Source organism: Octopus sinensis, linkage group LG1 (assembly GCF_006345805.1).
Source record: "Octopus sinensis linkage group LG1, ASM634580v1, whole genome shotgun sequence".
Taxonomy (NCBI): Eukaryota; Metazoa; Mollusca; class Cephalopoda; order Octopoda; family Octopodidae; genus Octopus; species Octopus sinensis.
Window position 1 is genome coordinate 169,074,458 of NC_042997.1, and position 121,896 is coordinate 169,196,353.

Consider the following 121,896-nt stretch of genomic DNA (forward strand, 5'->3'; position numbering starts at 1 on the left):
TTTTTTACTTTCTTTCATTTTTTTCATCTCTGGGGAATACAAACAGATTATGTGTCAATTGAATAACTGTTCATGTACATTGATATTACATTCATTAGATAAATGAGCATAAGATACAGTGATTCCTTATTGCAAAAGATATAAATGTACATATGTGTGTTCGTATTTCATGTGTTTGTGTGTGTGTGTGTGCATGTACTTTCATAAGCGTGGGCTTATGTACAAATGTGTGTATCTATGTGGCTATATGTGTGTGTGTGTATGTATTTGTGTATGCATGCGTGTGTGTGTGCACATGTGTGTACACATGTATTTGTGAAATTGTTATCTGATAGGTTAATATATTATTTAAACAGCAGACAAAGTGATGTACTACTATGTTGTAATAAACGCTGGAAAATGAGGTGTTAGAAAATAGACATATAAAGCCAAATGTGTTATATTTATACATTAATGTACAGCTGAATATGATAGGCAGCTTGATATGATTGTATGTTTTCAATAAATTAAATACACAACATGGTCTCAGTTCGCAACCAATTGCAGCCATATCACTTACTTTCTTATGTCTTTTTTTGCAAAACATTAAATGTGTCCATTTTCTCTCTTTTTCTATAAACGTAAGACTTGTTACATAATTAAGAATTATTGCACAGTCAATTAACTAAGTCCAAAAAATGTTGTGAGCTGGTAGTGTTAGATACATGTGGTAGAAAATATCTAAAGAACATAAAAGAGCAATCAGGTCATCAAGTATGAAATTTGTAGAAAAGGGGAAAAAGTTTGCTAATGTTTTATAAATACAAGGAATAGTTTTATTCATCGAAGTATGCACCCATATTGTCAATACGCTTTTGTTATTTCAGCGGTAGCTTTTCTAGCCTGGCACGTAAAAGCCTGGCAATTTAGAGTCAATAAAATCTTGGAAGGCCTGTTTTACAGCATTGTTGGAATTAAATTTTTTCCCTATTGAAAAGTTATCCAAATTGTGGAAGAAGTGGTAGTCAGTGGAGGCAAGATCAGGTGAGTATGGTAGATGATGCAGAACTTCCAACTCCAACTTCTGTAGTTTCGCCAAAGTCATTTTTGTGATGTGTGATCTGGTGTTGCCTTGCAGTAAAATAGGAGTGGATCTGTTGACTAATCTAGGTTGGTCTTTTTTTTTGTAAGTTTCTGCATCATTTGGTCCAGTTGGTAGTAGTATACTTCAGCCATGATTGATGAGCCAGGTTTAATGAAATCATAATAGATCAAATCTCTGTCAGATCACCAAACACACCATCGGTTTCTTTTGATGAATTTTGCATTTTGGACTGTGTTTTGGTGACCCATCTTTGTCCAACCATTGTGCTGAATGTTTACAGTTATTGTATTGGATCCATTTCTCATCACATGTTGCAATTCAATTCAAAAATGATTCATTTTTGTGATGAGAAATAAAAGCATAAGGCAAGCTTCCAAATGTTGCTGTTTCAGATCTTTATTGAGTTCATGTTGAACCCACTTATCCAGCTTTTTCACTTTACTAGGTGAATCAATATTGATTGCTTGCTAACAGCAAACAACAACGATAATTCATGGGCACGCTGAGATGGATCTGACTCGACTGTGGCTTTCAGTTTGTCATTATACACCTTTGTTTCTGGTCGACCACGTTGCTCATTTGTGAGGTCAAAGTTACCTGAACAAAATTTTGCAAACCAATTTGATACTGTCTGCTGTGTAATAACATTAGAGTGAAATACTCCATTAATATTCCGAGCTGTCTGTGATGCTGTATTTCCAAGAAAGAACTCATATTTCAAAACTGTACGAATTTCCAACTTATCCATCTCTAAACAAAAATAGCAAAAAAAAAAAACATTTATAAATACTTTATAAAGTGCAAAATGAGTTAGAATAATGAAATAGATGTGTCAGCTTTCTAACCAAAAATAAAGATTGTCAAAATATATTAATGGCACAAAATGAGCAGCTGTCAAAGTTTACCTTATACCTTACTACAAATTTCATACTTGATGACCTAATAGTAGAGTTGACTGATGTGACAACATTGAGCTTCAGAGATGAGATGATGCAAGATTGTAACATTGTATTGCAGATCAAGCCAATTGATGATGATGGGGTGGAGGTGATGGTGGTGGTGGTGACGGTTGCAGCAGCAGGGTGGGGTGGGGTTGGTTGATGGCAGTGGTGGGTGGTGGTGATGGAGGTGGTGGGTGGGGTGTGAAAACAGTGGTGGCAGTAGCAACAGTAGTGGTGATGGTGGTGGTGATTTTGACAGAAAGTGTAACAGTTGTGGTGACAGCAACATTGACATTGGGTGTTGTAGTGATGGTAGTGCAACTGCTAGTGATGGTGCTAGAGACCTTTGTAGTGGTTATTGGTTGTGGTGTTTGTGTTAGCAGTGATGATGATGATGGTGGTGGTGGTGATGATGTAATGACTATATTAAGAATGGTAGACTGAGACATAATTGACTGACTATTTTGTAATAATCTTAACTACATTTATTTAGTGAAGTTACTTATGTGAGTAATCATGGGACTTATTTACCAGGTCACAGATTTATAGGAGAAATTAATGAGATTCTATAATATTTATGCCTCTTTCAAAAGCATTTATACCATTAGAAATTAAAAGTTGCTTACAGAATGAGTCTCCCAGACACTTACCTGTAATCAACTTATTTCTAATTTCACACTATTGTGAATATTAGTTTCTCAAGAATACACAGAAATCTGAGACTATTGAAGACTTGACTGGGCAGGGAAAATTTTATAAGTGTCTAAAAGATAGAAAAAGATGTTTGAATAAATAATTTCATTGCAGACAGATTTAGCCATAATTATGTAAATTAATTTCAGCAACAAGATTAAAATTTGTCAGGAAGTGTACAGTCATTTGGTTTAATATGCCCAGAGGTCATTTTTGGAAACATTATAGCCAATTCCATAATTTAGTATTTCTTTTAAAATTCCTGTCAGGTTTAGTAATATGATGAGATGTCAGGCGCTGGATTGCTAGAAGCAAACTAGACAAAACAAAAGAAATGTGTACATTCTACAACTCTTTTGGTTGTAGTTTAGTCCCAGTTTCCTCAAACTGAGGAAACCTAGGGCCAAAAGCATCTTGTGACTAAGCTCTCATTTAGTCACAGGTCCATCCCATTTGAGCAAACCTATGATCAGAAGTGCTATAATTAAGACTTCTTTTTAAATCAATGTATCTAATACTGCATTATTCAGTACAATATTTGATATCATTTTCAAGATGGAAAAGGGCAATGTAAAAAAAATTTGACTGTTATTTTTTGCAGCTTCAGTAATCACATAGTCACCCCTTTGTTGGCTTATAACTTTCTCTCTTGCTGTACGAACCCTTACCAGTAGATATAACGAGCAAGTACATTTTATTTAATTTATATACTCAAATGTTCCACTGGCAATCATGAGATCATGGATTCAAGTGGGCGGTGCACTGTATTTTTGATCAAAACATATCATCTCACATTGCTCAGTGATCGCTTCAATATCTGATGTATGACATACTGTGCACTTGTTCAGGCAAAATCGATTTGATGGAGAGAGTGAACAAATGTACGGCCTTTGTTCACTATAAACAAATCATTTGTGCAGGTTGTTAAGCAAGAAACTGCAGAACTGTCTTTCTTTGACTTAAGAGACTATCATCAAATATACTCAAACATGTTATATTATTAGTCATGGTATTTGATATCCAAATATAATGTTGGAAGAAGTCCAGCTTTTGGTTTAATGTTAAAAGTTGAGGATATACATATCAGCTTGAAAATTTCATAAGGTTTCTCAAATACTTTAAATCATTATTTCATTATTTCTTTCAATTTACTCAGTAATTAAATCCTGGATTAAGAAATTAGACAATTTAAAAGATAGAAAAGGTAATTTTGTTTACCTGACCAACACCAAGTTATAGTTCTCTTGTGATGATCAACTTTGCGAATAATATTCATCTACATATGATATTTTAATTTTTCAGTTATTAGATTTAGTTTTTAATGAAGTAGACTGAGACATCTTTTAGCTCTTTCAGTCACTGGACTATGGTCATGCTGGGGCATTACTTTGAAGAGTTTAGTCAAATAAATCTAACCCAGTACTTATTTTTTAAGTTTGGTACATATACTATGGGTTTTGTTTGATAACTTATAGGAAGAAAAACAACACCAGTTATCAAGTGGGGCACAGGGTGATAAACAATAAAGACAAAGATACACACACATGCATATGCATACATATACATACATACAACATACATACATACATACATACACCAAAGAAGACTTGGGATGAGGTAGCACAGCTTGATCTTCAAACCTTGGGTTCATGGAAGCAATAACTAGTGACTGAGACCTTCGGCAATATGCCATACTTCAGAAGACCCATCAAGCCCAGTGAAATCATAATCGTGGCCATTGTCAGTGTCATGTAACTGGCACCCGTGCTGGTGACACATAAAAAGCATCTTTCGAGCATTGGGCCTCACAGAGACAATGACAGATGACAGAGACCTTTGGCAAAATGCCAAGGGAAATCATAGTCATGGCAAGTACTGGTGTCACGTAACTGGCATCCATGCTGGTAGCACATAAAAGCACCCATTACACTCTCAGAATGGTTAGCATTAGGAAGGGTATCCAGCCATGGAAACCATGCCAAATCAAACTGGAGTCTAGTGCAGCCCCTCAGCTTACCAGCCCATGCCATCCAACCCATACCAGCATGGACAACAGATGTTAAATGATGATGATGACACACTACAGGCTTCCTCACAGTTTCTGTCAACCAAATTCACTCAGAAAGCATTGGTCAGTCTTGTCTATAGTAGAAAGCACTTACTCATTGTCATCTTGGTGCATAAATCAACCTACTTTTTCGACTAAACTTTTATCTGAAAAAAATTGACTTCTATGCTAGAAAATATGGAAGTAGTCCATTAAACTGAGTACAGAGCTCAACATAGGTAGTATGCAGAATTTATTTCTTATGACATTAGCGTATATTAGATTTCCTATAAGTGTTAACCTTAAATATATATAAATGAATATTTTAAAATTATTTTCTGGCTCACAGTCATGCCATCTTCTGTCCCACAGAGAAACAGTTACCATATTCAGTGAGTAACCAGAGTGAAATTGTAATGTCTTTCTTAATGCAACTCACATGCTTAGTATTATGTTTTCTAGAGAGCAATGTGCAAATCTGTGGATTAAACATATCTTAGTGTATGTTTTATTATTTTGTCTGAAGAATGAGTCATCAAAACACTTACATCCTCATTTCACCAAAATTAAGTTCCTTCTAAATGCAGTGGAAATATCAATTTCAAATTTTGGCACAAAGCCAGAAATTTCAGAGGAAGGATAATTTAGTTACTTCAATCCCAGTGCTGAACTAGTACCTATTTTTATTGACCTCCTAAAAGGATGAAGGACAAAGTAAATTCAATGGAATTTCGAACTCAAAATGTAAAAACTAACAAAATGCCATTTTAAATGTAGTGGAAATATTATTTTAAACTTATGTAATTGTTCATTAGTACCTGTTTCCCATCTTGAACAGACATTTTAGTAGTTTGACTGAAAAAGAATGGCAGCGCGTATCTTTTCCAGCTCTTTCTAGCATATCTTTAGCGTGTAGCTATTGTCTAGTTTGAACCATCTAAATCTTGTAACTGTAACAAACAGTAGTTTGAATTACTATAAGTTGGTTACAAGATTTAGAAAGAAAAACAGATTTAAAGACAGCTTAACAGAAAAAGGATTATGTAAGCTAGGTGTTCAAGTGAGTTAGGGTCATAAAGGGAGGAGGGAGTAATGGTATTAGTTGGAGATGAGTTCAGAGAGAAAACACAGAGAAACATCAGTTGCTTAGTAACTGTATAAGAACAAGAAATGATATTACTGAATGTTGCCTATTAACAAACAACCATTTTAAGAGGATAGCATCTTATCTATGTTACTTGAATCAGAGTTTTATATGGCATATACATATATATATATGCATTTATATTTACACACACACATACAAATATATATATATTTATATATATATATATATATATATATCTGTGTGTGTATTACATATATATAAATGCATATATATTTACATACATATATATCTATATATATCTATATATCAGCATGGCTGCAGCTAAAAGTGGTACATCAGCATGGTCGCAGCTTAACAGCGGTGCATCAGCATGGCTGCAGTTCTGAGCTGGAACTACAGAAAAAAATATATATATATGTGTCTATGTGTGTGTGTGTGTGTGTGTTACATGCATACATATATATATTTCTACATACATACACATTTATATATATATATATCTTTATATATGTATATCTGTATGTATACGTATATATATATATATATATATATATTACGTTTATTGGCTAAACTGGCAAAATGACCATTCCAAAACACAACAATATATATATATACATATATAATATACTCAGAAATGGATGCGTGGGTATTCAATCATATAATAATATAAATAATATATATATATATATATATATATATATATATATATACATACATATATGTACATATATACATCATCATCATCATCGTTTAATGTCCGTTTTCCGTGCTAGCACAGGTTGGACAGTATATATATATATATGCATATATGGGCACAGGGTGTCACAAAACATGAAATACGAAATATGAAGACAAACTTGGGAATGTGAACAACAAGAGAAACAATTGGAAAACCAGACAAGTAACATAAAGAATGACTCTTTATCAGTTGTTGTCTGTCCATCTAATCCTCATTTCGAGCAATTAATGACAATATGAGACTTCAAAAAGGCAGTTGCTCCTGTGAACCAAAATAAATTTGGGATTTGTGGAGGGTCAAAGTTGGTAACAAAAACAGGATAGTGGAGACATACAACAAACCAAACGAAAACAAGGTAGCATTTGCTACCTTACCTCGTCTGGCCTAATGTTTGTTTTTGTTTGTTTACGTTTGGTTAGTTGTATGTCTCCACTGTCCTGTTTTTTGTTACCAGCTTTGACCCTCCACAAATCCAAAATTTTTATTTTGGTTCATGGGAGCAACCACCTTTTCGAAGCCTCATATTGTTGTTAATTGCTTGAAATTAAAACTGAGAATAAACTAAAACTCAGTTTTAGTTTATACACAACTAGACTCAACAACATTCTTTAGTATGCTCTCAATTTTTGATAAGGATAAAATATGCATATCCCAGTTTCGTTATCTGCTATTTCCTTCATCAATTCTTCTATAATAATAATAATTCCTGTTGTATGCTTTTTGCACTGAGAACAGTGATATGTAATTAATTTAATTTAATCAAATTAATTTTAATTATTCTATCATGTTATTTACATGTTAATATCACTGTTCGAAATGATTGTATGCATGTATTAAAATTCTTTTATATTTCAACATCTTCTCTTTTCCATCTTTTAACATACTTGTTGGTTTCTATGGGATACCTTTCCATAAATTTTCATAACACACCATATAGATGTAATAATAATTTCCTATTCACAAAAATCTTATGCCAGTAAGCTACCAGCAAAATATGAAGACTCTTTGCTAGAAATTACCCTTTGGAACCCTCCAAAGTAAAGGATGAAATACATACATACATACATACATACATACATACATACAGAAATACACACAAACTCACACATATGCATGAACACAGGCATATACAATGATATATATTTGCAATATACCTAGCCAGTGATGTGATTTGGTCATGGTGATATACAGAATGTATAGTTGATGTGAAAGCCAATCAGAGAATGAGATGTCTAAAGAAAAACAAAAGATGGGAAGAAGTTTCAAAGTACTGTTATTCTTGAGAAGAACTTTCCAAAATGTTTTGGAAAAATAGAGTGAGGAGACAGAAAGTAATGAATATAGAGTACATCTATCAAATTTTCATAGAATCAAGGGTTGAAGGTAGAAAATCTGAAGGAAGAGCACTGAACATGCAAAGACAAGAGATTGGAAGAGATGAATCACACATAAAAAAGATAATGTTAGTTCAGTAAAGCTGTAACAAATTTTTTTAAAAATCAATATTATTTTTAAAATGTTAAATACAAGAAAGATTTTGTATCAAATGGCTCTTGTAAAATGAGACAATCCCAGATTTTGCATGTTATGTTATGTTAAATTAATAATTGCCAATCCAGATGAAGTGAAATCCTAGACTGGTTATTAACTAAACCTTCATGAAATAGATAGTTTTGCATTACATTGTACAGCATGAAGATTGAGATGTGATTAGTGGTATTTTGGCAGCTCACATTAACAAAAATGTAGCCTAGTTTATTATGACACATACTAGTATTAACTGCAGTAACTGCAAGGTTAGATTATTTAGCACAATTATGATTTCAAACCTCATCACATCAGAGATGAAGAGTAAAATGAACCTTAATGTGATTTGAATGAAAAACAATAATATACCACAAGTGGATAGAGTTGAGGATTTGTTCTGTCACTCAAGTGTACTTCTCTGAAAAGTATATTGAGACTGTAAATTATTCATCCTAGCATTTTACAGACTTAGCTATTTACACTCTTATGGAAAAATATTGTGATAAACAGACTCCTCAAAAATGAATCTTACCAAAATGAAAAGTTTTCAACCTATCTGTGAATTTCAAGAAAATAATACATTTAGAACAGCACATTATTGAGCTTTGACTGCTTGGCAGTAATTTACAGTGCACAGGTACAGTTGTAAATGTTTATATAACAGTTACTCAAATTTACACCCAACCTTTGCCTTTAAGAAACATGATAACCAACATTCAAAGCCCCTTGCCTGGTAAACAAGCTATTGATAGAGCTGGAATACAATAGAATTCCAGCTACCACAGAGTAGCAGAAGATTCACTGAATTAGTTATCCTCTATGTAAACAACTTTTATTTATGAATGTACACATATGAACATGTGTGTTGTGCGTATCTGTATGCTTTTATGTTTGTAACACTAGTGTACCATGACACTTATTTCTTTAATTATCTTTGCATATATAAACATATGTAAATGTTTATATATCACTATATCAGTAATATTTATATGCACATATTGTGTGTGTGTGTGTGTGTGTGTGATTTGATGTTATATCATCAGTGGTGAAATAAAATAGCAAGAACATAGTAAGTAGAATAGTACAATGGTATTATATGAAGAACAATATACTGACATTATGTAAAGAGCAATATACTGATTTAATAAAAGAAAATCATGTTAAAATGACATTGTATAAAGAATAATATCTGGCATTATAGTAAAGAACAATATAATGATGTTATAGAAAGAACAACATAATGGTATTATATAAAGAAAATATAATAGCTTTATTACTGAATTCAGAATCTTTTATACAGAAATCATACGAAAAGATTATGTAGCTCAATAACCCAGCTGTTAAAATTTTGGCAGCTCACCATTGCATGTATGTATGCTTGAGTATTTATGTTTTTATATGTAAGTATTCATGTATGCATATACATGTGTGAGTATAAAACTACACACGTGTTCAGTTGCTACAAAATTTTTCGTTTATATTCATGTGTATATAAATGTAAAATGTTTGTGTATATTAGTGATATGTTTTTGATAAGGATGGTAAAACAGTGCGTGTTGAATATCAAGGTATGTTAAACTTGTATGTTTCTGTTTTTTTTTTTTCTCCCTTTTTTCATTCTTTCATTTTGCATACAAAAGTAGGTTAGCTGAATGGATAAGAGGTGAGACCACCTGCTCATAAATCTAAAGTTCTCTCCTTTGGCACCCTTATTAAGAATAATCATTAATGCTAATGACTGATCTTCTCATTACAGCTGTAATTTTAATGTATTAAGCATTATTTTGCTTCACTACATATTAATCCACACTTAACAATATGTTCTTCATGAAGCTGGTACTCCTGGGAAATTTTCTACTACTTTACCTGTTCATAGGTTGTAAGTTCAAATCTAAGACAGGCATTTCAAAGTACTTTTGAATGAAACATTATATGCTATATTTCTCCTGACAATGTATTTGTTTGGTTATATATATATACATATATATATACCAGATCAATCTGGTATCTGTTACCTATGATAGAATTATGACATAGCCAAAGGAAGACTTATCTCTACTGCTTCACATAGTGAAGCCAAAGTTAAGCACCGATTCTCAAAAGCTCTTTTGATTTGGAAATATTCACTATTTTATATCTATTTTCAATACTAAACATGAGAAAATTAATTTCTTTGTTTGAGCAATGTGATACTAGATTTAAAGCAAAGTATCATTTGTATTGATAATTTTTCTACTGTGAAGAAGAAGAAAAATTCATCTTGGATAGTCCAGCAAACTGGAGTCACTAAACACATGGGTGTTGGCTAGAAGTACAGCATGGTAGTTGTTATAAAATTTGGACATATAACCACACGACCTGTAGGCCAGCACATTAACATTACTACAATTACTTTTGCCGGGGAAAATTAATTTGTCTTATAAGGTGTTAAAAGCCCAGTTCAATCAGCCTTATTGATTAAACTAGCTGTATAACTATACAGAATCTTGTATGTATGTATGTATGTATGTATGCATGTATGCATGTATGTATGTATGTATGCATGCATGTATGCATGCATGTGTGTGTGTGCATGAAATGCGTATGCATGTGTGTGTTTGTGTGTGTGCCTGTATATTTGTATGTGTGTAATTAAAATTTCAAAACTCAGATAAAGAATTCGTGTAACTAACTTCAAAATGAGGTGAGGGCGACTGCCAATACATTATAATGATCTGTTTTTACAATAAACTGGTCTTTATAATGTATATGTATGTGGTTATGTTTGTGTATGAGAATGTATTAGTATGTGTGTGTGTGTTTATATATATATATATATATATATAAACATACATTCATAGGCATTGCTGTGTGGTAAGAATGTTGCTTCTCAAGCACATGGTTCTAGCTTCAGTCCCACTGTGTGGTACCTTGGGAAAATATCTTCTACTATAGCCTCAGGCCAATCAAAACCTTGTGAGAGGATTTAGCAGACAAAAACGGAAAGAAGCCCATCATATAACTGTGTATGTGTGTGTCTATCTATGATGTATAATTTATAAATTTTAATTCTTAATATTACAAAGTAAAGAGTTTTATTCTTAATTTTTCATTCGTAATTTTTAATCTTTAATGCTTAATTGTATTGCTTATTTTTAAAGGGATGTAAAATTAGATATATATTATTTTGAAATAGGACCTGAAGATGTGTTGGAATAGTGGTGGTTTAATAAAGTATGTGATTGAGTATTATCTGGTAATTGAAATTTGATTTAGATGTATTTCTCCATTTTCTTATTAGTAATTTGTGGTAAATCATTTTACCTTCGCCCATATAATACAGTAAATGAATTGATTGCATTGCAATCCTTAACATTTATGTATTAACTTTGTTGGGTACTTCACTAGCAGTATATTGGATATATGTTATCCCATTTATATATATATATATATATATATATATATATATATATATGTGTGTGTGTGTGTATACAGTTGTGTATATGTATATATATTGTAATCTTCCAATACTGAAACATGTGTAGTTCCTTCATATTTAATAGATATAAGTATTAACTAAAGTATGATATAATTAATGAAGTGTATTATATACTCAGCTGGTAATTTTGGTTATAGCCTTAAAGTATCATTTTGTGTTGTGCAAACTGATACCATGAGATTACTGTTAAACATACTCATTATATTATTATTGTATTGTCTGAAATAGAATACCTGCATATCGATTAATCCCCCAAAATTGAATATTGACTTTTATCAGATAATTTTGTATATTTTTAGAAAATATATATAAATATACGATAAATAAGACCCCAAAGTATGATATGTAGATGCATATAATGCTGCAGTGTTACACCTGATTGATTTGGAAATTTGTTTTCCCAAATTATTTATATATATATATATATATATATATATATATATATATATATATATATATAGAGAGAGAGAGAGAGAGAGAGAGAGAGAGAGAGAGAGAGAGAGAGAGATGTTTATTCATAAACATGTATACACACACACACATATATATGTGTGTGTATGTATGCATACTTACTTCATGATATTCAATTTATATATTCCATGGAATACTGAAATTGTTTTCTATTTCTCTACAATTCAGATATACACCAGTGTATTTATATGTATACCAGTGGTATACTTTTGTCTACTGAAAAACAAAGTTCTGAACATTATATAAAGGTAAGATTGCATTGTATTTTATAAATCAATTTTCAGATATACTGTATATGTATGTATGTACATACAACAATTAATTATACATGACACATCACAACATATCACAGAATATATACTTTTTTCTACATGTAACCATACTTGTGTCTGACTTAGAGTTTGGATTAAAACTCACTTTCATGAGAACATGCAATTAGTAACTGAAATACCACAATTAAATTTTGAATTTCCTCATGATATCACCCATTTATTAGCTGTAATATAAGTGGAATAGTAATTAACCACTGCTCTTACTGCCTCTTCTCTTTTGACGTTGCGCCCTCTCTAAATATTTCTGTCTTTTTCAATCTATAGTCTCTCCCTGTAGATATCTCTCCCTCTCTCTCTCTCTCACACTTGCTCACTCTCTCATACTCTCTCTCTCTCTTTCTTTTCTTTCTTTCTCACTCTCTTGTATTCTCTCTCTTTCTTTCTCTCTCTCTCTCTTACTTTTTCTCTCTCTTTGTTGTTTTTACATGTCTGACATTGTCATTTTGACCTGGCTCTTCATGTTTGACACTGCATTATCAAATTGTCCATTATAGCCTTGGTGCCCTTTGAGTTGAGTGACCACAAAGAGATTCCTCATTGAGGGGTGAGTGGAGTAGGCACATTACACAACTTTCAGGCCTATGTGCACCTTTAGAAGAATTTGATCTGTTGAAAGCATTTGGACTGGTACTGGGTCAAAAACAGGCTGAGACTATTACAAACAATAAAAGCATGTGCATAAAGTACCGAGAGAAGAAAGACAACACAAAGATTTTTCAACACTTACCTAAACTAATTTTCTAACAAAATTACATCAATTTGGAGGAACATAGGATTAGGCTAATACTGTAGTAGTAATAAATTTATTTAAAGGTTTCAAAAATAAAAGATATTTTAAATTTATACTAATAGGTATTTCTAGCTACTACTCCTCTGTTAAATTTATTCTTCTCAATAGATCTCTAATTATCACAATGTAAAACTCTAAATTATCTAGACAAGAAGTAGATACTATATTAGCAACTATGGAAACTATTATTGAACTCAAAGGTAATTCTGAACTTGAAAAGACAGACCTAATAATTTTGATATAACCATGGGTTTGAGTGACTTGGCAAAGGCTACTGATTTAGTTGGTATATAGATATTATACAACATTAAAAAGGAGTTCCTGGAAATAGCGGGTGATGTATATAGGATCAATGAAGCTTTACCTTTTATAACTGCAGTTACATGAAACTCAAGAGGAATAGAAACAAACTAAACACTTTCTTCAAAAACATAAGACTATCTATAAATTAAGAAATATCTGTAAGGTAATTAATTTCTTAGATATAACATTAGAACTTAAAGCTGACCAGCAAGAATCCAGAATTCATTAACAAAAATTTCAGCCAAGCTGGATCAGTAATTAAGTCTATTATTAGAAGGATCTCATCTTAAATATCCAAGTTAATGACATTTTCTTCAAAAATGTGGAATGCTATAATGTAACTTTATCAAGCACTGGATATACTGAAATTATTCAATATATCCCAGGTAACAAGGATTTAGAAATGTGCAAAGATTACGGGTCATATTCACAAATGTATACACATTGTAATACATCCAGTGTGGGAAATTTTAATTACAATAGCAACAACAATTGCAAGTATACTATTAATCTACTGCTTGAATATGGACTAAAACTAATATAAAGCATTGAAAACAACACAAAGAATCAATAATCCCTGTGGACAGTACCAAAACTTTTTTTCGAATTAGTGGTACCAACCTGCTAAAAAATTTTATATCTTTCCTTAGAAGCCCTAAGCATGATTTGGATGACATAGGTAATAGGCTTCAATTTAGCAGAAGTAGTAAATATACATAGTACAAGCTATATTCGAATATAATGACCATACCTCATATGACTGCAGGGGACAGGGCAATTGAATTTAAAGTGAACTCAACAACACTCAATAACAATAAAACAAGTGAATGCAGGTTATGTAAGAGAAATATTATGTGGTTCCACTCTCACCTTTGGACTTCATATAGCCTTAGATATTCCAGGAATTTTCTTTAAGGTATTGGAGAAGCACTTTTCCCCTCACTAATGGATATAGCAATATCTCTATTAGACATACAGAAAAATTTGCATACTCCATCACACCTAATTTAGCTGGTAATACAGCAGCAAATAACAATAAAAAAATGTATGTATGTATAAAGCAACCCAACTTTATCATTAACACCAACACCTTCTTAATGATAAACAACAACAACTGTATTTACAAAATAAGCAACGTTATCAAAAATAGTTTACAATGACTTAAATTAATGTGGTACTCTATTGCACTTTAAAAGTTGAATGAGGATTGATTTAGGACTAAACAGCAACGCATTTAAGAACATTTATATGACAATTTGCTTAGAAGGAAAGGTGGAACTTCTAGCAAAAAATACCCTTTCTTATTTGTAAAGCTTGGTTTGAAAGTTTGAAGTACTTAAACTTGCATAACATAAAAGTGACCAGTGAAGCTGCCACAGCTGACATAGAGGCTGTTGCTAATTATCCTGAGCAGCTGAGGAAAATGATTGCTGAAAGGAAGTTAATTACCAGAGCATGTGCAATATACAATGCTGATGAAATTGCAATTTTCTGCAAGTGCATACCTGCAAGGAATTAAATTTCTCGAAAAGAAAAATTAACACAGAGATTTAAAGCTTCCAAAAATCCTCTTTTACAATGAACTCAGTTCCTACACTGATCTGTACAAAAGGAAGATGTGCCATAAACATCAAACCAGCTTGAACAAGTTCATCATCCTTCAAACAGATATTGATGATGATGATGATAAACTTCTCACTATTTCACATTTCACCACCATCCCTCACAGAGTTGTGAACATCTTTTGTGGCTAGAATATACCTAATTATGATATTGCAATTCTTATTTATTCTTTAACATATTTCTTTTCAAATGTTTGTATATATATACATCATACTATACTTGTTTTGAAATTGTTATTTTCATACTTAAAATTGGTTGCATTACTAATTTTGCTATTGCTGTTGCTTTCCAAAAAAAATCCATTGGAACACATCTTGCTTTATCACATGAAAATCAGTGGCAGAATTAATTTTGTATTAACAGATTTCACATTACTTGAAAATTTTCAGGAAAGTATTACTTTTAAAACATGAGGGACACACACACACACATACACATACACAAATACATGCATGTACGCATGCATGCATGCATGCATACATACATACATACATACATACATACATACATACATACATACATACATACATACATACATGCATGAAAGTTCAAAGAATTCTATATTATCAAATGGTTAATTATAAAAATTTAAATTTGTTACCAAAGAATCTTTTGAAAGAAATTATTATTGTTTAGCATTTGTGTGAACAAAGAATATATAGCATACCATGTATATATAATTGTTTCTATGTATACAGCAATGCTCTACCTTCTTTATTTAATAGTTTAGCATATGATTTAAAGATAATTTGCCTGCTTTTTCTTGCAAATTGAGTGACTATGTAATGTTTCTTTCTAAACAATGTTGAAAATGTGTAGAATATAAAACGCTGTAAAAGATACTTAAAATACGAATACTTGAAAATGTGTGTCAATAGTAATATTCATTTTGTTGCAAATATTGAATACTCAACATCTGATTAGTTTTACATAACAAGGCTGCATTTATTGCAAAATATAAAACTATGATTTATTGTTTCTTTACATGCTCTCAAAACACTAACAGTATTGAAATTATATAAGTTTCATTTTAAAATGATTTGATTCTTTTTTCTAAAATAAATTAAAACTGGAATTTAGAGAAAATATTTTCTCTATTTCTAATTAATTGTCAATAATTTTGAAGACAAGTACAGGTAAGTAGCTTCAATTGCCAGTGTGACATCTAATATTGGAAACATTGTATATGAGAATTTAGCAGCTACATTAAGAAAAGGATGTGGAATGAGTATAGGAAACTGCTGTCTGTTGACTGGAGAGATTTTATCTCTCTAAATTAAAGGCAGAAAATATGGAACTTATGTAAGTGTAATGCTACACTTAGTAAGTCATGAAAATAAATATCCTAGATCTGTAGATAGTGGATGGAAATGAAGTACTTATAATGATTGGGGTGTATGATAATAACTTGCATTATAAAATGAAAATAGATTAAAGATTGGATGGCTATTAAAGACATTGACCAATGTATACTGAAGAGATAACTGCATTGGTGTAAATGATGTAAATGGATGATAAGTGCAGGATCAAAATATACTATAAACTGACAATGAAAGGTACCTTTAGTAGAGGAAGACAGTCTCCTTTACTGTAGGCTCCTTTCTTTGCCTCACAGATGAAATAGCAAAGTATCAAAAAGAGAGATGATATGATACATGGAAAACAATGATAATAACAAGGAATATGTCAAGAATGAATGAATGATGATGATGACGATGATGATCATCATCATCACTATGGCAGTTGAGAAATTGAGGATCAGGGAGAAGGAGAGGATGATGGTGTTGAAGAAGAAAGGGACAAGAGTGATAAAGGAGATGAATAATGATGATGAATACATCCTCATGACTCTCACACATTTCCACACTAATATTGCTGGTGCTGAGACCAAATCGTGTATCAATCTGAATTGACTGCACAAGTTAGTCTTCTCAGCTACTCTGACAAATACATTAACACACCAAATATTCATGACCTCTTTCTAACCTCTAGATTCAATCTCTGGTCAGCTATGATTATCAGTAATGCCTGCTACTTTCAATCATCATTGTTGTCTTAACCCATCGTTTAAAAATTAATTTCTTCAATTTCACCTTCTATTCCAAACACAAAGGAATTGATGATTGAATCTAAGGCACCAATAGAAAATAAAGTATACCTCACCTAATATTTAATAATTTGGCTACACCATATTCTAGAAGTATATTTTTGTGATACTCTATCCATTTATCCCATACCACATCATCTTAGAGTGAATATAAGTGTGTATGCGTGCACACACACACACACACACACACAAACATATACAGGTAATAATGTTTGTTTTTAAACTTTAGCATTGAAACCTGTTGTATCCAGCCCAAATATTCTACCTGTTTTATGCTCAAACAGGCCAGATCTAGCCTTTCACACCTAGCCATTTTACAAAATAAACAACCACATCATCAAAATCTCAAAGCTATGAAATAATGCATAATTAATGTAAAATGAGGTGAATACATAAGCATTACATTTGACAGAGTAATCTGAATCCTTAAGAGATAAGCGAAGTTATACTTAAAAACAATTTAGCATGAAATTGAAGACTCACTGAATACTTGTTAGCAGAGTACTTGTTAATTTTTTTCTCGATAAAGGGTGACAGTAACTTCAAATGTTTCGTTGTACTAGTTGTCATCATTTTTTGTTTGTTTTTATGTTAATTTTCTATACTAACACAGGTTCTCAAAGTGGACACTACCCCCACCCCCACCCCCAGTGGGCGTTGAGACAGTCCAGGTAGGCACTGGTGCCTAAGGGGACGGGGGCGGTAGAGAAAAAGGAGGCATTGGGAGGAAGGCAGTTGATTGGGGGACACTATGAATTTATTATAATATTATTATAGTATTGAATACAAATTATATAATATTATATTAAATATTAAATGATCCATAGTATATATAAATTAGTAAAATATAAAATATTTATTTATGTATAAAATTAGGAGGGGGTGCTGAAGGTATTATGTGGTTATGAGTGGTGGGGAGCCCAAAAGTTTGAGAACCTCTTGATTAGACCAATGTGTGGCTGAGGCATTGTTTTGCAGATGGATGTCCTTCCTGCCACTAAACCTTATTTGTTTTCTTAGTAAGGCATCTCTTATTTCACTCCTCATCAAAGGTGCAAAGCTAGCAGATGATTTGCTGACAGGAGAATTGGAAGCAGTATCATCACTCGTAGCTCATGAAATCCAGAGAATATGTAAATAAACACATAGGCACAGGTGCACATACGCACACACCCATACACACATACATACACATGTAAACATACACACAAGCACAAACACACATACACAAACACACACACACACAGATGCATATAAATATATGTATACTCACTTGTATAGATGCTTTCTTATTACTCTCAGCAGATTTTTTTTATTTAGTAAGTAAACTATTTAGCAATCATCATGCCATTTTATTTTCCAAGCAATAATGATAATTATTCTAAAAGTCTGCTGATCAACTATTACACCTGTCTCATGAACATAATAGTTAATTTATTAATCTTTTAGTAAATAACAAATTTGTACATTTGTATGTATGTGTAAGTGTGTGTGTATGTGTCTGTATGTATGTATGTATGCATATATATATATATATATATATATATATATATATTAGAAGAAATAAGGTACTCAGAAAATCGGATGGTTTATATTTACAGATATTTATTTGTATATTACATTTTTTATATATATCATATAACTTAGATCATGTATTAGCGCTTTCTCCCATTCTAGTGGGGTTTTCAAATCAAACTAAGTCCCTGTGTGAGGAGTGACTATAAAATGGTCAAAACTCCTCACACAGGAACTTAGTTTGATTTGAAAACCCCATTAGAATGGGAGAAAGTGCTAATACATGATCTAAGTTATATGATATATATAAAAAATGTAATATACAAATAAATATCTGTAAATATAAACCATCCGATTTTCTGAGTACCTCATTTCTTCTAATATGATAATACCTGTACATCATCTCCAAACCTTCCAATATATATATATATATATATATATATATATTTGACAGAGCATTAGTACCTTGAGAGAAATGTTGTACCTAAGAAGCATCAGTTGTGGTGTGCAAGAAAGACGATTACGCTAGTATGGTCATGTGGCGAGAATGGATGAAGATAGGTGTGTGAAAAAGTGCCAATCCCTAGCAGTGGAGGGAACCCGTGGAAGAGGTAGACCCAGGAAAACCTGGGACGAGGTGGTGAAGCACGACCTTCGAACTTTAGGCCTCACTGAGGAAATGACCAGCGACCGAGACCATTGGAAATATGCTGTACATGAGAAGACCAGGCAGGACAAGTGAGCCCAGCCCACTTATGCATGCCTTTCCCCCCTTGAACACAAAGACCTGTCGAGGCAAGCGAAGTCGATATCGAACCTCATCTGACGACAGGCACCCATGCCAACCCCCTTTGCTTGCGAAGACATATTGGGGCAAGTGAAATCGAAATCGAAATTGAACCAATCCTATGACTGGCACCCGGCAGATGCCAGGACCCCTGGACTGGTGGTACGTAAAAAGCACTATCTGAATCGTGGCCGATGCCAGCGCCGCCTCAACTGGCTTCCGTGCTGGTGGCACGTAAAATGCACCAATCCGACCGTGGCCGTTGCCAGCCTCGCCTGGCACCTGTGCGGGTGGCACATAAAAAGCACCCACTACACTCATGGAGTGGTTGGCGTTAGGAAGGGCATCCAGCTGTAGAAACATTGCCAGATAAGACTGGAGCCTGGTGCAGCCTTGTGGCTTCCCAGATCCCCGGTCAAACCGTCCAACCCATGCTAGCATGGAGAACGGACGTTAAACGATGATGATGATGATGATGATGATGATATATAGGGGAGAATTCACAAAAAAACATAAGACGAAGACAGGTAGTGTAGACAACAAACAGATGTATTAGTATAACACTTGGGAAGGGAAAAAGTCTTTAATGATTCGAGCCTACACTCTTCTACAGAAAGGAACACAGAAAGAAACAAGGAGAGAAAATAAAGAATGTGTAGTGGCTAGAGATCTATCATGGTGAAATATATTTGTGAATTTTCAGACTACCTTAGGTTTCATGCATTTACAGTTTGCAATCTTCAAGTGTTCCATTTAAAAGATAATGGTTAAACCATCTCTGTTTTAGAATTGGCTACATGAGATTTCATGAGACATCAAATATTATTAGGTGGAGCAAAAGTAAAATCAAAATACCCAGGTAATAGGAGGTAAATATTCAGAGACTTTGGCAGTTTATACTTTCTTTACACTTATATTGATTTTGAAAGTGGTAGTAAAATGCTAATATATATTCTTCTCTGTTATTAGCAGTTTATGGCATACATAATCTTGCAGTAAGTGTGCATGTCCAAGCAAAACTAAAAGAAATATTCATTTACATGGGATGTGTATTTCGGATTTCGCTTTGTACCATCTGATAACATTTGAAATCTTGTGAAATCTCACATAACCAAACCAGAATAGAGAGAAAGATTACCATCGTTTTGTAAGTGGAACACTTGAAAGTTGTAAATCTTATGTACTTGAAACCAAAGGTGGCATAAAAAAAAATGCACAGGTAAAGGAGGCATTTATCCAGCAGTGCAATGTTGTGTACTTCTCAAGGTTAGCTGGTAACATATATAGGTATATATGTGAATGCGTGTGTGTGTAGATTCAAATGAATATGGTACTTAAGTTAGGGCACCAGACTTTAGTAACTTCTATGCTGAAGTAGAGACAACATGTTCTTTGTCTATCTACTTAACTTCTTGGAGATTTTAGGTATTATTATACTAATGTGTCCATCTGTTCTATTTTAATTAAATTCTATGTCTTTGTGCAGCTGAAGATTGCTCTACATTTTCAATTGATGTAATGATTGCATTGTCCAATTAAATGGAGTTGCATGAAACGATTGTACTGCATTACCTCTGGATATCCTTGTTTCTTATTTTGATGTGTATATATATATATATATATATATATATATATATATATATATATAATACAAAGTAGAGGAAAATTAAAGTGCAAATCCTAGGCAGTCAACCAAATTCCCAAAAGCATAAATGAAGATATTCAATCAATGTAATTGAATCATATATATTTATACACATCAACATAAATAATGCATGTATAGGTGTAAAGATTCTCCAAGGGTATAAAGAACAAAACCAAACACATAAAAATACAGGAGAGATATAAAACATATAAAAATACATATAAAATCACATATAAATAAGGATTACATGTAAAAAGTTAAGCATGATACAGGTTGACTGCCAAGGATTTGTGTTTTCATTTTCTTCTACTTTGTATTATTTTGTTTTAGCTCTCTATGGGCACTCCATAAATAGCCCATACTTTCTATAACATACTCTCTCTCTCTCTCTCTCTCTCTCTCTCTCTCTATATATATATATATATATATATATATATATATATATATATTTATATGTATATATGTAAGTATAAATATGTATGTATGTGTATATGTATATATATATATATATATATACAGGCATATATATATGTATATGTAAACATACATTCATATATATGTACAAACATATATGCATACATATATATATATATATATATATGTATATTTGTGTGTGTGTGTGTGTATATATATATATATATATATATATACATATCATTATCATCATCGTTTAACATCCATTTTCCATGCTGGCATGAGTTGGACGGTTCAACTGGGGTCTGGGAAGCCAGGAGTCTGCACCAGGCTTCAGTCTTATCTAGCAGTGTTTCTATAGCTGGATGCCCTTCCTAATGCCAACCACTCCAAGAATGTAGTGGGTGCTTTTTTACACGCCACTAGCACAGGAGCCAGAGGGGGTAGGCATCAACCACAATCGGATGGTGCTTTATATGTGCCACTGGCACAGAAGCCAGTCAAGGTGGTGCTGCATCGTCCACATTCGGATGGTGCTTTCAACATTCCACCAGCATGGGTATCACAATTACAATTTCCATTTGAATGTGATTTTATTTGATTTTGATGTACTTGACTCAATAGGTCTCCTCAAGCACAGCATGTTGTCCTACGATCCAAGGAACTTTGGGTGGGCTGGTTATGCGACACTGGTGTGGGTTACAGCTGTGAACTCACTTTATTTACCAGGTCTTCTCAGTCACAGCATATCTCCAGAGGTCTCAGTGTTTTGTCATTGTGAGGCCCAACATTTGAAGCTCATGCTTCAGCACCTCATCGCAAGTCCTCCTGGGTCTTCCTCTACTCCGGATTTCTTCCTGTGTGTGGGAGTGGCACTTCTTCACACAGCTCTCCTCATCCACCTGTAGTACATGACCATACTAACACAAATGTCTCTCTTGCTGACATTGAAAACATGTAAAATGATGATGATGATGATATAAACATGCATTCTTACATACATACAGTGTAAAAATATACCTCGTACAGATATGTTCAAGCATAAGATGTATTGAGTTACCAAACTAGTTTCCTTCAAATAAATTATCTACTTGAATAACAACTTTCCTAATGAAAGCCATGTAATTACTGCTTCAGGTTTAACAAAATAAACATGTTCCTCAGAGTTTTATTCTTTAGAATTCGGTTTACTATTTGTTTATCTTGTAATTGCTGCATTTTAATTGTTCAAGTTATAATTTGTGTTTACACTTTAGTTCAGTTCAGAATATATGCATGAGTGTAAGTATATTTGCATGTTCCCATGCAAACACACACACTCAGAAATATGCATTTGTGTGTGAATATATGTATTTAAATTAATATGTATATATATCATAATATATAAATTTGAAAATACACAAAATCTTGTGTAAATGATGTGTGTGTGTGTGCGCTTGTGGCTATGTGTATGTGTGTGTGTGTTTGTGGCTATGTGTGTGTGTGTCTGTACGTCTGTCAGTCTGTTTGTCCGTCTGTTTGTCTGTCTGTCCACATGTGTGTGTATAGTAAGCAAGCATGTATATAAACAAAGATGAACCAAAAGAAAGAAAATTGTCAAATGCAATTGGTGATCAAATTGCAATCCTTAGCCAATGTTTGTTCATGTTTACAATTAAACTTCCTCTTTGATACCAAATATTCCAAAAGTAAATATTGTAACAATCAATCAACATATATATATATATATATATATATATTTGTATAAATATGCATATTTAAATATTTGTGCATATGTGTATGCACATATACAGATACATGCATGCACACACACATACACACACACATATATATGTATATACGATATACTTAGGTATTTAAATATATATGTACATATATGTATGCATATGTATGTATATATATATATATATATATATATATATATATATATATACACATACATATATATGTGTGTGTGTGTATATATACATACATACATATATACATATATATATGTGTGTCTATATATATATATAAACACATACACTCACACACACAAATACACACATATGCAATCTATAATTTATCTACCACCCTCACTCTCTCATTCTCTCTCACTTTCTATATTGTTGTCTCTGTCTGCCTATGTACTTGTAGTGTACATGTACAACCATATCAGTATAGACATATGCCTTCATAATCATACTCAAAACATGTTCTATGGCTTTGTCTGGGAAGTAAGAAATAAGTTTCATTGCTTTAGATAGAGTTTATTTAGTACATTTTAGTTGAAAGAACACAATAATTCCACACATGCATACTCATATACAAATGTGTGTGTATGTGTATATATTTGTACATATACAGTAAACCCTCGACTTTACATTCCGAAACCCCTGCGATAGGTGAAAATTGGCAAAGTAGAAACAGTACTGTACTGTATATTTTCTTAATTTATTTTTATAATTTGTACATATTTATCTTATTATAAATGCAAAACAACACCACAGAGGAATCAACATAAACTTAAATAATAAACTGTGATAGGTGAACCATGGCAGGTGAACCGTGATATGGCGAGGAATTACTGAGCCATATATATATGAACTATTGTACATGTTTTAATGGCATTTGGGTAAATGTCTTCTACTATAGCCCTTGGCTGACCAAAGCCTTCTGAGTGGATTTGTTAGATGGAAACTGAAAGAAACCCAATTCTATATAAATCTAATATATAAATCCCATTCTGTCTGTCTGTTTTTTGTGCATTTATAACTCGAGTACTGTTCATCTGATCGTGCTGAAACTTTAAGCATGGATACATGAGAGAGCAGGACATTCCATAATTTAAAAAGATTTCAAAATTGTCAGTTTCAAAGTGAGAATCGCTAGTTTTGTAATATTTTTGTCCTGTTTCTTCCACCATCTTGTTCATTAACTGACGTTCTAAACAATTCATTTCTACTTTTTCACATTTATATGACAGATATATACAAATAAAGCTTACTATTTGTAAATACAGTCTCATTTTGATTTAAATATTAGACCACGAACAACTGTATTCATTTCTGCGTTTTCACATGTTTGTAAGCAGCTAAAAAATTTATATCACTCTAACTTTAATTAACTGTAATCAACCACGAGCATTCGCAGTCTTACAGCTGTTTTTCATACAATAAACCACCTGACATGAAAATCTACAAGGAAAAGGCAGTTACCTTAAATGAGCAAAAAAGTGAAAATAAAGCAAATAAATAACTGGTGATTACTCAATTTTCTGAAGATATTCTCAACAAAATTCAATTGAAAGTAGAAAAGACTAATTGATTACTTTATAACATGTGAAAAATTAAGGGGGCAGGGTTACATCTAAAACCTTGCCTAAAGTTTCTCATCCAACTTTAAAAAATAAGTAGTATTGTTCAATTTTTGAGATGAAATTGATTTGCAAAGAATATGCCTTATGTTATTTTATTGCACATTGTGTTATTTCACCCCCAAGTTTCAACTCTTTTTGTGTCAGTTTTTGAGAGAAGAGAGACTTCCCTAAGCATTTTTGCACCTTTATTGAATAGCAGTTTCTATTTGCCTGTCCATCGAGTGATTTTTTTATTTGAAATTAATGTTACTTATCTCATATTTCTAACCACTACGCTAGTGAAATTTGAAATAAAATACATAAAGCAACAGTCATCAAATGCAAAAGCTAGAGAACTGTTTATTGCTTAAATATTACTTGCAATATTCACTTTGGAGATAAAACAGTGTTCAGTCTGACGTAAAGGTGTCAACATGAGGTATGTACTATGGAAGAGTATATTGTGCTTATCCTAATGTGAAACTGCTTGAGTGCAAAAACTTTAAGGTTAATTATGATGTCTGACTCCACTGGACGTTGTATATATTGTGGGCTGAATAGCTTTCCTTCATTTTATTAGCCTCATGACAATTTTGAAAAGGTTCACTGCGTTAAGATTCACTATCAATCAATTTTCCATATTTAGAAGAAACAGTCAACAGTTTTAACGTCTCAGGAATCTTTAATTCCCTAACCAAAAGTAACAACTCCATACAAACACCAAACATCTCCACAACTTAACACGGTCCAAGTTAACCCCTTCACCTATACAAACTGTCTAAATGATGCGGGGGGAGGCGTTTGCTAGTATATACATAATATGTGTTTGTGTGTGTGTGTGCACGCACACATACACACACACAAGTATCTATATGTGAGTGTATCTTTGTGTTTGTTCCCAACCACAGCTTGACAACTAGTGTTGGTTTGTCTTCATCCCTATAACTTAGCACTTCAGCTAAAAAGACCCATAAAATAAATACCAGACTTTAAAAAAAAAATTTCTGAGGTTGACTCAGCTAACTAAATCCCTTCAAGGCAGAACCCCAACATGGCCACAGTCGAATGACTGAAACAAGTAAAAGATGCCTTCTCCTCATGATTTTCCTTCTCAAACTAATCCAGTTCACTTTACCTATTAAAAATATTTCGTTTTTATTATTGAAATTTCAAGTTGTATCCCTTGTTTTCCTTCACCAGAATTAGCCATTGAAGATAACAATTCTTTTTTTCCTCATATGAGTGTACTTTCAACAGATCAAACATTATTTTGGTTCACTAAATTAAGCTACTAATAGCCCTACTATATTTAACTTTACTTTAAAAACTTGGATTGATATTTTCTAGGGGCTAGAACCCATATAAACCTAGTATGATTTTAAACTAATGTATCTATCACTAATTAAAATATATTTGAATACCCCATTGTTCATGGCATAATAGCAGTGGAGGTGTATACTAAGTAATAGTTGATGAGTTAAGTCTGTATAGATACACATGGTCACCAAGAGCAACAAATTGATTAGATGTCAAAATATGAGATGTGTTGTTGTTATTACAGTTATGATTTTTAGGAGCATTAACCTTGTCACTGGATACAAAATAATATTTAGTATTTACTATGGTTTGATCTATATTGTACTGTTGCTATGCTGACTGCTATTTTTTGTGTTAGTGATCCACAGTTGTACATTGAAGAAGACAATGAAATCTATTGAGACTTTTGACAAACAAACTTTTATTCTTTTTATACGCAAGCAAAAGTGAAATACTGTTGTTATTATGAACGACAGATATTGAGAGAGAGTTGTTATGTTATTGTTCTTGGTGTAATTCTAATAGTATTCAAAAAGGTAACTGCTAATTGTTGTGTTGCTGTGGTTGGTAGTTCATTATGCTAATGTCAGCTTGGTTCAGCCACTGCCTGCATCTGTTCACTGTCCATCTGCCATGTTATTTCATGCTTTTTCCTCTACTTCCCAAAGCTCTGTCTGGTAGTCATGGTTTGTCACTTTTATACAGATTGATGGCACAGAAAGAGGCATGCCAGAAGTTGAAATTGTTACAGGAGCCTATTCCAAATGAGGTTATGCTTGGTCAGATTTTGTTGATCATGTGGGTAATATTCTAGTGAATCACAACATCAAGTAATTGCAGAATATTCCTGCTACATTTTCATCACCAGTTGTCATGAGATTCGTATTCTTGGTTATGTAGATGATACAGGCATCAAAGGCTTAGTGAATAAGAAAATCATTACTCTTATTTTAGAAATAATGGTTCGTAATTCAATTCCAGACTGGTACTATGTACACATTCAGGAATAAAACATATAATGAAGATTGGAGAGCAAAATGATGAAAGTGTCATGCAATGTAAATACTGAATAAAAAAAATATTCTTTTCTAAAGATGAGGTGAACATACAAAAATGATTATTGAATCAATAGAAGAGATGATTTTTTTTCCTCAATACTTGATAAGAATAAATTTGAAAAGTATAGAGATATATTTCCTTATGTGTTATATATGGAAGATCTTAATCCATAAACAGGTTTCACTTTTTTGAGCAAGATAACTGTGTAAAACTCAGATATAGAATGACATCTTGACATATGAAAAGATTTTTAGATTCTACATACTTTTACTAAAGTTGAATTTTGAACAGTCTTGTGTTTTTGCATCAACAGATTAAAAACATTGTATATGCATACATACAATACATATATATTTTACACCGATTTTCCTATGCTGGCATACAAAGAACAGATACTTGAGGCAGTATTGTTGCATACTCATACTTGATTTTGAAGTAAGGGTTTTCTTTTTATTTCACAAAACATTAAAACAGTACAGTTACAGAATGTAGTGTTCACTGGGAATATAAACATGGTAAAACCATTTTTAGCTGAGGTGGTTTCATGTGAGGAAGTGAAAATGACAACTTCATGCACACACACACATATACACATGCTTATAGATACATACAAACAAGCACACACACACATATCATACTCTTCCTCATCATCAACATTTTAACATCTATTTTTCCATACTCGTATGGCTGGATCGTATGTGTGTGCATGTGTGTATGCATGTGTGTGCGTGTGTGTGTGTGTGTCTGCATGCATGCATGTGAGTATAGGTGGGTGTATGTGTGTACAGAAAACATTTCTAAATATCTATAGGAATTGTTCTTTAAAATTGTTCTTTAAATATCTATAGGAATTGTTCTTTAAATGTGTTTTAAAGTAAATGTTTTTAGGCATAGGAGGGGCTGTGTGGTAAGTAGCTTACTTACCAACCACATGGTTCCGGGTTCAGTCCCACTGCGTGGCACCTTGGGCAAGTGTCTTCTGCTATAGCCTTGGACCCACCAAAGTCTTGTGAGTGGATTTGTAGACGGAAATTGAAAGAAGCCCGTTGTATATATGTATATATATATATGTGTGTGTGTATATGTTTGTGTGTCTGTGTTTGCTCCCTCAACATCGCTTGACAGCAGATGCTGGTGTGTTTATGTCCCCGTAACTTAGTGGTTCAGCAAAAGATACCGATAGATTAAGTACTAGGCTTACAAAGAATAAGTCCTGGGGGCGATTTGCTCGACTAAAGGGTGGTCTCCAGCATGGCCGCAGTCAAATGACTGAAACGAGTAAAAGAGTAAAAGAGAGCCAACACTGAGATTACTAACAAAAATAAACAAAATATATCTTGTAGATATTTCTTCCAGAAGCAAAATAGAAGGAGTTGACATGATATAGCTTGAACCTTTTTTGGTTCTCTCAGGAAGCCATAAAACACAAATTAAGTACTATAATGAACACATTTCAACTGTATACAAACAAGGATGGTCACTGCTTGAAAGTTTTTGATTACAGGTCCACTCCTTCAGGATAAAAACAACAACCAGGGCGTCATCATCTTACCAGCCATTTATTGCCGGCAGAGGTCATGAGAACTGCATCCATTACTGGACCTGAGTTAAACTAATAAAGATACTGGTGATACAGCACATGGTTAGAATCAATATCATGGAAATAATAAGGATCTATTATTTGATCGTAGACAAATCTATACTCAAGAGTTATGTAAAACCTCTTCACATATAATTGTTAGTTTCAAATCTTGGCACAAGGCCAGCCATTTGGGGGAGGGGTTAAGTCATTTACATCAATCCCATTGTTCAACTGGTACTTATTTTATGGACCATGAAAGGATGAAAGGCAAAGTGCACATTGGTGAAATTTGAACTCAGAATGTACAGACAGACGAAATGCCACTAAGCCTTTTATCCAGCATGCTAATGATTTTGCCAGCTCATCACTTTAGTCACATACAGTTATTAAGGACAAGTCACATGATCTTACCAGACAGCCAGTAGAAAGCTTAATTTTTTTTTTTTAGAATAGAGGTCTAATCTGCTTCAACTCACACTATAGATATGCTTCATGAAGATTGAACTGGGATTAAATAGCAAGAACCATACAGCTAATACGAATAATAACAAGAATCATACAGATTGAAAGCATTTGAAATTCATGAGGTCATCTCCAATCACTAAAAAAATTGTAGAATCTGAAATCAGTCCCAGAATTTTGGGCTTTAAGATTTTAGAAAGATTAGCACTCAAATTGTTAACCTATACTAAAATTCAAGAATTCTATAGAAACTCAGGTTATCAAATTCTGTACTTATGGAAGCTGTAAAGTAAAAACAACTTATTTTAGGGTTGGCCTGCAATTTCACCGCATAGAAACTCAGGGATGAATTATAATTATTCTAACACAATTTCAAGAATATTTAGAAGCTAAAATCAACATGTGTGTGTGTGACTGTGTGTGCATGCATAAATGTATCATCATCATCATCATCATCATTTAGCGTCCGTTTTCCATGCTAGCATGGGTGGACGGTTCAACTGGGGTCTGGGGAGCCCGAAGGCTGCACCAGGCCAGTCAGATCTGGCAGTGTTTCTACAGCTGGATGCCCTTCCTAACGCCAACCACTCCGAGAGTGTAGTGGGTGATTTTATGTGCCACCGACACAGGTGCCAGACGAGGCTGGCGAACGGCCACGCTCGGATGTGTGTTTTTATGTGCCACCGACACAGGTGCCAGACGAGGCTGGCAGACGGCCACGCTCGGATGGTGTTTTTATGTGCCACCGACACAGGTGCCAGATGAGGCTGGCGGACGGCCACGATCGATCGGATGGTGTTTGTTACGTCCCCAAAGCACGGAGGCCAGTCTATGCGGTACTGGCTACGGCCACGTTCGGATGATTTTCTTGTGTGCCACCGGCACTGGTACCACAAAGATACAAATTCCATTTATGTTCATCTATTTTGATTTGTTTTGATTTGATTTTGATTTGATTTGATTTGATTTTCACTTGCCTCAACAGGTCTTCACAAGTGTCACAAGAAGGAAGGTATGCATAGGTGGACTGTCTACGTCGCCGGGTCTTCGGATGGTGTCTTTATGTGCCACCGACAAGGTGCCAGATGTGGCTGGCGAACGGCCACGATCGGATGGTTTTCTTGTGTGCCACCGGTACTGGAACCACAAAGATACAAATTCCATTGATGTTCATCTATTTTGATTTGGTTTGATTTCACTTGCCTCAACAGGTCTTCACAAGTGTCACGCGTGTCACACACTTGCCTCAACAGGTCTCCACACAAAGATACCAATTCCATTTATGTTCATCTATTTGATTTGTTTTGATTTGATTTGATTTGATTTGATTTTCACTTGCCCTCAACAGGTCTTCACAAGTGTCACAAAAGGAAGTGGCATAGGTGGACTGTCTACGTCGCCGGGTCTTCGGATGGTGTCTTTATGTGCCACCCGACACAGGTGCCAGATGTGGCTGGCGAACGGCCACGATCGGATGGTTTTCTTGTGTGCCACCGGGACTAGGAACCACAAAGATACAAATTCCATTGATGTTCATCTATTTTGATTTGGTTTGATTTCACTTGCCTCAACAGGTCTTCACAAGTGTCACGCGTGTCACACACTTGCCTCAACAGGTCTCCACAAGTGTCACACCACTTGCCTCTGCCTCAACAGGTCTTCACAAGTGTCACACACTTGCCTCAACAGGTCTTCACAAGTGTCATAAGAGGGAAGGTATCACATGTGGACTGACTACGTCGCCGGGTCGTCGGATGGGTCTTTATGTGCCCCGGCACAGGGCCAGATGAGGTGGCGAACGGCCACGATCGGGGTGTTGTTGTGCCCACAGCACGGAGGCCAGTCGATGCGGTACTGGTTACGGCCACGTTTGGGTGGTTTTCTTGTGTGCCACCGGCACTGGTACCGAACAAAAATATACAATTCCACTGATGTTCATCTATTTTGATTTGTTTTGATTTGATTTGATTTCACTTGCCTCAACAGGTCTTCATAAGTGTCACAAGAAGGAAGGTATGCACAGGACTGACTACGTCCCCGGGCGGGGCCACGGGTTATGGCCTGACTAGTCTTGCCGGGTCTTCTCATGCACAGCATACTTCCATATGGTCTCGGTCTCTAGACATTTCCTTAGTGAGACCTAAAGTTCGAAGGTCGTGCTTCACCACCTCGTCCCAGGTTTTCCTGGGTCTACCTCTTCCACAGGTTCCCTCCACTGCTAGGGTGTAGCACTTTTGCACACAACTATCTTCAGCCTTTCTGTCACATGACCATACCAGCGCAGCCGTCTCTCTTGCACGCCACACTGACCTTCTTAGGTTCAACTTTTCTCTCAAGGAACTTACACTCTGACGATTATGAACACTGACATTACACATCCATCGGAGCATACTGGCTTCATTTCTTGCGAGCTTACGCATATCCTCAGCAGTCACGGCCCCTGTTTCACTACCATGTAGCATGGCTGTACGTACACATGCATCATACATTCTGCCTTTTACTCTGAGCGAGAGGCCTTTGTCACCAGCAGGGTAAGAGCTCTCTAAACTTTGCCCAGGCTATTCTTACTCTAGCAGTTACACTTTCAGCACCCCACCCCCGCTACTGACTTGGTCTCCTAGGTAGCGGAAGCTATCAACTACTTCTAGTTTGTCTCCCTGGAACGTGGCAGAAGTTGGTCTCTGCATATTTCCAGTGTTTATTGCTCCTGAGCATTTGCCACAGACAAAAACTATTTTCCTAGTTAGCCTTCCTTTGACATTGCTGCACCTCTTATGTGTCCATAGCTTACACTTGGTGCATCTTATAGAGTTTCTACCTACACCTTTTTTACAGATCGAGCAGGGCCATCTACCTGAAGGCGTTTGTGATTGATCTACCTTCCTACTTATTAGAACTTTGGTTTTTGGCTAGGTTGATTCTAAGGCCCTTCGATTCTAATCCTTGTTTCCACACCTGAAACTTCTCCTCCAGTTCTGATAGTGACTCAGCAATTAGAGCAAGGTCCTCAGCATAGAGGGGCTCCCAGGGGCAACTGTCTTGAATTCCTCCGTTATTGCCTGGAGGACTATGATAAATAGGAGGGGACTGAGGACTGAACCTTGGTGGACCCCAACCTCTACCCGGAATTCTTCACTGTACTCGTTGCCAACCCTCACCTTACTAGCAGCGTCTCTGTACATGGCTTGAACAGCTCTCACCAACCATTCTTCTATCCTAGTTTCCTCATTGACCACCAGATAAGGGACCGGGGACCCTGTCAAAGGCTTTCTCCAAGTCAACAAAAGCCAGGTACAAGGGCTTATCTTTGGCTAGGTATTCTCCTGCAGCTGTCTTACCAGGAATATAGCATCAGTAGTACTTTTCCCTGGCACGAACCCAAACTGCATATCATCTAAGGTAACTCTCTCTCTAATTAGTTGGGCTACAACCCTCTCCGTACCTTCATTACCTGATCCAGCAGCTTGATGCCCCTGTAGTTATTTGTCTCTAGGGCGTCGCCTTTACCTTGTAGCAGTTGACTATTATGCTGCTACACCAGTCATTGGGTATGACCCCCTCGTGTATCACCTGGTTAACTATACGGGTGACTAAGCTATAGCCGACACCACCAGATATTTTGAGCATCTCTGCAGTAATTCCTGATGGGCCTGGGCTTTCCCTGTTTTTCATGCTTCTAATTGCCTTATCTACTAAGGAACTGTTAACTCGGATTGCTGGTCCCTCTGTTGGGTCGACATTCGGCAGACTCTCTTTATCCCATTCATTTTCCTCATTCAGCAACCTTTCATAGTGGCGTCTCCAGCTTCTCTCTTTGCATCCTCATTTAACGCAAGATTATATATATTTATTATATATATTATATATATATATTATATATATATATATTATATATATATATATATATATATATATTATATATATATTATATATATATATATATATATATATATATATATATATATTATATATATATATATATATATAATATATATATATATATATATATATATATATATATATATATATATATATATATATATATATATATGGGTGCAGACATGATTGAATGGCTCAGAAGTTTTACTTCACAACAGTGAGGTCTTGAAGATAATCCTACAGTGCAGTCATATCCATAAATCAACCCAAACCTTGTGAATGAAACTGAATACATGAAAAGTGTGGAAGCCTGTTAGATGAACTACTTTGATTATTGAATACATTTACCAGGTACTATTCGATGTGTTACATACTAGTCAAGCTATAGGTTATATGATAAATAAAATACGTTTCATTAAAAATTAAAATAATCAAGTACAAAAAAAAGAAAGCAATACAATTTTTTTCAAATTTCTTTTAACGGTTTTAATAGATGTAAAATCAAGACAATGGGGGGAAAAAAGGGTTTTGCCGAGTCATTAACACATTTTTAGTTCAAAAGTAAAAGATTAATGACTTATTTATTTTCAAAATTATAAAAACCATTACCAATTTCCTTAAAAAGTATACCAGAATGTATCTCCTTTTCAGCTAAACAATATAGCACCATGGAAGACAACTTTGTCCTCAGACTATTCCAATAAAACTCCTAACTCCTACAACATTTATGCCCAGCAGTCAAAGACTGCCACTGTCCACCCCTGGGTAGTTAAATCTCTTCCTATATTAAGGAAATGCATAAACTCCCAAACACAGTAAGGATGTCTCTGCTTACAGCAGTGAAGACTCTGGACAGTAGTAGCTCTGAATAAATAAAGACCAACAGAGGGTAGAAGTGATATTTTAGTTGTCATAGATAACCTCTCTAGTGCCAGTGGCATGATCAAATACACCAATTCTACATTGTGAAGTGGTTGATGACAGGAAAGGCTTCTAGCTGTTTAAAAAAATGGCCAAAATATTGAGATGCACACAAAAGAATTAGCCAGTTTTTCTTTATAGCTACGTGTGCCAGATGAAAAGGGTCATACCAAGTGGAACCAGCTAACTCATGCCAGCATGGAAAATTTGGACATATATGATTTACATTTGTTAACTTTCTTCATAAAAATTTTATATTGTATTTCACTTAAGCTTTAAAAAAGTCAAATAATCATTTCTAATTTTCTAAATGGTCTCAACTTACATATTTTCTTGCTGATTTGATATCATATAGATCTGGAAATGGAAAATACAAAACTCACCCATCTTGGCAAGAAGAGCTGCAATGGCTTGCTGGTCAGCTCCTGCATGGACTGCACTCAGTTCAGTAGTTACTGGCAAACACAGCGTATGAACTCTTATCCGTCGTTCCCCTTTAAAAAAAAAAAAAGGCAAAAATAATGCATATCCAGGACAGAAAGTTAGTTAGTTAATTTTTGGGCTCAAAAAGCAAAAAAGCAAGGCCATGTAGGGGGACATGGAGTTATGTACAGGGTAGTGTTCATGTAAAGAGTTCAGGCCACTCGTGGTCAAGGGAGACTTTGAACCGAGCAGTCGTCAGCATCTTCACCATCTCGTCCGGCAGCTTATTCCACGAATCCGCAACCCGGACGGAGAAAGCCCCTCTCCTTCGATTGAGATGAAATCGTCGCAGATAGAGCTTTTCGGAATGACCCCGCAGCCGACAAGATATGTAATTTAAAATCAGCAAAACAACAGGTGTAGTTGTGTAGCAAGATGTTTGCCAGTGACGAGCTGGCAAAATCGATATTTCACCTGTCTTTACGTTCTGAGTTCAAATTCCGCCGAGGTCGACTTTGCCTTTCATCCTTTCAGGCTCGATTAAATAAGTACCAATTACGTACTGGGGTCGATATAATCAACTTAATCCGTTTGTCTGTCCTTGTTTGTCCCCTCTGTGTTTAGCCCCTTGTGGGTAGTAAAGAAATAGGTATTTCGCCTGTCTTTACGTTCTGAGTTCAAATTCTGCCGAGGTCGACTTTGCCTTTCATCTTTTCGGGGTTGATTAAATAAGTACCAGTTACACACTGGGGTCGATATAATCGACTTAATCTGTTTATCTGTCCTTGTTTTGTCCCCTATGTATGTAGCCCCTTGTGGGTAGTAAAAGAAATAAGATGTTTGCTTCCCAACCACACAGTTCCTGCTTCAGTACCACTGCGTGGCAACTCGGGCAAGTGTTTTCTTGTATATATATTTATGTTTGTGTCTGTGTTTTTCCTCCACCACCACCACCACTTGACAACTGGTGTTGATGTATTTACATCCCTGTAACCTAGCAATTCAGCAAAAGTGACTAATAGAATAAGTACCAGGCTTTAAAAAAATGGCCTAGGGTTGATTTGTTCAACTAAAACCCTTCATGGCAGTGCCCCAGCAAGGCCACAGTCAAATGATTGAAACAAGGAAAGATAAAAGATCAAAAGAAGTTTAAGCTATAGTCAAATGCACATTCAGAAATTGAATAATGAAGAGAAATATTTACCTTTACTTGATGTATATAAAAGGGCAGCTTGAAAACAAGCAGTATTGCTTTCATTTAAGGATTCCTCAATGGACATCTGCATTCCAAACCCAGCATCAGGATTGATATTTGGCAGTGAAAGAAGATCTGTTGAGCGAACGAAGAAGTTTCCATGGAAAGTATGGATACTGAGACCTGCAAATGAAAAGGCAAAAAATTATTATAAATATTATCAAAAGACTAATTTTAATTCTAGCAGCATATCTAAAAAAAATTTTTTTTAAATATGTATCTATTATAAAATACTATAAAATACTTTTCTTAAATATCTAAGATATGTAAAATACGTTTAACCATCTTGGGACACCCAGGCCCAAGTGATTGGCCCAAGTGATACAAGCTGAAAAGACTTTGAAGTCAATCCATCGGCCCAATGAAACAAATGTTGGAATGGGAGTTTTGAAGTACAGTAACCAATCAGAGATTGACTTTCAGTACATTTTTTTTTTTTTTTCACAGAAACATTTATACTTATTATTCTATATATTTACATGTATTGTGTTGTTTTAGGTTTTCTTTTTGTGATAGATGTATTGTACTGTTTATAAGCTTTCATAATATATATATTATATATATAGTTTTACATACTAATAAAGTAGTTTTGGGTGCTTTAACTTTGTTTTCCACAGTGCACCCATTAATTTCAATCTCAACAGAAGAAAATTTTAGTCTTCTTGGCTACACAAACCAAAACACTGCATGTCTCAAAAAGATTAAAATATTTTTTTTTAAATTAAAATTTGAAAGAGAAAACTGCCTTTAACCTACCTCTAGTGCAACGGATTCTCATCACAGCCTCAAAGCCTATTTTACGGTAAAGGTAACGTGCAAAATCAGACTCAAATTTATCAGTCATAGGAGGACTCCTGACAGTATGGAATGATGGGTAATGGTACACACAGCCACCTGAATATTTGGATGCACAGGCTGCAAATAAAACAAACAATTGTGTTAAAATAGAGTGCATAACAATACAAATTCCTAACAATTTTATGCGTATTATTATCACCATCATTATTATTATTTGATGAAAACTCTTAGCTTATTTTGCTGGGAATGATGAAAAAGGGTCAGCTATCCACAGCCAGCAGACAAAGGTGACATTTGTTTACTAATCATGCTTCAAGAGCCCTGCAGAGAACACTTGCAGTTCCAAGCAATGATGATTTTTGTAGGTGTTCTATCTTTACATTTGTAGCAATCTTTTTGAGCCATGTTGTTAGTTGAGTGCAGATACTTCCAATGTTATTATGATTATTCATCATCATCATTTAACATCTGTTGTCCATGCTGGCATGGGTTGGACGGTTTGACTGGGCTGGCACACTGGAAGGCTGCACCAGACTCCAGTCTGATTTGGCATGGTTTTCTACAGCTGGATGCTCTGCCTAGCACCAACCACTCCAAGAGTGTAATGAGTGCTTTTATGTGCCACTGGCAGGGGTGCCATTTGCGTGACACCAGGATGCATTTACGTGCACTGGTATGAGTGCCAATTTGTGTGTCACCGGTATCTGTCACGACTGATTTTTCTTGGCTTGATGGGTCTTCTTCTCAAGCATGACATAATGCCAATGGTCTTGGTCACTGCCTCAATGAGGCCCAAAGCTTGAAAGGAACTCCACCACTTCGCCTCCGTCAGGCCCAACACTTGAGAGGAACTCAGCCACTCTGCCTCCGTGAAGCCCAAAGTTTATAAGATGTTCTTCATGTGCCACCAACATGGGTGCAATTGGTTTGACAGGTCCTCTCAAGCACAGCATATTGCCAAAGGTATCAGTCACCTGTCATTGCCTCTGTGAGGCCCAAAGTTCGAAGATCGTGCTTCACCAACTAATCCCATGTCTTCCTGGGTCAACCTCCACCACAGGTTCCCTCCACAGCTGTCCATGTCCATATGCATCACATGACCATACCAGCACAATCATCTCTCTTGCACACCACATCTGATTCCTCTTATGCCTAACTTTTCTCTCAAGATGCTTACACTCTGTTGAACATGCACACTGACATTGTACATCCAGCAAAGCATACTAGCTTCATTTCTTTCAAGCCTACACATGTCCTCAGCTGTCATAGCACAAGTTTCATTGCCATGCAGCATGGCTGTTCGTACACAGACAACAAACAATCTGCCTTTCTCTCTGAGAGAGAGGCCTTTTGTTGCCAGCAGGGGTAGGAGCTCTCTGAACTTTGCACAACCTAATCTTATTCTCACAGCTATGCCCTTGGTACATCCACCTCCACTACTAACTTGGTCACCTAGATAACAGAAGCTATCTACTATTATTATTATTATTATTATTAAACAAATGTGGGGGGAAAAAACATACTAAATAAGAAATTCAAAATATACTCACCAACAGTGGCAATGTCAGCATACTGAGTATTTAACATGAATAAATCAATAGCAACTTGTTGAGCAGAACAGTCCAAGGCAAGCTTTTTGTAAAAATCTGTTGCTGGGCCAAGATTTGGAATATTCTAAAATGCATTAAAACAAATAGTAGTTAATACAACTATCAAATATGATAAAATAATGCTTTCTTACAATGGTATAAGACTACACATTTATAAAGAAGAATTGATTGATCTGAACCCAAGTACATTACTGGCACTCAAATAGATGAAAGGCGAAGTTAATCCAGACTGGATTACAGAGACAAACAAACACCACAAAATATTTTATTCAATGAACTACCAAATCCATAATTTAATGCTTTGATCAGATAAGAAAGAAACAATAATATCAAATTTTAGCACAAGACCAAGAATTTTATGAAAAGGGTTTAGTTGAATACATTGACTGGTACAAGAAATGGCAACAAAGAGGTTAAGATAATTAATGATAAAACAGCAGTAAAATACTCAGCTGTTGTAATGTAACTGCTAATGTTAATATGAAAGAAAAGCTAAGAGAAAGGCAAACAACTAGTTTAACTACTTAAATAATACAAAAGAGGTCATATGTAATAGGATTGAAATTTCAATATCTTAGAACCAATAGTGAATTGAAATAAACACTATAAGTAAATACAATAATAAAATGAAGGTCAAAATACTTGACAAGAAAAAAAATTATTAGATTTTGTATACATCTATCCTTACTTTACACTGACCTGGGATAACAAAAGGCAATGTTGATCTCAGTGGAATTTGAATTCAGAACATAATGAGCCAGAAAAAATACCACTAAGCATTTTGTCCAATTTACTTATGTCCATCATTAGGACATAAGTAATGTGTGTGTAAAGTTTGGTGAAGATCAGTTGAGAATTGTGATAATGTATACGTTAGTCATTATACACACACATACTCCGATTTATATATTACTAGACTAGATAATAATATCAATTGAAAGAAAACCAATTTTTCCAGTATAGAAATTAATACCTATTCATCTATTGATTACTTTTTGCTAGGTGAAATTAATTTCAATCAAGAAGCAAAAGAATGTAAAAGAACCAGAACATTCATTTGAAACAGACTAAAGTAGAATTCAAATAAAATGAAAGTAATAGATATTAAAGAAAATAGGCAAACAGTTGATAAAGAGTACAAGCGCTGTATTCTATGAAGATGAAATGTATAATTAAAAAGGAATCCACACATTTTTCTATTTAAAAAATTGGAAATAGCTGATTTTTAAAATTTAACATTCCATAACTTGTGTGATAGCAGATAAGTAATTTGTATCTCATTGAAGAGTATTAAATGAAAGTGATACAGAATATAAATTGTGTGATGTGTAAAAGAGAATACAAGTGTTTGAGAGCATAGGAGTTTGAAAAATAAATTACAATGTTAATTAGAGAAAATTAAAAGATGCAGTGAAAGTATTAACAACAAAAGTTTTGATGAACTTTTTCATATTTAACATGTAAAGCAAGTTAAATATGAAAAGAACAAAGAAAATATTTGAAAAACTTCAATAAAAAAAAAAAGAAATGGCAACAAAGAGGATAAGATAATTAATGATAAAACAGCAGTAAAATACTCAGCTGTTGTAATATAACTGGTAATGTTAATATGAAAGAAAAGCTAAGATAAAGGCAAACAACTAGTTTAACTACTTAGATAATAGAAAAGAGGCCAAATGTAATAGGAATGAAATTTTAATATCCTAGAACCAATAGAGAATTGAAATAAACACTATAAGTAAATACAATATAAAATGAAGGTCAAAATACTTGACAAGAAAAAAAATTATTAGATTTTGTATACATCTATCTTTACTTTACACTGACCTAGGATAACATGGTATGCTCACTGTGAACCATGTTGTTGCACTTATCATGAATAGATCTGTGATAACACAAGTTGGTGATCAGTCAAAGATTCTGCTTGGACCACAAAAATATAGCTCGGCAACCATCTATATGCTCAGAACAACTTGGGGTCTTGGAACAAAACCAATTTCTCCCATATGATCTATTATTCATTTAACATTATTTTTTGTAACAAAACACTAATGAGAAATGCAGACAGATATATCTAGAAATGTTCCAGGTTATCATATTTTAATTTTCATGTAAGATGATATGAAATTGAAAAAGTGTAGACATACAATAAATTTCCTACATCAACAGCATTTACTCAAAAAAGCTTTTATTTCTCCATTTCATTTTAAAATCAAATGTTTGCTACATCCACTTTTTGTAATTTCTTTACTCTCCTCTCCCTTCATCAGTCTACATGTTGAAAATGCTCAACAAGTATTCCCAAAAAATGCTTATCTAACTTATTTCAATCAAATGAAATCTCATCTAATGTCTGTTTTACAATCATTTAACATCTGCTTTCCATGTTGGCATGGGTTGACGGCTTGGCAGGAGTTAGTGAACCAGAGGACTGCACCTAACTCAAATGTCTGCTCTGACATGATTTCTATGGTTGGATACCATTCCTAATACCAACATCTTTATAGTGTACAGGATGCTTTTTACGTGGCACTAGTCAAGAAAGCAAGTGTTAAGCAAAGGAGATTTGGCTGCTATTTCTAGCATATCAAGCAACCATGCATTGGCTCTCTTTTTTGGCTTGAGTAAAAGTATGTTACAGTTAAGTGTACATATTTATCAACAACTTGCTGTCTGTTGCCATCAGCTAGAACTTTTACATGTTATACACTTCTATCTCTTTTCTAATCTAATTCTGTAGTAATATTATCTAATTTATATCGCCATGCTTCTCACAAAAACCATTGAATATTCAATCATTTATTTGGCTCACTTCAATGTTTTAATCTCAGTTACTATCCAAGGTTCCTGGGTCTTATATTTTGATAGAATTTGAAAATTATAAGTCACAACATACCTTGTTTGATTTAGAAATGTCTTCTCTAACTTGAAGTGCTCCAGGTCCTGCTGAAGGCAAGCATGTTTGAAACACAGTTATTCTTCCTCCAGTTGGACTAAGAAGTTTATATGAAGCTTCTAAAGTGGCTCCTAGTGCATTTCCGGTTTCCATGTTGTTTGCAAAAAGCTGAGGAAGTTGTTGCAACAGGTCTTGCACAAGGTCATGGCTTTCATGTAAATTCACTAGCAAACTGTCAGGTAATGGAAGGAAAATATCTACAAAAAAAAGTCAAAATAGTCAATTATAACCTTTAAGACATTTTCATTTACATTGAAGTTTCTCAATCATTTTTTACCAATGGATCCCTTTGATTCCTATTTTACTTGGATAGACCCTCCTAACCATTTGATGTGTTATTAAATCATATTACATTATATTATTAGGAATTATTCTTTTACTTGTTTCAGCCATGCGGCTACAGTCATGTTGGAGCACAAAAAAATTTTTAATATTTTGCATATTGTAAAAGCATAACCGATTTATTGCAGATAAATTCCAACAGCAAAATTTTATATGGACCTCCAAGGACCATACAGATACCAGTTGAGACCCAATAATACAAGTTGTAAAAATTTTTTTAACAAGTACATTTTGTCAATCAGAAATATCTTTATTATGTTAGATGAATTTACATTTTCTTCCTGATGAAAAATTTTCTAATTTTTACTTAGTGGAAAGAATGTAGATATTTGAAATACTGATAGACTGAAAACTTGAGTAATTAAGTTAAAACTGTTCATCATAGTTTGAACTATGACCAACCAGGATTTCAAATCTCAATCCCCTTCTAAAGCCAGTCTAAAGAATGTTATCCCATCTTCCAACTAGATTTACTGAAGCATGTAGACTAACATAATTTGCTTAAAAGGACAAAACAATGTTTATTTAGCCCTTTCATTATCATATTTCTGTTGAAATACACTGCTTTGATTCAATAAATTTTAAAAATAAGGAAAGATTTAGTAAAACAGGTGTTGTTTTTAATCTGGTATTTAGAACAAAATTGCCATAGAATTTTGAGAAAAGGCTTTAGTTTAGATCACTTTACAACAAGAGGTTTGTATCATAAGATCAGAGGTAGTCTTAGGTGGGTTGGTATCAAAAGGGTTAAACTTCTAAAAGGCAGAAACTATGAAGTGCCAGTTATGTTTTCAATATCTCTCTGTTCTGAGTTCAATTTAAATCTTTTAAAGGTCAACTCTGCATCCATGTGTCCTATCAATAAAATACCAGTCATGTATGAGGGTTGATTCAGCCAAATTACCTCTATATAACATAACTTCATAACTGTGGCAAATAAGAAATCAATATTTGATGATGATGATGATGGTGCTAACATCTTAATACTTCAAACAATACATTCAAGATGAAATAAGATATATTCAAATGGATGGTGAAATTAGTACAACTAGTAACAAATTCTGAACAAATGATCCTATGATTTAAATGGTCTCTATATTAGTAACAAATCAACTAAAAAAGAATCACAATTCATACTAGGAGTGCCAATCTAACTTGCTTTTACTTATAGTAGTTGCAGGTGGGGAAGAGTCACAGATTTGGGTGCAATCTCTGTCGGAACAATATGAGAAATAGGTCAAGAAGAAAGACAGTTTGAAAAAAAGACTTTCTATTTCTTTACTGAGAGGCATCAGCACTTAAGACAGATGTAAAGAGATAATGTAAAGTAAATATTGAGGCATGAATGATAGCCTGGTAAAGGCAAGAAGAACAAGAAGATTGTTCACATCTAACAATGTTATATAAGAATAATATAGAACAGTGTTCTGCAACCTTTTTTTCACTTGTGGTACACTTATATTTTTTTCAAATTTCAGCAGCACACCTAAACTAAAAATATAACTAAAAGTATAGTGAAAAAAATTATTTTCAGGTTACATTACACTGCTGCACACCTAGCATCGTCTCATGACACACCAGTGTGGAGCAATGATGTGGAATGCATTAAGAGGTAACTATAAAACCACAGAATCTAGAATAAATATTAGCAACATGTAAACTTACCATCTATGTCAGAGACAGTCAGCATTTGAGGCTGAGACAGACCTTCAGCTAAATTGAAAAAATGGATTGCTCTATCAAAAGCTATAAAACCTATCTGTGTACGTGAATCACCAGGTAATTTTTCTAGTTCTGCCAGTAAGGTTTTACATACAACTGTAAGATAACCTGAAAAATATAAATAAGATATTTAGAAAATTTCATTTATGATTTTCAAAATGATTTTACCAATTACAAAAATATTTATGATGTATGAAACATTAATTAAAAGAAACAATTTATTTTAATTGTAACCTTTAAAACAAGTGTTCGTTGTATTCCTCCCAAATACTGGAGAGAGTCAAATTGCAGTAAAAACCTAATTCCTTCTCAATGATCTCAAAATTTTGTTTTAAAATTAATTCAAAAATTAATATTTTGATATTAGCCAACAAAAATTAAACTAAATCTTCATATCCTAAATAAAAATCACTATAACAACTAAGAGAACAGGAATAATGTCAATTTAAATTCTTTGAATCACTCCCATTCTGTTATGCAATGATACTGGAATAGCACACATGTGATTGCTATAAATTGACACTTTTACATGAACTATTTAAATAAGATTTTCACAAAGGATTTTTTCCAGTGTCATTCAAGACAGTAATTGCTTCTAAGGTAAGTCAGATCAAAAGTTTTGCTTCAGAATAAACAGCAACCTATGTGAGAACATTGTTGGTGCGAACAAACTAAGAGCTAAAAACTGAGGTAGATTTTCTATGGTTGGATGCCTTTCCTGCTGCTAACCTTCCATTATACACTAAGCATAATAGCTTTTTACCACTACAAGTAGTGTTATATTATTGAAGGGTTTTATATTGATGCTAAAGTTTACATTTACTAATGAGTGCTGAATGCTGTAGTACTAATGTAACTATCTATTCCAATAATTTGTAATAAAGATACGAGTGAAAATCACAATGATAAGAGAAAGCAATTTTCAAAATTAAGTAAATAGCCTCATACACACCAGTTTCTATTGCATTATATGTTACATCCAAAACAAAGAGGTACACAGCTGGCTGAGGAGGTCGCAACTGGAAATAAATATAAAAAATGAGTGAATGGATGAAAGACAAATTCAAGAGATTCATGACAAAATCCAAGAATGAACTACCTTCACAGAAATAAGCCTCTTGTCAGTAGATTTAAAAGAATGATTAAATCTACTGAATTTTTACTTTAATACATTGCATATACTATCAAAATAAAATTAATGTTCAAAGAAATCATTTCTTTCTTTGCAAATAAAAGCTTTTGAATCTAGAACAGTTAAAAGTTCTGTTGTTTGTGCTGCACAATAAGAATATTTCAAAGTGCATAGTTACTGAATATTGTAAGAATATTGAAAAATAGTAAGCAATACTACAATTCTTCAAGACCCAAGTTGCCAATATCAAAGCCTGCATATATAACACTATAACTATGGAACAAAATCAAAGACAACATTTATCGTATACAGAGCATTTATATTATTTATAAAACAACTGACTGATGAACAAATACATTGATCACTGTTATTCTCATTTAATGTCTACTTTTTCAATGGGTCACACAAAATTTCTTGAAGCAGATTTTCTATGGATGGATGCCATCCCTGTCAACAATCCTCACCTGTTTCCAAACAACAACATATTTCCCATAGCCAGACTTGTTTCTCACAGGAGACTAAAAAACAAAGAGCGTCACTTGTGTGATGGTGATGCTCATTTACAACTATTATGGTTGAGAAGTAAGCTTCTTAACCACACAGCCATACATACATATGTGTATATATATATATATATATATATATATATATATATATATATGCTGAGACCCCCACCTTCAGTCATGACTGACCAAGGGACTGCACCTAGAAAGTTACCCTCCCAGGCACAAGTCCGGGCAAAGTTGTTTATGGAAGACCAGCAGTCGCCCATGCATACCAGCCTCCACACCACCAGTGTTATCCAAGGAAAAGGCAAAGACCAATACAGCTTGGCACCTGTGATATCGCAACTCATTTCTACAGCTGAGTGAACTGTAGCTACATGAAATAAAGTGTCTTGCTCAAGAACACAACATGCAGCCCAGTCCAGGATTCAAACTCACAACCTCACGATCGTAAGTTCAATGCCCTAACCACTGAGCCATGCATCTTCACTATATATATATATATATATATATATATATATATATATATATATATAAGAATCTATAGCTCAATGAACCAGCTCTGTACTTTATTCACTGGGACTGTGGTTTCAAGTTCAGCAATATGCAATTTCCTCTGATATGAAAGTAAAGATATAATTCACTATATTAAAATTTGTTGAAGCTTTACCAAAGCAGATCACAAGATAATATTAGACATTGAAATAAAAGATTCATTTTGCAAAAATCAAAATGTTAAAAATATAACCAATGGTTTAAATTAAAGATAAATTTACTCAATTTCATTTAAAACTATTTCTCAGTTGGAGCAAGAATATTCAGCCTTCAGTAGCCCACATAACATGAATATTATAATAGAAAATTATTATTCAGAAAAAATTTCTTTTAAAGACGTACCATGTATTCAGAAGGTGCAATGAACTCAATTGTAGAAGATCTCACTTCAGGTCTGCGTTGTGGATCTCCATATGTTCTTGATACGGGATCAAAAGAAAATTCTTCTGGTACTGTAAAGAATTGTAAAAATAAGGGTTATGAAATTTGACTGTAAACCTCTTCAACATATAGATTATAAAAATAATTCATTAAAAAGAAAAAGAGTTAATATAGCAACTACATCACAATTATTTCATACTATTGAAACATTACACAGAAGAAATGTCAGATTATACCAACAAAATAAAGTAAATAAATACTAAATTAACCTTGGGTTAAAAAAGATTAATTAAACCTCATACGAATAAACAAAATTGATTGTGTTATGATCAGAAACATAAAAGTGTAAAGTTCTTTACTCTTTGTAAACATTACAAAGCAAAATTTCATTTTAACGAACAGTGCTAAATAAAGCTTCAATATTTACACATATTTCTAAAAGTCATTGAAAATTATACATAACCTAACCAGATAGAAAAAGGAAAAAAAAAAACAAAAAAACCTAGTATGAAATTTTACTCCTACTTTTTGATTAAAATAAACTCATATGCTACATAATCATGAATTGCTTTCTTTCTGATATTTCATTAGAAATATTGAAATACTTAGGCAAAAATTTTGATATACTGCTCATGAATAAAAAAAAAATGCTAAATTTAGTAAATGCCTCTATGCACAGATATTGCAACAAATCTAAAAATATGTGTGTATGTTGATATATGCACTAATATAATTTTGATATTTGTGAAAGTACACTTATTAAGAAGATAGCTTGCAGACAAGTCACTCACTTGAAAGCCCCAAACAACAAGTAATACTTATACAAAGCAGACAATGTAACACTGAGGACACATATACTTAACCTTAATGACAGTGAATCAATATTGATCATGAGTACTGGTTCTAGCACTAGAAACGGAGGAAGGTGCTCAGTGTGCATGTGCATAAAATATAGATTGCACTCACCTGCTTCTCCTCCATCAGAGCCACTATGATCATCACCTAAATACCATATTGGGAGTATACTATCAGAGCAGTAAGGGAATGAGCAGTGCTTATTCCAAAGCAATATTTATAATGCACTTAAATGCAAAATTTGACAAAAGTATGCATAACTGCACATATCTAATTGAACTTGTGAGGCTAGTGAAAGAAAACTCACTATTGTTAAATAGATCTCTAAGCAGAAAAAAATATACAAGCAACCTGATTGAAAAGAAGTTAAAGCCTTCTTCCGTGTGTGTGTGTGTAAGTACATGAAGTTATATATATATATATATATATATATATATATGGGGGGGGTGTATTCTTTTATTTGTTTTAGTCATTTGAGTGCGGCCATGATGGAACAACACCTTGTAGGGTTTTAGTCGAACAAATCATCGCCTTACTGACACCTGTGCCGTTGGCATGTGTAAAAACTTCGAGCGAGGTTGCTGCCAGTACCGCCTGACTGGACCCCATGCCGGTAGCACGTCAACGCACCCACTACACTCTCAGAGTGGTTGGCGTTAGGAAGGGCATCCAGCTGTAGAAACTCTGCCAGATCAAGACTGGAGCCTGGTGCAGCCATCTGGTTCGCCAGCCCACAGTCAAACCGTCAAATCCATGCCAGCATGGAAAGCGGACGTTAAACGACGATGATGATGATGATGAAATCTACCTCAAGACTTATTTTTTTAAGCCTAGTACTTATTCTATCAGTCTCTCTTGCCAAACAGCTAAGTTACAGGGATATAAACAAACCAACACTGGTCATCAAGTGGTGATGGTGTGGGGGTGGGGGGCAAATACACACAAACACATATATATACAATGGGCTTCTGAACCTAGAACCACGTGGTTGGTAAGCAAGCTACTTACCACACAGCCACACCTTATATATTAAAGTTAATATATAAGTTCAGTCTGATGAATTATTGTTGATGATTATCAAATACATCACACTTTTCAAAATTTTGATAGTTTTTCATTTTGTTATTGTTGTTCTATTTTCAAACCATTTTTATTTCAATTGTAGCTGTTTACTTATAAAACTAACATATTTCAGAAAGGCAAAGTTTCATAACTTTTCATCCTATCCACTAAAAACCAAAATTTTCTCAATTTTTCTTAAGTAAACTCTATTTCTTTCAATAATATAGAAGCTGAATAGAGAAACAGAATATTTGCTACATCAGATGTAAAATGAAATGAAAAATTTTAAAACAGGACAATCTAAGACAATTTTTGAAGAATACAATATTAAATCTTACTAATTTCTGTATGTTGTATGTACTGCTTAAGATAACTGAACAATCAAATAATTAAAAACTGAGACATTTACTGAAAGACCTAATGAAAACACTTGTTTACTCATCAACTAGTGTTAGTGAGGTTAAAAGCAAAATTTTACATATATACTGAATTTTTTTAAGATAATTCATATAAGATCAATTTCATGTTCAAAAATCACAGAAGATAAATGTTAACATAGGAAATTCCTTGCATCTTATCTTGTCCTCACATTTAGCATTAACTTTCGATTTTTAACATCTAACTTCAAATAATAAGAAAGGGCCATTTATCATTATTTCATAGTGATTTTATAACTTGTAGAAAAGGTTTTAGGAGGCATTTATTTACAAAATTAAATAATTACTAACAAATAAATAGCTAGAAAGATAATCAGTAAAGAAAAAAATTAATTATACTGGTAATAAAAATTTTTAGAGAATATATTAAGTTTCAAATAATCAAAAATTCACAAAAAAGATAATCTGTATTTTATCCAAAGAATACTAGAATATACAATTTGTGTTGATTTTTTAATATTTTATTTCATACTGATGATATCAAAGCAGTCAGTTAATGTTCTTGAACACTTGTAAGTTAACTGTTGCAGGAAAAATATGGAAAGGGAAAGAATTTCATATAGGTGATGTTCTGAGGAGTAGGGCTAGGCAAAATAGTGCAAAGCTTAAGCAAGAAGGGAAGAGTGAGGTCAGAGTACATGAAAGGAAGTGATACAAAACTAGCAAGTTTAGAAAAGCAGATGCCACAGCTGTAGCAGTAGAAAATGCAGAAGAGATAGCACATCTATGATCTAATTTCATTGGGTTTTGGCAAGCAACATCTTGCCAATCAAGAGGATTGCCTCCTTTTCTGTTGTGTGTGGTCTAGGATGTCTGCAGCACTGTCCTTGTGATGGAAGTAATGCAACATTCTAGATCTCACTTTGTGAAAGGTTAGTAATTGTTGGATGCTGAGGTATTTCTTGGTCCTGACGAAGAAGAAGGCCAGTCTTTGTGATGCAATCATTGATATGCTGAAAATATGGAACTGCCAGAAAAGATTCCCACTGATTGTGAGATCTAAAATTTGTAACCTTGAGAGCTCTAGCTGATTATTGTTCAAGTTTAAGGAGAACAGGCCAAGATACTGCTTTCCAGATATATGTAGTGATTGTGTCTGTGGGCTGTTGAAGCATAAAGAACAGTAAGATCTCATTGGAGATTTTATTTTCTAGGCTTCTATTCAATGAGTCAATGCAAATTTGACATGAGGTGCCAGGGTTGCATGCAGATGACACTTTGGTATGAAAGGTTAGAGAGGAATGAAGGACAGTAACATTTGCACATCCACATAAGAATAGGCATTGATGGTGGTGATTGTTGATCTATATAAGAGGAAGACTGGGTGGGAGAAGCCAAACATTAGGTATCTCAGAGTTAATAAAGGCTGAATCAGAGAGAGAGCTGCATCAGAATGTTTTAATAGTGCATCTCACAGGAAACCTCCAATCCATGAGACAAGAAACACAGTTTCATCAAATTTCTCAAGTGTGAAAATATACTGGCAAGACAGGAGACTAGCTCTTGGTAGGTCTCTACAAAAGCCATACTAGTAGTCATTTAGTTGGAGAGAGAAATTCAAGGAAATGGAGAAGGTAATTATTAATGATTCGCTCTATCATCTTTGAAATGCTGAAAGTGAAGGCAATAAATCACTATGTGGCAGAGCCAGAGGAATTGCCCCTCTTGGGAATGGAACACACTTGAGAGAGAGATAGAGACTGAAGAGATTGGTAAGGAAAAGAGTGAGCCTTGAATGTAATGTTTGAGGGCAATGCAAAGAACATAGTCAGACCCAGTGGACTTATTGGTTTGAAGCAATGTGGGGTATTTTTGCATTTGGCATGTATCTAAAAATAGTGGTGGGCCTGGAAGAATATAGAGATAGAGTTTTCGGAGGTAATTTATCTCGTACTTGCAATGTGAAAATGGATGTAAATTGGTTAACGAATAAAGGGTTTTCTTTGAATTAGTACTGCTTACAGACCAACATGGTTGAGAAGTAGAGAAAAGGTAGAGTCCGCAAAGTTGGTAGAGATCTTTTGGCAAGGAACCAAAATGATCAGTTATAGTTTGGGAGAAAGAACTTGTAGGCTGTGAGATGCATAAAAGCATCCTTCATTGTTCCTAGTGATGGTCTTACAGGTGTTGCAGTAGTAAGGTTTCTACTGGGTAGTAAGGTTTCTCTAGGCCTTGTAGGCCATATTCTTTGCTTGAACTGCAGGAATGCAGTTAGTGAAATACTTGAGCGATTTTGAGTTATGAAACTTTTGTTTTTATTATGCATGAGATGCCTATTTTAAGTCAAGGGTGAAGCACATGCAATATGACAAATAGTAAGCACAGAACTGGAACTCAGGTGACCTGAAGTGCCAGAGGGTCCAAGAGAGGTGAAATTGTTGTGGATGAGTAGCTAATGAGGATAAGACAGTAGTCAGGTGACCTGATGGGTGCAGAAACAGTGACAGTATGACAGAAGCTGGCTTTGGAAGTGAGAAAAGAGAACAAGGGTGTTTAATGTGCCAGTGTATTGATAAGACAAGCATGCAGCAAATGAAATTTATTGTTGTATTTTATATTGTTTAGCAACATTAAACTGTTTGAGAAAATCATCATCATTTAACGCCTGTTTTCCATGCTGGCATGGGTTGGACAGATTGACTGAAAACTGGTAAGCTGGAGAACTGCACCGGGTTCCAATCTGATTATAATTAAGTGAAAATTTTGCTAATGGTTTAGCAGCATTTTCAAAACAATTTGATCTTGATTTCTTGTATAACAATGAGAAAAATGAAATTTTAACAACAGAAAAGTGAAGCCACTTTCCCTGACTTTACTATAGTATTGAGAGTTTGAAATTGGCTTCTGTTTTTTCATTCCCTTACTAACAAAGGAAAAATTTTCTTCTACACATTATTTTGGAGCTATACTTGTTTGACTCAATCAGAGATCATGTGGTTAACTTGAATCAATTACAATAGTGTCAGTGACCAGCTCAAAGATATACAGCAGGGTTTCTCTGTTTGCCTATCTCTACATAAAGCAATATAAACAATATATTGTAAAGCAGTGAAATATAGACAGCAAATATGAAAGATCTGCACTGTCAGCAGTGATTTATTGGATGTGCAATATTGCAAGGTGGTGTGTAAATGAGTTAAGAAATAGTTGGGAAAGTGATGTATCCTCATTAATGTTGTGTTCAACAATCAGAAACATCATAGGGCCTAGAATTGTGCCATTTCTTTTTTTATTGTTTAACTCTAATATTCTATTCTAATATTCTATTGTAAATTGCTGAGTATAGCATTTACATATAGAAAAAAAATAACTAATTAAAAAATAACTAATTAAAAAAAATTATTTATATAATTTTATAAAATGACTAATGCTTTACAATTCACAATGATAAACACTTACAGTCATTGATTCTATAACACAGGTTGCACTTCCATCGAGTACGATCCACAAAACTTATAAAAGGATTGATGTATGTGCGACAGGAACGACAACGTACAATCACAGTGGATGTTATCACAGGCAGCTGCTGCAAAATGCATAACAAAAACAACAGTTATAGGAAAAAGACCCACACACATGTAAAATAAATGCCTTAATTTTCAATGCATTAAGTAACAAGCTGAAACAGTATTTTTTAATTACATTTAACTCTAATAAATTTAACAGATAAATAAATGGGATGGAAATGGTAAAAATGGATTAAAAATTTCTATAATCTTTCACCAGAAATGATAAAAACAAGGTTAACCTCATATAAAATATAGCAATCAAGAATTCACTACATCAAATGAATGGGGAAAAGATGTGGAGAATCCTTTAAAGTAAAAAGAGAATACTCTGATTTTCACCTACTTAACAATCAGTAGGAACTTGTGAATCTAGCAAAAATCACACCAAATCTGCAAATCATGAAACCAATTATACTTCTTTCTATCAAACAAGGAAAAGACTACATCATTTTTAGGATACATACAACTGTCTGAGAAACAGTCTCATACAATCTAGTCATCATTCTTGCCATTTTAACAAATATTTTTTCCATGTAGAAATGGATTGAGTAGATCATCGTATAATTTCCATTCACCATCTCAATCCTTGTTAAATTGGGACTTTAAAGATTAAGGTCTTAAAAGCTGACCTTAACTCATTTCTACTCATGACTTCCTGAATCTTCTACTACAAATATATTCCACTGTCAGCAAGCAGCACCTTTTCATTCATTGTCTATATCAGAGAAGTTGTTTCCTAAATGCATTAGATTCAACTGTTCACTCAATTTACCTCTTCCATGTTAAAGATACACATTAAACAGCCCACTCTTGACTTATTTTTCTCTGCCTTGACAAATTTTCTACAATTAATACCTGAATTTCAAAACAATGCAGTGCAACAAGCCTTACACAAACTTCATATCTACTTTTACATCAAGGAAAAAATAACCCTTTGTTGTTAACAAAGGTGATAGCACCCCACATTTCTTTCCTACATGTCTTAAGTCATCTAGGTTGTTAATGTGCATCACTCCACGGGTATTCTGAACAGTTTACTTTTCTGTCACAGAAGTCCTGGTCCTCAGTTAATCTGTCAGAGATTCTGTTGTAATCTTTGTACTTGAGGTTAGTTAAGACTAGGAATTTTATATTTTTACAGAGGGTACTCATCACCCCAAGTAATTTCCAACTATTAAATGCTCCCTATATCAACTCTAAATAATATTTAATGGTTGTTTATTCACATTTCACACTGGCATTGGAAATGCTAAAAAGAAGTTATGGTCCCGTGGTCTGTCAATATCAGAGGGTAGTGAGTAGTCAGAATCATTTGGTATTTGGCTACAGCCTTATATGTTATGAGTTCAAATCTTACTAAGATCAACTTTGCCTTTTATTTTTCAAGAGTTCCCAAAATAAAATACCAGTCCAGTGCTGGGGGTAATTTTATCTGGCTATCTACACCCCAAATACCTGGCCTTGCACCAATATTAAAAATTAGTATTGTAGTAAAGTAACTTTCAACAAACTCTTCACTATATTTAAAATGGTTGCTATACTTCATACCCAAAATCTTAGGTCAAATATCTCATAATTGAATTATGAAATTTAACCCAAACCATCACATTGAACAACTTATGTCTTATCAGGTATCTCTGTAATATTGCTCAAAAAGGGGCAACTGGAGCAACTCAATAACTAATCCAGCACCAACACAGAAACTCAAAAGGCAATTATGGCTGGCATAAATTTCACATTTTAAAATATAAATTTTGTCCCCCACTACTACAGGACAAATAGTGTTGGTGTGTTTACATCCTTCTAACTTAGAGTTTTGGTAAAGGAGACCAATAGAACATGTACCAGGCTTAACATAAAATAAGTACTAGGGTTTAATTAATTCAACTAATAACTGAAACGAGTAGAAGATAAAAGTAAAAAGATAATCATCAATGCTGTTCACAAACATTTAATTAAAATTTTAAAAACACCCTTTCATCGCTACAAATAATTGTGACAATAGGCAAATACAGTTGAGTGATTAACATGCTGAACTTCTGGATCATAATGGTCGTAAAGTCAAACCCTGATAGGAATAATGAGTTTGGTGAAGTACATTACAATCTATCTAAGAGAAAATGGTAACTCTCTTTTTTACTCATTTCAGTCATTTGACGGTGGCCATGCTGGAGCACTACCTTTAGTTGAGCAAAGTGACCCCAGGACTTATTCTTTGCATGCCTAGTACTTATTCTATCGGTCTTTTATGCTGAACCGCTAAGTTATGGGGACGTAAACACACCACTATCGGTTGTCAAGCGATGTTAGGGGGACAAACAGACACACACACACACACATATATATATATACATATATACGACGGGCTTCTTTCAGTTTCCGACTACCAAATCTACTCACAAGGCTTTGGTTGGACCGAGGCTATAGTAGAAGACACTTGTCCAAGGTGCCACGTAGTGGGACTGAACCCGGAACCACGTGGTTCGTAAGCAAGCTACTTACCACACAGCCACACCTACTTGACTAAAATTTAATAAACTGGAAAAAAATAGTTAATAAAAATAAATTTCTGAGAAGATTTTAATTTAAATTGGTAAGTATATCAGTAAGAGTGAAGGTGAAACAGATGTTTAGCATAGCCAACAACTGTCTATCAATCTACAACAATTATCTAGAAACCAATGACGAAACTGCTGGAGATTATGATACATAAACAACAACTCATTATTCTAAGTTCATTTAGCAGATTAAACAACAACAACAACAATAATAATAAGGCTGTAAAGTGCTGAAAAATGTTTGACAAAAACAAAATAATACATGTAATCAGTCCAATGAATACAAAGGTCAGCTTATCTCATGATACAATAATAACATTTTACAATAGAACTATTGTTAATATAGAGCAGAAGCATCAAACTGGATCATCAAATTTCCAAGTTCAAATCCCACTAATATATACTGACTTTCATCACCCAGAAACAACAAAAACAACAACAACAACGCCACCACCATCTCGAAGATCTATGATCAAAAATATTTCAATTATTACTATGTCATCAGGTTGTTATTTCTAGCAAGGTGAGCAACCATAAAAGCTCCCCACTTATTGGCTCAATAAATACTAATACAATAATAGCATACTGAAGTTTGTTTCAGTTGACAATAATCTTCTCTTCACACTCGAAGAGCTAGTAAAACTAATAAAGAAAATACTACGTACCGTAAGATCTTTAAATGGATGGATAATTACTCCTAATGGTAATCGAGATTTGGTCAATAACGCTGAAGTCTGGGGTACAGCATTTAACGTACAACGGAATATTCTGGAAATAAAAAGGTTAAATAACTGAAACATCTAGTAGCAATGAATTACAGTAGATAACATGTTATAATAATAATAATGAAATTATTGTATAGTGCTCAGGTGCACCACAACTTGTCAGAAAGTGCATATAAAGTGTATGCAGTAATGTACAAATGACTGGAAAGCGAACAATGTATGAGTCAGATACATGCTTGCATGTGTATGGAGGGAAGAAAATCAGGTGTAGTGTTGGCGAATCTAAGAAAGCATGGAAGTTTTGAAGGATGCAGTGCTCCGACAACTAACAACTGATGCCGGCAGTTTGTTCCATGCTTCAGCAACTCTCAGCGTGAAAAAATGTTTCCTAAAGTCATGGGAGCTGTGCTGTTTTCTGACTTTGTAAATATGTCCACGGGTGTTAGGCAGGTGGAGTTTGAAAAGGTGCTCAGAGTTGTTGATAAAGTAAGACTCAGATATCCAATAAGTTTCAGAGATACAGATTATTATAGTATAGATTTCATCCATTAGACAATAAGAAGCTGTTAAAAATACTTGCAAAGGTATATGTGCTTATAGTTTTAGCTAAAAAAGTGTTGCAGTATACTGTTCTTTTTATACTTTCTTCATCACCATCATTTAATGTCCGTTGTCTATACTGCCAGCCATGGCTTGGATGGCTTGACCAGAGCGGGCAAGCTGGGGAGCTGCATCAGACTCCAGTCTGATTTGGCATGGTTTCTACAACTAGATGCCCTTCCTAAAACCAGCCACTTTACAGAGTGTGCTGGATGTTTTTACACTGCACCACACAGGCGTTTTTACACAGCACCGCACAGGTGCTTTTACATGGAACTGCCATGAGCGCTTTTCACCACCAGAGGGACCAGTCTTAACACTTCTACTATGGAGCATTGGTCTTCTTGATTACAGCAAGGCACCTGACATCTCAGTCCTTTGTCATCTCACCTGAAAGGTTCAGCATCCTGAGGTTATTCTTCAGTACTTTATCTCATGTCTTCCTGGGTTTCCTACTTCCCATGTGTTCCATCTACTTTGAGAGATTGGCACTTCGTTATGGAGCTGTTGGCATCCATCCAAATCACATGACCAAACTAGTGCAGTCTTCTCTCTTGCACACAGCAATTAATCCCTTTTATGCCTAACTCCTTTCTCAATGATTAATGCTATAATTCTTCACCATGACCTAAGAAATCTTATATGTATCATATGAAAGACTGTGAAGGAAAGATAAAAGTAAAGTGAAAAAAATGAAGTTAGTTTGGTTCATTTCCAGCATACTTAAATATTCTTTTATTGTAACTGTATGGCCCTTGGAGGTCCATGTAAAATTTTGCTGTTGGAATTTATCTGCAATAAATTGGTTATGCTTTTACAATATGCAAAATATAAATTTTTTTTTTTTTTGTGCTCCAACATGACTGCAGCCGCATAGTTGAAACAAGTAATAGAATAATTCCTAGTGGCACGTAAAAAGCACCAACTGCTAGTGGCCACTGCCAGCCTCCCCTGGCACCTGTGCTGGTGGCACGTAAAAAGCACCCACTACACTCACGGAGTGGTTGGCGTTAGGAAGGGCATCCAACTGTAGAAACACTGTCAGATCAGACTGGAGCCTGGTGCAGCCTCCTGGATTCCCAGACCCCGGTCGAACTGTCCAACCCATACTAGCATGGGAAACGGACGTTAAATGATGATGATGATGTAACAACAGAGCATATACACACAAACAGCTGTGTAGAGATGGAGTTTGCTTCATAACCCCACAGCATCTTGGATAAGTATCTTCTACTAAAACCCAAGACCAACCAATGTTTTGTGAGGGAAATGATAGACAAAAACCCTATAGAGGACTGTCCCGATTCCATTTATGGAATAGTCTGTTATGTCTGACTCAAGTTGAAAATTCTAAAAATTGTGCATCTTTTCTAAGCATAGTAGTTTATGCATGTGTGTGTGTGCATGAACATATCAATCTTGAACCAACTTGACACTGTCATTTTGAAATTTGATTTAAGCTTGTGCTTGCTGAATGTTTTGCTATAAACTCTTAGTAGAAGAAGGCTGATTTGATTTCACAGAAACCTACTCCATATTATTTATGGATGCTCTATGTTTTTCCAAGTACAGAAATCCATTATTACAATCCACAGTAGTTGACATAAGAACAAGCTTTTGTCTACATGTATTCCACTTGAATGAGATGGGATAAATAAAAACCATATCCACAAACTATATTTTCTACAAAATCTTTGGAGGTAAAATATAAATATCAAGTGCTACTCACTCTGGACTTGCATTTGTTTTACTAAATTCATATGGTAAACAGTTAATAGGTGTCTCAACTCCTTCTGGGCCGATGAGTTTTCGTTGCTGTATCAAATCAACGACATCACTAATAGTGTCCTATAAAATAAATAGAAATGTAACCAATTAATACAAAATAACAATTATCTTCTATTTTTTTATTTGTTTCAGTCACTTGACTGTAGCCATTCTGGGGCACTGCTTGAAGGGTTTTACTTGAACAAATTGACCCCAGGACATTTTTTTCAGCTTACTATTTATTCTTTCAATCTCTTTTGCCCAACTGCTAAGTCACAGAGACATAAATACACCAGCACAAAGACACACATATACACATTAAACAATGATGATGATGGTAAAGTCTAGATCAGTAGGAAATTTGTCATTCATATATATATATATGTATGTATAAAAAATATATATAAAAATACAAAATGGGACAAGAACGCAAAACATTCAAACAGACGACACAAAAACCAGACGGGTCATTCGAAGTCTCTAATCTTCAGTCAAGAACTGGATCATCCTCGCAATTTCAGCTGATTAATCTTGAGATCGCTCTGATCCGGCCAGCCCCAAGGAAAAACTAAGCTACAAGCATTAGATTTCTTGGAAAAAGGATTGAATGTATACGAAACAAGGACATACACACACACATAAATACATACAACTACAAGTGAAATAGCTATTACTAACATACCAATCCGAGATAATATTATTTGACAAATTAGAGTTATAGCAAACCTTACTCAATGGATATGTAGTGACACCATCACCACTGAATTGTTTAAGGAAATCAATGACAAATCCAACTTCAAATTTATCCAGTTTGACATTGTGCTGTTTTACCTATCGATGCCCCAAATTTTCCTCCAACAAGCACTTGAGTTCAGTAAAGTATAGACAACTACAACTGATACTGCCATTGCGATCATAATGAATTCAAGAAGATCGTTACTCATCCATAATTTCTATTGAATAAAAGGGAACAATGATGAGCTCTTTGATGTTGCTATGGGGAGCCATCATGGGGTGGAAGTAGCGGATCAGGTTAGCCTTTACATCGAGCATAAATTCAGCAATTAAATAAAGGAGGCTAACATAGGGTTGTATAAGGACAACAGTCCAGCAGTAGTGCACAATAAGAATGGCCACAAAATGGATAAGATAAAGAAATAAAATTATTCAAGATATTTAGTCAGCTTAATTTACAGAATACAGTTGGCACTAACCCTGAAAAAGTCAACAACCTAGATATCAATAAAGCAAATATAAAACTTTTCATAGGAATGGCTGTGTGGTAAGTAGCTTGCTTACAAACCACATGCTTCCGGGTTCAGTCCCACTGCGTGGCACCTTGGGCAAGTGTCTTCTACTATAGCCTCGGGTCGACCAAAGCTTTGTGAGTGGATTTGGTAGACGGAAACTGAAAGAAGCCCGTTGTATATGCGTGTGTGTTTGTCCCCCCAACATCGCTTGACAACCGATGCTGGTGTGTCCCCATAACTTAGCAGTTCGGCAAAAGATACTGATAGAATAAGTACTAGGCTTACAAAGAATAAGTCCTGGGGTCAATTTGCTCGACTAAAAGGTGGTGCTCCAGTATGGACACAGTCAAAATGACTGAAACAAGTAAAAGAGTAATCCTGATAAAGAAACCTCTTATATAAATAAATGTTCCAACCATCCACCACCAATCAGTAATCAATATACTCACTCATATGACACAATCCTTTCTTATTCTTAAATTAGACGATATTTTTGTCAGAACAACAATAAAAGATGGTTCCAACATCATGTTGTTCCACAACATATTGCTATTAGTGTGATGAATTATAATTGGAACCTTTCAAGGAAGAGGAATTAGGCTATCAGGTCCAGATCTCCAAACCTGACACCTCTCCACTTATTTTTTTCCTGTAGGTCATCTGAAGTCTACATGAATCACCCAAAACTATCTGCTCATCAAAAGAAGCAGTCGTTATTCACTTGAGATAACATCAGAACAGATGTGCTAAAAAATGGGTTCAAAGTTCATGTAAATAACAAAGTCAAAATTATATGTTGAAAGTCACCAATCTGAGCTTCTGTTGCTGCAACTTCAGACATTTAAATAAATTATCTAAGTTCCCTTTATATGAACCAGGCTACAATATCTAAACAAACATGGGTGTATGTTGGGTTCACTCGATATATTCCAACCATGATGGAGCACACTACTGATTTCAATCTGGTACTCGTTTTATTGATCTCATCATCATCATCGTTTAACGTCCGTTCTCCATGCTAGCATGGGTTGGACGGTTCGACCGGGGATCTGGGAAGCCAGAAGGCTGCATCAGGCTCCAGTCTTATCTGGCAATGTTCCTACAGCTGGATGCCCTTCCTAACGCCAACCACTCCGTGAGTGTAGTGGGTGCTTTTTACGTGCCACCCGCACAGGTGCCAGGCGAGGCTGGCAACAGCCACGGTCGGATTGGTGCATTTTACGTGCCACCGGCACGGAAGCCAGTCGAGGCGGCACTGGCTTCGGCCACGATTCGGATAGTGCTTTTTACGTACCACCAGTCCAGGGGTCCTGGCATCTGCCGGGTGCCAGTCATAGGATTGGTTCAATTTCGATTTCACTTGCCCCAACAAATCTATTTGTTTTCAACAAAATGTTATGTCTTTCAACACACAGAGTCTAACAAAGAAATATGCATATATGTGCACGTGCGCACACACACACACATGAAATTTTTACAACATATTGGTCAACCTGAGGCTAGAGTAGAAAAACTTGCCCAAGCTCACACAATATGGGACCGAAACTGAGATCACACAGTTGCAAAGCAAATTCCTTAACCATGTGTCTGTGCATGTATATGTATGTGAGTGGGGGTGTATGTTTGAATGTGTATGCATACATTCTATTTATATTTATTTATATATATATATATATATATATACACATAGAGAGAGAGATACGGATCACACACACACACACACATATATATATATATATATATATATATATATATATATATATATATATATATATACTCACTTAGAAAAAAATAATTCTTCCCTAAACATAATTAGAAATAATAATTATTAATTTATTTACAGGTATTGGCAAACTAAATATCTTTGCTGAGCATTTATGTACCAAATATCTGTCCAATGATCACGGCCTATAAGGGAGTAGTGTGTCCTACAAAAATATGAGCAACACTTATATTGACCATACTGTAATAGAATTTAACAAGGTTTAGGAATTCAATGTAAAACTGAAAGCAGCTTGTATACAGAAGGAAGAGACAAATGAAAACTCAGATCACAATACCTTTGTACTAAGATTGCTCATTCCTCCAGTAATACCAGCCATTCCTCCACTTGTAGAATATTGAGAACTTTGTTGTTGTTGCTGGGGTTGATATTGTTGTGGTTGTTGAGGATGTATTGACTGTTGCAATTGTTGTGGAGGTTGCTGCATCTGTTGTGGAGGTTGCTGCATCTGTTGTGGGGGTTGTTGCAACTGTTGTGGCGCATGCATTGGACTTCCTGAATAAACTGGAGGCATTCCTGAAGTTGACATGCTTGCTGGGTGAGCTGGAGATTGCATCTGAGAAGGCTGAAATGAAAAACAAATTTTAATAAAGATTCTCAACTAAAAACTAGATACAACAAAAGGATTCTATCTGTATCAATAACAAATGACATTTCATTCTTGGTAATTCAAGCCTACATGCGGCAAAGTAGGCTTTAGAATTAATAAGAGCTTCTGTAGGCTCAACCCTTTCGTTACTGTATTTATTTTGAGATGCTTTGTGTTTCTTTCAATTACTTGAAATATAAGAAAGAATTTAGTAAAATAACTTAGTTATCATTCAGCTAGTGTTAGGAACATAAATTGTGACTAAGGTTTGGTGGAAGATTTTAATTCAAAACTTATGAAAACAAGACATTTGTACTCAGAGCCAGAGCCGGTTTCAGCCGGGTTGGTAACGAAAGGGTTAATGCTATTATAAACTGACTAATCCTGTACAAAACAGCAATAGGTAATAGAAGGTACACAGTCTAGGAGTTCTGTCTCAAACCTCTAGCTAAGTAGTGTAATGGGATACATTTCAAATGTGTTAAAACAGCATACCACAGGTTTGGTGGTTCAGTAAATGTTAAGTATCAAAATATATGAGTACACTGTACTGCAAATTCAATCAACTACATGTCAGAATAGAACAGCAGACAAAATATATGATGATGATGATGGTAAACATGAAAGTGATTGTTATAAAAGCACAACAGGTGTACTGAAGACGCAAAACCATGGCAGTACTGCAGGGCACTGAACTGTTAGACTGGTTAAACTAACCTCCAAGTGGACCAGAACTGGTATGAAATAATGAGTGGAGTGGCCAGCTTTACCTAGTAATTGGCTGAGAAGGAGCTATTTCTGAAGTCAGGCAAAAGTAGCAAACACATCACCATTGTACTTTATTCTAATTACAATTTGATTATATCACTCTTCAGTTGCCTATGGAAAGGGTGCATGGCATGGCTGCTGATACACCAACATGTGCATGCGCTGCATCACTTATAGAGAATCCATGATGATTCTTATGTGGATGTTGTTTCTGAGGCACATCTTTCTGCACCTCATTTTGTCAATAGGTCTGCAATCCTGGGTGGGCACCTGACATCTTGACTATCAACAGATGCTCACTACCTACTACCATGCAAGCATTGAGATTGGTGGAAATTCCACTCTAGCAAACCTTCCTGGAGAAACTGGGTAATGACAAAAGTGAACTGGCTAGTCTGTTCTGAACTGGAGATTACCGTGAATAATTACCAGAAATCCTTAGCCTGACAGTACTTCCAAGGAACACTGCTGGATTAAAATAAACTCTACAAGCATAGAAATGCTGTCAGAGAGGCACTCAGAGGAATAAAATTGTTCTGCATACACTTGTTCAATGTTCAAGCATTGCTGTCACATGTGGGATAGATCTGGCTATCAGTCAAGTCCATCATGATGATTCTCTCCATTCCTGCCTGCCTCTAACCAGACAGGGAAGGCAGTCTTCCTCTGTCTGGTAGCTATAGTGAAAAAGGTTGTGTGGCTGGAAGGTCTGAGGATAGACAATCTCTCTTTGGTAGAACCCACCTTGACACAATCAAGGTTTACTTGAAAAGCAATATGAGGTTAGGGAGGGAGATGTTACACCCAAGTGAATTTATACTAAGATGGGTGAGAATTGCATAAAAGGCAAGAATGGATAAGACTGATCTAAATTTACACCTGTAGACAAAAAAAAGAGAGATGGCGAGAACATTTGCCCTAGGTGTTCTGAGTGATCTGTGAGGAGGTTCCTTGATTGGCCATAGATGTATCAGAGGGACTGTATCATCATCATCATTCTTCATTATTTATATACTACTAGCAGTATCGCCCGGCGTTGCTCGGGTTTGCTTCAACCCGCTGGAATTGTAATTTTGAAAAGTAAAAATTTTGTGAACATTTTTCTGGTCGAAATACACCGAAAAGTGGCGACACAGCAGTGAAAAAATCGTAAAAAATAGGGATTTTCATAGAAAAATGCATCTTTTTGATGTAAATAATTTTTGGTGTTAACATGGTCTGATTTGAATTTTATGTTCTACGGAAGGAAGAGCAACCCTTCTTCTACCATACTCTCAATTTTGGTCAACTTGCGCCGCAGGGTCTCGGAGGAGATAGTGTTAGTTGAAGGTTACCATTCTAGGTGCCTGAGTAACAACCTCGCGGATTTACAGATAAATGAATTAATTACTATTTTACAGAATAAAATTAAATAATTCTTGAAAATTAATTAATATTAATATTTTTTGAACAAAGTAAATAATTTTTAAAACTTAAATAATAATTTTTTTTACACAAACGCGAACGGGGAAAAGGGGGTGGCGAATTCGATTTACATACCTAAATTTTTTCTTTTTCATGACATTGTAGCAAAATAGTAGTGAATTATATAAATACCAGCAGTACATTTTTTTTCTGGGGTATTTTTTTTCAACTTCGTCACATATTTGCCCCTTTCAATTTAAACAAAGTCTTAATTAAGCAATTACGGCAGCTTAGCAATGGTTTCAATACAGGCGTGACATCTGTATCTCAATTGTTCAAAACCCTTCGAATTTTTTCGCACGTGATGATATCATAGTGAAAACTTTCAATTACGCGCGCTTAGAAGTACGCTCGCAAATTAATACTACCAAAATTTTGAAGTTCGCGCTCCGCTTGTGTGTGTGTGTGCGTGCTTTAGGTGTACGTAGGTATGTGTTTTTGTGTGTGTGTGTCACTGAAGCCATACATACATATATACATACATAACCTATCTCTCTCTTTTCTCTCTCAGTCACTCACTACAAAAAGTGAATAAAAAAAGTTCAGTTATTTCTGTCTTTCACTCTGTCTGTCTCTTTACACACACTAACAAAAGCACTTCACTTACACACCACACTTTCTGTGTCGCACAACCCATCAAACACACACACACACACACACTCACGCACGCACACATGTACATCAATGCTTTCGGAGTGAAATGTTAAAATATTGAGTTTTCTCGAATTTTGTCTTAATTGGGGGTGAAATTGAAAGAAATATATTATGGCATGACCGAATGGAGTACTTTGAAAAATCTTAGGTAAACTCTAATTGAAGAAATTGTGTGAGGAGTAAATCGTTATGTATTTATTTGTTTCTGTTTGCTGTGTTTTTTTATTTTTTGAGTAGTGGTTTAAATACTTTCAGTTTAGTCTTCCTCAAATCACTCTGTCGCTATTTACTTCCATTTTATTCATTGCACACTGTGTGTGTGCGTGTGGTGTAAACCACATTAAGAAAAGCATTTGACATACACACCAGAATGTGAGTTTTCTGTAAATTTTGCTTAATTGGAGTTTAAATTTTAAAAACTGGACCTGGCATGACCCGATGCATTCTACTCTTAAAAATGCTAGGTAAATTGTAATTGAAGAAATCCTATATTGTAGATTTCTATAAGTTACAAAGGGAGGCAGATAAAATCTGTCTTTTATAATAAGAGATATATACTTGTATTTCATGACTATTTTTTTTACCTCATTCAATTTTCTAAGTAAATCCCAACAGTTAATGCATGCCTTTGTAATTGTTTCTCCTCATTTGTTGCATTGGTGGCAAATAAAAGAAATCATTATTGCTATCTTTTTTTGCATGAATTTCAAACAGTAAATAATGAAAGTAACAAACTATTAGGAAGCAAAACAATTACCATTTGAGGATACTGACGCTTTCCAGTTATTCGTCCTGTTGTCGGTGGTGCACCTGTTTGAGAAGGCTGGGGTGGCATGGACACTGAAAATATAAATGGAAAAATTATAATAAAACTATTATTTTAAGATAAAATGAAGTAAAAACAAACAAAGATATCTAATATATTTACATAAGAAAACAATTCTGCAAAAGTTTTAAAATTTCAGCTATTGCAGCATGCCTTTCATAAGTGCATTCAATACTCTTGTCTCATTACCATACAACAAAGCAAGAAATAAATGAAAATCATTGTTGGAAATGAAATATGGCATTAGGAAGGGCGTCCAGCCGTAGAAACACTGCCAGATTAGACTGGGCCTGGTGCAGCCTCCTGGCTTCCCAAACCCCAGTTGAACCGTCTAACCCATGCTAGCATGGAAAGCAGACGTTAAAAAATTATGATGATGATGAAGTTTAGTTACATTTTATGCCAGACATGGTTTCTTGAGTTCTAGGTTTAGCAAGATCATGGTGGTATGGAGTTGCAATTGCTTCTAAGTTCTTGTAATTTCTAAAAGTTTTTCAGTACAGACATGTAAATACATACATCTGTATCTTTTACTTGTTTCAGTCATTAGACTGTGACCATGCTGAGGCAATGCTTTGAAGAATTTTAGTTGAACAAATTGACCTCAATACTTGTATTTTCAGCCAGGTACTTATTCTATCGATCTCTTCTGCTGAACCGCTACACTATGGGGACATAAACACACCAACATCAGTTTCAAGCAGTGGTAGGGGACAAACACAAAGACACACACATATATACTACGGGCTTCTTTCAGTTTCCGTCTACCAAGTCCACTCACAAGACTTTGGTTGGCCCAAGGCTATAGTAGAAGACACTTGCGCAAGGTACCACACAGTGAGACTGAACCCAGAACCATGTGGTTGGGAGGCAAGCTTCTTACCACCCAGCCATGCCCAATATGCATACACATAAACATACTCATTTATATAAAAGGAAAACAATTCCCAGTATATTTTCTTTCTACTGACATATAAAAATATATAAATATTTTACCGATTGTATTTAAGATTATGACATCATAAAATAAGAATGCTTACTTGGATGACCACTTGATGGAGTAAATTGCCCTTCTAGTGCATCATATGACTGACTAGCAATTGGAGATGGCGCTCGTGAAGATTTCTGTGAAGGTGGGCCTGGAAATGATAAATATATGCTATCAAACATCACCATTGAATTGAGAATGAATAAAATGATTATTTAGAGAGAAAAAAGCATTAATGACAAAAGAAGGGAAACATTTTAAATGACGTGCAGAGGAATCAGGAAAGCTAAAAGGATAAAAGTTAAAAAAGGAAGGAAGAACAGATAAAGAAAAAGGTGAAGAAAATGAAAATGATAATTAATAGAGAAGCATGACATTCCAAAGGTACAAAAAAAAGTTATAATGAAAGATTCATTAAACATATCTGGTTCTCTCCAACTAACTAAATTAGAATTACAAACCACTTTCTTTAAATAATCATGTTAATAAACTACTTCGTTAAAAGCTAACCAGATAATTCTATAATATTAACAACTACAAGTGACTACATATGTTCAGCTTTCAACTGCATATATATTAAGTTTAAATTAAAGTGAAACATTATTTTCTTAACTTCAGAGTAAGTTGGAGTGTTAATGGATTTTCTAACTTTATGGTTATGCTATATTAGCATTTAGGATTTAAACAGCTACTAATCTTTTTTTTTTAAGTTATACAGAATTTGTTAAAGAAGGAATATTTAGCTGCTACATCGATAAACTGAATAGTTACTAAAAGCCCACTTACTAACAAAAAAAAAATGATAAATTAACCACTGAGGATACAAGAACTCCATATTCTTTAAGAAGACTTCCAGAAATACGTCTTCTCAAATGCAGGTATCTGTCCTCTCATACGACTTCTTTCATGCAGAACATTCCAATTCTCCAACACTATATACACACAGAAATATTTTTACATCATACCAGAAACAGGGAAACACTAACAGCAGACATACAACAACAAACTTATTATAGAGAACACTGTCGTAAACAAATTTTGGTTCAAATAAGAACAAAGCACATCACCCCATATACTAATCACAAGCAAGACTAAAGAATATTAGTTCAATCCATACATCAGGTTCATTTATCCCTTTTGATATGAACCTGCTTGAGATTGTACCTGGCCTATGATACAAGATCTGAAAACCTATCACAGTTTCATATCAATTTATGCTCCAAACACCAGCTAAATAATGACAATATTATTTTACAGAATTTTTTCATTATTTTTAGAATCAAACAAAGGCAGTGTATTTCAACAAAAATATGGTACTGAAAGGGGTAAAAGTCACCATTCCAGAAGTTCAAAAGTACCACATTTTTAGGCATCACATGCAATACATCAACATAATTTATGTGACATAATAAAGCAAAACCAATATACTGAGTCTATATCAACTCAGTCCTACCTTGGCTTCCAACATGTTCCTCACAAACCACAGAAGTAAAAAAAAAAAAAAAAAAATCAGTAAGCAAATTATCCAATAAGACATTAGTAAATAGCTCTGCCTTCCCTTTTACTCAAGTTTTCCAGTACTAATTCATGAGTTTGATTTTAATTAACACTAACTGAAAAATGTAAATACAGTCTTGCAATACTTCAGCCTCTTTAGCAATCATAAACGAAATATTCATCATGCAAATCAAAACCCACAAAGGATAAATCAGTCTACGTATATAGCCATAGAGTTAAAAAGTTTACTCTTCAACCATATGGCTCAAAGTTTAATCTTATAATGTAGCAGATATCTTCAATCACAGCCTTGGGTCAACTAAAGCCCTGTCAGTGAATTTCAGTCAGTAGAAACTGTGTGGAATCCCATCATATATATATATTTATGCAGAAAGAGAGACAGACAGACAGATGCACACATATTCATTCATCATTAAACATCCATTTGCCATGCTGGCATGGGCTGGCTGGTTCACCAGGATCCGATGAGTTAGAGGACCACATTATGATCTTCCCAATGTCAATCACATTACGGAGAGTAGTGGGGTACTTTTTTTGTGGCACCACCACCAGAGAGGATGTCTTGCAATTTGCAAAACTAAAGGGCTTAAACAAGCCTCTAACGACTGAAGGAGAAAAGATAAGAGGATGTTGAGGAGGTGGAGAAGCTATAAGGAAGCAACAGTGACAGAAAAAAAGAGATGGAGGAGTGATGGATAGCAGTAGGATATCAACAGGTAGATGAAAGGGGTCATCAAGGATGCAAAGGGCGGCAGCAAATATAGGCTTGGCAGCATATATAAATATATATACAGATGTAAATAACCACACAATATATACATACAGAGAGAGAGCCAACAACACATATCTAATAGGGTTGACTGAAACCAAACTGCTGGCTACTTGTAGTTTCCTTACATGAAAACCCAAATTAAATAACTCTACAGTAATAAGCACTATTTTAGTTTCATTTGTTACTAATGTGTGTGTGTGTGTGTGTGAATAAAAACATATACAGGTTAACTGATTACGGGAAGATTCAAATATTTCATGTTGAAAAGATTGTGCTTGGAAACCACTGCATGGTATCCATTTCAGAAATATGTATGTTTCTATATGATAAATAGACCTAGAAGGCTGAGGAACCAAATTTCACTCAAATCACACTCTACAGTCTTAACATGTGCATATATACCAAAATGAACCCAGTGAGACTGATAAAATAAGGAGAGTAGAAAGTAATAGGATAACTAAACAAAAATTGTTGAAGATGGAGGTCCAGCATGGCTGCAATCCAAAACTTGAAATCCGTAAAAAGAATAAAAGATATCTGTGTAGAATAGTGATGCTAAACAAATATTTATGACACCTAATGAACAAAAATATAAATACAATATACTGTTTTGAACTATTACATTCAACAGAGATATAAAGACATGTTCAGAATGTTAAAGATGAAAGCTAACATCCAAGAAATCAAAATATGAATAGAAATAGAATATGTATATAAAATCAACATTACTAACAGGCAAAAAACAAATCTCTAACAAAGTAATGTCAGATGACAAGCACCAGTGGAGTATGAAAATAGAAAAGGAATTCGAAAGTATTTGATAAAAACATACATTTGAATTAAGCAGCAACTAAACAAAAAAGAAAGATAGGTAAACTATCACATCAGAAGTATGTATGTATATATATATATATATATATATATATATATATATATATACGTACATAGACACTACAACGCATGCATATATAGATACACATATAGGTATTAAATAAAAATTTGTAATAAAATAAAGCAGCAGCGCAACAAATTAATAAAAATTAGAATATTTAATAAATAGCAGGGAGGATTCATTTCAAGCCAAGCTAGAATAGAATCATAGGCAGAAGAACAGCAACAGAATTGGTATTAGCAATAAATAATACAAGCTGGCTAGCAGTTAGTCTTTTTTTTTAATTTAATTTTTTTTTTTTGTTGGATTTTTATTTTTATTACTTTTACCCAACCTGAATTGCTGGTAGTCGACAAATAATTTGTGATTTGGTGTGAATACTGGGCTTGTCCATGGTAAGGAGCAGGTAACTCCTCTGGAGCCAAAGTCGTGGTGATGCTGGGTGGTCTGGCACCCCCTGGCATGGAAATAAAAACAGTAGCATGCTACCAATAGGCAAACACATAAAAGCAACATGCAATTATTTTGGGGTTTACAGGGCCAGCACAGCAATAAGAGTAGCAACATATGCTGCATCATGCTGCATGGATACATAAAATGCAATTAATTATTCACTCTTTTGTTTCTATATATACAATACATAGTACAGAATTATAGCATGCTCACGAAACTATGCAAATATAATTCAAGAACTATTATGTATACTGAGTGGAGTTTATGGCCTAATTACTCAGTTAAAAATCAGTATGCTTTGAACAGTGAAATTATTTGGGACACGAAGGTAATTTTTTTTAAAGAGATAAATTCACTAACTTGATTAATACATAGTAGCCATTTGTTTACTACTCCTAAATAAGGGTATAAGCACAGATTAGGTGTAAATATAAGCACACATTTTTTATGTATATACAAGCACACATTAGGTGTATGTACAAATACATAGATATCCATCCAGAATATTCTTTTCTACTCTAGGCAGGCACAAGGCCCGAAATTTTGGGGAGTGGGGTCAGTCAATTAGATCGACCCCAGTACACAACTGGTACTTAATTTATCAACCCTGAAAGGATGAAAGGCAAAGTCGACCTCAGCAGAATTTGAACTCAGAACGTAAAGACAGACGAAATCCACCCAGAATATTGCAGAAGCAATATTCTGGGTGAGTAACATACTGGGTTTATTGAAATATGCCTCAGTTTACCAAGTGAGAGAATAGGCACTCTATCTTTCCCTGAAAGATTTGGTGTTCCAGACTGTCAACCTATTTAGAAAGAGGTTTGGTTTAAATTTGTTAAACATCAAAGAAACTGGAGTTTCTTCTCAGTCCTATGAACACAACAGTTTTGGGAACTACTGTTTGTTCTGATCCAAATGTTTGGGAGTTTAGGGACAGATTTTTAACTGTCACAATTCTTTAATTGGCATAAAAATAAGGCCAGATATAATACAGTTTAATGAATAGAATTAAAAAGTTCATTTATATGTAAAACAGTTTGGATATTGAAAATTTTCAAACAAAACAAGATATATATATAACACATTGATGCCTACATGTGTGCACGTGCCTACAGATTAGACTAAAAAGCATAGAGCTGTGTGTATGAGTATATATCTATGCATAGGATAGGTTGGGTAGGCTAAAAACATGTGTGCATATGTGTGTGAATGTATACAAACATACATAGATATACATATATATATATACACAAACACACACACATGATAAGCTAAAATGTAAACGTATTCCCCTATATAAATATTTCGAGGAAATAAAAATCAACTTCTTTCATAATATTTAAATTTATTGTTATCTTGACAAGTTTTTAAAACATCTTATAATTATTACTTAATCTAATGTATAATTAAAATGATTTTCTGCAGTTAAACTTGAGAGAACAACTTCAAGAAATACTATTGTGTTATATTATTCCATGACTTTGAAATGGTAAGATTTTAATAAAATGACCGTTACTAAAAACTTTAATGTCCTTCAATACTACACTGCTCTCTCTCCCTCCTTTATTACTTTTATAACAGACTACTCTTCAATCACTCAAAATGACCTATTGCATATACTTCTCTGAATTTCATCTTCTCCCTCTCACACACACACATCACCATCATCATTAACATGCATTTTCCATAGTGGTTTGGGTTGGATGGTTTGACAGGAGCTGGAGAGCTGTCAAGGCTCCAATTGTTTGTTTTGGTATGGCTTTTACACCTGGATGCCCTTCCTAATGTCAACCACTTTACAGAGTATATTGGAAGCTTTTTGTGTGGCACCGGCGCATAATATATATATATATAGATAGATATAGATATCTGTGTGTGTGTGCACATAAACACACACACACACCTTCCACCAGAAATCATGTAGAGACTCATTCTGAGAACTGCCATCTTATGAAACACTTTCTCCTATTTCATTTTTGTATTTGGTTGCAAGATTTTTGATGTGAACTCATGCATTAAAACAAATTTTATTTATCTTGTGAAGGATCATTACATCAATAATAAATACATACACAGGTCCAATTTCACTTTTTTAAATTATTAGTCAACAGGTTTATTTACCCAGCCAGCTACAGTAAATCCGCGAGTATAGTCCGCCCTTGAGTATAATACACAGGGGAATTTTAGGGGGCTGTACCTCTGAAAAACCTAAACCATGTGTATAATAAGCACTCCTTCTCTAACCTGTATCAAGGAGGTCTATATAACGTCCTTGGTTTGTAAAAATATATACAGTAACGTCCTTTATTATTATTGTATATATAACATAATGCAAATGTGTAGCTTTTTTGTGCATTTTGTTTGCAGAAAATAAAGAAGTAACAGTAATAATGTTTAATAAATGTTGCTTACTGCAAGTTATGGATTATTCTTTTATGACTTCATTGCTTTCAGGCTTAGCTTAAGGTATTTTTGCGCCTGACATCACAAAATGCATCTGAATAAGCATTGCCAGACAGCAAATACAGACTCAGACATTGCTTAGAAAATATTTTTCACTTTTAACCTCGTATATAGTACGCACAAGGGATTTTGACCTTTAAATTTGGGGGAAAAAGTGCGGATTATACTTGAGGATTTACAGTAATTGATTGCTTATTTAATCAGTCAGTTGTCTGTCAAAGTTCTTTTGGCACTATTTACCACCTCATCAATTATATGCCCTCCCATCTCCAGGTTTGCTTCAAATCTGTCTGGTTAAATGACTAGCCAATTGACTAATAATAAAGTGAAATTGAACCAGTGCATGTTTATTATTGGTATATTGACCCTCTCAAGATACAACACTTCAATTTTATATCAAAATCATATACTTTTGATACACAAAATTAACGAAATCAATTTTGTCTCTCACCATCTAATTAATTCAAAATAACTACCATGACCATTTCTTAGGCAGTACAATTAAAAACAAAAAAAAAAAAAAAAAAAACTTACAAACTACTTTTGTGAAGATTAAATTATGCCCATAATATATGTAACTGGAAGTTGTAAAAATTCCCCCAATTAAAACAACTCCTAATAACTGCTCCACCTTACAAAATCCTATATTTATATTACCATTAAACGATGATAATGATGATGATTCCTAAGTAGGAACCTAAAAAGAAAAAGCACCAAAAAATTTTTACTCTTTGCCATCATTTTTGATATTATTATTGTGCATCCTTATATGTTGCATAAATATTTCATTAAGTGCTTGTTAAAACCCTCAGCTCCAGTTGCCCAAGCCACAATTTTAACTCTATGCTGTGAAAAAAAAAACATTAATAACTCTAATAATTAAATTCAGCCTATTATCATTATATAAAATTATAAAAATGAATAGAATCTACTTACCAGGAACCAATAATAGCATAACAGTTTAACATCATAAACCTCAATATATCAATATCAAAACTGACTAGACATGGGAACCAATTCTTGCCAGAAAGGAATATTTCAATTGAATTGGCCCTTAGAATAATATTTAATTGACCTGAGAAAATTGGAAATAAAATCATTTTGAGAAGATTTCAGGTGAGAATCTGTAAAGAAAGAAAGCTAAATACTGCAAGTTCAGTGCATGTGCTACCATTTCTGCCAATTCCGCCAACCTGATAGCAATAAAATTCAAAAATAGAAAATGCCAGATTTCATAAATGTATGCTTTTAAAAATCAACCAAAGAATTATAGATATTTACCGTTTCAATTAAGGAAAATGCTGTATATAACAATAAAAAGTATGTGTCAACTTTACCTTGCATATGACTTCCTGGAATCTGTCCAGAAACTGCAGGTGGATTTGGACTATTATTGTACTGAGCATCTGGTACAGGAGGAGTAGCATGTGAAAGAAGAGGAGGTCTTGAACTTGTGGGTGGGGGTCCAATTCCACCCATGTTACTTGTGGGGAGTGGTGGTCTTGGAGTTCTAGTCATAGGTGGCATACTCCCAATAGCACTGCTGGTGTTTGGATTTACAGGTCCCATATTATAACCAGGTATTTGCTGATGCTGTTGCTGATTTTGTAATGGTTGAGATGGTAATGGAGGCCTCATAGATCCTGTTGTTGAAGGATGACCGGCTGCAGGGTAAGTAGGTTTGGACTCACTAGAAAAGGGTACAATATTCTGTGGGGGGCCCATGGAATTTTTAGGATACTGGGCAATGGAATTAGGTTCCATACTGCTGGGGCCATTAACAAAAGGCTGTGAAGACATAGGGGGATGAGGAGCACTCACAGAAGAAGGAACTAACATTCGAGGCCCACTATCTGATGGACCATATTGACCAAGTGAACCTACATTTTGGGATGAAGCATAATTATATGATTGCCCTGATGACATTCTGGGAGGCCCACTTCTAACTGTGTTCATAGCTTGAGAATGACCTATAGATGGAGGGCTACTAAAACCATTATAACTATTTGAGAGTGGAGGCAGTTGACCATGTGATTGTGGATGCTGCTGTTGTGGATGCTGCAACTGGGTAGGAGGCATTGAAGTCATCCCACTTGGTACACTAGCTTGTGGTTGGTAATTAGACATTGGAACATTCTGTGGTGGACCAAAAACTCCAGGAGGTGGCCCGCTTTTCATAGGCATAGGCGGTGCTGACATTGCTGAAAAAAGAAAAAAAATCAAGAAAATATATATTAGAAAGTCAGAAAATGCTAAATCAATTTTATCTTAAATTCTACTTCTACCCTACCCTTCATTTTAACAAAATATTTATACAAACCTTGAATTGCAATTAACCAAGTAAATAAATTTGCAGGTTCACTATACAAATATAGAAAGACATTAACAAGGCGTAGGAGTGGCTGTGTGGTAAGTAGCTTGCTTACCAACCACATGGTTCTGGGTTTAGTCCCACTGCGTGGCACCTTGGGCAAGTGTCTTCTACTATAGCCTCGGGCCGACTAAAGCCTTGTGAGTGGATTTGGTAGATGGAAACTGAAAGAATCCCATCGTATATGCTGGTGTATTTACATTCCTGTAACTTAGCGGCTCGGCAAAAGAGGTACTAGTCTTCCAAAGAATAAGTCCTGGGTTGATTTGCTTGACTAAAGGCCACAGTCAAATGATTGAAACGAGTAAAAGAGTAATTAACTTGTATGATATAAGCTCTAATTTCAAACTGAAAAAATAATCAAGGCCCAGTGTAACAGTTAAAGCAGTCACCAAACATGCAACATACAGTAATCATTCGCTATATTACGGTTCACCTATCACGCCCTTAGTATTTTATGGCTTTTTCTGGCTAATATATGTAAATTTATATCATGGGTTTCTGTGGCCGATAGGTATTTATATTTTTTTTGGATAAATAAATCTCAGATGAAATACCAGTTTATTGTGTTTTGATAATTTGAAGAATTTCATACTAAGTTACTTCAGATTTAACAAGAGCAAAAGCATAAACCAAAGGCAAAGTGCAAGATCCATTTACAAGAGTACGAATGGTATATATATATATATATATATATATATAACTGATCACTAGTTGGAACAAAATACACACACCTTTAGAACATAAATAGATTAATTTATTATCCTATGCAAATTTAAAATTGGCTAAATGCTCTCTTTTTAAACTAAATTTTCTAATAATAGTCTATTTTTATTTCATACTAAAAATTATTCAATATTTGAAATTGTCATATTTATAAATTTACTTTACAAAATAATACATGAAAAAAACATTGCATAATCTGTAGTACATTTTACATTGAAAACTATCTTCTTTTATCTTTCCTTTCTTCCAGTCATTTGATGGTAGCCATGTTACAGCTTTAGTCAAACAAATCAACCCAAGTACTTATATATTTTAAAGCCTGGTACTTATTCCATTCGTCCCTTGACAGGGATGTAAACAAACCGACACAGGTTGACAAGTAACGGGGGGTGGGGTGGGGGCAAACACAGATCATATATACACAACAGGCTTCCACACAGTTTCTATCTACCAAATTCACTCACAAGGCATTTGTTGGTCCAGAGTAAAAATTATTCCATGAAAAGTTGCTTGGTAAACAAGTTATTTCAATGAAAAGTAATTCTAATAATGAAATGTTATTCAATGAAAAATCATTCACTATAGAAACAATAATTTATTGAAATGACTTTTGATAAAAGTCATTTCAATAAATTCTTGTTTCTATAGTCAATCAACAGAGATTCAATGAAAAGATGTTGCATAAAAGGTCACGGAACCAATGGAACAATAATATCTAATATGGAAATATATAGTTCCCCATTAAACAATGAAATCATTGTTTCACTGACTTTCGATACAGAGTAATTACATCTTGTACAGTAATTACCTAAAAGATGGATGAGATCCATCTAGCTGACTGGACCTTAATACATTAATACAAAATTTTAAAGTGAATTTCCTATAATCCAGTGGTTTCTCTAAACCAGCAATCCACAACCTATTTTGTGCTAAGGACCGGTTTTATGCAAGACAATGTTTCTACAGTCCAGGGGATCCCTCGCATAAAACACAATAAAGTGCAAAATATATAATTTGATTGTTACATATATAATATATACATGATGCAAAAACAACCTGGAGATAGTGAAAATCAATAAAATAGAAATGAATAAATTATTCAATGAAAATTTAAATCTTCTATTGAAGCTTCTTAGTCCTCTAATAAAATACAAAGCCTTTTAACCTGCAACAACAGTGTTTAGAGACACTGGTTGCTCCAAGTGAAGATGTTACAAATCCTTTAGTCAGTTGTATTTTATAGGTGGATGAGAATTGTCTTGCTTTAAGCTTTTTAAACTCCCATACTACATTTTGCCAATTAAACAAGAGATATCCTTATTTCTCTCTCTGATGGTCACATTGTAGATAATTTTTCTGTCAAGTATTTGAAGAGAGCACATACTTCCATTGAAACAAGAAGATAAAAGGACAAGCTACATCACCTACAATTTCATACTCAATAGAAAAAGAGAAAAAACAGCTGATGCAAACACTTGTATAAAATAAACCTCAAAGATAAAATTTACTTTTTTTCAAAAACAGAAAGCAAACAAACAATGAATAGCTGTAGCTGCCAGAAAATATCAATCAATAAACACTAATACAAACATTGACTTAGTTCAAAAACTCTTAGCAACAAAGCAAATGTTCAGCATCAAATTCCACCAGTTGAACTCAAAATTCAAGAGATCAAAAACCAGTTTATTGCAATACTTCTTATATTTCAATTATTGTGATACATTTTATAATATTGTGACACATCTTAAAAATTCGGAAAATAAAACTTTTATCAATTGATTCCATCAGTTGTTATACTAAGTCTATAACAGTTTCTAAATAATTTAACTATAGACAAGGAAAAGGAGTTAACATATAGACCCATTCACAATATTAGGTATGTAGAAGGGAAGTGGCTGAGTAAAAAGTTATTTTGATAACTTTTTATTAATTTCTGAATACAAATCTATTGAGTCATCCCATAAATAATGCGGTTTTTTTATACTTCTTTTATTTTTCAAAATTAAGATAGTTCTTTTTTGATTTAAAATATACTCTCCTTCATTTTCTACAATGCTTTTCCATCTACCCAGTAGACTTGCAAGGCCCCTCTTCCAAAATTCACTTGTCCGTGACAAAAAATACTCCTCGAGTACTGTTCTGACCTCATCTACAGAATTCACATTTTTTCCATCCAAATGATTTTGAAGACTACGGAATAAGTGATAATCAGATGGGGCAATGTCTGGCAAATATGATGGGGGGGGGGGGCAGTGTTTCCCATTCAAACTGCTCCAGTGCCTTTAGAATGTCATCCTTGCTGTATGTGGTCAAGCATTATCTTGAAACCAAAGATGGTTGTTTTTGTACTAGTGCTGACTTAAGCCACTCAAGCTGCTCGCAGAAAATTTCTTTTGTTATCGTTTGGTTTGGGTTTAAAAGTTCAGAGTGGACCAAACCTTCCATATCCCACCAAACAGATAACAACACCTTATGTGGGTGAATACTTTTTTTAGCCTGGGATGCCAGTGTTTCTCCTTTCCCTACCCAGTCTTCAGTGCTTTTATAGAAAACCCATTTCTCATCACCACTTACTATTCAGTTCAAAAAAAGTTCATTAGTGAGATGTGACGGCAAAGAAGAGCACACATTCACTCACTGCATGCGATTAGACTTGGAAACTTTGTGAGGAACCCATTGACCCAATTTGCTGACTTTTCCGATGGCACACAGGTGTCAATGAATGGTTGAATGACCGAATCCATTCAAGCTTCTCTGCTAGTTCCTCAACAGTTACAATGGGATTTTGTTCCTCCAGGGTTTACAGGATGTCTTTGTTGAGCTCTACAGACCTTCCAGGACAAGGCTGGTCTTCTAGGCTGTAGTTTCCAGCTCAGAATTTCTGGAACCACCATTGACACTGGCTTACACTTATTGTCCAATCCTCATATACTGCATTAATATTCCTCGCACTTTTCATTGCATTGTTGCCTTTATTGACCCCATAAAGCAAAATATGCTGAATATGCTCCTTTGTCACTTACATTATAGCTTTAAAAAAATAACTGTTAAAATTGAACTGCACTCTTCAAAACTTGCACTAAGAATAAGTACAAGGTAAAATTACTACCTGCTTTTATAGTAAGTTGATACAGGTAGTTTATTCCATTCCCCTCTGACTTTTAGTTCATGCAATTGAAAAAAACGCACTATTTATGCAATGACCCAATAATTCAGGCATTAAATTATTCTTGAGCAGAATACTTTATTTTACATCACTTCAGTTCACTTAGCAGTAGGAAAGAGATCACCTGAGAATGTTACCTGCAACAGACTGACATTCTGTCCTGGGGAAGTTTTATTAAAGCCAAGCACCAGCTCTTTAAAATCACTTCAGAGCTCAAGAAGCATTTACGTTTTATATTTACAATAGTAAACATAGTTATAACAAAGAAGTATAACACAGAGGGAAAAAAGCTAGACAGATTTTGACAATAATTATGACGTACTTAAAGTGAGTGCTTTCACACGCACTAATTAAATTTCATGTCATCTGAATATCACTCGTGTCACATGAAATGATGTTGAAATGATAATGTTCCATATAAAGATATCCGAGAAATAATTTAAGTTTGGTTGAGTTATGCTCACTCCTATAAGATAGTGAAATATATTTTAAAATCCTATGGAGAAAAAAGCATAAAAAAAGAATGTGTTAAATAACCAATCTTAAAGGACACTTAACAAAAGACCAAGAAAAAAATTAAGAACAATTAAGCTGAATAAAACTGTTAGAACAAAAAAAAAATGCCAATAAATAACAGATTCCAGCAAAGTGATTACCAATGTGTATCTTTTATGATTTGAAACCAGTCGATAAAAAATCCAAGGTTAACATAACAAATTAGAAGAAAGTTTATCTAGCCAGCTATTAAATAGCTCTGGCTGACATTTGCAAAGCCTACCACGTTAATCTGGTAAAATCAACTGGAAGATAACATAAACAAATCTATAAAACATTCCTAGCTCTTTATAACATGTAACTAACAACAACATTGGAATATAACCCCTGCCTAGCCTGTGGCAAGTTATTCTTTAGATAAAATATTGAGGAATTGCATAGAAGTACTACTTTTGAACAAAGGTCGGATCTTTTCAATTTGATGGCCAGATTTTTTAATTATTTTTTAAAAACTAAACACTTAGAAACTTTGGATACTGGTAGAATGTATCCCATAAAACGGGGTTTACTCTTTACATTTTTGACAAAATTTTGTATTTTAGAAGTTATTTCGTGTTAAAGTTGTCGTATTTGGGTAATTTTAACCAATCAATGACATGTATTCAGCTGAAGAGAATTACAGCTGCTGTTTACAAAAAACAACTTCTGGGTCCCCTCCCCTAACAAAACTTTTCTTTAATAACCCGAAATGTTTTTTATAGCAACATAGGTTTGCTGTATCAGGGTTGATTTGAGGTTAAATAACAACAAAATAATTACTGAGACAGACCAACGATGGAGCCTGTATGTGGTTGCATGACCTGCTAGAAAAAGTAGCCAAACTTTTTTTATATACAGAATAGAAAAACCTCTCTCCTGTGATATACATGGAGAGACCATTATGTCTGGGACTAAATAACAAATGATGAAGGGAATGAGACGAAGCAACGAGAGAGCCTTTACCTGGTCACTCAAGTTGCTAGAAAGAGCAACCAAATCTTGACAAAAATAAAAATGAAATTTCAATCTTCAAGAAAAAAAAAAATAATTCAAGTTTATATTATTTTATAATGGTCGCTTAGGAATTCACTACTTCTAGAAAAGAATAAGACAAAATGGTCATGGCTGGAACACTTTTTCTCATAGATTTATCCTTGGTTAAAATAATATTCTTCACTGAATGATGAAGCAGCTAAAGTTAAAGAAAAGTTGAAAGAATAAAAGGTAGCAAGTATGAAACTTTGGATACTGGTTGAATGTGTCAGAGGTTTTTCTATTCTGTACATAAAAAAGTTTGGCTACTTTTTCTAGCAGGCCATGCAACCACATTAAAGAAGGGTTTGTTAGGGGAGTGGACCCAGAAGTTGTTCTTTGCAAATAGCAGCAGTAAGTTTCTTCAGCTGAATACACATCACTGATTGGTTAAAATTACCCAAATACGACAATTTTAACATGAAATAACTTCTAAAGTACAAAATGTTGTCAAAACATTAAGAGTAAGTGACACATTCTACCAATATCTGAAGTTTCAAAGTGTTTAGTTAAAAAAAAACTAATTAAAAAATCTGGCCATCAAACTGAAAAGATCCCAAAGATCATTGAAAAACTAAGTAAATAAACATCCTTACTAAGTTTCAGTCTCAACTAGAATAAAAAAATAATCTCAAAAAGAAAAAAAAATATCTATTTATGAAAATTAATATCTTCCTTTGTTGTGTCATTTCACAAAGGGGCTCTGTTACTTGATGCTTGACCTGAACACTACAAAATCTTTTGTCTTACTCCCTTTAGAGAGCAGAATAGAGTTTCTGTCCTTGTAATTCTTGCTTAGTTATGATGTTGGGCGTGTTTAAAATTTTTTTTAAACAATACAAATTAAATTACAGAAAGAAATTTGTCCTGTACCTATTTTCAATCTCCCTATGTGGGACACTGTCTCAGGTTACATTATCCAATCTGGCTTGGTTGCCATTTCTAACAGGTTGAGCAAACATATAAAGGCTGCTTCCTTGGTCCATACCTATTTCTTTATTGCCCACAAGGGGCTAAACATAGAGAGGACAAACAAGTACAGACAAATGGATTAAGTCGATTACATCGACCCCCAGTGCATCACTGGTACTTAATTTATCGACACCGAAAGGATGAAAAGTAAAGTCGACCTCGGCAGAATTTGAATTCAGAACGCAGCAGCGAACGAAATACCACAAAGCATTTCGCCCGGCATGCTAACAATTCTGCTAGCTCACCATAAACTAAAGAGATTCCATCTGCTGTTTGTGGGTCTACTTTCAATGAAGCAAAATATACGCTTCTTATTGAAAACCATAATGACAACATAGCTCAGGTACATTTACCATGCAAGGCAGGGTATTCTGCTCTGCATATAAATTCTTATTTCAGATTGTATGGTCTCCTAGACCAGTCAGTATGAGAAACAATATATCTGTTGAATGAAAACTGGCAGAAGAAAAAAAAGATCAAGAAGAATAGGAGAGAGAAGATAAGTCAGTTTAGTTACTGGGAAAAATCAAGACGAATCAAATAATAGGAATTAGTACCAATTATTTAACGCAAAAGTACTATGCCAGTGGTACATAAAAAGCACTCATGCTGGTGCCACATAAAAGACCTAGCACACTCTGAAAAGTGGTTGGCATTAGGGAAGGGCATCCAGCCATAGAAATCACACCAAATCAGACTGGAGCTGGATGCAGCTCCCCAGGTTGCCAGCTCTGGTCAAACCATCCAACCTATGCCAGCATGGGCAATGGACCTTTAATGATGATGATGATGTATGTGTGGGCATGCATGTGAGTGTATATGTACACACACATACACACACACATATATATATATATATAGTTAATCTAAACAAGAAAGCACAAAAAACACAACAACGCGAGGACGTGGAACAAATATAGTATTATTGGACACTCAGGAGAGAAGGAGGATATATATACTCTTTCTCTTTTTTACTCTTTTACTTGTTTCAGTCATTTGACTGCGGCCATGCTGGAGCACCGCGGGACTTATTCTTTGTAAGCCCAGTACTTATTCTATCGGTCTCTTTTGCCGAACTGCTAAGTGACGGGGACGTAAACACACCAGCATTGGTTGTCAAGCAATGCTAGGGGGACAAACACAGACACACAAACATATACACACACACTTATATATATATATATATATACATATATACGACAGGCTTCTTTCAGTTTCCGTCTACCAAATCCACTCACAAGGCATTGGTCGGCCCGGGGCTATAGCAGAAGACACTTGCCCAAGATGCCACACAGTGGGACTGAACCCGGAACCATGTGGTTGGTTAGCAAGCTACTTACCACACGGCCACTCCTGCGCTTGCGCCTAATATATATATATATATATATATATATATATATATATATATATATATATATATATATATATATATATATATTAAACGCAGGTGTTATACAAATTCTTTTACTTCTGACACATGTTTGAAAGATAGCACTGGTATTTTTCTACCTTTAAAACTTTAAAAACATGGTGTTACAACCTTTTTACTTGTGTGATTCTATATATTTTTTCCATGTTAATTGTTAACAAGGGGAAAATACACACATCTATTTACATATATATATAGTCCAACTCATACCAACTTGGAAAATGAATGTATGACGATGATATACTGGTACAGGCATGGCTGTGTAATTAGGAAGCCTGCCTCTCAACCACATGGTTTCAGGTTCAGACACACTATGCAGCACCCTAGGCAAGGTTGACCAAAGCTTTGTGAGTAGATTTGGTAGATAGAAGCTGAAAGAAACCTGACATATGTGAGTGTGCGTGTATTAATATACCCATGTATTGTCAAGTGATGGTTGTAAGGGAGCCTTACAGTCATACAATGCAGTTCATTTCAAGTCTTCTGTGAAAAATTTGTCTGGCCATGGAGAAATATTGGCTTCAAATTGTGACACAAGGCCAGCAATTTTGTGGGAGGGAGTTGTGTTCAACTGGTACTTATTTTATTCAACTTGAAAGGATGAAAGGTAGTATTTGAGCCCAGAATGTAAATATGGACAAAATACCACTTTGCATTTTGTCTGGTGCAGTAACTATTCTGCTGGCTTGCCACCCTGACCATGGCAAAATATTACCTTACTTGGAAACAGATGAGGATCGGTGACATCCAATGAAGAAAAAGTTACCTTGGCAAATTCTATCTGACCCATACAAGCATAGAAAAGTGAACATTACAACTAGGATGATGTCTCTCTCACACACACACACGTACATAAAAGCAATGGATTGGTATAAACATTTGAGCTTAGAACAAAATTCTTTACAATGTATTTAGTTTCATACTTTTAAGTTTAATTCAAATACTGCAGATGTCAACTTTGCCTTTTACTCTGCTGAAATTAAAGAACAAAATACCAGTCAAGTACCAGATTGGTATAACCAACTGCAGATTAGTTGGCATGTTGTTTAGTAATGGGCAACTGCTGAATATTGTTTACCTACAGATGCCTATGGACACTACATCTAAAAGAATGCATAACAGTTGCCTGAGGGCATTATGTTACCCTATATATATATATATATATATATATATTTGTACAGAGTGTGTGGTTAAGAAATTTCCTTCACAACCACATAGTTCCATGTTCAATCCCATTAAGTAGCTTCTACTATTGGAGTTGACAAATACCTCAACAGTTGAATTTGGTAAATAGAAACTGTGCAGAAGTCCATTACACACATGCATATCATAACATTTTAATGTCCACTTTTCCATGCTTGCATTAGGCTAGATGGAATTCAAAGAGACAGGTTTTCTGCAGCCAAACACTCCTCCTGTCATTAACACTTACTTATAATCAAACCAAGTAATATTTCTCTATGGTTAGACATTTTTCATGGAAGGCTGAAAATGAACAACATTGCTTTTATGATGGTGATGCTCTTTTAACAACTATTACATGATACCAAAACAAGGTAACGCATGCACACACACACACACACTAATATACGATGGATTCTTCCGTTCCTAGCCACCAAATTGACTCACAAAGCTTCAGACAGCCTTGGGCTACTGTAGAAGAAACTTGTCCACAGTACTACACTGATGGAGTGAACCTGAAATCACTTGGTTGGGAAGCAAGCTTGTTAACCATACAGCCATACCTATACACACACACACACACATATATATATATATATATATATATATATATATATATATATATATATATATATATACATGCACACATATATACGAACTTATGTTCATATATATGAGTTTACAAACAAGTGAAAAAAAAAAAACTAGATAGGGATAGATGCAAAAACAACTTGTCTTGTAACTATTTGAAGGAAAATAGGAACAGAAAGTTGTAAAATGATAACTTTTTGCAAGCCAATCTCAATTTTGCCAGCATGAAAAAAAAATTATGTGATACAAGTGTTAAAAATCCCATCAGCTGCTAACATACTTGGTAGGTAGCCAGGTTACTAAATGGGGTTTCTGAAGTTTGTCTTACATATGAAGAAATCATTTGATTCACAAGTTTGTACCCTCCACATTCTCTGTACTATTTACTTATGTTTTTTTTTAACATAGAGGGGCAGTGCCACCACCATTTGTAAGGGCCCTGAGACTGCTAAGGGTGAAAGAATGAAAATCACAACTCATAGCTAACCTATGCAACCTGAGTGTTGGATAGAGAACTTAATCTGCAGCTCAGTTTAATACCACTACTTGTCACCTTGAGTGCATTAGGCAAAGTCTACTCAGTTGCAAATGATCGGGTCGGGTCTCCTGTTTGAAGATACTTTCCTCCATCCCTGCCACTAATTTTAGAGGCCCTGTAAGCAGCAGTCCCCAACCATTTTTGCACCACAGGCCAGTTTTCATGCATGACAAAACACATTGAAATGCATAATATATAATTTAATTATTACATATATAGGTGCAGGCATGGTTGTGTTGTAAGAAGCTTGCTTCCCAACCACACGGTTCTAGGTTCAGTCCCAAGGCATGGCACCTTGGGCAAGTGTCTTCTACTATAGCCTTGGGCCAACCAAAGCCTTGTGAATGGATTTGATAGTTGGAAACTGAAAGAAGCCTGTCGTATATATATGTATATATATTTATGTGTGTATGTGTCTTTGTTTGTCCCCCACCATCGCTTGACAACCAATGTTGGTGTGTTTATGTCCCCATAACTTAATTCAGCAAAAGATACCGATAGAATAGGCTTACAAAGAATAAGTCCTGGGGTCAATTACTTAGACTAAAACCCCTTAAGTCAGTGCTCCAGTATGGCCGCAGTCAAATAACTGAAACAGGTAAAAGAGCAAACGAGAATGCTAAAACACTCTGCAGACTGCCTTAGTCAGTAACAAAAGAAATAAAATTTTTAAATTCATCCTTTCTGTGCATTCCAGTAGTTGGAGAAATCTGTGTAAAGAATCACGTGCATTGTTTTTCCACCTGACTAAAAGATAATATATATGTTGGGGGGGGGGGGTTAGTCCTACAAAATTCTTACACAGTCATGCACAGGGTTTGGATCAAACTAAGGCTATGGTAGAAACTACTACTCAGTAACATCAAACCTGGAACCATGTGAATTATGCAAACTTCTCAATCACATGACCACACCTGTACCCCATACAATTATTACCAATATGTAGCCTTGCATGTAAGTAAATACATTAATATCTGAATGTATCTCAGTATAAGAGGTGAGCATATTCTTTTCTACTCTAGGCACAAGGCCCAAAATGTTTGGGGAGGGGGCCAGTCAATTAGATCGATCCCAGTACACAACCGGTACTTAATTTATTGATCTTGAAAAGATGAAAGGCAAAGTGGACCTCGGCAGAATTTGAACTCAGAATGTAGCAACAAGCGAAATACCATTAAGCATTAAGAGCATATTAGCACCAAATATTTTCTCTCAGTTTGTCTCTGGTTCATGTGAATAGGGTGGAGAGGGTCTATGAGATGACATGCAAGCCTTAATGGACATAAATTCCGCACAGGCATTGCTGACTATTTTGCAATGGGCTGCATTAAACTTGATTCAACCAAACCTCTACATTGTTATATAAACCAAATCATTTTCCCTGGTATTCAGAATTCCTATATATTGTTACTTAGATAATTATTCCCCATTGTTATGTAGTCAGATTTATGACATGACTTAGTGCCACTTAACCTCCAAGCTAATTTTTAGAGAGAGAGAGAGAGAGAGAGAGAGAAAGAAAGAGAGAGAGAGAGGAGAAAAATCAGCTGAAGATATAGCTCAGTGAGATCTGAGTGTTATATATAACTAAGCATAACAAAACAATTAAAATCAATAACAATTACTCACTACTTGGAAGGCCTTAATCTTCAGTCAACTAGAAAATTATCATTCGTTACTGCTTAATATAACTGGATGTATAGTCTACCTTGAAAGGAGCTGTTGCTCTACAACAACAACAACAAAAAAAATATGTATTTTAAGAACTACATATTTACTATCAGATTTCTAATGAGAATATTATAATCCTCATGCATCCACTATACACACATCATGTGTGTGTGTGTGTGTGTGTGTGTGTGTGTGTGTGGTGTGTGTGTGTGTTTATGTCAAGTTGGGAAAATTTAACATTAAACTGAAGTATTAGTCCATACTTTTTAGTAGTATACATTTAAGTTTTAAAAGGAAAAGGTTGATAGTGACTTCGAAGTCTTCATCATGTGTAGGGGTGGTGCTAAAAAGTCCCTGACATTAAGGGTTTCGCGAAAGGCCTAGTTGGGGGGCCCCAACCTTCTGAGTCCTTTTACAAGGCTAAGAAAAACTGAATGTCCGCTGTGTGAATCTGAGAGGGGAATATGTTGAATAAAATCATAATTAACTGATCCTCCTGTGTTTTTTTCTTTTACCCAAAGCTAAGAACTTTTCAGTACCCCCTCGTGTGTGTGTGTGTGTGTGTGTGTAGACTTCTGCATTGTACAGTAAGCGACAGAAACACCCATCGTCTTTTTTATTCTTTTTTGCTTTTTTAAACTGTGACGTGTACTTCCTTTGGAACCGTTTTTACAGCAACAGACAAGCTGCATTAAAAGTCTGTATATAATCACAAAATACAAACGGTAAACATTTGTCTGTATCAGTCAGTTAAGTATCGACCCAACCAGCTGTGACGTCTCATTGATACATACATGCCTATCCTTAATATATAAGGGAATCCCGAGAGCAGCGACATGCCAAGCGAGGTGTCACCCAAATAACCTGTCAGTACAATGGTCATGAGAATGTTAAGACGAAGCTGGAACACTGATACGCCTACGCGCAACATTCGGATCATTAAATAAACTCATAAGTATCGTAAATCTATCGAGGACAGCCACTTTATATAATCGTAGGTATTATACACACACCACACACACACATATATATAGAGAGAGAGACAGCAGTTTACATAATACACGTTTTCATTAACTTATGCTAAAACATGCAAATATAACAAAATGCATTTTGCATTTACCTCCGCGGCAATCTTTCGTCTCTAGTAGACCTTTCCGTCGATTTCCGTAAAAAAATTTATTTTTTTTACATATGGGCTTGCGGGAACTTTTGAAGTAATGAGAGCGAAAGAGACTAAGAGAAAGCGATTGTATGACGAGGGAAGTTCTTTTGAAGTTACCGTCCAGGGGAAGCATTGATGTACATGTGTGTGTGTGTGTGTGTGTGTGTTTGATGGGATGTGGGAGACAGAAAGTATGTTATGTAAGTGAAGTGCTTCTGTTAGTGTGTGTGAAGAGACAGAGTAATGTGTGAAAGAAAGAGATAACTGAAATTTTTTACTCGGTGTATGTGTATATGTATGTATATTACTTCAAAAGTTCCCGCAAGCCCATATGTAAAAAAAAAATTTTTTTACGGAAATCGACGGAAAGGTCTACTAGAGACGAAAGATCGCCAATTCCGCAAATACAGAATACCTCGAATTTTATTTCTTAAAGTAGCACCGAAAGATAAATGTCGACGGTAGGCAGCCAACGATAATATATATTAGATACACAAATATGATAATAATTATTATTATTATTCTAGATATGTAGAGCAATCGTTCGATTTTATAGAGCTTGTCCAGTTTCGTGTATTAACTTCAGGCAAAATAAATATATAGTCAAAAGCTGCTCCTTGTGTTGCTGATGTGTACGTTTTTTTGTTTTTTTCTATTTTGTTATTTTTTACAGAAAACTGAAACCAAAATAAAACAGGCGAATGTGCGAGTGTTATTCTTGCCACGCTGTCAGTAACAAGCAGAACTTAATCTAGCCAACGTAGAAGCCACAATGTGGTTACACGAGCTGCTAGAGATGGTAGCCAAATTCTCTCAAAATCACACCGTATCGTCATAGAAAAGGACAAGTTGGATTATGGGACCCTGGGTTCCAAGTGCAGAGGAAAAAGTGAGAACAGTTACCGATGGAAAACCGTTTATCCAAAGACCGCTTGATAAGAGCTGTGACCTAGGGCTTAACAACGACGAGAATTAAACGAAGCCATAAAACAACTTAAGAGCTAGTTCAAGGTAACAAGTGACAACAAAACAACTGGGAACTCGACATGGTCGCTCGACCTGCTAGAAATAACAGCCAATTATCCACTATATCACACATCATAATTTTTTTATAAAAAAAAAAAAGGTAGGACACATTGGTTAATGCAGTCCTAGAATACCCTCAAAAGCAAAAAAGTGGGGATGGCCACGAATGGAATACTTTTTTTGTCATTGGAGATCTAACTGGATTAGGAGAGAGTTGGCATGCAGATAAACACTCAAGTGAAGTACTTACGAAATTATCAAAGGTGCCCGTTACATGAGTCGAAATGCACATTTTTGGGCAACCTGTCATCTGAAACGACCAGGCAATAAATCACTGAACCTAGAATGAAACTTGTACACAGAAACGAGCTACTGTTATAAATGTGTACAGCGTAAATCAATAGATAAATTAACGTGGTGTATGTGCGAATGGTGAGCTTAATTTAATTGACACACCAGCACATATACACAAACATTCGTAGACAATATGCGCGCACACACATATGCTCACAGCCAGTGCGAACACACCAAGTCTATACGCGCGCGCGGTTGGGTGATAGAAGTGCAACGTAAGAAAGTTTTATATATACATACGCACAATATATACACCCCCACATATATATATATATATATATACAGATACATATATACACACATACACATATATATACACGCATATGCACACACATACATACTCTTCAATATTGGGTTCTATTTCTCCCGTTTGTACCACAAAGCTCCTCTCGCTCTCTTATAGACATACATGCAGACACAGTCAATATGCACACATACAATTTACACATACTTGCAGGCATGCACTCACATACATACACGCACGCATTATTTTATTGACCTTGAGTGGACAATATAACAAAGTCAGTTCCAATTTAGGATTTAAACCGAGTACAAACTGATAAAGTACTGACCTAAATGGAGGAAAACATCCACTCCTTTATTCCAACATAGCAACGTCACTCCTCTTATCTAATACATTACATGCAAGTTATTGAGCTATGATATATCAGTAAATAGAATATAATAGATATTATAACAGATTTAGAAAAAAAGTATCAATTAGATCACAGATAATCAATCAGTTCAATAAGCAACAAGAAAATAAAAACAATATCTTATTATTGGGTAGAAACGTTAGAGCATCAGTAAAAAAATGATTTGTTCTGATTCTTTACCTTCTGAATTCAAATCCTGCAGAAGTCAACTTTACTATTCATCCCTCCGGGGCCAATAAAATAAAGTACCAGTCAAGTAGTGGGGACTGATATCAACCCCCAACTCCACTTCAAAACAACTGGCCTTGTGCCAAAATCAGAAACTTATTACATTCCAAGTGCAGTTTCTGTCGGAGTCAACTTTGCCTTTCATCATTTTAGAGGTGATTAAATAAGTACCAGTTGTGTACTGGGGTTGATGTACTCAACTAGTACCCTCCCCTAAAATTTCAGGGTTTGTGCCTATTGTAGAAAGGATCGTTATTACTATTATTGAGGCAGCAAGATGGCAGAATTGTTAGAATACTGGACAAAATGCTTTGCAGTATTTTGCTCAGTTTTATGTTCCGAGTTCAGATGGTGCTTTTTACGTAGGCAGTGAGCTGGCAGAATCGTTAACATGCTGAGCAAAACGATTAGTAGCATTTCGTCTGTCCTTATGTTCTGAGTTCAAATTCTGCTGAGGTCGACTGTGCTTTTCATCTTTTCAGGGTCAATAAATCAAGTACCAGTGAAACACTGGGTCAATGTAATTGACTTGTCCTCTCCCCACAAATTTCAAGCCTTGTGTCTATGGTAGAAAGGATTATAATTATTATTATTATCATCATCATAAGGGCAGCAAGTTGGCAGAACTGTTAGCATATCAGCCAAAAAAGCTTAGCAGCATTTCATGTCTTTACACTGAGTTCAAATTCCATGAAGTTCAACTTTGCCTTTTGTCTTTTCAGAGTTGATGAAATAAGTACCAGTTGAATATTGGGATGGATGTAATCGATTGCCCCACCCCACCCCCAAAATTGCAGGCTTTGTGCTTATAGTAGAAAGGATTATTATTATTGGTGGTGGAGGTGGTGGTGTCTGTGTTCAAATTCAGACATTTTAGCAAATTCCACTGCCTATGTCACTCCCAAATAAATTTCTGGCCTATGTGTCAAATTTCAAAATATTACCAGGTTGGTATTTTAAAGAAAATTTGTCTCAAATAGCTTTTCTGAAAAAAGTAAAGTAACTTTGACCTGCCAACAGAGAACCAAATTCTTCCCCAGAGAACACATAGGATACCTTGATTCATGACATAATAGACAGCTCAAACAATTTCCCACTAATAGTCATTTCATTTCTTTTTTAAACCATAGATGTGTACAGTTGAAAGACAAGCTAATTAAACAAAAGTGTGATCTGTGAATGCAATACCTGTTGAGAGCACATACAAGCATGTATCAGACATAACACATCCAACAATGTTGCACTGAGCACTTGTATGTTTTGTACCATTGTCATCATCATGTGTCATATGCTTGCAGTGCACTGACAAAATGAATAGAAACCTTTACATACACACACCCATGCACATAAAATAACTATGCTTGTGCTTTGTCTTTCCCATTAAAGATTTTTATATTTCCTTATCAGTCCTTTGTGTTTTATATAGCACAATAGTGTTGCAAAATCTATTTGACCATTAATGTTCCAAGACCTTCTCAGCTACAATGATTAGAACAAAATTATTATAAAGACATTTTGTTTGAACACTTTGCAGGTGATCATAAAGCAGAGTGAGGAAACCCACGCCCACAAGCGCATTTTATTTTGCTCACAGGCTGAGATACCAGTATGAACAAAATATAGTAAATTTTTCAATTATAAAATTTATACAATATTCGTTTGCCTATTTGCAACATAGGTTGCATTTCCAGTATGACTTAAAATGGTTAGACTTGAACAGAAACTCGTCCAGTAATTGCCATTTGAATGAGACCCAACTACACTCTAGCTGAAAAATATAGAAACCTCATCATCATCATCATCGTTTAACGTCCGTTCTCCATGCTAGCATGGGTTGGACGGTTCGACCGGGGATCTGGAAAGCCAGAAGGCTGCACCAGGCTCCGGTCTTATCTGGCAATGTTTCTACAGCTGGATGCCCTTCATAACGCCAACCACTCTGTGAGTGTAGTGGGTGCTTTTTACGTGCCACCTGCACTGGTGCCAGGCGAGGCTGGCATCCCAAGTAATATTAAGGTCCTAAATTCAGTGGCAGCATTAATGAAATTGATGTGTGTTAAATTTATCTTTATTAATGTATATTGAATTATACATAGATATACACAAGATTTACACAGATATAGAAGTTAGAACTTGTGATCTGCCCACAGAACTTTTTCTTTGAAAATTTTTGCCTGCCGCACTAAAAAGATGCCCCACCTGTCATAAAGGAACATGGGAATAAGTGTTATAACTGATAAAGTTGTCAACACCAGATTTAAAAGTTAGCCCACCAGCTAAATCCAGTATTGATGATTTTTTGCATTAAAACACTATTCAAGCAAGATCCTTTGCAATCAATAGCAAAGTATGCCAACCAAATGCCATTTATTACCATCACTCTATTCAAACAATGAAGATAAAAAAAGTCCTCAGAACTTAATGTACTAATGAACTTAGGAACACTATTACTCCAAACTAAACATAAAGGAATAAGGAAATTTTATCTTTTAACCTTTACTTGTTTTGCTCATTGGACTGGAGCCACTTGAAGGGTTTAGTCAAATCAATCCCAGTACTTATTTTAAAGCCTGGTACTTATTTCATCATTCTCTTCTGCTGAGCTGCTAAGTCATGGGGATGTAAACAAACCAACAACAGTTGTCAGATGGTAGTAGGGGAAAAAACACAAAGTCACCTGGACAAATATATACATATGATGGGCTTCTTTCAGCTTTTGTCAACCAAATCCACTCACAAGGCTTTGGTTGGCCCAAGGCTACAGTTGAAGACACTTGCCTAATGTGGCACATAATGGAATTGAACCTGAGCCCATATGGTTGGGAAGCTTCTTACCACACAACCATGCCTGTACCTATTAAAATCCTTAATTTAAAAAAAACATTTAAATCATAGTTATGTCATTAATATAGTAATATAATATATTTCAGAGAAAAGCTGTTCCCTGTTAACACAAAGGTGTGTATATACATACTCACACACATATATGCAAACAGGTGTGAAGAAGACCCCATCCTACACAGCAGAAGTCTTAAGGCTGTTCCCCCTGGTGAGGAGGATTGGTCTGCAAGAGTCCTGTGCTGGTACCATGTAAAAAGCACCCAGCACACACTGTAAAGTGGTTAGCATTAGGAAGGGCATCCAGCCACAGAAACTAAGCCAAATCTGACGAGAACCTAGTGCAGCTTGCCAGCTCCAGTCAAACTGTCCAATCCATGCCAGCATGGAAAACTAATGTTAGAGAATTATATACACACACACACACACACACAGGGGTATAGGTGAACACAACTTTAGAGTTATAAATTTTAACTTCCTCGTGGCAGATATCAATATAACACTACAAATGAAAAAGCATACACAAATGAGGTGGCTCAATACTGAGAGCAGAGTCAAAATTTACGATGTGGAATGAAGTTGTGAAATATGATCTTCAGTTATTGAGTTTCACAGAGGAGATGAAAAATCACAGATTTATGGTGATTTGCTGTGCTGGAGAAGATACATCAAGCTAAGTGAAATTATGGTCATGGCCAGTGCTGGTGACATTTAAAAGGCACCCATGCCAGTGACACATAAGAGGCACCCCTGATGGTGACACACAAAAGGCACCCCTGTCGATGACACAAAAGGCCACCAGTAAACTCTGTAAATTGGTGAGCATTAGGAAGGGTATCCAGCTGTAGAAACCATCCCAAAACAGCTCCCCAGCTTACCAGCTCTGGTCAAACTGTCAAACCCATGCCAGCATGGAAAACAGATGTTAAATAATGATGATGCTCACTGGGACTTGAGGTTTAACTTAACAGCTTATTCAGCTACTTTAGAAAAGTTCACTTTCCAATGTTTATATAGGAAAACAACAAAAACACTTTATTAAGAGGCAGAGGTATTTAGATCGCATTTCGCAACTGTTTTCCTACATAAAACCAGAAAGTAAGTCTTTCTTTATTGGTTGAGTAAGTCATAAGGTAGAACCTGAAATCCCAGTCAGCACAACATCATCATCATTATTGTTGTTATTACTATTATCATCATCATTATTATTAAAGCAGCAAGCTGGCAGGACCATTAGCACACTGGACAAAATGCTTAGTGTCATCTTTATGTTCTGAGTCCAAATTCCACTGAAGTTGACTTTGCATTTCCATCTTTTCAGGGTTGATAAATTAAGTACCAGTTGAGAACTAAGGTTGATGTAATCAACTGGGCCCCCTCCCACCAAATTCCAGGCCTTGTGCCTATAGCAGAAAGGATTATCATCATAATACACACACACAATATATATATATATATATATATATATATCATGTGATCACGTGACCTACCAGGCTATCAGATGTTGCTACACATCGCTGGTCACAATGCGCTTCACATTGTTTTAGCCTTCGAATGATGCCACCCTGCTGGCTAAGCAAGCAGACCAACAGAAGAAAGAGTGAGAGAAAGTTGCGGCGAAAGAGTACAGCAGGGATCGCCACCATCCCCTACCGGAGCCTCATGGAGCTATAGGTGTTTTTGCTCAATAAACACTCACAACGCCTGGTCTGGGAATTGAAACCACAATCCTACGACCGCGAGTCCGCTGCCCTAACCACTGGGCCATTGCACCTCCACATATATATATATGTATATATATATATATATATATATATATATATATATATTTACACACACACATAGTATATCCATATACAAAATGGCATAGTTAAAAAGATTACTTTGCAATGGTTCAGGGTTTCATCCCATGGTTTGACAATGTGGACATATCATCTATTTATACACACCTTTAAGAAAAAATATGTTAGAAAACAGTCTCTCTTGTCTAAAAAGCTGGATAGTTATGACAGGAAGGCTTTCATAGTGGGACTGCTCAATCACAGTTCCAGACAACATGGAATCTTCATCAATGATTTTCAAACCTTCCCTAACCATTACTTCTTTGATTTGATTTGATGTGTTGTCCTTCACACTCTTATTTCAATAGAAAAATATACACTAAATAATCTTTTTATAAGAACCCATGTTACCATCAACATGTTCACTTTAAAATAGCATGCCACTACTAACACACATGCATTCGAATCACTTAATGATACAAACAAAATCAGTCTTGCTCCCAGAGATACAACTTAGGAAGGTTCAGGTTTCCTTATATACACTATTTCATTTACTTGGACAATGCAATATGTATAGATGAAGGCAGTGGCAAGGAGATCAACCAGACATAGTAAAATAAAGGGTGAGAACAAAAATAAAAATTTTGAGGTATAAAGATGAGAACAGCAATTGTAATCAGACATAACAGAATAAAATGGTAAAATAGATGATGTATAGTATAAATAATCATTATCATCATCATCGTTTAACATCTGTTTTCCATGCTAGCATGGGTTGGACGGTTCGACTGGGAAGCCAGGAGGTTTCGCCAGGTTCCAGTCTGGTCTGGCAGTGTTTCTACAGCTGGATGCCCTCCCTAACACCAACCACTCTGTGAGTGTACTGGGTGCTTTTTACATGCCACCGGCACAGGGGCCAGAGGAGGCTGGCAAACGGCCACAATTGGTTGGTGCTTTTTACGTGTCACCAACATGGATGCCAGTCAGGTGGCGCTGGCATCAGCCACGTTCGGGTGGTGCTTTTTATGTGCAACCGGCACGGGTATCTTAATTACAATTTCCATTTGATTTTTATTTTGATGTTGGTGTTGACATACTTGACTCAATAGGTCTCCTCAAGAACAGCAGGTCACTCTATTACAAAGGCAAAAAGCTTATTATTGGACATCAACTAAACATTCTACGTCATCAAAAACATCCACAAGTATTTATCAGAAAGTGAAATTTCACAGAACTGCAACTAATTCCAGTTGTTCTCCTCTAAAATGCCCCATAATATGTATGCATGCTAATATCACAGCAATTTAATTCTTTTCTTGAAAAGTCTGCATTGCAAAGTTCCAACAACACCATTGAACTCTAGAGAGACAGAAATTCCTTCCAATGATCTAAATGTGATCCAAATGAAGAATTACTGTTCATCATATAAAGGACTCATGGTGCATAAAAGCACTCACCATTGATAGATGAGTCATCTGCTATGGTTGCCAGAACTGCCAGATCATGTGCTTTCATTCTGCTATGGGGTTCCTCAGTAACAGATGTCCAACAGTAGCATGACAGCTGACTCTCCCAGCAATATCTGCGACACCAGTGCCAGAATAGACACTGATATTCTATATATCACCGACAGGAGATTTGGCTGGTATACTGCTGCTGAACATCTATCACTGAGGAACTCATAGCAGGGTGAAATTACATGATCTGACAGTTCCATAGCAGATAGTTTTCATCTTTCAATGATATAATGATAAGAGCTTTTATGCACCACAAGTCCTTAAGAGAGATCCTCTCAAGGTAGATAATGCAATAATTTGTGTTCTAACACAACCTCCACATTAAGTTGGAGATCAAAATGAAATACCGTTCTTTCCTTAATTTGTCACTTTCCTTTCTTACTTATTTTTGTCTTGGCTTGTTGAAGACAATTCCATCTTCTCTACTTCATTTTTTTGTGTCTCACTTCAAGACAAATTGTTCTTTCATAATCAGATTTATAGTCTCTATCCATCATATTGCATTTGTGATTCGTTTGATCTAGCTTTTTCAAATGACCTTCCAATTTAGAAATTCGAGTAAGTTTCACCACTCAAAACCTTGTAGAATTGCAGGAAGAAGGGGTTTTTTTTTCAATCCAATGATAATTTTTAACCATTTCAAGCACAAACACATTGTAATTAACAGGGAAATAAACATATTTATATTTTTTCAAAATTAACAAATAGTTAAAACCTCGTTTAATTTTCAACATTTATATTATCCATAAAAAACAAAGAAATTTTAAGAAAACTGACCAGAGGTAAAAACACATAGACCAACAACAACAATTATCAGTTAAAAACATCTTGCAAAACATTTGTTTGATTTATACCTTTGGTGTTTAGAGAAATACTAGTGAAACTTTCAACAGAGAAATAATGCTTGACACCAACAATTATTACTAATTTAAACATCTATTATTCCCACTTAAAACTTTCAATTAACAAAACTTTTGTCCACAGAAAATAAACATACATTACCATCATTGTATTCAATGTCTACATTTCTGTGTTTTGGATCGGATGAAATTTGCTGAGATGGACTTTATAAGACTAGATGTCCTCGTTGCCAACTCTCACCTATTTACATATGAGGTAATATTTCCTTATTTTTAGGAAAAATTGGAAGCAAAGGACACGACCTGTATGATGGTGACACATGCTTACAGCTATTACACACTATCAAGGCAAGGAGACAGTTTCTTGCTTTAGTAAGTATATATTCTTCATCTTAGTATATATAAAAGTGAATGTATGTATGCATAACAGAGAAAATGAAGTGACAGAAAGAATACAAAGCTGTCCCTTTCACGGAAATTTAAATTTTACTGACTACCACAATTTGCCTTCAATTTCATAAAAAAAGTATAAATTTTCAAAAGGAAGTGAATTATGTTAGAAAGAGATCCAAAATGAAAATTAATATTTGAAGGATAGTCTGTGGATCAATTCTTAGTTGATAATTTAATATAATCTTTAATCCAATTCTTACCTTTAAAGATTTAAACTTCAAATTAGTCCAGGTTGCAAAAATTATATTCTGCAGTCAAGAAAAGTAGTGCAATCTGTACTTGTAGCACAATATAGTAACCTAAGATGACCAACCTAGTACATATAGACAACATATTAGGAACACCAAAAAGCCATTACAAAATATTTGTAGTTGTGGTTGCTTTTTGCCTCCTATCATCTATCTAGACACACACTTATGTACTTACATAAATGTTTTAAAGGAAGAATACAAACATGTCTTTAAAGGGACACTGTATATGTGAGAAATGTACAGATAGAACAAAATATTTGCATTATTTGTAAGAATATATTTTTTGCATAAACTGCACTTAAAATTAGATAATAAAAACTTCTCATATAAAGCCAACCTATTCTCATTTAAGATTTTTGATTCGTAAAATTTAATTTTCATTTAAAGATAATACACATACTTCATAATAGAAACCATTTTCTATATTGACATACATAAATGGGCAGTGAGTACTATTACAGAATACAATTGATTGTAACTGTTTTTCCCACCACCTAATTCTCTCTTTCCTTTCTTGCTCACTATAAAACCAGTTCCCTTTCACAGTCAGTAGTCTTCATTATTAATATATTTAATTTTCTATAATCAGAAATAGACCTGCTTGAAAAGATGTGCCCAACAGCAAAATTCCAGCTACAAGTTACATAGGTACAAAATTGTAGTCAGTTTACAATTTGGAGTATGCATTCATACAGTGACAATAAATATTTATATATATTCTCCCCACCAAACTAACCTTATGAGGACAGCTGAACCCAGCTTAGGGTGATTGATTGTCTAGTAAAGGATAGGTTTACACATGTTGTATCTTGAATAAATTTCCAAAAACAGTACTGAATAGGAAGATGTCCCTATTCCTTATACTTATGAAGCAGGAGTTACCTTCATTTAATGTTCAATTTTCTATGCTTGATTGGGTCATATAGAATTTGGTGAGGCAGATTTTCAACAGTCAGATACCTTTCCTGTCACCAACCTTCATGTTTCCAAGTAAAGTAATATTGCCTCAAGGCCAGATATGTTTTTCACGGAAGACACCACTTGTATGACAATGATGCTCATTTACAACCATCAAAGGCTCTCAAGGCAAGGGTATATATAAACACACACACAGCCTCTGTACTTGGCTTTTGTTGACTTGGAGAAAGCCTTTGACAGGGTCTCCCAATCCCTTATCTAGTGGTCAATGCGGAAACTAGGGATAAACAAGTGGTCAGTGAAAGCTGTACAAGCCATGTAGAGGGATGCTACCAGTAAGGAGAGGGTTGCCAATGAGTACAGTGAAGAATTCAGAGTACAAGTAAAGGTTCACCAAGGATTGGTCGGCAGCCCCTCTTGTTCATCACAGTCCTCCAGGCAATAAAAGAGGAATTTAAGACAGGCTGCCACTGGAAGCTCCTCTATGCTGATAATCTTGTTCGTATAGCTGAATCACTATCAGAACTAGAGAAGTTTCAGGTATGAAAGCAAGGTCTAGAATCAAAGGGCCTTAGAGTTAACCTAGCAAAAGTCAAAGTCTTAGTAAGTAGGAAGGCAGGATCACAAATCCCTTCAGGTAGACGGCCCTGCTCGATCCGTAGAAAAGGTGTAGGTAGAAACTCCATAAAATGTACTCAGTGTAAGCTATGGACACATAAGAGATGCAGCAATATCAGAGGAAGGTTAACAGAGAAAATAGCTTTTGTGTGTGGAGGATGCACAGGTACAACAAACATCAAAAATGTACCGAAAATAGACTCCATCAACTGCCAGTGGGGTAAGCTAGAAGTAATAGATAGCTTCTGTTATCTAGGTGACCAAGTTATTAGTGGAGGTGGATGCTCCGGGAGTGTAGCTGTGAGAATAAGATTAGGCTGAGCAAAGTTCAGAGAGCTCCTACCGCTGCTGACAACAAAGGGCCTCTCTCTCAGAGTGAAAGGCAGATTGTATGATGCCTGTGTGTAAACAGCTATGTTACACTGCAGTGAAACATGGGCTGTGACAGTTGAGAACATGCATAGGCTTGAAAGAAATGAAGCCAGTATGCTTCGCTGGATGTGCAATGTCAGTGTGCATGCTCGATAGTGTAAGCATCTTGAGAGAAAAATTGGGCACGAGGCATTAGACAACTGCACTGGTATGGTCATGTGATGCATATGGACAAGGACAGCTATGTAAAGAAGAGCCAATCTCTAAATGTGGAGGGAACCTGTGGTAGAAGTAGACCCAGCGAGACATGGGACAAGGTGGTGAAGCATAATCTTCAAACTCTGGGCCTCAGAGGCAATGACTAGTGACTGAGTACCTTTGAGCATTGGGCATCATGGAGGCTAAGTGGTTGATACCAGTGGCACGTGAAAAGCTTCTTTCAAGTGTTGGGCCTCACAGAGGCAATAACCGAGACCTTTGGTATTATGTTGTGTTTGAAAAGAAGACCCATCAAGCCAAGTAAAATCACAGTCATGGCAGATACTGGTGTCATACAAATGGCACCCATGTCAGTGGCACATAAAAGCACCCATTACACACTCAGAGTGGTTGGCATAAGGGCATCCAGCCATAGAAACCATGCCAAATCAGACTAGAGTCAGGTGCAGCCTCCCAGCTTGCCTGCCCTGGTTAAACCATCCAACCCAGGCGAGCATGGACAACACGTATTCATATATGACAAGCTTCTTTTCAGTTTCTGGCTACCAAATCCACTCACAAGACTCTGGTGAGCCCAGGGCTATAGTAGAAGATACTTGCCCAAGGTACCATGAAGTAGGACTGAACCCAGGACCATGTGGTTGGAAAGTAAGCTTAACTGTACAGTCATGCCTGCACCTATTTCCCATTAAATACTTTCAACCATGGAAGTAGGTGGTTTGACAGATCACACTGCATAGGTTTGGTGTATTCAGGTTAGTATTGTGATCAGCTGAAGCATATGTTTCAGTGAAGCAAATTTTACATATGATGTAAACTGTAGTCATGAAGATCATCACCAAAGAGTTTGGGTTCTGCATCTTTACTTTCCCTAGCAAGTGTCCTTTTGTATCTAACATGAGGTACACAGTACACCAATTTAATATACAATTATAAGAAAGAAAGGCAGGCTCTGTACAAACTTACACAAAACCAATTTTTTGTGCAGGTTAAATAACAACACTTTTTATTTGTCAAAGTTCTGTGGCAATGAAGTCAGGCTAATGGAACAGGGAAAGAGATTCACTGACAGTTCTTAGGTCAAGCTTTGCACATGAGCGACGTGTTATCGAATATTGATGTTGTTCTTGATGGGAGGGTCTATCATACATACACACACACAATATATTATATACCACCACCTCCCCATATATAATATACAATATATAGAATATATATTCTCCTTCATTATAGTTGATGTAAATGTTGGTTGGTTGATTTCTCCAGTCACCACTTTCCATTGTAAAGAGGAGGAAAGAAACTAAAAGAGAGTAAATATGAAAGGGGCAGGATGAGTGCACATATTAGGCTTGGTGACAAGCAATGAGTAAATAAATACTCTCCAAACACACACAGTGTTGGAGAGAAAGAATCAAGATGAAGGAGAAGGAGGGAAGAAAATCACAGCATAATTAAGGGAGGAGTTAAATGAAAATTTGTTTTATTTCATTTTAAGGAAATAAATATTTTTCTTTTGAAAATTAGTATTCATTTCATCATTTTGTACAAATAAGAGAAATTTGATAAGTTAAATTCTCATTATTGCATGTATACCAAATTTCCTGGCAGTAAAAGTATATTACTCACCATATGACAAGTAACACTTTAGTGTGTGTATAAAATATACATTACTTGTGTGTATTATATTACAGTGAGTTGTTTCTGGAAGCTTGTTGAAGACAAACATCACTAACAAGATTGTTTAGAAACAAATCTGTCCAGGTTTGTAAATAATGTATTTCCTACATATACACTGTGATGTGTAGACTTTTTCAAATATTTAATTTGCATATTTTTCATATAGATGTATATTGTAACTTTGTTGCATATGTTTCATGTAGAAGTTTATCATATATTTGAATACTCTTCAACTACACAATGGGATTGTTCTATACTCCACTAGTATTTTAAATACTATTTATATACAAGTATCATCTTTATTTTACATCTGCTTTCCATACTGGAAGGGGTTGGATGGGTTGCCAAGTCTTTATATGGAGTTGCTGCCCTTTCAGATGGACCAGATGGAAAAAATTTCACTCATGCATTTCATTTTCAGCAAGTTTTCTATGGCTGGATTCCCTTTCTCAAGCCAATTATTCTTGGGTTCATTTTATCATAACACCAGCACTATAAAGGTTGTCATGTCCTTGGTAAAATTAAAAAATCCTTTCTCAGTAGAATTGGTTGCCAATGAGTTTACAGAATGTACTGGGTGCATTTTATCGTGGCACCTTGTCCTAAGCAAGACTAAAGAGTCCTCTCTGCTCTGTTTCAATTCATTTATGGCAATCATAAAGAATTTAAACAGAAGACAGAATGAACCAAGAAAAAAGAAGGCAAGTATGAATATGATGGAAGAAAAAATGATAAGAGCAGAGAAAAAAAAAGACAGTGATATGCAGCTACATGTTGCTTGTTGTTAAGGAGACTAAACAGAAAACCACATGAGTGGCATGATGTGAAAGAGACAGTGACGGGGAGGAGTCATGGAAGTGAGGGACAAGGGTGCTTGTCAACAATGAGTGATAGAAGAGGGTAGTAATGTATGCATGAGATAGAAAAGAATAGCAATAAAAATAAGTGATAGTAAGAAAGAGTAAAGGATGGATGGTGACAGAGATCAATGATGCTAAGAGAGAATGGTGGATGTCAAAAGAGTGACACGGGGAGCAGAGAGATGACAAGCAGTAAAGAAGGGTAAAAGCAAGACGATTGAATCAATAACTTAACTGAACTTTTCTTACCCTCACGTTAAAAATATAATATGCAGGCATGGATGTCCAGTTAAGAAGGCTGCATTGTAACCACATGGTTGCAAAGTCTCATTTTGTGGCACCTTGGACAAGTGATTTCTACTATAGCCTTCAATACCTTGCACGTGAATTTCATAAGTTAATGGCAGCTCCTTATATATGTGCATGTGAGTGAGTGAAAGTACACATGTATATATGTGAACAAATTACTGGACATTTAACAGTATCACTTGTCACCAGCTGAGTGAAATGGTGATATTTACATTCCTTATTGCACTGTACTTTCAAAGACCTGTGAAATAAAAAAAAAACCCTAAACGTACTCACAGTTGTGCACATCAAGTTCCTGTTATCCCTGATAACCCTAGAGTCTATGAGTAACAATGGTCATGTTATGTAAACTTTCTTCTTCTTTTAGGGCCTCAAAGTCAATACCATTGCCCACACCAAGTTGTTGGAGATGCTGACCAAGTCTTGGATTAGGTGTTGCCTAAAGAAGGCCATACATACACTACCAGGACTCTTCTCCATAACACGGCTCTCACAACCAAAGTGACAAGCCAAGAAATTTTACTATGATGTGACTCCCAACAAGTGACCATCTAGCTCTCCTGATTTAAATCCCCAGAATTACTATGCTTTGGGTAGTCCTAAATTCACTGATGGTTGCCTTCTAGGATGTGAAAGACAACATAAGAACTATCTGATCCTCACATATAGGCACTTTAGTGGCTTTACTGAGGCTCAGGATGGTTTTATTCAAGAACCTGTTTCTTGAATATATATATATATATATATATATAAATATATATATAGCTGAACATATATACCATTTTTTCTTGTATTTAATAGCTTTCCTAATATTTTATAATCCCCAATTAACTGTTTTTTATACAAATAAGTGTGCCTGTGTTCCTGTATATTCTTTATCATCATTTAATGTCCATGTTGGTATGGGTTGGACAGTTTGACAGAGATTGCCCACTGCCCAGGCTCCATGTCTGTTTTGACACGATTTCTATAGCTGGATGCCCTTCCTAACATCAACCACTTTACAGAGTGTACTAAATGTCATTATACAGCACTAGCATGGGTGCTTTTACATGGCAACAGCACAGATGCATTTTATGTGGTACCAACACCCACAAGCCTGCAAGATTAGGAACGCTCAGCTGAAGTGGGATGCAGGGAACATTCCTGTATGCAAGGACAACTGCATATCTACTTAGCTTGATGCATCTTCTTAAGCATAGCAAACTGCCAGAAGTCTTGGTCCCCTGTCATCCCCTCTGTGAGGCCCAATATCTGAAGATCCTTTCTCTCCACTTCATCTATCTTCCAAAGTCTACCTTTTCCACACATTCCTTCCGCAATTAGCACTCAGCTCTTCTTGATACAATTGTCTTCATACGCATTACATGACCATGCCAGCACAGTCCTCTCTCTTGCACACTACATCTGATGCCTTGTATACCCAGTCCTTCTCTCAAAATACTTACACTCTGTTGTATAGGCACATTTAAAAAAAACTAAGATAACCAAACTTTAAAGCAACACACGCAATATACAAAGTAGAATGGAAATATGTAGAATTGAAATTGATAGCACTTATAAACACTAATCAGGTTTCCTTCTTTTTAGAAGTTATCTCACCAGTTTAATTCACTGATTCCATATGCTAAGGGAATTAATATTTAATAACAGATTCCAGTTTATAAAGTTACTTATAAAACTAATTTTCAAATATATTCCCTGAGATATGGCTGCTCATTTATTAATAGTTTTATTGGTACAGCAACTTTAAAGTAATGCAAAATCTCCAAAATATAAATCCCAATATGAAATAAGAAAGATGTAATGGTTTACAACTGAAATGAATTGAAGCTGTTAAAAATAAATAAACTCTCTGCACAAGCTGTGTAAGAGAGAAATATTCAGTCACAGAGCTTCATCATCATCAACGTTTAACGTCCGTTTTCCATGCAGGGATGAGTTGGGTGGTTCAACCAAGGTAAGGGAAGCCAGGAGGCTGCACCAGGCTCCAGTCTGATATGGCAGTGTTTCTACAGCTGGATGCCCTTCCTAACGCCAACCACTCCATGAGTGTAGTGGGTGCTTTTTATGTGCCTCCGACACAGGGGCCAAGGGTGGCTGGCAATGGCCACGATCGGTTGGTGCTTTTTACATGCCACCAGCAACAGAAGCCAGTCAAGGCAGCACTGGCATTGGCCACGTTCGGATGGTGCTTTTTACGTGCCACAGGCACGGGTATCACAACTACAATTCCCATTTGAATTATATTTTGATGTTGATGTACTTGACTCAATAGGTCTCCTCAAGCACAGCAGGTCACCCCATGATCCAAGGTAAGCACAGCAGGCTGTCCTGCAATCCGAGGAACTTTGGATGGGCTGGGCTTTTTATGTGAAGCTGGTGCAAGAAACAGCCATGAACTCATGTTATTTGTCGGGTCTTCGCAGTCACAGCATATTTCCAGAGGTCTCAATCTTTCGTCATTGCCTCTGTGAGGCCCAACATTCGAAGGTCATGCTTGACCACCTCATCCCATGTCTTCCTGGGTCTACCTCTACCCCGGATTCCTTCAACTGTTTGGGAGTGGCACTTCTTCACACATCTCTCCTCATCCATCTCTAGTACATGACCAAACTAGTGCAAACATCTCTCTTGCACGCCACATCCAATGCATCTTATGTCCAACATTTCTCTCAGGGTGCTTACACTCTGTCATGTGTGCACACTGACATTACACATCCAGCGGATCATGCTAACTTCATTTCTTTCGAGCCTACGCATGTCCTGCACAGTCACAGCCTATGTTTCACTGCCATGAAGCATGGCAGTTCACACACATGCGTCGTACAATCTACCTTTCACTCTGAGCGAGAGACCCTTTGTCACCAGTAGGGATAGAAACTTTCTAAACTTTGCCCAGGCTATTCTTATTCTAGTGGTGACACTCTCTGAGCATCCACCTCCACTACTGACTTGGTCACCTCGGTAGTGGAAGCTATCAACTACTTCTAGTTTCTCACCCTGTTTTCTGAGTAGCTGTGGTGTCTATTGCCCCTGTGCATCTGCCACACATGAAAGCTATCTTCTTAGTTAATTTTCCTTTGACGTTGCTCGGTTGTTAAAAACAAAAATCGATTCAGAAAATATAATTAAACTTCATCAAAAACTAATAAGTATCACAAAGAGCAATCAGATACAAAACACCTACTCTAATACAGTATGATAAATTTAAATACTGTCAAGTTTTATCCATGGTTAATTGAGCCAACACAGCTGTTGAAGATAATATACATCATTCTTCATTCATATATATCATTGAGTTTTATTGTTAAAAAAAAGTCAATATCATTAAATAATTGTTTTTAATATCATCCAATGTTAATTATTCATTTATTAATTAGGGCTTATAACAGAACCTAATTTTATTTCCAACAGTGAATTCTTGAATTTAGATAACCACATTGATAAAGCTTATATTTCGTTTGCAGATTCTTTATGTGAATTCATGTGTTGAAGCATATTCTGTTGTGTCTGGGGAAAGTTGTTTTCTTTTTGTGCCTTATAATTTAATACACTCACCAGTAAAATTTCCACTTATTCCTAATTTTTATTTTCCTAAAATTTTCATTACGTCTTGCAACCTTTTCAATAGTCTTGACTGTCCATTATTTCGTTGCAAGACGCAACGAAAATTTTAGGAAAATAAAAATAAGGAATAAGTGGAAATTTTACTGGTGAGTGTGTTAAATTATAAGGCACAAAAAGAAAACGACTTTCCCCAGACACAACAGAATATGCTTCAACACATGAACTCACATAAAGAATCTTGCAAACCAAATCCAAAAACGAAATATAATAAGCTTTATCAATGTGGTTATTTAAATTCAAGAATTCACTGTTGGAAATAAAATTAGGTTCTATTATAAGCCCTAATTAATAAATGAATAATAACAATTAAGTAAAAATGAATGTGTTGGCATTACTTTCTTCTGCTTGTTCATTCCTCCATTCATTTCTCCCATCACATTCACAAGTGCCTTAACTCATATCCATACTAACTTCTCTTAGCTTAGCATCTCCTGTTTCTTTAGGACGCTACATTTTACTCCACCCACCCTTCCCAATTCCTACTAATGGCATTACTCTGTTGTCTCAGTGTACTAGTAAAAATGAAGGTCTGCAAAAAAATTACATCATAACCCATGCAACAGAACTCTTTTACCTACTAGTAGATGCATAAGTGGCTTAGCATTATAGCCCTTAATTTAGAAATGAAGGTCATGAACATAATATGCAGTCTATGCATATATCCAGTGATCAGAAACCACCAATTGAAATGTTATACTCTTTACTCTTTTACTTGTTTCAGTCATTTGACTGTGACCATGCTGGAGCGCCGCCTTTAGTCGAGCAAATCAACCCCAGGACTTATTCTTTGGAAGCCTAGTACTTATTCTATCGGTCTCTTTTGCCGAACTGCTAGTTATGGGGATGTAAACACACCAGCATCAGTTGCCAAGCGATGCTGGGGGGGGGGGGCAAACACAGACACGACATGTGTAAAAGATTCGAGCGAGGTCTTTGCCAGTACCGCCTGACTGGTCCCGTGCCGGTGGCACGTAAAAGCATCCACTACACTCTCAGAGTGGTTGGCTTTAGGAAGGGCATCCAACTGTAGAAACTGCCAGATCAAGACTGAAGCCTGGTGCAGCCATCTGGTTCACTAGCCCTCAGTCAAATCGTTCAACCCATGCTAGCATGGAAAGCGGACGTTGAACGATGATGATGATGATACGACAGGCTTCTTTCAGTTTCCGTCTACCAAATCCACTCAAAAGGCTTTGGTCGGCCTGAAGCTATAGTAGAAGACACTTGCCCATGGTGCTACGCAGTGGGACTGAATCCAGAACCATGTTGTTTGTAAGCAAGCTACTTACCACACAGCCACTCTTACGCCTATACACAGCCACTCCTACGCCTATATGTAAATTTATGATGTAGAAAGTGTTCCATTTCCAGAGATCTTATTTTTTTCCCTTATAAAAAATAAATTATCATCATCATTTAACATCCATTGTCCATGCTGGCATGGGCTGGACAGTTTGGCCAGATCTGGCAAGCCAGGAGCTGCACCAGATTCCAGTCTGATTTGGCATGGTTTCTACAGCTGGATGCCTTTCTTAATGCCAACCACTTTACAGAGTGTGTTGGGGTGCATTTACATGGCACCACACAGGCACTTTTATGAGGCACTGCCATGAGTGCTTTTCACCACCAGAGGGACAAATCTCAACATTTCTGCTGCGGAATACGGGTGCCAAGGTTCTCGGTCCTCAGTCATCTCACCTGAAAGGTTCAACATCTTGAAGTCATTGTTCAGTACTTCATCCTATATCTTCCTGAGTCTCCCACTTCTATGTGTTCTATCTACTTTGAGAGACTGGTACCCATTTGAATCACAAAACCAAACCAGCATAGTCTTCTCTCTTGTACACAACAACTAACTCCTCATGCCTAACTTCTCTCTCAAAACACTAGCACTCTGTCGAACATGTGCACTTACATTACACATCCAGCAGAGCATACTAGCCTCATTCCTTTCTAACCTTTGCATGTCCTCTGCATTCAGGGCCCACATCTCACACGTTTCTATTTTATCCAACATTACAATAATGTAAAATACCTTACAAAATGATAAAATGTCACAAGTTTTTAAATTAACAACAGGGGCAATGGAAGCCAAAGAGAATAGGGGTTACTAACAAAAAAAAACACACAGACAGAGCAGTCAAAAAGAGATAAACTTTTTGATCCAACAAAAACAATGAATAAAAGGCAGAGAGAATTGAATATAGTAGATGGCAGCCATTACAAGTAGGAAGTAAAAACAAAAATATACATGCACTTTGTAACCTTCACTGAAATTTCAGTTACTGCTTTCAGAGTAACACTCATAACACCAATCAATTCAGTCATGTCTTATATTGGACAGTCAATCATAATCAAAACCTGCCAGTCTACCAAGTTTGTGATTATTTCATTTATAGTGACCAAGCAATTGTGTATGTGTATACAGTCCTGTTCAAAAGATATTTATTACTATCTAGTCCAAAGGTAAAGAAACAAACAAGTCCATAACCTGTTTAGGATCACCCATATTGATAGAATCGATACAGCTCAACTTGAACTTGTGCAGGTTGCAGCTGGCTGCAATACTAGCAGGAAGTTTCACAGAATTATTGTTCTGAAGATGAAGGATTGGTAAAGCTATTTAGCATGCCCCTTGGTGGGAAAAACAAAGTAAGAATGACAAAATGTGAAGGGTTCAAGTATAGGATGAACTTAGATAAGGAAGGGATGCAGCTTACAACTTCAGAGGATCAGTGCTGGTGAGTGAGGGTTTTGCCATCCAGTCAGATGATCCATTACTGAACAAGATCTAGAATGTGCATGTGTGTATGTATATATATATATATATATATATATATAGGGGGGCAAAGGAAAGTGATTGCGTCACTCATAGCCTCTCCTCTCCAGGTGTAATGATCGCTGCAGAACTTCTACTTGGCTGTGCCTTGTGGAAAGTTCTTGCTAATGGCCTCTCCTGCACTACTGTGTCCACAGCAGCACCTTCACGCGGTACCCCCTGTTCTCACTGAGCCTGCTGTGTGGCGCGACCGGGTGCTTGGCGGTATAACCAGGTGGGCAGACTGGGCTCGTTAGCCTTGGTTGGCAGCCAGTCTAGGAGAAGGAAAACTCTGACTCCAAACCCTCGCTCCGCTGCCTTGCGGATGCTCTTGGGAGAGGGAAAGGCTATGGAGTAAACCCAGACAGAAAATCCGGAGTGGAGCCCCGAAGGCGGTAGGGTGTCGAATCTCGACCCCTTTCCGGCAACTCCTGCAGCCAACCAGACTCCAAACGTACTGCACTGCATTCCTTTGGATTATGTCTGGGGGGCCGAGAGGGAGATTCTGGTGTCCGGGCAGCCCAGTGTCTTCGTTTCTACCGCCCAGGCTTGCGCCATGGAGAAACTACTCCATCGATGGATGATATATATATATATATATAGTAGATCCACCACCCAGATATGTAAATAATACCATACAAATAGTATTTTGACCTTTGTTTAGTCAACAACAGTTTACAGTTACTTAAGTATTTTCTAGCACTGTAAAATTTAAACCTAGCCCCTGGGAATTGTTCTGCTTATGTTATACAAGTCTTATTTGATTTAGAGCTTTAACATCTAGATTTCAAAGATTTAGACATTTTCAAAAAAATGCAGAATTTTTGTAAATTATTGGACACTGTTAAACATTATTTAGCAAATTTGAGGAATGTCATTTATGTGTAAAAAATTATGATTATGCTAATGCTGGATGTTAAAACATTTTTAGAATGTTGGTGCCACATAAAAAGCACTGGTGCAGTTGCCATGTAAGAAGCACCGAGTACATTCTGTAAAGCAGTTGGCATTAGGAAGGGCATCCTGCCATAGAAATCAAACCAAAACAGACTTTGGAACCTAGTGCACCTCCTATCAAACCATATAACCCATGCCAGCATGGAAAACAGACAAATGATGATGATGGCAGCAAAAAGGAGAAAGTTAATGGAAAGCAAGCTCTGAAGAATTACAATGAACATATCTTGAGATCCGGAAGACTACAAAAATCTATATATCTATCTGAGACATAAACACATAATCAATAGCACTGTCCAAACACTGGTCCATTTTTTGGACCTTTCTCTGCATCCTCTACAACCTGTAAACTAATAACTGTGTCAAAAATACATTCACTTTGTGTAACCATCTCTTTTACTATCATTAATTTATTAAGTTTCACTTCACAAGCTCCATGTTAAATACTTCATCCACATCCTTCTTAAAACCGCATCTCATCTAGCTACAGATTTCCCTTCAATGACCAGCCTACTTAAAATGTAATTCTACAACTAATGAACTAATCTCACTATTAAGTTATTCTCATCCTTAAGTCTTTGAGATCCTAAAAAGGACACAGGTATTGAAATCTTTTCCTGTTTTCTTTTTTTTTTATTAATTTTTACTGTTTTAAATCTGAATCCCCATGCTAACAGAAATAATGGTTTTGTGAAATTAGATATTTTCCTCTTGTATAAGCAATTCTTTTTACAAATGTCTGGTGTTGACCATTTAGCTATGACTTAGGTGTAACTGAGTCAAATTTGGATTAAGGTCAAACACAGTGGTCATAGCAAAATTTAAATACATGACCATGCAGTTTGTAGCCCATGATCAACCTCACAGCTATTGTGCTCCCAAAAGAGACAAAAATCAATGCCTGTATTAAAATACTGATGAACACCCAAGTTAAAATTAGGGAACATTTAACTTAAATGTATGCCTTTAGCATCATCATTTCTAGTTTTCCTCTAATATGTTTAAAACATTGAAGTATTGAATGTGATTTTACTACAGGTAAATTGACTCTTCAAATTCACTTATTCATACCATACTAGAAATGGATTTTATTCTTTCCTTTTCAAGCCATTATCTCTTCTTTATTCTACTAAATTATCACAATGGAGAAGCATTTACTTTTCAGTGAAATAAACAATGACAAATCTAGTAATATGCTATACTTTTCCATTATTAAGACCATAGCATTATACTGAATATTCTCTAACCCTTTTGTTACAATATTTCTGTTGAAATACATTGCTTTTGTTTCAATTAATTTTGAAAATAATGAATTTAGTAAAATAAAATTGTCGTCATTTAGCTGGTATTTAGAACATGACAAGAAATGATGGCTTAAAAACATGTAGTTTGTACTAGAGTACCAAGGATAGTCTCCAATAAGTAGGTATCAAAAGGGATTAAAAATCTTCATCAGTACAGGTAATTAAAGATTAAATATGCTAAATTTTCAAGCCAACTTATGTACAATATTCTTCAACTATTTCACAATTTTCTTTTTTGTTTCAACAACCATGGCAATGTTTTACTGGGAGAGTTTTCTCCCATACTTGCCAAAATTATTAAAGCAATAATAATCACTGTCTTGATGTTATCTTTTCACCGCATAATCAATTCTAATTAGGTTTTTGACACTGCTACATTAACATTAGAAGTAAAACTAAGTGCTAAGCAAGGGCACTATATTCTTCAATCTCTGTTAGCAATTTAACTTTTTTTATACTTCCAGTCTTAAATACCAATTTAATAATGACAAAGTTACTTTACTAAATTCATTATTTTCCAAATAAACTAAAACAAAGATAAAGTATTTCAACAGAAATATGGTAACTAAAAGGCTTGGATTTCACTTAAGGTATGTGACAACATGTCACAACAGAAATATTTTCCAAATTTTAAATATTTTAATGGCATTTCGAGGATCACAATCATTCCTATAAACTACTGATAAATTCCTTCTTTCTACATTCTAACCAAAATTTTATTTAAAACCATTTGACTAATAACATTTTAGTCTTTAGTAGGAAAAAAAGGACTGAACATAAATGTAAATTTTGTTTTTAAAATCTCTATATTAATGAATAATTTCGATGTTTTACAAACAAAACAAAATACTGATCACTGCTAAATATCGTAAAGTCCCTTTAAAAGAAAAGTCACAACATGATTTTGTTTGATTCAGAGCTGGGGTGGGAATGTCGTTTTAACATCGTTTATATTACTGTTCTTGGCAAAAGCATGCCAATCACAACAACTCCTGTCTGACTAAAATGCAAAGAATGCAAGAAAGTTACGTGCAAATGTCTTTCCATAAGAGTATCCAATGTCAAGTAAACAGCTCTTCCGATATCAAATGTTGATGGAACAGAGCAAAGACAATCTCTCTTATTTTCCCTAGGCCATAGTTACACCCATGTCTACACTACCCAAAGTGTCCTCCTTTCAAATCAAGAGGGTGGGATTTGAGGAAGACTTAGCTGCTACTTCTCCTAGGTCGAACGATTGTACAGAGAGGATCCCTCGTTCACTCGTCTACAAAGAATGTAAATCTGTGGAAAATGTTTGTACATAAAGCTCGGTACCACATCGAAAAGTTACGTTCAAAAAACAACAAAACCTTCGTATAGTAACTTAAATACTTCAAACATATACTAATGACTGGTAAACAAAGTAGCTAATTTGACTTAATGTAGCCAAGCCGGTAAAGTTAGTTAAGCTTATCATCAAAGTTTAACTGTAATCATTATAATGTTGTACATATAACTAGAACATAGATATTTAATAGTCTAAAGCTGTAACTTATCTGATACAGTTACTGCTTGCTAGGCATAAAATCTCTAAAATACGCACCGTTTAGAAATTATTATATATATATATATATATATATATATATATATATATATATATATATATATATATATATAGGATTGGTGGGACAAGCAGGATGATTGGAACTCAATACATGCATCTAAATAATAATTATTATTTTTGATTGGCAGAAAATTACTAAAGTAATTCATGGACCGAGAATTTCGTGTGTCGGACTTGTGAAAACTTTCGTCCCTTGATTCAATTACATAACTTTCTGCCGATTAAAATTAATAACAATAATAATATATAAGTATAGGTATGTCTATAGATTTTACATAAAATCGTGAAAATGGCTGAACTATTTCAATTTTGCAACAGATGCAAATATTTGAAATACACGTACTATACATGTTTTTTTTTTGTTTATTTTTGTTAAGGATAAACAACCGAGTGAATAGCTGAGTGAACATGGGTGAGGAAACGGAAAATCCAGTGGATATAGGCTCAATACCAAAATTTCTTGTAGTGCAGTTAACATTAGTCGTTTCCTCCCTTAACCGTGTTTACACTTTAGGGGATCTAAATTTACGGACTTATCCAACTCAAACATGGATCTCAGCATACGTATATCAGACCATAACAAAATACCACCCCACAAAAAACAAAAAAAAAAGAAAGAAAAAAGAGCGAGAAAAAAATCATAAATCTGTACCAGAAAATAACCATGGCCAACAACAAGATCGACAATTTCCGATAACCGAAGATTTGTAAGATTACAAGATCATCGACCTAAACTTACTGATTTGTCAAATATATCGTACAAAAGGGGGTTTGGATTCAGTCTTTAGTCTGTCAAAAAGCGGTGGTACATAATAGCTAATGAGATTTTAAAGGTATGTTACATATATGTATTTATTAACGGAGAAATTATTAAATAACACATATTATAAAATGAAAATGTGATTAAGGTGTAAATTATCAAGTAACTCGATCCATTTATTGCGAATCAAATCACGAATAACATAAGAATCAAGTTCATAAATTTCGAGTCAACTTTGTTACGAAGCTGACGTGGTGAGACCAAGTCCAACAAATTATGATGAAAGATTATTTCTTCTTATTCAATTGTATACAAGTGGATCTACTCCATAATTTTTGCTAGTTTTTATGGGACTCCCTAAAATTTCTCAAAATAGTTCATTTTTATTTGTAGATAAGGTAAAAGAAAAACTGTAAAACAAATATATTAGCTATAGGTTAGTAAAATCAGTAATTATCTTGTTTACTTGTCATTCCCCTCGCTATACAAAAATTAGAACTGTATGAACTAAAGACAATATTATAACATATAAGTAATCAGTAAGAACAAAAATGATTTGTAGGTGAGAGATAAGAAATGAGAGGAAAATTAGCACATAAACAAGTTCTATTTTTCTCTTGGAAATACCAACAAGTCGCCATATCAACCTAGTGTTAGAAAACAGACAATTTCAATCGGAATTAATGGTCATTATCATTTGGAACAAAAATTAATGATGTTCCGTTTTGTAGGTTGTCACGTAAGTTATTTCATCAACTACACTTGGAAATGTCAATCATTGACAAACTAGGTAAATTTTTTTTTAATATTTTAATTATGAAATAACCAATAAGGGAAAATACGAAGAATTTAATGGCACAGTGTTAATAGATGTGGGTACATCAAACGTTTTACCGAAACTTATACGGGGAGAATTTACATTAAACACCATAGATGTCTTATCAATAAATGTAAAAGAAAATAATAAAATAAAACAAAATACAAACGTGTAATGAGGTATTCCCAAATGGAGAAAAAAAAATGGACAGTTTAAGAGATTGGTAGAGTTTACTTCAGCTGTCTCACCTCAACTTAATAAGGGATCTAAGACAAGAGTATCATCATTATGGGATAAGGGAACTCGAAGTAAGGAGATTACTTACTGCGAATGAACTTCGGGCGCCGTCGTGGGTACAAATACGGACCGGTTAGTTAAAAATTCACTGTGAAGTTCTCAGAAGCACCAGAGGGTGTCTCCGTCAACCAGTTGGCTCGCCTATCGGTTCCAAAGCTTACGTGGTGAAAGTAGGAGTGGGACACGCCGGAACCTTGTTTTTGCGGTTGCACATGCGCGATGCAGACGACGTGGCACTACTTCCTCCCCACTTACCAGATTCCGGCATGCATTGCCAACAGCTGGCTGCTACCGGTGCTGGGTGTGTGTGTGTGCGTCAGCAACATTGCTTCCGTTTTCCAAAACCTATTATTAAACACGAACAGCCACCGCCCTCTCATAAAACGACTCTAAATAAAGAATAACAGAGAGAAATCTGAATTTTGATTCCAGGCAGTTGTTATAGGCCCAAGCGATACAGATATCTTTGGTTATCCAAAAAGATATTCGGTTTACATCTTGATTTAGAAATGTCTAATACTAAAGTTGAGTGGAACTGAAATTCCATCTCTGACGTAGGAAATCTAATAACTGGTGATATAAAGTTTTATTAAATTATGCTAAAATCACTTCCGAAGGTTTTCAAATTATGCAACGACACGATCTTTTTTTGGTGAAAGTATTTGTATCTGCTTCCATTCAACTTGTATGTACAACAGGGGTCTGGGGTATACCTACACACTTGTGTCCCCATTATCACCATGACTTTGTTTCCTCCTAACTTGCAGAAACATGGATATTTTCTATAAGTACCTTTCAGATGATATAGATTCTGATTACATCGGAATTTAATGTGGACAGACAAAAAAAATTATGGGCGCGCCCACATACTGACACGCATCACATAATAAATTAAACATGGAATTTTGAAAAAATAATGCGATCTATAATTATATATGTGTGCACTACCACCATTTTTTTCTTCTTTTTTCACATTAAATTCCGATATCGTAATTTACACCGTCTGAAACGAATTTGTAGAAAATTTTTTTTGAAAGTTATGAGGAAACAAAGTCGGGATGGAGGCACATTCATGTAGTTATGCCAGAGTCAGGAATCCTTGCTTCTTTAGAGATATTTTTGTGTATTTCAAAAAATATTAATCATGCTGACGAGTTGTAATATGCTTTTACTAAAACTATTTAGTCCTAGTGAGTTCTCTTAACAAGAACGTTTGAGAATTTTTAAAACTTGAGGCCTTAAAGAGAGAAAAGGTGCTTCCTTTTTTTTTTTACATAACTAATTTGGTGGGTATTTCTTTAAACGATTTTTCCAAAACTGTAAATTGTATAAATTCTAATGCAAGGAAATTTTGTTGAATGCCCCAGATCAGATATTCAGATATATGTTATTTTATTTTAGTTTATTTTATTTATTTATTATTTTTCAAATAGTGTAGTCCCCGTTTGGAATGAACTTCCAGAACATCTACTAATAACAAAAGTTTTGTTTTTTTTTTCCATAAGGACTTAAATAATATAAAATACAAGGTAATTTTCCCAAGAGTTGGCTTCTCGAAGGCAAATAATGGTTGTCTTTTCTTTTGATGTATGGATATCTTGTTACAATTATGCTTGATTTAAATACAATGTAAAAAATATTTTATTCAGTTTTTCTGTGCTATTAATCACTTGACAAATGTGAGCAGGAAATTCTGATTATATTGAAATTTAATAGGGACAAGAAATAGTGGACGCATGCACCAACTGACATGCATCACACATATATATATATATATATATATATCATCATCATCATCGTTTAACGTCCGCTTTCCATGCTAGCGTGGGTTGGACGATTTGATTGAGGGCTGGCAAACCAGATGGCTGCACCAGCCTTCAATCTTGATCTGGCAGAGCTTCTACTGCTGGATGCCCTTTCTAACGCCAACCACTCCGAGAGTGTAGTGGGTGCTTTTACGTGCCAGTCAGGCGGTACTGGCAACGACCTCGCTCGAATCTTTTACACATGCCACTGGCACAGGTGCCAGTAAGGCGATGCTGGTAACAATCATACTCGAATGGTGCCTTTTACGTGTCACCGGCATGGAGGCCAGATAGCCGCTCTAGCAACAATCACACTCGAATATATATATAGGAAGAGTTCACGAAAAAATAAAAGACAAAGATAGGTGGTGTAGAAAGCAAACAGATGTATTAGTATAATGCTCAGGAATTGAAAAAGTCTTTTACGTTTTGAGCCTACACTCTTCTACAGAAAGGGACACAGAAAAAAAACAAGGAGAGAAAAAAAATGTGTAGTGGCTACCAATCTATCATGGCGACTCATATATATATGTAAAGGGTAAAGACCCCCTTCAGTCATGAGTGACCATGGGTTTGCACCTAGAGAGTTACCCTCTGAGGCACAAGTCTGGGTAAGGTTGTTTTATGGAAGACCAGCAGTCACCCATGCATACCGGCCTCCCCTCTCCACGCCACCAGTGTTATCCAAGGGAAAGACAAAGGTCGATACAGCTTGGCACCTGTGACGTCGCAACTCATTTCTACAGCTGAGTGAACTGGAGCAACGTGAAATAAAGTGTCTTGCTCAAGAACACAACACGCAGCCCGGTCCGGGATTCGAGCTCACAACCTCACGATCGTAAGCTCTACAAAATTAAACATGAAATTATGTAATGTGTCAGTATATATGTGTGAGCCTAGCTTTTTTTTTCTTTTTTTCTTAAATTAAATTCTTATATAATCTACACGATTAGAAAAGTATTTGTAGAAAATTTCATTAAAAAAAATATGAATATTTTTGTGCAAGTTATGAGGGAAAAGAGTTGGGGTGGAGGCCCAAGGTGCAATGCAGTGAGACTGAACCCAAAACCATAAGATATTTTTGTAATTGTTTTAAATCGTGATTTTCTGTGACTGAATATACCACCACCACAAAATTTCAGGACTTTGATGCACATTAGAAACTGGATTGGCAGAATTATTAGAGCCTTGGACAAATGTTTCACAGTATTTGTCCTATCGCCCAACATTTTGAATTCAGATCCTGCCTTTCATTTTTTTCAGGGTAGATAAAATAAAGTGCCTATCTAAGGCACTAAGGTCAAAGATATTATCTGATCTCTCCCACCAAAACTGCTGGCCTTGTACCCACCTGTTATTAATAACTATGAAAATGCAAACCATGAAAATAAAAACAACACACCTGTCAATGTAATGATGACATCACCAGCATTAACACTAGAATAATAGTGAAAACATTGCAACAAACAAATCCACTAGAAGCAGTTTTTCTGACATGATATGGTCAATATCTTTAAGCATTTTAGAAAATGTCCATCAAGAGACCAATTGAAAAATTATCATATATAGATGTAATGGAGTGAGAAGCAGAAAAATGGAACAACCAAAGTAGTAACAAAATATATTTCTTTACTACTCACAAGGGGCTAAACACAGAGGGGACAAACGGATTAAGTTGATTACATCGACCCCAGTGCATAACTGGTACTTATTTATCGACCCTGAAAGGATGAAAGGCAAAGTCAACCTCGGCGGAATTTGAACCCATAACTTAACAGCAGACGAAATACGGCTACGCATTTCGCCCGGCGTGCTAACGTTTCTGCCAGCTCGCCGCCTCAAAATAAAAGTGTCGCAGGTCAAACTGGGGCATCAAAATATTCCTGGGATAGGAGGTGGAAGATTCAGTATAGTAGAGCTGAGAATGAAGCCAGGAAGCACTCTATATCACCCCTAAAGAGTGGTGAACTGGGCCATATACCAATCTACTTTAGTTGGTGGGTATCAGTTTTATTTGAAATAGAGGGTAAAAGTACCATATTGCAGGTCCACAGATTGTAGAAGAAAAATTGTTTGGGTCAAGGGATGGAGTTATTGATCCAGATAGATCAAGAAAATTTGGAAGCTCTTCTAGACTTGCTTCAAGTTGTCAGGTGCCTTACAATTGTTCATGATGGTCGATAGTGGAAAGCCAAGGTGTCACTTAAGTGGTGACAAAAATCATTAAATTGTTTACTGTCAACAGCAAGGGAGAGGAAAAGAAAGATCCACTACTGCTATCGATGCTGTCACTACGGCAGCAACAACAGTGGTTAGGGCAGCGGACTCGCGGTCAGAGGATCACGGTTTCGATCCCCAGACAGGGCGTTGTGTGTGCTTATTGAGCAAAAACACCTAAAGCTCCACGAGGCTCCAGCAGGGGGGAGGGGCGACCCCTGTTGTACTCTTTCGCTCCAACTTTCTCTCACTCTTTCTTGTCCCCGACTTCCTACGCAACTGCTGAACCTGGATGTGCATTCATCCATCCATCCATGCTTTCGGTGTCGGGGGTTGACCTGCTTTCTCTTCTGTGGGTCTTATGAATAGCGAAGGACCATGTTTCGGACTTCTCCCACTGGGAGCTCTGGGACGAAGAACAATCACTCAACAAACAAACAAGCAGCAACAACAAAACAGTAGCATGTGGTCACAACAACTGAAAAAGTAACAATGGCAGCAACAGTGAAATTAGCAACCACAAAAGAAGTAGTAACAGTAATAACAACAACACCAACTGAGGAGGCAACAAAAAAAGAACTGCCTTCAAGGACCACCAACAATAACAGAACAAAAGGACAAACACGCCCACTCCCCACTTTGAACCAATCAGGTATGTCATGTGACAAAGATATTAAGAAAGAGCTCAAAATGACAGAAAGTGATCAACAATCAAAAAACACACCTACTGGTTCAATATTTAATAGTCATGAGTAAACTGTAACCCACTGTACATTGTGAATGGCATGTCAACAAAAAAAAACGACCTTGAATTTTTTAGTAGTGTGGCCCACCTGATGATGAGTCACGTCTTTTTGAAAGGTTGCCATACCTGCTGTAAAGGAATAAACCTTGATTAAATATTCAGTGTTTGTTACTTTACATCTCCAATGATCAGGTCGACTACATTTGCTCATACAAATAAGAAAACAATCTTGGTGAAACATATGAAATATACTGATAGGAGCAGGTATGGTTGTGTAATAAAGAAGCTTTTTATGCAACCGCGTAGCTTTGGGTTCACTCCTATTTGGGCAAGCATCTTCGGCTATAGCTCCAGCCTTACCAATGCTTTGTGAGTAAATTTGGTCGACAGAAATTGTGTGGAAGCCCATTATATCTACCATCTCTCTCCTGCTCCCCTTTGCATTCTTGCTGTCTTTCACTCTCTCTCTTTCCCTTGTTTTTCCCTCTGGCTGGGTGACCATGTATCTCCTCTAATCCTTGACCCCCTCCCTCTCTCTCCTTTTCTTGCTCTTCCCTCTGGCTGGGTAACCATGTATCTCCTTTACAACAGCACATCTGTTTCTGTTCCCATTCTTGTTAACTCTCTCTCTCTCTCTTTCTCTCTAGTTGGGTAGCCATGTACCTCCTCTACAGCATGACAGCAGAAATCTGGTACAGTCTTCTGCCTGGGCCAGCTCCTGTCAAACCATCCAACCCATGCAAGCATGGGAGGCAGACATTAAATGATGATGTGTGTGTATTTGTGTCAGTGTTTGCGAGCCCTTCTCCCTGACAACCTCTGTTGGTTTGTTTCATATCCTAATAGTTCAGCAAAAGAACAAAAAAAAAAAACAGAAAGAAGTTCCAGGGTCAATTCCTCCAACTAAAACTTTTCAAGGCAGTGCCCCAGCATGGCCACAACCAATGATTGAAAAAAGATATCATTCTGCTAGCAACAACTAAGTTAGTTGTAACTATCTATTTATGTAGTCAACTTTGTCTTTCATCCTTTTGGTGGGTGATGAAATAAAAACCAGTTGAGAACTGGCGATGATGTAAAACCCCTCCTCAAAATTTTAGGCCTATTATCATTAATATCATTTATACCAGGCCATTAGAAATAACATGACAGTAAACTATATTTCATAAAATTTTGGGTACCAGTGCTATTTTCCTTTGATCTTTGGCAAAGATTGAACTTATACTCTAACCCTAATTAGAGTAATAGATTATCAAAACCATATACTTTCAGGCATGATGCAAAACAGCACAAATGATTGATTTGGGGAAAAGAAAATTCTCTTTTTTTTCACAAAAATCAGCAGCAAGATCCAATCAAATAGAGTACTAGATTTGATGTTTTACCTTCTTTAATTCAAAGCCTCCACTGTTCAGAGATCAAATCTCACAGAAATTAGCTTTGTCTTCACATTCTTTTTGAGGTCAATAAAATATATGAAGTGTGAAATAGTTTTAATTACTTATAATTATGGATTTCTTGTGCAAATCTGTTTGAGAGATAAATCAGATACAGGATTTCAGATGTATCTTAGTTTTATAGCCAGTCATCATTATCGTGAGGAATTTAGTATTTGAGACATGTGATTCCTAGTTTAAATACAGCAAAATTAAGTCACTGTAACATCCAGGATCTTTCCAAAGCCTCACTTATCTATCACCTCATCCTTGATGTATTTCTCTATCTATTTTTGAGTCAGAAATCAGGTGTGGCGTGCAAGAGAGACCACTGCACTGGTATGCTTATGTGTTACATATGGATGAGGACAGCTGTGTAAAGAAGTGCCAATCTCTAACTGTGGAAGGAACTTGTGGAAGAGGTAGACCCAGGAAGACCTGGGATGAGGTGGTGAAGCACGACCTTCAAACATTGGGCCTCACTGAGGCAATGACAAGTGACTGAGACCTTTGGAGATACGCTGAGAAGACCCAGCAAGCTAAGTGAGATCGTAGCCAGTTTAACCGGCCCATTTAAGAGTTTCCTTCAATTGTCAAGCAATGTGCTGAGCTATTAAGTCAAGTAAAATAGCTGTCATGGCCAATGCCAGTGCCGCCTGACTGACACCCATGCTGGTGGCACGTAAAAAGCACCATATGTGTGTGGTCAATGCCAGTGCTGCCTGACTGACTCCTGTGCTGGTGGCATGTAAAAGGCATCATTCAAGCATAGCTGATGCCAGTACCACCTGACTGGCACATAAAAAGCACCCACTACACTCTCAGAATGGTAAGCGTTAGGAAGGACATCCAGCTGTAGAAACCTTGCCACATCAGATTGGAGCCTGGTGCAGCCTCTTGGCTTGCCAGTCCTCAGTCAAACCATCCAACCAATGCTAACATTAAACGACGATGATGATGCTGATGAAATCATCATCATCAATCATTTTAGCATCCAATTTTCCAGGCTTGCATGGGTCAGATGGGATTGAAGCATATTTTCTATGGGTAGATGCCCTTCCTGTTGTCAATCCTTTTGTTTCTAAGCAAGGTAATATTTCCTCAAGGTCAGATATGTTTACACATGCAAAACATTGGAAATGAATGACACTGCATATTGACAGTGATATATACTCACAACTATCACAAAATGTCAAGACATGCACACACACACACACACACACACATATATACAATGGGCATCTTTCAGTTTCTGTCTACTAAATCCATTCACAAGGCTTTTGTCAGTCTAGGGCCATAGTAGAAGATATTTGTCCAATGTGCCATGCAGTAGGACTGAACCTGAAACCATGTGGTTGAGGAGCAAATTTTTTAACCACACAGCCACACATGTGCCTAGTCACTACAATACAAACC

The 121,896-nt window shown here is 35.4% G+C and overlaps 1 protein-coding gene across 3 annotated transcripts; it reads right to left on the reverse strand.

Annotated features, from left to right (window-relative positions):
* Nucleotides 1–34,467: 34,467 nt before the first annotated feature.
* On the reverse strand, nt 34,468–114,473 carry LOC115229014 (protein transport protein Sec24B). Of its 3 annotated transcripts, none has more exons than XM_029799468.2 (17): nt 114,306–114,473; nt 73,115–73,978; nt 69,193–69,315; nt 65,729–65,827; nt 64,620–64,702; nt 60,665–60,952; nt 57,317–57,435; nt 54,928–55,030; nt 51,595–51,721; nt 45,803–45,912; nt 44,220–44,286; nt 43,211–43,375; nt 41,144–41,400; nt 38,188–38,311; nt 36,596–36,754; nt 35,789–35,962; nt 34,468–34,655 (listed from the first exon to the last, which is right to left on the reverse strand). In XM_029799468.2, exons 2-17 carry the CDS (start codon nt 73,974–73,976, stop codon nt 34,483–34,485), a joined length of 3,033 nt encoding a protein of 1,010 aa, XP_029655328.2. In that variant the 5' UTR covers nt 73,977–73,978; nt 114,306–114,473; the 3' UTR covers nt 34,468–34,482. The 3 variants fall into 3 exon arrangements, with proteins under 3 accessions (XP_029655328.2, XP_036362717.1, XP_036362723.1); XM_036506824.1 differs by lacking the exon at nt 114,306–114,473 and adding an exon at nt 88,428–88,633; XM_036506830.1 differs by lacking the exon at nt 69,193–69,315 and having other exon boundaries at nt 114,306–114,472.
* Between the last annotated feature and the right edge of the window lie 7,423 nt (nt 114,474–121,896).

Excerpts from the sequence above, each read along its gene's own strand:
- LOC115229014 (XM_029799468.2), bottom strand. The coding sequence starts at position 73,976 with ATGTCAGCACCGCCTATGCCTATGAAAAGCGGGCCACCTCCTGGAGTT. Across the intron at positions 64,703-65,728 it reads TCCATCAAGTGGTCATCCAA|TGTCCATGCCACCCCAGCCT; the intron begins GTAAGCATTCTT and ends TTATATTTTCAG. Across the intron at positions 51,722-54,927 it reads ATCCATTTAAAGATCTTACG|CAGCTGCCTGTGATAACATC; the intron begins GTACGTAGTATT and ends TGCATTTTGCAG.